General features: G+C 32.2%; 11 protein-coding genes across 14 annotated transcripts in view; 4 read left to right on the forward strand and 7 right to left on the reverse strand.

Moving 5' to 3' along the window:
• Window positions 1-7,033: 7,033 nt before the first annotated feature.
• Window positions 7,034-8,889, reverse strand: LOC124821167 (pathogenesis-related genes transcriptional activator PTI6-like). The gene has a single exon (XM_047293025.2). The coding sequence runs from the start codon at window positions 8,214-8,216 to the stop codon at window positions 7,374-7,376; it is 843 nt and encodes a 280-aa protein (XP_047148981.1). The 5' UTR covers window positions 8,217-8,889; the 3' UTR covers window positions 7,034-7,373.
• Window positions 8,890-22,849: 13,960 nt separating this feature from the next.
• On the reverse strand, window positions 22,850-27,643 carry LOC124821159 (putative inactive receptor kinase At5g58300). The gene is made up of 3 exons (XM_047293018.2): window positions 27,097-27,643; window positions 24,037-25,379; window positions 22,850-23,804 (listed from the first exon to the last, which is right to left on the reverse strand). The coding sequence occupies exons 2-3, from the start codon at window positions 25,364-25,366 to the stop codon at window positions 23,173-23,175; spliced, it is 1,962 nt and encodes a 653-aa protein (XP_047148974.1). The 5' UTR covers window positions 25,367-25,379; window positions 27,097-27,643; the 3' UTR covers window positions 22,850-23,172.
• Window positions 27,644-40,912: 13,269 nt separating this feature from the next.
• LOC124821163 (uncharacterized) lies at window positions 40,913-41,715 on the reverse strand. Its single transcript, XM_047293020.1, has 2 exons — window positions 41,533-41,715; window positions 40,913-41,410 (listed from the first exon to the last, which is right to left on the reverse strand). The coding sequence occupies exons 1-2, from the start codon at window positions 41,713-41,715 to the stop codon at window positions 40,913-40,915; spliced, it is 681 nt and encodes a 226-aa protein (XP_047148976.1).
• A 4,564-nt stretch (window positions 41,716-46,279) lies between these two features.
• LOC124821158 (uncharacterized) lies at window positions 46,280-49,899 on the reverse strand. Of its 3 annotated transcripts, XM_088092342.1 has the most exons (3): window positions 48,880-49,899; window positions 48,472-48,504; window positions 46,280-46,696 (listed from the first exon to the last, which is right to left on the reverse strand). In XM_088092342.1, the coding sequence occupies exon 1, from the start codon at window positions 49,733-49,735 to the stop codon at window positions 48,956-48,958; it is 780 nt and encodes a 259-aa protein (XP_087948468.1). In that variant the 5' UTR covers window positions 49,736-49,899; the 3' UTR covers window positions 46,280-46,696; window positions 48,472-48,504; window positions 48,880-48,955. The 3 variants fall into 3 exon arrangements, with proteins under 3 accessions (XP_087948468.1, XP_047148972.1, XP_047148971.1); XM_047293016.2 differs by lacking the exon at window positions 48,472-48,504 and having other exon boundaries at window positions 48,905-49,899; XM_047293015.2 differs by lacking the exon at window positions 48,472-48,504.
• Window positions 49,900-51,832: 1,933 nt separating this feature from the next.
• LOC124821165 (root phototropism protein 2-like) lies at window positions 51,833-55,001 on the reverse strand. The gene is made up of 4 exons (XM_047293023.2): window positions 54,821-55,001; window positions 54,636-54,705; window positions 53,415-54,536; window positions 51,833-52,590 (listed from the first exon to the last, which is right to left on the reverse strand). The coding sequence occupies exons 1-4, from the start codon at window positions 54,874-54,876 to the stop codon at window positions 52,090-52,092; spliced, it is 1,749 nt and encodes a 582-aa protein (XP_047148979.1). The 5' UTR covers window positions 54,877-55,001; the 3' UTR covers window positions 51,833-52,089.
• Window positions 55,002-77,083: 22,082 nt separating this feature from the next.
• LOC124821166 (putative LRR receptor-like serine/threonine-protein kinase At1g06840) lies at window positions 77,084-86,378 on the forward strand. The gene is made up of 20 exons (XM_088092349.1): window positions 77,084-77,198; window positions 77,885-78,035; window positions 78,539-78,610; window positions 78,782-78,853; window positions 79,126-79,269; window positions 79,378-79,449; window positions 79,554-79,625; window positions 80,504-80,578; window positions 81,081-81,149; window positions 81,325-81,393; window positions 81,558-81,629; window positions 81,756-81,842; window positions 82,055-82,123; window positions 82,215-82,696; window positions 83,163-83,321; window positions 83,523-83,806; window positions 84,525-84,576; window positions 84,754-85,004; window positions 85,492-85,626; window positions 85,827-86,378. Exons 1-20 carry the CDS (start codon window positions 77,099-77,101, stop codon window positions 86,172-86,174), a joined length of 2,835 nt encoding a protein of 944 aa, XP_087948475.1. The 5' UTR covers window positions 77,084-77,098; the 3' UTR covers window positions 86,175-86,378.
• Window positions 86,379-86,608: 230 nt separating this feature from the next.
• Window positions 86,609-94,046, reverse strand: LOC148204475 (putative disease resistance protein At4g27220). The gene is made up of 5 exons (XM_088109407.1): window positions 93,977-94,046; window positions 90,814-93,860; window positions 89,638-90,409; window positions 89,215-89,346; window positions 86,609-86,886 (listed from the first exon to the last, which is right to left on the reverse strand). Exons 2-4 carry the CDS (start codon window positions 93,841-93,843, stop codon window positions 89,339-89,341), a joined length of 3,810 nt encoding a protein of 1,269 aa, XP_087965533.1. The 5' UTR covers window positions 93,844-93,860; window positions 93,977-94,046; the 3' UTR covers window positions 86,609-86,886; window positions 89,215-89,338.
• Window positions 94,047-107,645: 13,599 nt separating this feature from the next.
• LOC124822519 (putative LRR receptor-like serine/threonine-protein kinase At1g06840) lies at window positions 107,646-109,522 on the forward strand. The gene is made up of 3 exons (XM_047294530.2): window positions 107,646-107,784; window positions 109,125-109,275; window positions 109,385-109,522. The coding sequence occupies exons 1-3, from the start codon at window positions 107,679-107,681 to the stop codon at window positions 109,458-109,460; spliced, it is 333 nt and encodes a 110-aa protein (XP_047150486.2). The 5' UTR covers window positions 107,646-107,678; the 3' UTR covers window positions 109,461-109,522.
• Window positions 109,523-111,093: 1,571 nt separating this feature from the next.
• Window positions 111,094-119,601, forward strand: LOC148204476 (putative LRR receptor-like serine/threonine-protein kinase At1g06840). The gene is made up of 13 exons (XM_088092369.1): window positions 111,094-113,754; window positions 114,255-114,323; window positions 114,499-114,567; window positions 114,732-114,803; window positions 114,917-115,003; window positions 115,216-115,284; window positions 115,446-115,927; window positions 116,391-116,549; window positions 116,751-117,034; window positions 117,752-117,803; window positions 117,979-118,229; window positions 118,717-118,851; window positions 119,052-119,601. Exons 1-13 carry the CDS (start codon window positions 113,735-113,737, stop codon window positions 119,397-119,399), a joined length of 2,097 nt encoding a protein of 698 aa, XP_087948495.1. The 5' UTR covers window positions 111,094-113,734; the 3' UTR covers window positions 119,400-119,601.
• Window positions 119,602-119,821: 220 nt separating this feature from the next.
• On the reverse strand, window positions 119,822-132,752 carry LOC148204477 (putative disease resistance protein At1g61300). Of its 2 annotated transcripts, none has more exons than XM_088092364.1 (9): window positions 132,674-132,752; window positions 132,456-132,513; window positions 130,232-131,243; window positions 130,067-130,121; window positions 126,720-126,793; window positions 123,905-126,603; window positions 122,729-123,500; window positions 122,302-122,437; window positions 119,822-120,125 (listed from the first exon to the last, which is right to left on the reverse strand). In XM_088092364.1, exons 6-8 carry the CDS (start codon window positions 126,584-126,586, stop codon window positions 122,430-122,432), a joined length of 3,462 nt encoding a protein of 1,153 aa, XP_087948490.1. In that variant the 5' UTR covers window positions 126,587-126,603; window positions 126,720-126,793; window positions 130,067-130,121; window positions 130,232-131,243; window positions 132,456-132,513; window positions 132,674-132,752; the 3' UTR covers window positions 119,822-120,125; window positions 122,302-122,429. The 2 variants fall into 2 exon arrangements, with proteins under 2 accessions (XP_087948490.1, XP_087948482.1); XM_088092356.1 differs by having other exon boundaries at window positions 130,232-131,267.
• Window positions 132,753-135,403: 2,651 nt separating this feature from the next.
• The window catches only part of LOC124845693 (putative LRR receptor-like serine/threonine-protein kinase At1g06840), a 10,273-nt gene continuing 1,497 nt past the window's right edge, over window positions 135,404-144,179 (forward strand). The window contains exons 1-19 of the mRNA XM_088109783.1: window positions 135,404-135,553; window positions 136,898-137,048; window positions 137,158-137,229; window positions 137,396-137,467; window positions 137,685-137,828; window positions 137,957-138,028; window positions 138,137-138,208; window positions 139,010-139,084; window positions 139,420-139,488; window positions 139,645-139,713; window positions 139,843-139,914; window positions 140,141-140,227; window positions 140,728-140,796; window positions 141,066-141,550; window positions 142,180-142,338; window positions 142,667-142,950; window positions 143,199-143,250; window positions 143,486-143,736; window positions 144,076-144,179. The exon at window positions 144,076-144,179 is cut by the window's right edge and continues 31 nt beyond it. Of these exons, the coding sequence (XP_087965909.1) occupies window positions 135,448-135,553; window positions 136,898-137,048; window positions 137,158-137,229; window positions 137,396-137,467; window positions 137,685-137,828; window positions 137,957-138,028; window positions 138,137-138,208; window positions 139,010-139,084; window positions 139,420-139,488; window positions 139,645-139,713; window positions 139,843-139,914; window positions 140,141-140,227; window positions 140,728-140,796; window positions 141,066-141,550; window positions 142,180-142,338; window positions 142,667-142,950; window positions 143,199-143,250; window positions 143,486-143,736; window positions 144,076-144,179 (2,465 nt within the window). The 5' untranslated portion in view covers window positions 135,404-135,447. The remainder of the gene's footprint in view (window positions 135,554-136,897; window positions 137,049-137,157; window positions 137,230-137,395; window positions 137,468-137,684; window positions 137,829-137,956; window positions 138,029-138,136; window positions 138,209-139,009; window positions 139,085-139,419; window positions 139,489-139,644; window positions 139,714-139,842; window positions 139,915-140,140; window positions 140,228-140,727; window positions 140,797-141,065; window positions 141,551-142,179; window positions 142,339-142,666; window positions 142,951-143,198; window positions 143,251-143,485; window positions 143,737-144,075) is intronic.

Here is a 144,179-nt window from a genome sequence, read left to right on the forward strand (position 1 = left end):
TTAAATTAAATTTTTTATAAAATAATTTCAATTAAATAATTTATAACTATAATTATTATAATTATCTAATTAAAAGTTCAAAAAACATTATATTTTATTATAATTTTTATTATTATAGTATATTTTTTTACAAAACATAATTAATTAATAACAATTTTTTTCATTATACACTATTTAAATTAATAAAAATATTAAATATAAACTATTTAAATTAATAAAAAAACTAAATAATTAAAATTGTAGGGTGGACGACTTCTTGTATAATCGTGCACCCCAGACTTTTTTAATTTTTTTTATTTAAAATATTTATAATTTTTAAATAATATATTTAAATATATTTAAAATATTAAAAATTATATATAATTAATATTTAAAGTTTTTTAATATTATTAAATAAATAAAGTTATTTTTGTTATTAAATTAATTTTTTTTCAATATAATAAATTAACTTATTTTTGTTATTAATGTAATTATGTAATTAAAAATTAAAAATATATATATTTCATTATAATTCTTTTAATATAATAAATTTACTTAAACAAATATTTATTTTAAAAAAATTATTAAAATAAAATAAAATAAATTTATGCATTTTCATTTATGTAATTACAATAATAATAATTATAAATTATTTAATTAAAATAATTTTCAAAAATGTGATTAATTTAATAACAAAAATAAGTTTATTTATTTAATAATATTAAAAAACTTTAAATATTAATTATATATAATTTTAATATTTTAAATACGTTTAAATATATTATTTAAAAATTATAAAATCATTTTAAATAAAAAAAAGTTAAAAAAGTGAAAGTGTGTGGGATACACGACTTCAATGCAAGACATCGTAAACCCCATACAATTTTAATTATTTAGTTTTTTTTTATTAATTTAAATAGTTTATATTTAATATTTTTATTAATTTAAATAGTTGATGATAAAAAAATTGTTATTAATTAATTTTAATTTGTAAAAAATATATTATAATAATAAAATTAAAAATAAATAAATTATAACGAAATATAATTTTTTTTGAATTTTTAATTAGATAATTATAATAATTATTGTCATAAATTATTTAATTAAAATTATTTTATAAGAAATTTAATTTAATTACAAAAATAATTAAGACCATCAAATGATATTAAAAAACTTTAATTAAAATATATATAATATTAATTATTTTAAATACATTTAAAAACATTTTTTACAAATTATAAATAATTTTAATTAATAAAAAAATTAAAAATTAAAGAAAAAGTAAAGATGTGTGGGTGCACGACTTGTCTTATTGAAGTCGTCAACCTCCTCTACGACTTTAATTTTTTTATATTTTTTTATTAAAAAAGGCGTGGTAATCGATTACAATATCTGTTAATCGATTACCATACACTAAAGTCGTTTTTGGGTACACGATTTCAACTCTGATCAAATGAACAGGGTGAAGTTGTGCAGGGGAACACGACTTCTTCATTAGAAGTCTGAACCTTCCACGACTTGTCTTTCGAAATTTTTTTGTTTATTTCCGTAATATCTTAGACAAATTTGTCTTGTTTGATAACTTTGTCTATAATGCCAAATAACCTAATAAATTAAATGATTAAATATGTAATAATTAAAATATTAAATTATAATTATACTTAATTGATGAAATTGCAACCAAGGCATATAGGCAGCTTTTGCATATGATCTAGAATTTAGAATTTTATCTAAATGCTGACAGATGTAGCTCCTAAATAGTAGGTTTAGTTTTGACCCTTACGAGGATATTAATGAATTTAGTTATTTTGTTTGAATAGTTTCATTTTTATATATTGTGTGGATAGATTTTATTTATCAATTATTGTATGGTTACATAAAATTTGATATATTTACTTTTTCCACTTCGCTGACTTCATCTTGTACGAAGTCAAAATTTTAGAAGCAGACAATTATAGATTAACCACGATGTTGAATCACCTAGATAAAGAAAAAAGATGAAAGAAAGACAAAAAATGAAGATATGTTTAGGTTAGTTTGGATGTCAACTCTAAACTTCATTGCTAAAGCTAAAGAGAAATACGATGCCACATGGTTCGATATTAATGCACTTACCCTTCTTAATCTTCATTAGTGATATCCTAATTTAAATCATTAAAAATAAAAAACAAAATTAACCAACAATTAAAATTAATTTGGATCCTTACAAAAAATAAGATTCAAAATTATATATATATATAAATAAGCGACACCTGATATTTATCCATTTTAATGAACAATGAAGCGTTGTTCTGTTTTCTTCCACAAACGTTATTTTAATTTATGATATTTAATTGCAAAGCTTGGAAGTTGTTGAACTTTTGGGTTCATTATTATGTTGCTTTATGACCTTTATTTTGAATACATCCGCTCTAGGCTATGATTATGTTATAAAATCAGCATGCGATAATAAGACTTAGCTATTGTCAAAAATCGAATTAATATTTGGTTAGTGTGTAAAGCATTAGGTTAGGTGTTCTCATTGCTTTGAGATTTTTTTTATATTCATACTCCCTTTGATTAATTACTTTAGACTAAAATCTATCATCGGTTCATACGGAAATTCATTGCAACTTACTTTTGTGCATTAATATACATTTGCTATTTATCACGACTTTCACCCAATTCAAAAATAAAATAAAATTGTTTAATGGTTAAAGTTTGCTCAACTAATGTATGATATTCAAAATGAGCCGAATTCTATGGTTCTCGAGTGCTTGATGGTATGGTTGGTGGTTCAGAAAATAAAGTGGAAAAGAAAAAGAGTAAAATAGTATTTTAGCCTATTTGGTAGAGAAAGAATTGACAGAAAAAGACACGTACTATTTTTTAGTTGTATGAAGATAAAAGGAAAAAACAAAAATATATATGAAATATTAGAGATATCCTAGGTCAAAATGAAATGTGTTGATTTTTTTTTTCCTTTTGTAAGATAAAGTACTCTTTTATTCTCGTAAAAATGGTATAAAACTCACTTGCAATTTGTTTTTTTGTCTTTTTTCAATAAATAAAGAAAGAAAGAAAATTAAAATTGGAAGCATTTCCTTCCTTCCTTATATCTTCTTTTGGTCAATAGTTTCCTTTTTTTTTTAAAAAAAGAATGTTTCCCCTTAAATTATTTCCACAAGTACTTTGGAATGTTTTGCTCTCATGTTTATATGTTTTTTTTAAAAGAATACTCTAAAACATTATTAATTCAGTAATGCTTTCGTGTGTTTACTTATCTTTTACATGAAATGATAAAAATGTTAATAATATTCAATAAGTATAGCTTCATATACTCTTTCAAACACCTAAATAATTGAATATTAAATAATATAATCATCCAAATCAATATCAATATAATATACCATTATATTTTGTCATATTTAATTTTTTAATTAAAAATGACTTACATTCTTAAATTTAAACAATTCACTTACTCGAAACAAAATGATATTGTTTTAATAGTAAATTCAAATGATATATTATAATTGCTCTAATGTTCTTCCTATAAGATTGTCTGAATATGATTTAGGTTAAGAACTTAGAGAAATAATAATCAAATATTCACATAGAACCCTAAGATATTCATTTTAGTGGTCATTCATCACTTAATTGAGAAGCTTTTAGAAAGGAGGAGATAGTCATTTTTCTTTTCACTTAAGCTTTTTCTCATGACTTGAACACTGAAAAATATCACTTAAATGTTCAACTAATCGCTCAAAATGATAGCGTTCAAACTCAAAACCTTCAGTTGAGAAGATTAAATTAATGATTAATTAAGCTATATATGCAATAAAACACCATTAAAAAAAACTAACAACTCACCTCACCAATGACCACAATAAATCTAACAAGTTAAAAAAAATATTAATTTAAGCTCAAAGAAAACACAATTTGTCCAAAATAGTTTATAATGCTCAATTTGACTCTTTCAATTAATTGTTAGGTTTAGTCATATATGATCCATCAATCTCGTTAAATGGCTCACTTATTTCGGGAATTACAACAAAGTAAATCAAATTTAAACGTTATATACTTTATCATCTGAAAATTACTAGCAATAAAAGTAATGACTAGAAAAATTAAATTTGACCAAAAAAGTAAAGTCTTAACACCGCATAATCATACCATATCAAAATTAAAAATAACTTACGAGATTATCGCTTTTCTCAAATAATCTAACTAATACTGAACTTAAATATTCAAATAAAATTAATTAAGGAAATTTAGGGTATAAAAACACGTATTCTTGACTAAAATTTGATGGGAAAAAAATAGTCTCCAACTCGTCAACAAATAAATTGTAAGTTCCAATTTTGGAACTAACTGAAATTGACAATCTTAAAAGAAGAGAAATTTGAGACAGAAAACTTATTAAAACTAAAGAAAGAAAAAATAAATAAATTTGAGTCTAGCAAACTTTACAAACATAAATTAATTTTAAAATAAAATTTAACATAATATCAATAAGATCGGAAATGGTTATATATAACAATTTCAGTTATTTCCAACAGGTTTTACTATAAACTTGATATTATTTTTTAAAATAAAAGAAATAATAACACCGATCACAAAAATAACTCAAAATATCAATACTTTAATGGGTTAAAATTGTAGAAACTACAATTTAATTGACCAATTAATTCGATATTAATTATTTTCAGTTTGAGCATTAAAATGATACGGGATTGGAAATCATAAACGCAAATTTAGAGGGTTGACTAGACTTTTTCAACCTCTAATTTATTTTATCATGACGACCATCTCCACTCCAATGCACAAATTTTAGAAAAGTCTTAAAGTTAACACTTCGAGTATCAACACAAAAACAATATTTCAATATTAATTTCATATTTTAATGGTATTTTAGGTCATAAAAAATTACAATGTAAATAAAAAAATTACAAATTTTGAGTTATTAAAAATATTGTGAAGTAATAAAAATCCATTTTAAATAGAATAAATTTAGATATTTCTTATAATACTGCCCTAGATATTGTTAAAAAAAGTTTGACCATGCTAAATCCTATAAAAAATCTCAACTAACTTAAGTATGTCAGCAATAATTTTTTTTTACTTTTTTATTTAATTAAATTACTTCAACATCTTCTCTATTTTGAATTTTCTACACAAATATTTTTTTAGAAACACACAAACATACCCCAACCAATATAATTTTGTTGAGAACATTATGGAAGTTTTTTAAAAATATTTTTTATTTTAAAATCCAAAAACTGTGAGCAGTGTTTATAAAATGTCTTTGTCTGCACCAAAAGAATCACAAAATCAGAATCATAATCCGCGTGCTTCATCATTTTACTCGTCTTATTTCTTCTTCTTTTAATTATAAATTAAAAAAAAAATAAAGAAACGATTCCTTTCTAATTTGAGTAATATTTTATTTTATAACTTTAAATTACATTTATTAGCATTTGTGTTTAAAAAACAGTAAGTTCATTAATAAAATAAATATGATCCAATTTACTATTGTGTAACAACGAGATTATGTTTTCAGTAAATTTTATTACAATAATGACACATTAATAACCTTTACTTTGAAGATAATATATATTAATTAGAGTATTTAAGTACAATATCTTTATAAGACGCGTGAGAGTTTATATAAAATTTAAAAATACTTTTTTATAATAAACCAAAATCTCCATAAATATATTATCCTATTTTTTTACAAAATCAAAATAAAAAAAAATTACCTGAGTATTTTGGAAACAAAGTCATTTTAACATAATATTGTATCACCATTTTAGTGATTGCTATGTTTAAAAGTGATTTATATCAATACTACTCATTCACGATTCACTACTTTATAAATAAATATGTCAAAATATAACTAAACTAATTAAAGACTTTTTTTATTGATATTAATTTTATAAAATCAGGTTTATTTCAACCTAGAATTGCAAACTCCAATTCAATGCACCATGTATGTCAATTCTTTATTTGATTTTTATTCCTCTTAAATATTTTCTATATACATATGTACTTTTAAGGGAAATAAAAATTGATAAATATTTTCTATATACATATATTTTAAGGGGTAAATAGAAAAGAAAAAAATATTTTTATATAATGGTATAAATAATTGACTTTTTTTTTCCTCGAATGATTTCAAAAACGTATTGCAAGGTGTATAAGATAAACTGTGATAAGAAGTGAGTAACATAATAAATTTTGAAAAAACACCACGCTTGTGTGCGAATGCTTTAAAATTTTGGTGGATAGTGAAAGCATATTTTGTTGGGTAACTATAACAAAACCATTCCCATTTCAGCAATGCAAATACTAATTATAGAAAAGGTTATTCGTACAACATAATAACCATACAATTTGGAGAATTTTAAGGATTAAAAAACAGTATAAAAATATAAAACAAAAGAAAATTCCTATAATTGTATAGATTATCTTATCTTACTGGCTGGTTCTTCTGGTAAATGGGAAACCTATGTAATTTTGTAACATTCAATGAACAGACATTCTTTTGTTCTATGGTATGATGAATGATTCATGTTTCTGAATTCGCTATTAGATGAGAATATTATATGATTATCCTACGAATTGTATTAACCCTTTAAAAACATGTAACAGACACGAAGTTCGAATAGTTGTTCAGGACTTTTTTTTTCTCTTTTCAAGTCAATTATTTTCAGAATATGCATTTTAATATTTATTCTTTATCTAGGTAAATCAAAGTCGTGTACTTCATAAATCACACTAGAGTCCCACTTGCAAGAATCTTATTATAAAGCATTTTATTTAAACAACACTAATAATAAGAGATTGATGTGGTTTTTGTGCTGTCCGAAAGAGCCATCAGCTACTAATTTCGTCAAAGCATGCAAATAAATAACTCATAAAGCACCATATCAATTAAACCAAACAAAGAAATAATAAATAAATTAAAAATATCTTATGGTGGAAATAGAATGATTCAAATATGAACATTGATGGCTGGGATTCAGCAGCCAAATTTTATCAATGTGTCCCTTTTGCACTAACCCATCATTCTATATAGATAATATCAAAATCTCTTTAAATAATTATCAAAATTTATATACCAATTACAATATAATCCTTGCTTAGCTGATCTGCTTCTCAATCACTGCTTTTGACACTTAATTTTTTTTTAACTTTTCATGATAATTACAAATTAAATTCTGCCAAATACGACATAAAGAATCGCCGTTTCAGGTGGTAGTAGAATGGGACTACAACTCTACACTCTTCCAAAGATCCAATGAGTACGACAAAATTTCAAACTCCAACACCGAAAGGGGCACATTCGGAATTTCAACTTTCACACTGCATCAATGGGCAAACACCGCACAATTACCAAACTGTCCCTGAGATTTTTAGTAAGGCCACTTCATGAACTCGTCGAGATCGAATTCATCGAACGCCTCTTCCTCCTCCTTATAGGGATGACACGTAAGCGAGACGTCAACGTCCGCCAGACTTAACGGCGCGTCGATGTGGAACCCGAGCGCGTCCACGTCGCCGTAATGGTAACTGTCGAACGGCGTCGAGTCGCAGTCGTAGGTCAAAACGGACGTCGGCGAGGCCACCAGGTCGGAGTACGACGCGCCGCCGTCGGTGCTGAGGCTGTCGATGGCGGCGAAAGGAGACTCCACCGGGGGCGGCCTTGTGAGGGGGAAATTGGTGACGGCGTTGGGACCCTTGAGTTTGACGGCGGCTTTGTCGTACTCTGTGGCGGCTTCCTCCGCCGTGTCGAAGGTTCCGAGCCAGAGGCGTTTCCGGCGGGTCGGGTCGCGGATCTCGGCGGCCCATCGACCCCACGGCCGCTGACGGACGCCGCGGAACTTGCTGCGGCGGCGGGCCGCTTCGGAGGGTGGTGGAGGTTTTTTGGGCCTTCTGCACTTTGAGACTTGTTCGGAGGAACAAGAGGAAGCAGAAGCTAAACCAGAAGAATACGAACAAGAAGAAAGGGAGTTGTCCGGGAGAGGAAGGTGCATGCTGATTTGGGTAATTTCTCTCTTCACTTTCCTCGTTGTTGGATTGTTTTGTCGTTGTTCGTCGTCGGAGTCAGAATCAGTGGCGTCGTGGTCGGTGATTATGATCCGAAGGAGCCTCCTTTGGGTTTTGGTCTTGGTTTTGCATGGTGGGTTATCATCAAAATTGGAATTTGGAGTGGCGGGGTCGATGGGGTGGAGGTTCAGTGTTGAGTGTACGGACATGTCTAAAGGATTGAGAGAGAGATGGAAGAAAGTGAAGAATTGAAGGGTGAGGAGTGTGTTTTTGTGTCAAGGTTGTTTATTTTTGAGTGAGTGTGAGAGTAAGAGGTGGAAGAGGGAAAGTTGTGGTGTGGTGGTGGAGTGCATGAAGGGTGGGTTTAAAGGGCGAAAGAATTTAGAGGGTATGGGGGAAAAGTGGACAAGTAGATGTATATGCTGGGGGAATTGAGACGTTTGAGAACTTTTGGTGTTGGTGATGCAGAAAGAAACCGAGATGTTTATGGGTAACAACTAACAAACTTTTGCTTTTCTTCTGGAGATATATTCCAAGAGAGAGAGAGAAGAGAATATGGCCAACCTTGGATACGCTTCAAATGAAATCTCACTCCGCTTTTGGTGGAAGGATCTAACACACACACACACGGGGTAAGCGTGAGTGAGTGAGTGAGTGAGTGAGTGAAGAAGATAGTGAAAAAGAAGGTTCAAGAATTGAAGGCTTGGTGGTGATGAGAGGGGAGGTTTTGGCGGGAAGGGAGAGGAAAGATGTGTTTAGGGTAACCGGAGCGAAGAGAGAGTGGAAGGATGGAGAAAACGGAGAAGAAAACGAGATGAAAGGGTATAGGGTAAAGGGTATTTATAGTGCACGGGGTAGTAGTGTTTGTGGAAGGGTTAGGGTGTGAAAAACATTTTTCTCGTGAGGGTGGGGTTTTGTATTGAAGAGGGAAATTGAGTTGGAGTCATTGGAGTGAGGTAAGGAGTGTGAGTGTGTGAGTGGAGGGTGGTGACCTGCGAGTGTGTGTGAATGTGTCCTTGTCGGGGAGTAGAAAAATCATAAGTTCCATGTTCCAGCTGCCAGTGATGACGTGTCCCAACCCATGTTTCCCTTCCTTCTATGATGTCCGTTTCCTCAACTAAAATCCCACTCTTACTCTTATACAACATCAAAATCCCACTAACATATTCCTACTCCCACTCCCCCAATTAACCCTTTCACCTTTTTTACTCTTCAAAATTCATCATCGTCTCCTTTTAAACCCTACCTAATTTTTAATTTTGTTCTTTTACTTCCAGCGGGCCTTATGTGCACAAGGGCGTGCTTCCTGATGGGGCATGTGTGATGCTGCCTCATGTGAACTTTATCTGTGACTTTTCAACCTTTTTCACCACCCCAATATACGGTTTCATATACAGTGAAGGGGTTAGAGAAAGAGGGTCTAACCAAAACTCTCCCAACTTTACACGTTGGTCAAGCTTAGCTCCCTCGCACCACGCCAAACGCAATTAACGAGCCCCGACTTGGAAACTTTTTCCCAAGCGTTGAATTTGGTGTCAATCTCTGTGCCTTCCTTGTTTTTGCCAACGCGGTCCAATCACCCACGACCGTCATCCAACTAAAACACCAAAGGTCGAACCTCTTCGCTAACATAAACTAACATACACAGATGATTGTGTTTCTTAAAAATCTCGACAAGAGTTTAATCATGCAATTGATTAAGTTAAATCCATAAATCAATTATGTGTTGTTTTGACCGTATTTCTTCTGTTTCACCTCTCCAAACAATGTTTGATGAAAAGTTATTATGATTTAGCAAGGACGGTATTGGGCTGGGTTAGTCCAACTCATGATGAGGCTGTAACATAGTCTTTTCAGTACAAACTTCTGCAGCATTTGTCTGGGCAGAGGTTTCAGGACACTGCCCCGCTGTAAGCATTAGTTATCTGCAACAAAAAGGTCGAAATATCATCGTGCACGGATTGTATTTCACCAACCAAACCGAATTTGTGTGGTGCCCGAAAAACTTTCTTTTTCCTATTTTTTACCTCAAACCGCAATACACTTACCGCAATTGGATTTCCAACTAGGAATCTGCTATTGGAGAAGCTCTTACTGTTTAAACGATTTCGTTGAAAACCATCCATGCACACTAAAATAATGCAAATTCATACCTGGAGAAAATTAGAAAGAAGAAAAAGAATTACATGTATTATATGTGATAAAAAGAAATGTAAGAAAGTGATAAGAGTCAGTTGGTTGAATTAATTATGGTGATTTTAAATTCCTTACAGATGACATGGTATGTGTACTTTTCAAAGTATGAAAGGAACAAACAAGGATTTGCATGATTACGGTTAATCGAGGCTTTACGTACTTTAAACAGAGCTAAAATATAGGCATGAAGATACTCAACAAAACTTACGTAACAAAGCTTTATTTTTCTTTTACCAACTTTGTAATTCAAACAAGTGGAAAAAAATTGGTCGTTTTCATTAATAGTCACTTTATTTTATGTCTGACATACTGAAAAAAATGTTTTGATAGCATAAACTAAAATAAAACAAAACACAAAGCTGGGAAGACCATGACACACCCATGTCTCCCCTCGCTCTATCTGACAACCTCTGCGTTGTTCGAAGGGCAAACCAAACGATTCTCAATCGTCAGATACGTGTGTCTTGCTGCCTCTTCTTCTTCCTTTCTTAATTCCAACTATCATAATCAGACATGGACCCTTCTTTTAAGATCAATTGTCGCTTTTAAATGGCGTTTTATGGAGAAATTATTTGCTCAAATTTCAAAGCCAGAGCTTATTATCGATTATATGTTTACGAATATATACTGTAAAAACAATGATACATCTTATTAAATTTTTCAATCTGCTTAAAAAAGCAAGAGTTCAACAAATTTTTAATATATTAGATATCTTCGTTTACCATCACCTATTCTAAATTTCTTATGGGTGTGGTATGAAAAAGTTCAATTTTAAACCGTGAACATAACAATGAAGTTAGTTCTTCCTAGCTAGCATGCGGGTAATGACTATAATTTCCTTGAGGTGGACCAGTAACTAACAGTTCAACCAGTTGAAATTTTTAGTCAGATCAGAACGACTCTGCATGCTTTATTAAAATAGCTATTAAAAGATAAACTGAATTAACTAAAAAACCTGCATTATCTTGAATGAAAACAGAGTTAATCTGTTTCTTAGTTTAGTTCTTAAAATCAGACTACTTTTAAAAACCAACTATTTTGACGGAATCGAATCAGTCTGCTAAAAAACAGGCTTCAAAATGAGATGGGTACCAAGAAAAATTCAAAATTGTTTGAAGAGTTCGATATTTTGTTTGAACTGTCAATTCGATTATTAGAGCGTATTTAGAGTTCAGTTGCAACAACCAAAACCCATTTTAATTTTTGGTTTCTACTAAATATCGGGTCAACATGTTTAGCTTTTTTTAAGGATTTAGTTAAATGCAAAACTTAGATCAAACATAAACTAGCTTGAGATAATTACTTTTTTTTTTTTAACTTCAATCCGAAACTAAAATTCAAACCCCACTTAATTTAGATATGAGATCAAATTTAACCGGTGTGTTTGATAGAAATAAGGAAGAATAATTAAAAAGGTTTATTTAGGGTTTGTTTGGCTTGAAGAAGAAGCAAAGGCGAAAAAAGGTGCTAGATAGTTAAACACGTGTGGTGTTACCCTTCTTGGAGAGCAAAAACATTTGACAATAAGAGTGACCCCGCAATTTGCTTGTCAACCAAGTCAAGAGTCTTTTTGATTACTTTTTTTGCTAACTTTTCTTCTAAGTCTTTCAAATTTGTATTAACCACTCAGTTTTAAATTGTAGCAACTTCTTATGACCTCATCGCAAACGTGTCACACTCTGCTATGCATTTTCCATGCACCACAAATTTTAAATCACAGGTCAACCTGACCCTTCAACTGTATTCAGATATCTACCTAATTTCACTGCATGATTTGGCAAAGGGAACACCGGAAATTAATCATGATTCAACCATTTTTTTAATAGGAATGACATGAATTAGTAAAGTGGGAAGAATACAAGCGAAAGGCTTCTTCCTCTGCAGCATCACATCACGGCAACATGAAGTGAAAAACAAAAATCTCTATAGCCTTAGCCCCTTATAATTGAACATATCCATACCATGCCTTTCGTTTTCCGAGTATGAAGCGCACAATAAACACGCACCAAGTGATTCAACTTTCCTTTTGTTTATACCAAAGGACAAATATATTCCAAATTATTGTCACAAGTTTGAGGTTGGACCGTCTCCATCAAAATAATGTTCAAACACAGACCTTACTAAATATCAATACCTTCTTGTCTGCGACATCCACTTCCACCATAACATACTAATATCTAACCAAGATTTTAGTTAATTTAATTACTTCTTCTCTGCCCCTAATGCATAAAACTCTATGCTGTATATTGACTATATGCTCACATCACAATTTCATTTTTCTTTTCAAAATTATGCCTAACTTGTAATGATTGTATTACTGTTACTTGTTTGGAATATCAACTCAACCGGCCGAAAAGTTTGCATAACTCTACATTCTCCTGTCCCCAGAAATTGGTAATAATAAGAGAAAGTATTCAAATTCGTTTGAAAATATTTTGTTCTTTTACATAAATAATGACTTTGCTGCTTCATTTTAACAGCTAACACACCGCTATGATCATCATCCCATGGCATGATTTTGTCTTGTGAATGTGTGAAATTTCAGGTACAAGTAGATCATTGTTGTTGGGATCCTTCAAAAAAATTAAACCATTTGACTAAAGGGCCTGACAATAGTGGAATTAGTTTCCAAATAATCAAAATTTCTTCACTATATAATCAGAAGTTTCAAGTCAACAAACAGTTCAGAAGTTGAAAACTTTGATCAGACAATCATACATACATACACAGTTTTGAAGTTATGGAATAGAAAATCTCTCATGCATGTCCTAATAGACAGTTTTTACACATCAAATATATAACCTCTGTTCATTTACTTATAAGCTACCATTTCTCAACCCTCGGTCCCAATAGCACTATTAGCTTGGAATTTTTTACTTTTAGCTGTAGCCAGCAATTACTCAACACAACTTGTACTATGTTCCAATACTCACACATGCAGTAATTTAGCTTATTACAGACAAAATATGACACGGTGATTCAGAAAATTGGTCTGGCTTCTATCAGAAAGTTGAATACAACTGCAATCTTTATGTAAAACTAATAAATATGAAAATGAACAAGCAAAGTAAAATCAAACCTTGGTAATGGTTAGTGTTGGGCTCCATCGTTCCTTGAGAATGTGCCATCGCTGTTGATGCTTGGTTGGAACACCTTAGTCTAAAGGACAACCTGCACTTTTTAAGATTGTTAGTGTCATCACATCAAAATAGGCTATGTTTGGCTCGGTTTAGCTCACTTCAAAGATCAAGTATATAAAGCAGAAGCTGTTTGATTATATTTGCTGTGTTTAGCTTGAAAAAGATAAATCCAGAGAGATCAGGAATCAAACAAGGCGTGAAAGAGGAAAGAGAGGGAATTGTTAGGACTCTGGTCTGAACTTCAGAACACCTCAAATCCTAGTCAATACAACGCGATTATACCCCTAAGTTTACCTCTCCAAGTTCCAATTTTCTTTTCTGCTTTTATGTTTCATACAAATTAGATAGAAGACTAGAGTGGAAATTTCTTTTCCAGATAAAATAGTATACATTCAAGTCAATTTTTTTACAGAAGTTTATTTTAAAGGAAAGATCTTCCTATCATTATCCAATCTACAGTGCCTGTTGATTCAGGGACAATTGTACAGTGCTACTACAATACTGAAACCAATCGTAATAATAAGAAAAATGTTTTTTTTTTACCACTCGACAACTAAATCCAAACCATATTTTTTTTATGAAGTGGTTTGTATTTGTGTGAACCAAACGGGTTTTAGGTTCAAAAATGGGCTTTTATTTCCTGCATTCCCATAATTTCTATCTGCTTACTATAATTCTTTAAAACGTTATATCTATTTTTTAAAAGATTTATATTTGTTTTTTTTCAAAGTTTTGAAACTAAATTCTATAAAATTTTAGTTAAAAAACGAATTTAAATTTTGTGTCAAAATTTAGAGATTTCAAACATATTTGATTCTTTTTAAATGATATTTTATCCTTTGTGAAAGTAACTTCCAGAATACTTGTTCTATCAATCTTTAGAAACGAGCGTTCCAAAATTTTCAGAACATGATTTTTAAGACAACTTTTACAAAAGGATTTTTTTCCAAAATTTCCAAAACAAGTGTCGGATTAAAGATTGAGTGCGTGCTAACATTATTAAAATTGATGTATACTGCTCAAAGTTTGCGTCTACTCTTTATTCATGCTCTGTGTATTCCAACTTCAGTTTTAAACGTAATCCTGCTAAGCAAAGACAACGACAACGGCATTCAAACCTACTATTTAGTTATCATTAGTCTTGTTCAAACTTACATATGTCGAAGATATGAGATTATAATATATAAAGGAGATGCAATATTTAACTTAACTTATATAAAATGGGTTTATAGTATTAAATTAGACATAAACTTATCAATTAGATAGAATAAGAGCCTAATCGTATTTTGTAAACTATTATGTTATCATTTTTAGATTTGGATTAAATCAGTTATAAATATATAATCTCACCAACAAAATGTTAATTCGTTAACTTAAGGAAATATATTGAAAATATTAGTTAAGAAATAAAGTGAAATTATAATATATTAATAGAAATCCCTACCTTATAAATTGATCTGGAAAGATTAAAATAAATATAAACTCACTTAAATTAAACATAGACATCAAGTAATTTCATAATTGAATAAATAAAATGAATTTTCTATAAAAAAAGTTATGAAAAAAATATTTTTATACAATAAAGTTTGGATTGAATATGGCAATGAAAATGTAGTAATGATGAAAAGATTTTATTAAATCAGAGATGTGAATCTTATTTTCATTTTTGTGTTGTTCAGCCAGGGTGAAATTGGGAGAGTGGTGCGTGCGTTTATTTGAAACGCAAAAAGGGTTTTGGTTTACCCCATTTGAAACCACAATCATGTTCGATTTTCAGTGATCTCTTTCCTCTATCTCCTTCTCGCACGCAAGCCTCTCGTTCGTCCCTCACCTTCACTCAGTCATCTCGTCCCTGCTCTTGTCCCTCCGACTGTGTGTAGCCTGACGAACCATACCATTGTTTCACTGCGTCGAACGACATCTTCCAGTCCCGTGATTGCATCAGGCCACCATTTTGTGGTTAGTGCTGTTAGCATTTTGGAAAGGAAGTTTATTTTGTTTGCTTTTTATTTTTTCACATTTTTGTTGTGTTCGTTGTCCAAGTTATTTTTGGTTCGTATATTGTTATTCAGTAGGTCGGGTTGTCGTTATCTATCTTGTCTAGGTTTTTCTTTGTTATGTTGTGGTTCATTAACTCAGGTTGCTATTTTTAATAGAATTGACGTTGTGTTCTGATTGTTTATCTTTTGTTTCGTAGTCTTTATCTGTGAAGCAGGGGATTTTATTTATAACATATATCAACAAGTGTACTCTTCTATTAGTATTTCACTGATTAATATGATTCCACTTGAAGAAGAAGAAGAATAGGAGAAGATGAGAATTAATTTTTCAGAGCGAATAAAATTGGGGAAGAATACAGCAGAGAGAAAACAGGGAGGAGATTCCCACCAGACTCATGCCACTCTTACCCAACGAAATCCTTTAATAAAACATTCTTCCTCCGTGATCTTATGCGTTTCCACGTGTCCCTCCTTGAAGGTTCTTCTTTCACGTGTCCTCTCCTTGCAACTGCCTTTTCCCGCATCATTCACTTCACTTATTACAACCATTTCCTTTAGCAGTAACCTTGTCTTTAAGGTTTAAGGTTTAAGTGAGATACGCCCGACGACGAAGAGTGAACACTCGAATCTCAATATCCGTATAGACTTAACACACCATCGTAATACGAAAATCATTCGTTCGACAAACATTCTAAGAAAATAACATAACACTTGCTCTGAGAACCTCATCATTACAACTGTGCATATTTCACATTAGGGTTAAATATGTTTTTAGTCCCTAAACTATTGGTCGTTTCTGGTTTTCGTCCCTCTTCCAAAGTAAGGTACAATTTAGTCCTCATTCTTTAGAAAAACGTTCGTTTTAGTCCTTAAAATTTTGTTTTTAGTCCTCGTTTTAGTCCTCAAAACGTTTGTTTTTTCGACTAAAACGAACGTTTTTTAAAGATTGAGGACTAAATTGTACCTTACTTTGGAAGAGGGACGAAAACCAGAAACGGTCAATAGTTTAGGGACTAAAAACATATTTAACCCTTTCACATTACCATGTACGAAGTCAATCAAATTTATTGACCAACAAATAATTAAATAAATCAATTTTCAAAATTAAATGATTTAAATATTTTTCTACTGACGCACTCCCGTGAAATTATTAATTTCACAACTCGTCCATTAGAAAAAATATTTCTAGTGCACCCCTGTTTTTACTAAATTTATAACACAACATTTTTAATATACCCCCTATTATCTTAAATACACTCCCTTTTCAATTTACCAACACATGTGGGGCCCACTAGTCTTTTTAATTTAAAACCAAACTTTATTTTTCACCGACCAAGTGGACCCTTCTTGAAACACTCATTTCTCACAAAAACTCTCTTCCTCTCTCATTTTTCTTTTGTTTTTCCCATTCAATTAAACAAAACAACACTTCACTCACCTTTTCTCACAATCGTCGTGGACCCCTCAAAAATCTCGGTAAGTGAGTTACAAAGTCCATCAAGATGTTGTCCCATTTCTAGTGGGGAATATCTAGTTGTTGTAACATACCACCCGGTCTTTGATGTTCAATCTTCGCCTTCTAACATACCAAGCAAGAAGCTACGAAGTGTGCAACTTCTTTCTTCATTCCGCTCCACCAGAAGAATTCTTTTAGGTCCTTATGCATCTTAGTCATCCCCGGATGTATACTGAGACTAATCTTATGTCTTTCCTCCAATATCAACCTTTGCAACTCTGCTCTTGCCGGCACACACTCTTCCTCGAAATCGAAGAATACCATTCTTACATAGAGTAAAAACCTTGGCTTGATCAGTTCCCAAGAACCTCACAATACGTTGTAGCTCCATATCAATTTCTTATTTTGTCTTCACTTGCTCTAGAAATCCACTTATGATTGATAAATGGCTATACCACAATGTGACCCTGACCCAACTGTACACTAAGATTCATGTCCCTCAACTTCTCTATCAATTCTAACTCTTTGATCATCAAAGCTGACATCAAAACCCACTTTCTACTCAGAGCATTCGCCACGACATTCACCTTTCTTGGATGATAAAGCACCTCAAAGTTGTAGTCCTTGATATATTTCATCCACCTCTGCTGCCTCATGTTCATATCTTTTTTATCAAACAAGTATTTTAGACTTTTGTGGTCACTGAAAATCGAAAACTTCATTGCATAAAAATAATGACGCCAAGTCTTCAAAGCAAACATTACAACGGCCAATTCAATGCCGTGCGTTGGATAATCCCTCTCATGTATCTTTAACTGACGAGAAGCATAAGTTACCGGTCTTCTATTCTGCATTAATACACAACCCAAACCTTGATACAACGCATCGCAATATACCTCAAACGCCTTGATCGCAGTTGTCAACCTCTTCTTAATGTCTTCAAAACTTGCTTCACCTTGATCGATCCAAACAAACGGTTGGTCCTTTCACGTCAACTGAGTTAGAGGACCCACTATCTTGGAGAAACCCTCCATAAATCTCCTATAGTAACTTGCAAGCCCAACAAAACTCCTTACCTCCGTCACTGATGTAGGACGGTCCCATTTCAACACAGCTTCAACCTGTGATAATCCTTGAGTAGATATCACATGACCAAGGAATTGAACTTCATCTAACCAGAATTCACACTTCAACAGTTTGCCATACAATTGGTGCTCCCTCAAAATCTCCAACACTATTCGCAGATTTTCAGCATCCTCCTCTTGGTTCTTCGAGTAGATAAGAATATCGTCAATAAATACAACGACAAACTTATCCAAACAAGAACAAAAGGTGCGATTCATGTAATCCATGAATATAACTAGAGCATTTGTCACACCGAAAGACATCACAACATACTCGTAGTGCCCATAGCGTAAGTGAAACGTTGTCTTTTGCACATCATCTAGCTTGACGAGAATTTGATGATATCCCGATCGCATATCAAACTTTGAAAACACCCCAGCACCTTTCAACTGGTCTACAGATCATCAATTATTGGCAATGTGTACTTGTTCTTGATAGTGACTTTGTTAAGTTGTCGGTATCCCACACATAACTTTGAGCTTCTGTCTTTCTTTTTCACAAGCAACATTGACGCACTCCAAGGAGACACACTTGGTATGATGAACTTCTTCTTTAACAACTTTTCGATATGCTTCTTCAACTCAGCCAATTCTATTGGAACCATACGATCCAGAGCCATTGACATTGGCCCAGCACCCGACATCTAATCTTTTGCGAAGTCTAGCTCTTGACTAGGTGGAGAGTCCAACACCTCAGGAAAACACATTTGTGTATTCCTCTATATTGGAATTTCACTAATTTGTTTGTTTGTGCTCTTGCTATGCTCTTTCACCATCACCACCAATCAACCAACTACATTCTAGAAATATTGCCAAACTTCTCTCAACGTTGACATCTCTAAGCCTCTTAATTATGAAATCCTCTTAATTGATGACCACTTCACAACCAACCGTCGAAGAACCTCTACAAGCTCTACAGTAGCATTGATAAAAGTAGGAGTTCTCGCCCATCTCAACATTTCTATTATTTAAAAACACAATTAGATAAGGAAACCATCATACAGTTGTCAGAATCACATAACAAAGCTAGTTGAGCTCACTCCCTAAAAGCCCCAAAAGAATTTTTCGAAAACCTAGGTCTGATACCAAAATGTAACACCCTTAACAAAGTGTTCCGTGTTAATTTATAAAATACAAAATTACGCCAAATTTTTTTATCATTTATATAACGTCGCGGAAAACCAAAAACTTCAATTATTCAAACGTTTTACAACATAAAGATCAAACCCTACAAGTATTAAAATCCATTGTTCCAAAAATATAAAATAACTTTAAAACATAAGATATTCCCAACAGTAATTAATTCTCATTTCTCTCGTCACGCTACCCCAACCATGCCTTAACTGCAATGCCATTTACTCCCATACAAGTATAATTATTGCAGGTGGAACCACAAACACAAAAAGAAAGGGTGACTAACTAAGAATATAAGATACCATATAACATTACAATATATCACAATATTCAAAACATGACTCACATAATTAACACAAGCTTCTGTTGTTTCCTTGAATTTTGTCGTACAAAACCTGTTTCGCAAGGACTAACGAGTAAAAATTTCGGTTAGGTGCATCCACCGAGCACTATACTCACACAAAAGTTACTTGACATTGTTTGTCGTGCAATGACATTTATGATACCTCCATTGCATAAAGTGAAGACGAATGGTGTATAAAAGAACAAGGTTCAAAGGACAGAAAGGCATACAAAGTGTGATTAGTCATATTTTGAGCATGTAGACACATTCCACTCAGCAATTCAATCTTCGTCACCGAAATTTTTTTTACAACATAGGCCAAAACCTGTGCAACGAAGGAAAGTCCCCATGATAGAGCAGTTTCATCCTATTTGTCACCCATGCATTTTCAATATTGTTGATATCATGACTAATGGTCATTGTAGCTATATATGCATGAATGCGTCATTAGAGTCACGAAAAGATTCATAACCTCTTGTCCTCAATGATTATAATAGAGAACTTAGTCAGTGGCATGATGAATATGCAACACTAGTGAGAGGCAATAACCGACTAGAAGAGCTAAGGAGATCTTTGCTAGTTGACTCACACTCATTTGATAATATTATTAAAAAAATCAACAATTAAAAAACACAACTAAAACATTAGTTAAAAAAATATTAAATTACTCAACAATTTTTTGAATTCAAATCAAATTAATTAATATAATTATGTAATTATAAAATACCAAAATTATTACAAATAAAAAACTTTAAATTCTAAAATATTAAAAAAATATTAAATAATTACAAACAAAAAACTTTAATCCAAAATAAATTTAATTAATTAAAATATTTATATAATTATAAAATCCTAATATTTAATTAAAATAATAACAAAATATCTTAAAATTATAAAAAATTAAAAAACTACAAAACAAATAAAACATTAAATAATTCAAAACAACAAAATTTAATAACAATATAATTAATTAATTAAAATAATTATATATATCAAATACTAAAATTTATTAACAATAAAACAAATTCTAATCATTTAAAATTTAAATAAATATAAATTCTATTTAAAATAAAATTAAATCATTAAAAAAATTTAATTTAATTTAAAAAAGCATAATCAAATTTCGAAAATCGATTTTGTCTTCATCAGATATAGAAATTTGATTCTATTTTCATGAGATTTCGAAATCTGATAATGGAAGAATTGATTTTCTAAATCTGATGAAAGTAGATTCGTATTTCCAAATCCGATGAGATCAATGTTTTCTATCATCCAAAACTCCTTTCTAACCTATTCCCTCACACTCATTTGTTTCAAACACAGTTTTTAACCATACAATTCTAATTTTGTACATGCAATCTAATTCTACGTGTAGAAACATACAATGAATCAACAAAAAAATTGAACTTTGAAGGGAAATAAACACCAACCTTCAACAAAAAAATACATCAAGGAAGAGAAAGGAAGGAATGCACCGAATAAAAAAGCAACTATGAAAAGGAAGGAAGTCGAATATGTAAGAAGAAATGAAGGAGGTGGAAGGAATGGAGAAGGAAAAGAAGGATTGAGGGTCGCGAGAGATAGTTGAACGTGAAAGTGAGAGGGAGAAAGATGTTTTAGGTTTAGAAAGATTTAGGAGTGTAGGGTGAAACCCTTGTAGCTACAGGGTGAAACGTCCTTCTTTAAAAGGGAGGTATTTTATTTCCATTAATAACTTGTTGAAATTTAGTTGTAGGATTTGTTTGTTATTGCAAATTTCTTGGGAATGGGCTATAAGTGATGAAGAGAAATCAAATTACATAGTTTGTGGTGCTCTCAATGTTGATGATCACGGTGTTGGCAAAGAAGAAGAGGATGATTTTTTCGTGAGTAAATTGAAGAAGAATTAAAGGCGCATATCTGACATTACAAAAGAGATGAGGAAGGTGTGGAACCTGCTGACAAAACTAAATGTTAACTACATTGTCACTAACTATATCTGAGTTTAACTTTTAAATAGTTGTGGGACCACCAATGAGCACGTCCTCATGGAGAGTTTGAATGACATACAAATGACATGTTACTGGTAGAAGGAGTGCAGGTGGTCAATTTTTTTTGGCCCAACACTAACTAAGCACACCAGCTGACAATTGTAAGTAAAAGCTACATTGTAGGTTCCAACCAGAGATGTAAAGCTTACAACAGTCTTCTAAACTAACATGTTCAGGCGGATTCATAAGGAAATTGAATATTTTATTAACGTCAACATTTTACGTATCAAACAACTTCCTAGACTCGCTAACTATGTCTACCTTACCTAAATCAATCTTGTCTCTAACTACCCTCAACCCTAATCCTACACAGACAGCTAACAAATTAAAACCAACATCAGATCTAATTAAAAACCCACCCCTCCATTTCATCCATTTACTGCATAACTCACTTAAAACATTTCTATTTATCTTCACAGACTCATTCAACTGTGTGAACCATCCAAATGGTGTACCTGCAATTAACGATTTTTGTTCAAATGATAACTTCTTATTCAAACGACTGGTACGGCACGAATGCCTCAAAACAATCAATGAACATGTAAGATTAGGTAACCCTTTCCTAAGGAAAAACAAAAACATACATACCTTACTGGAATTACTGCAATCACCACATTCACGAAAACATACACCAACAACCTCCAGTCAAGGTATTCACAAAAACCTTCTTAACAATTACTTCACACACAACAGAGAGATTTCGAAATGCCCCAAATTAAACCCTAAACCCAATCATTCACAAAATTTCTATGCCACAAACACTTTATTCAAATCAAGAAACCCTAAACCACAAACACGAAAACTAAAAAAAAAAGAAGTTTCTTACCAGGACGTGCTATATCAGCCAGGCAGTGACGGATGGGACAAGACAATGAAATAAAACTGTGTCGTGCGGAATGACAGAGCACCTTGCTTGGGAGATGAATGCTAGGGTTCGTCAACCTACACGAACGAGGCACGACAAAGAAAGAGGATAATGGAAGAGACCTTCTTAAGAGAAGACAAGGGAGGTAAAGGTGTCACCGGAGTGGTCACCTTAGTGAAAGGAGATGAGGGAGGGACGACAACGAGGACGAGAGGACTGCGACAAAAAACCCTTTTAGCGAGAAGGTGAGGGAAGAACGAGAGGTTTCCGTGTGAAAGAAGGAGATGAAGGAAAGAGATGACTGGAAGTCGAAGTGGGTTTTGATTTCAAATGAACCCGCGCGTACCACTCTCTCAATTCCACCGTGGCTGAACAATACAAAAATGAAAATAATAAAGAAATTGATACCTAGGATGACACGTCACTGTGTCAAAACGGGATTATCATTTTCCTTCGAAATTTATGTAAAAAATTAATATTAAATTTATCCATATATATCATATGCCTTTTGAAGCATATATTAACACATCACCGCACTGTAATTGAAAGATCAATAGACATAAAAGAAAGTATCAATTATTTATCATATCATTGACTAACCATGCCATGATTTGGTGATACAGAAATACACATTGCTAACAATCAGTAGAACAAATGGGAGAGATTGTTCTTGAATGAAGATCATCAATTGAATCACAACGTTAATACACAAGAATCCAATAAAGTAAACCTTCCTAGAAAACAGAACAACTGAAGTAATTCCATTTGTGAGAACCGTTTCATGCACTCTTATATATACCTCTGAATGTTGCTTCCTGAAAGAAACAATTTCAAGAAAACAATTTGCTTGGAACACAAGAAAGAAAGGCAGAGCTAATTATGGAGTCTGAGCAGTTGATTCCTCCTTGGATCTATTCTCTTCCGAAGATGGCCGGTTTTCGGAGTCGGATTGCCGGATTTCTTCAATCATTCTCACTACTTCCTCCATGGTGGGCCTCATATCTGGAACCTTTGCCACACAGGCCATGGCAATTTGCAACATTTGCACCATTTCTTCTTCAATGTTTTGGTACCTCATTAGCTCAACATCAAAAACCTCAGCTGTCCACTCCTCCCTAACAACAGATTGCACCCACCTTGGGAGATCGACCACATCGTCACGTCCTGGAGACTGTTGCGGGGCTTTTCCGGTCAGCATTTCCAGAAGGAGAACACCAAAACTGTAGACATCTGACTTGTGAGAGTGCTTACGCGTTTCAATCACCTCAGGGGCGCGATAGCCTGCAGCTCTAGAAGGAGTTGCAGGAACATTCATTAATGGGGTCAGGCCAAAGTCAGAGATGCAGCCATCGTTATCTTGGTTGAGGAGGACATTTGAAGATTTCACATTTCCGTGAGTGAATTTTGGACCGCCAACTGAATGTACGTGAGCAATTCCTCTGGCAATTCCAACAGATATTTTTATTCGGGAGTTCCAATCTAATGGAGTTCTTCCACTTGCTCTGTTACCTGTCACCGAATTCAGATCCAATTTAACTCATGTACATATACCATAAGAAGTTGAATAACATCCACAGGTATAGAAAATGAGATTATCCAAAAGACATTCAAATATCATGAAGTTCAACACTATGTATACGTAAAATTCATGTGTAATATGTATAAACTCAAATACATAATAAAGGAAAACTAAAACAAGTTTAGAAGTTTTAACTGAAACAAGAGAAACAGAAATGCATACCATGCAAGAGGGTTGATAGATTGCCATTTGGGATGTAGTCATAAACCAAAAGCTTCTCATCCTTGGAATAATAGTAAGCTCGAAGTGGCACAACATTTGGGTGCTGTCCAACTCTTCTCACAATCTCCATCTGCTGTTCAAATTCCCTTTTGCCAACCACGACTTCCTTCAACCTTTTCACTACAACTGTTGTTGACTCTTCTAATATAGCCTTATATGCAGTACCATAACTACCCTTTCCAAGAACTTCAGCCGAAGCTCTCAGCAAATCCTCTAGATCAAAATTATAAGAACTGCCTTCAAAGAAAACCAACTTGTTCTTCTCAGGTTCTTGCACCCCACTTCCAAACTCTTCTTTTGGTTTGTCAGTTCTCCCACCACTAGGACCCTTGCCTTTAGTAGGTCTGGGGCTTCCATCATCTTTTTTCTTTAAACAGCAAAGAACAATGATGAGAGCTACTAAAAGTAATAGCACACCCCCACCAACTGCAATTGCAATGATAGCTGCCTTACTCAATTTACTTTTGTGTCTTGAAGGAGTTGGTGGGGCAGGAGTTAATGATGGAGGAGATGCAGGGGGGGCTACAGAGCATGGCCTTAGAGGTAATCCACATAGAGAGTTACCCTCAAAGGAAGAATTGGGGAAAGTCTGAAGAGCAGCAGGGATAGAGCCATTCAAATGGTTGTAGCTTAAATTCAAGTGCCTGAGCTTTGTGACATTGAGATTTGGTATCTCACCAGATAGGGAGTTGTTCTGGAGGTTCAACCTAGTTAGTTGTGTTAAGTTTTGCAATGTCTTTGGAATAGCACCGGTGAAGGAATTATATGACAAATCAAGTACATTGAGGTGGGTGGACAGTGAGGTAGGTATGTTACCAGAAAGGTTATTATGCTGAAGGTAAAGATATTGTAGAGAAGGAAGAGAAGAAATATCAGGAGGAAGACTTCCACTGAGTAGGTTGGCACGGAGGCTGAGATTTCTGAGTGAGTCAATCTTGCCAAGTGTATTGGCCGGAATGGTGCCGACAAGTCCAATTCCAGGAAGCCGGAGAGAAACAACACGGGTGCCATTTAGATTGCAAGTGACACCTACCCAAGATGTACAAATTGAAGTAGCTGAATTCCACTTTAGGTCACGGCGATGGGGGACAGAAGCAGCAAAATCAAGAAGGGCTTGCTTATCAGAATTTAAGTCAGCAAAAATCATAGGACAGAGAATAAGAACCATGAAAAGGAAAGGATGCACTCGAGGGAAGTAGAACTTCATGGCAAGTTTTTTGGTGATAAGGTATAAGATATTGATACATGAATTTGAAGCAATATCTGCCATCCTTCATATTTTCCTGGTTTAGCACCATGACCACAAATCATAGTTAGAATACAATAGCATAAAGAAGCAAGCACTATCAATTATAATGACACAGATAGTTCTAGTTAACTAAAAGGCACATCTGACTGAATCAACCAATAAATATTAAGGTAGTTGCAAGCTCTGAATAAGATCTTGCAATCTCTTTTTTCTTGTTGTAAGATTTCCATTACCATCAGGGATCTAATGGAGGAATAAACCTTTTGAGCTTACAAAAAATACTTAATATCAGAAACATACTTAATATTTTAAAAATGCCTAATGCAGCTTCAACTTTGTAGAGTAACAATCACAAACAACTGAACAACAGTAACCTAATGAAAACATGCCTCTTGGAGCAGGGTATATACATCAGTCACAATCCTTGCCTAGCGTAACTAGGAATAAGTGACAAAAATGAAAATAAAAAAGAACTATTACATGATGTTGAACGAAAGCAATAGCATCATTTTCAGTTTTCAACAGTGGATATTAAAAGATATCGAATGACAACTATACCCACTAGGAGAATATTCAAGTTACAGTTGAAACAAGCAATGCTCATACCTAAAGCATAGCTGCAAATCAATGACAAAGAGAAATGAGCAGTGAAGAAGATGACTACAAAATTGAATATGTTAAGACAGCTTGCTCAGGAAGGAAAAGGAAAATGTTTGGTCTATGAAATAACAAATTCCTCCTTAATTAGTATAAAGTCATTAATCAACTGGCTGGAACATTAACCATTTTTGAGAGACAGAAGCTTTTCAACAAAAGGTCCCATTAGAAAGCCAAGTAGATGAACCCCAAAAGAAAAAGAATCCCAGGATTTTAGCTGAAGAGGAATATGAAAGAACTCAAAAACAACATTTACTGTCAAATTAAGTTGTTGGAGTAGGTAATTTAGCTTTCTTGTGCCTTTATAGCTCGAACTAACATTTCTGCAGTTAATTCTCAGAACAGATTATCTTGCCAACCAGAAAGAAACAATGTAAGCTTCCTTCCTGCCTTTTTTTTCCTGCACGGAAGAGGAACTACCCGAATTTCTACATTGAATACAGATGGACGAATTATTAACCCAAATTTTGTTCACATACCATATTTAATGTATTGGGAAGGAAATTAAAAGACCACTGACAGTCAAAGTTGTTCAACAACTAAACTTTCATCAAAACAACAACTAAAAACAAAAACATCTAACACAAAATAAAAACAAAATCCCAAGAGTTCCCACCATTAAGAAGTAACACCCGCACATCAACAAGAAAAACACCAAGCACTGGCACCAGAAAGAAACCTCAAAACTCCCTTTGAAGCACATCCTTCGGAACCCAACCCACAATGTGCAACCCATTTGATAGTTTGAAGCCCATTAGTGGGTATTCATGAAAACCACTGAACCAAAACATCCCAGATCTGCAAACTAGCACTGAACCAAAACACCCCAAGAGTTTCCCTCATTAAGAAGTCACACCCCACGTGAAGAAGAAAAACACCAAGCACTAGCACCAGAAATAAACCCCAAAACTCCCTGTCAAGTACATCCTTGGAAACCCAACCCACAATGTGGAACCCGTTTGATAGTTCGAAGCCCATAAGTGGGCACCCATGAAAACCACTAAACCAAAACACCCCAGATCTGCAAACTAAGTTACTAGCACAAGTTAGCACGCAGGGACAAAGAAAGGGGTGATTTTTCAATGAGTAATCACCTGAAGGAAAGCAAAGAGGAAGAAGCACAAGGATTCATGGAACAGCTCAGAGCTTAAACCACAGGGCGAGATGACGCATTCACACTGAAGAAGCTGAGCTAGTTGCAGACTTGTACTGTGCTTCAGATTCTGAAGTAAGTAACAAATAATAGAGAATTTCAATCAGCGTAGCTCTCAATTGGGGCATGAAAGCTCAACACCACAGAGAATTTGCATGAAAATGGAAGGCGTTGAGGTTGAGGCTACTATAGGAGCTAGAAGAAGAAGTGAAGACGCATGGTTCATTAGGGAGTTCAAAATTAAAGTAAGAAAAGCTCAAGATTCAGGAAAGTGAGCCCTTTTACTTTAATTATTTATGTCAAAGTTGAAGATAATTATAAATAAAAAGCAAAGAGGAAACAAAAAGGTCGCAAAGGATTAAAGAATGGTTTGGCCAGCAGAGCAATGCATAACACACAGTGACAACTCTTCTTGCTTCTTGACTAAACCAGAGAGAGAAAGAGAGTGAAAAGTCAGAGAACAATGCACACAAAGCACTAAGACTATGAAACTGTGTGATAACTCCTTAAACGGCCAAGATCAAAAGTACTCTCAGAAAATAGCAATTGCACTTGAGAGAGGGGAAAGAAAGTAATTTTATGTTTTTCACCCAATCCCTATCATTCTTTACCTTTTTTTAGAATAATTAAATTGTATAATTAGAGAGAGGGAGAGAGATAATAAAAGAAAAATAGTGAATTAAATGTAATGTATAAAATACTGTTTTACTATGACAAAAATATGGATGCAATTTGAAATGAATAAAAATAAGAGAAAAATTGAAAGAGGGTTTTTCTCTAATTAGGAATTAGAGAAGTTAGGAAGAGTTCAACTTTGCTTTCTTTTTGTAATTTTTGTAATTGATTCTCTCCTTTCCATCTTAAGAAATTAGGTCTCTTTATTGGAAAATTTTTATACCTCACATCACATGCATGGACTGCCATCACATTTAATGGAATCATCCATTTACTTCTATCTGCATCTCATCTTCGTTAACATATTTAATTTTTGTACTTGTTACATTACCTTCTCATTTTCCATTTTTTTCTTTAACAGAAATTTTGCTTTTTATTTTATATGAAACAATTATATCTTCTATTTAGGATGGTAATTTTACCCGTGTACACAGATATCCGGATAAAATCCGCGGCAGGTAGTAACTATCCACGAATATTTACTATTTGTGATAGCGGATAGCGGATAGTATACTATTCGTTCCGCAGATGTCCGTTATCTGCAAGTTATCCGTAAAAAATGTTAAAAAAAATTATATATTTTTTAATTAAATTTAATTAAAAATAAAATAAAAATATATTTTATTAGTTTAAATTTAATTAAAATTAAATTTTAATTTATATTTAATTTAATTTATATTATATTATATTATATATATATATATATATATATATTTGTATTTTTATTTAAATTTTACTTTTAAAATGTATTAAAAAAAAATTTTGCGGATATCCGTATGTTTTAAAATATCCACGAGTATTTTTGAAACGGGTACCCGACGAGTAGCGAATACGATTTTATCTGACAAGTCAGATTGTAGATAACTACTATCCGTGTCCGATCCGATCTATTGTCATTCCTACTACTTCTACGCAGTTAACACAGAATTTATGGTGAATATTCATTGTAAGGTAAGTGATACTTTCAGAGAGAAACAATAAAACGAACTAGTATAACTTTATAATGATAATACAAAAAGAAAATTGCATTTCCTTTTCCTAAGTGATACTTATTACACAATCTTCTCTGTTTCGTTTTAAAATTATGCTCTTTTTTATTTATTTTTTCTGGAATATCAATTCATTTCAATGCTAAATATTTTCCATTTTAAAATTAAAAGAGTTATAAAACAAGATAGTCAAATATTAGTCAAAGTATTTGAATTAGTGATTGGAATATTCAAAGAAAAGAAGCACGTGGTATTTATTTCTTCATTTATTTGTCGCAGTGATGAAATTGATAAAACAAGATAGTCAAATAGAGTCTCTCCATTGAAATTTAATATGCTCATAATTTCAAGAAAATCAACCAAATATAATGGAAAAGACTTAAATGCTTTAAAATTTTGTTTAGTTTGTAGTTTGCCTTTACTCCTAGTGGACGAAGTTTTTTTTTTTCCTTTCTTTTTTTTAATTTCTTTAAGTGAGTATATAAGTTTTTAATATATTGAATGAATACGACCTTCTCTTTAATATAATTTTTAACAAGTTAATATAAACATCGACAACTTTATTACATTTAATATTTTTTATTAGGTATGATTATGAAAAGTATTGCACTACATATATGATTGAGAATATATTTCCATAATTACTTTTAATAAACAAAATAACAACAAATTGAAAGATTTATGTATAAATAAATTATGATTAGTTTATGTTAGGAACCGTGATGCTCATGTGAGGAGAGGTCCTACTGTCACTGTGAAAAAAAGTTATTTATTTATATAAACAATGTTGAGCCTTCAGATTTTTTATTTATATAATTTTATTTCCTTAAAGTAAATTCAAATTATTAATATAAAATAATAATGTCTATATCAGTCAACATTTTCAACGATGATTTTGTAAACTTACTTTCATATTTTAATTAAGGTTTAATACCTCTTTTGATCCCTCGAAAGAGGAGAAATGTTCAGAATTCGTCTTACCTTTTTTAAAATGTTCAAAACGGTCACAATTTTTGAAAAAATTGGTCAACTTAATCTTTTTTTTTACGGCGTCAAATTTCTAACGGTACAGCTGTCACCCTTGACAAAAGTTAATGACGTGTCCAGTTTATCTGACTCCATAGCAACCCTAATTCCCAAACCCTAGTTTCCTTGTGCCGCCAGCACCATGGGCAACCGTAGGCCGCCGTCAGCCACTCTGCCGTCTTGCCATAACCTCACCATCACCCAACACTAGCATCACCGCAGTAGACATCACTGTCACCAATACAGAACGCAAACACCAAAGTCGCGAGTCCTCCATCATCATCTTCGGCATCTTCCTCGACTTCCATCTCCACCATGAGACACTTTTCAGGTCGCCGTAGAGCTGCAAGGACCACCATCCACCATGACCATTGCAAGAGCACTCTCTCGCACACACCTGCAGAAACCCAAACAGAGAAATCCCCAATTCCAAAAATCTTTCGAAACCTAAATCACCGCCACAACTCTTCCATTCATCTCCTCGCGAGTTTCGCCCAACCTTGAGCTAGCCATCTTGCCTCCACCAGACCTAAATCGCGCCATCTCCCACTGCGATAAAAACCCACCGTGACCAATGTTCATCATCTTCTTCGCACAGTAGAACCATCGCGCCACACCTCCAGATTGCAACCTGCACACCATGATTTCTCCACCTTCGCAAACCGTGAGCACCTGCAAGAAAAGAAATCCAGACAGATATTCCAGATCCAAATTGCAATCCTGATCGCACAACCATAGTTTTTAAATCACGGCTTTAGGGAGCCTGAAACATGAGACGAGGTTGCGGCAAGACGACAGGGTGGCTGACGGCGGCCTACGGTTGCTCGTGGTGCTAGCGGCACAAGGAAGCTAGGGTTTGGGAATTAGGGTTGCCACACAATCAGATAAACTGTACATGTCATTAACTTTTGTTCAGGGTGGCAGCTGCACCGTTAAAAATTTGACACCATAATTAAAAAAAATTAAGTTGACCAGTTTTTTCAAAATTTGGGACCGTTTTGAACATTTTAAAAAAAGTAGGACGATTCTGAACATTCCTCCTCTTTCGAGGTACCAAAAGAGGTATTAAGCCTTTAATTAAAATGTTTAATAAATTCGTAGCATCTATACGAATAACTTATTTTTTTTAGTTAAAATTGTATTTATTGAAACTAATTTAACCGTACATAATTAATATATGTATTATAAATAATGTCTAAATATATATGAAATCGACGTGATTTAGTTCTTATAAAAAAAATTATCATCGTTTTGAAAATACTAGGTCTTTGTAAACATTCTTCTATGACTTTATATTTTAAAATATTTAAGACAAAAAGAATATTTATTTTAGAGATATTGAAAAAAATATCATAAATGTCACGTGCTAATAACTTTATTACAAACATTAACCAGCGTTACTTGTAGGATGACAACGGGTCGGGTCGGGCACGGATAGTGCCTACTAGCAACCCGACCCGACAAAAAGAAATACATCCGCTACCTGCACAGCTTAAAAAATATCCGTGGATATTTTAAAATTCGCGGATACCCACGAATACTTATAAATATTTAAAAAGATATATTTTTATAAAATATTAAAATAAAATTTAAATAAGGTTACAAAAAAATATATAAAATATAATATAAGTTAAATTAAATATATATTAAAATTTAATTTTAATTAAATTTAATCTTATAGAATATAAATTAATGTTAATTTTAATTAAATTTAACTTCATAAAATATAAATTAAATTTTTATTTTTATTTTTTGCGGGTAGCGGATATCCGCGGGTACGGATAGTATAATACCCACACTCGACCCGTTTATAAGCAGGTATTAAAATATTCGCAATCCGCAACCTGCGAATAGTAAATATCCGTAGATATTAACTATCCGTCACAGGTTTTATCCACGAGTATCCGCAAGCGCGAATTTTTTTCCTTGTAATAATAAGTTGATATTTTATTTAACATATAAGTAATTAAAGATAATTAGTAAAGACTAAAACCACAAATTTCAACTATAAAATGATAAAAAATATGTTTTTACAAAAATAATTAAAATTAAAAATTATTGAACTAAAAATATAATTAATCCATGGAAGAGAAAAAATAGAAATTTCAAGTAATCATAAAATATAATGTATAATAATAAGACGAAGTGATAGAAAAAGAAAACAATAAAATATCTACGTATTTCATTTAGATAAATCAGCTTCAACTTAATGTGTTGAACATGTATTATAAAGTTGTGTGAAACTTTATTTTTAAGTAGATTTAAACTAATAAGCTCAATTCATGTTCGATTGAGCTGTTTTAGAAAATCTATTTTCTTTGATTGTTGGTCAAATTCATTAAAGAATTTTTGAAAAATAAATTTATTTTCTTTAAAATCATATGAAATGTATATTCTGTTGAAAAGAAGTTTGAACGCAAAAATGTAATTTTAATGCAACAATCGATCATTAATGGTCCCCAATTTAGATGAGAGACTATGATAGAGAAATAAAATAAAATAAAATAAAATAAAAACAAAACTGTTATACTCTCTTGAGTGTTCCAAAGCATTGGATTCAATCGTCGATTCCTGTGAAAAGAAAGTCAACATGTTTTTTAAACAAAATCAGTTCGCATCTTCTACCAAATTTTGTCGTGTAATTTGTTCCTTTGTTCAACATTGAAAACAGAATAACAGAAGGTACAATCAGAGGTATATAAAGATGTATTATTCATGTAGAGAATTCAATAATGTTGAAAAAAAATTGCAAATGAATTTGTGCCAACATTTACTGAAATAAACCTATTTATTATTCACGTAGAGAATTCAATAATGTTGAAAAAAAAGGAGTATATAAAGATGTATTTGAGCGTATAGTATTTTTGTATGGAAGTAAGGGCGTGATGTTAGGAAAAGACAATGTTATATTTTATAGGAGTTGGTGAGAGAAAGAGAGAGTGAAATGAAAGCAAAGAAAGAAACGTTGATCTAACTACTACTCCTATTGTTTCTTTTGCCAACCACTTCCACCTATTTTTTTGGATCTAAATATTTATTTGTGGCCACATAAATAAATGAAGTTCATATTTCCAACACTAGTACTATGAAATACATAAAATGGTGAACTAAACTGTTCACAAATGGGGACGCAACCTCGATATAGGTTCGGAAGAAGACAAACAACCCATTAATCACCCAACCACTGCTTATAGTAAGTGATGTATTATCACAAAAGTCAAATGGAGTATGGTACCTCAAATTCAGATTATAATATAGATTTTACATTTTATTTTCCAACAAAATTATCTTATTCATATTATATATATTAATTGAATTTTATTTAAATGCTTAAATATATTTTTGGTCTCTTAATTTTTATTGAAATGTAAAATTATTCCATTTTCAAAATTTTGAACTAATTTAGTCACTCATTTTTATAGTGGTATGAATTTAGTTTTTATTTTTAGTTTTGTAAAGTTTAAAAATGTATCAAATATGGTAAACAACTTAAATTGTTTGAAACGTTAAATAAATTTAACAAAATTTGGTTAAAATAACTAAATTCAAGCATTTCTAAAATTAAGAAAATTGAAACAATATTTTGAAGAAGGATTAATTTCAATTTTCACTAAAGGGACAAAAATATATTTAATTCTACTTTAATAAAAAAAAAGTGAATAATGCTGTAAATCCATTTTAAACTTTTAGTTTATTTGAATTTTATTTAAATCAAAACTAAGCAAAGAAATAAAAGTGTATTTAAGTGGATTTTTAATTGTTTTTACTTTTAATTAGATTACATTTAAGTTTTATTTGAAATTAATTCATTGGCCAAAAGAGGTGGACAATGATACAATCGGTAATGTAGAAAAAAAATATGATTCACACAATTTTACGATTTTACTTTATTATCCTAATGACTTTATTGTACCACGATCATATGTGAGATAAAAAATGCTATATAAAATAATAGAAATATATAATTTTATGGGTTAAATCTTAATTTTACGATGAAATGATATTTAAACCATTATAATTTTAGAAGAAAAAAGAAGTTATTATATTATATTTTATAAGAATGTAACTTGATTTTACTTATGAATTTTACTTATAAGTGATCTACATACAAATTTTTATATGTAAGTAACTTGATTTTACTTATGAATTTTTTTTATATAGTCTACAAATTTACAGGTAGGTAATACTAATTAATCTTGTAGTGTTGGAAGATTTTTTTTTACAGTACTCAATATGCTAAGGAGTTGTAATTTATGTAGTTTGTTGAGGATGATTTTTTTTTATTGAAGTACGGTATTTTATTTAAACAACTAGCCACGTTTTATACTTAGTGTCTAAGACTTTATTAAGCATAAAGTTTAAAATGACTTATGGTAAGAAAATGAGTTTGTGATTCTTTTGTTAATAAGAGAGTTTCCTACTTCAATTATATAAAAAAAACTTTCAGCAAGACTAACTCTATAATCATCATATAAGGTATTTGCATTATTTTTTGACTAAGTACATCAACAATATATATTAGCTTTCGCTGGATGATAAGCTAAATGTAAGTTATAATTTTTCAATAATTTTGTTCACCTTGCCTCATGTTAAATTCTTTTAAATTTCAAATGCTTATCTAATATTCATTGATTATATTTTCGGTGAGAAATTTTTGTTATAAATTTTTGTTCTATTTTAAAAAAAATAAACTTCATATGTTATTTTAGAAAATTGACTACGTTATCATTTTTATTTTAAAAAGACAAGTTTAGTTAAATTGAATTTTTTAAAATATAAAAAATATTATTAAAACGACTTTAAAACACTTTTCTTTCATCTCTTGTTTGTTTGAAAGCAATATAGAATTCAAAATAAGCATGATGTGAATTTGAATGTCAACACCAGAGAATAACAGACATAATTGGTGTAAGCCTTTTGAAATTCATCAGAAGGGCATCTTATATGATAATATATGTAACCATATATCATATAATATATACCCACTCTCATTGTAGATTTAGAATGTCAAATATATTGCCATAATTTTATGCAATGATGCATAAGGACAATCATAAGCCACGTGAAAACCCTTACGTAAAACCAATTTCGTTCATTTTTTTTACATTGTTTACTTCAAAAGATAACAACGTCTGAAACATAGAAGAATACAATATTCAAATTAGTCATTATTCGTATTTCATATAATATAATAATATCTGTCAACAAGTTTAACTTCTGATTGTTATTAATGTCACTTGAGTGTGATTCCTAAATTGTATTTATTGACAGGAATTAAACTTATAAAGAGACGCCTTGTTTTTTTTTTCTTCTTAATATAAAACAACACAATACTCTCTCTATATACAGATGAGGAAAATATAAAACATATTATTAATATTTGTTTACATAATATTGTCACTATTCAATTATTAAATTATAATTACATATATTATCATTGCTTATGCCACTTTCTTTTAAAAAAAAAATTAACTAATAACAAGAAAATATTTAAATGGCCTATATTTTAATGTAAGATATCATTTCAACTTTGATAGTAAAAATGTTTAAAATATTAGGATACTGAAAGTTAGTTATTAGTGTAAAATATTAGTTTCTGATAGTTATTCACTACCATACTAAATATTCATTTATACTTTTGTTATTACAAAAAAACACATCACATCAAAATTGATTAAGATAATACAATTTATTTTTTTTAATACAGGGCAATGTAATTTTAAAACTGAAGTAATAGGAGAGATGTGTATATGATTTAAACTTTTTTTATTTTTACCGTTAAATTTAACGTAATAATGGAGGTTTGAATAATTCGCATAAAGTGTTAGACTTATATTCTGATATTAGTGTTGTTCAACAACAAAAAAGCATTTTAAAAAGTGAAAAATACTTCATATTGGTTCTCACGTGAAGGTAGTCAAATAATACAAATTTGAATATGCCACATATCTTATGTTCACTTATATTAACTATGAACATATCTTTATAGTATAATCGATTACTAATTTTGTTTATTTATATTGTTCTAATAATACATAATAATTTTTTAATTTTAATATTTAAAACACACATGAGCTACCATTTATTGAAAAGAAGAATGTCATTAAAATAAAAAATAGAGATTATATGGGAAAAATTAGTTTAATTTTCTTTAATATTTTCCACGTATGTGGGTTTTTTTTTCATATATTCTTTTTTTGGCTTAAGAAATTATATATATATATATATATATATATATGGATGGCAACGGGTCGGGTCGGCTACGGTAGTGTCTACTCGCAATCCGACTCGTCGGATAAAATCGTATTCACTAGGGTATTTGTTTAAAAAAAACCCGCGGATATCCGCAGATACCCGCAAAAAATAAATAAAATATTTAATACATTTTAAAAATAAAATTTAAGTAAAATTACAAAATATATATATAATATAATATAAATTAAATTAAATGTAAATTTAGTTTAATTTTAATTAAATTTAAACTAATAAAATATAATTTTATTTTATTTTTAATTAAATTTAATTAAAAAATATATAAATTACTTTTTTTTTTTTTTTTTCAGATACCGATACTCGGAGTAAATTGCCATCCATATATATAGAAAGAAATGTGATATGTATACTATTAGAATAAACAATTATATTTACACTTATAATTATCATTATTATTAGATAAAGATCACAGCAATAAAAATGATATCCTAATACCTAACTCCTTAATAACTAACATTATTTGGTGATGGTGTTCTTTTCCTCATAATATTCAATTATGATTATGAAAAAAGGAATTATTTATAACTAAACATAAGTGTGGATTATATTAAATGGGACAGCTCCCATCCTTTAAATCAAATCATAAGTTTGTAATGATAACTAATCTTCCTTCAAACACCTTTTCCATTCAAGCCAATTAATTAATATAATATTTGGTGTAATTTAATAATATTACATATAACATTTTCTACATGGTCAATGAATATCAGAATTATAACTTATTAGTAAATTTATCAATTTATTTACACCAAACTCATGTTATTATTTATTTTCTGATAAAAAAGTACTATTGTTTTTGACAGGTCCTGTGATTTTGCTCTTTGTTTTTAGTGTGGTCTTGTTGGAGCATGATCCCCACAATTGCAATGATGCATTTTTGGGGGCTAAAGTAGAGACATGATTAAAGAGTCGGAGCTTTAAACTCGTTAGGTTTTCTCTATTATTGACCATTGCTATCATTCAACATTCAAACAAAACTAGCACAACCTTTTTCAGCTTCCGTCGTCATTGTAGGTTTCAAAAATTCCAATAAGTACGTTAAAAAAATGCTATTATTGTATGTTATTCAAATGCTATATTTTTTCAAACAAAATGTTGCTCAATTAATTTATGATATCTCATCCACATCCACCATATTTCAACACTTAAAAAAATATTTATACAAACGCATATGTACTATTGGTCTCAAATTAAATTTTCACATTAATAACAAACATCTCACAGTGTGAAAATTCATAAGTAAATTAAATGTTCATATATATGTAAATTATACATAGACATATTTATATGTAATTTCATATGAAATTATTTGTAAAGAAAATGCATACAAATAATTTTGTAGGTAGCTACTAATTGTTAATATAAAAGGTAAATAAAAGAAATAGGATGCTTGGAGAGAAAACACTCAAAATTTATCATTCAAATAATAAAACAAATTATTTATAGTCATTTACACCGAAGCAAAACGGTTGGATCACACATTAGAGTGTGATTCCTAATTTATTGGAACTACCCTACAAAATAAGAGAAAGTTCTGCAACAACCAAAAACATAACAAATAAATAGCTAAAACCCTTAAAAGACCCTGACAATCCCTCCCTTAAACTAATGCATCTACACTAGTTATTCCAATCAAATTACGAAGCCTCTTAAACTGGTCCAACTTTAGAGGTTTTGTCATAACGTAAGCTAACTGGTCTTGAGAGCTACAAAAGCTTAACTTGATTACTCCATCATTCACCAAGTCCCGAAGAAAGTGAAACTTTATATCTATGTGTTTACTTTTTCCATGAAATATTGGGTGTTTGGAAAATTGTATTGTAGAGCTATTATCACACAAAATCTCAACTTTAGTCTTAGTTTTAAGCCCAATCTGTTCTAACAATCTGTTAAGTCAAATACACTAACAAGCACATAGAGCTATTGCTATATATTCTGCTTTTGTTGTAGATAAAGCTACCACATTTTGCTTCTTGGATGCCCAAGAAATTGTCCCTGCCCCTAGCATAAACACATACTCAGAAGTGCTTCTTCTATCATCCAAGTCTTCGGCATAATCACTATCTGAAAAAGCTAATAGTCTTAAACTATTAGTCCCCTTCTTGTACCAGATTCTAAGACCAGTTGTTCCTTGGATATACCTCAGAATGCGTTTTGCTGCCACCAATGTGTTGTAGTGGGATTAGTCATGAATTTGCTGAGTAAACTCACTGTGTACATTAAATCTGGTCTAGTGGCAGTCAAATAGATCAGACTTTCAACTAGTTGCTTAAACAAAGTTTTTTCAACACTTTGTTTCTCTCTATTCTTTGTCAGATGAGTCCTTGGCACCATGGGATTTTTCACAGCCTTGTTATCCTGCATTCCAAAACGTGATAGAATTTCTAATGCATATCTCCTCTAACAAATAAATATACCAGTAGAATATTGTTTAACCTTAATGCCAAGAAAGTGACTCATTATGCCCAAATCAAACATGTCAAAATTAGTCATCATGGACTGCTTAAATTCCTCACACATAATTTCATCATTTCTAGTGAATATCAAATCATCAACATATAAACTAACAATTAAAATTTTATCTCCCTGTGATCGAGTGAACAAAGTGTGTTCACTAGGACATTTCTCAAATTTTTCTTGTGCAAAGTAGGTCTCAATTTTGTGGTACCAGCCTCAGGGTGCTTGTTTGAGGCCATACAAAGCTTTCTTCAATCGATATACCTTCTCTTATTCTCCCTTTTTAACAAAATCTTTAGGTTGTAGAACAAAGACATCTTCTTTTAACTCTCCATTAAGAAAGACACTCTTGACATCAAGTTGAAACACCTTCCAACTAAAGTGAGCAGCAGTTGCCAAAATTAATCTAATGGTATCCATTCAAACAACAGGAGCAAAAACTTCAATGTAGTCAATCCCGTGTCTTTGTGCATATCCTTTTGCTACAAGCCTTGCCTTGTGTTTTTCTACCTTCTCTTTTGCATTTAATTTCGTTTTAAAAACTCATTTAACTCCAATTGGTGAAACTCCTTTTGGTAGTGATGTGAGTTCCCATGTATGATTCTTCTCTATAGCTTCTACTTCTTTCATCATAGCCTTTCTCCAATGTGTATTCCTAACTGCTTCTTCAAATGATGTTGGGTCAATTTCAGTCACCAACATGGCTGCCAAATTTTCTTCTTCTGGCAGACTTGCACTTGTATCATAGTCTACCAACCACCTAGGTACTCTTCTTACCCGTGCATTCCTTCCTTGAGATGAACCGGTTGGGTACTGTCAAGGTTTGTACTGCTGCCTTCTTCACTGTTTTCACTTGTATCAACATCAGCTACTATTTTTCCTGCTATTTTTTCTGCTGCAGTGTCATCTTCTGCTGCAGTATCATTTTCTGCTTCATAAATTATCTCTTCTTGCTGAGTTTCTGGCTTCAAACTACTCCAGTCCCAACTTTCTTTTTCTTCAAAAATTACATCTCTGTTAATGACCACAATTTTTATGACTAGATCATACAATCTCCAAGCTTTGGACTTATCATGCCCAGAAAAATACATTTTCTGCTTTTGTCATCCAACTTCACTCTTTTCTCTGATCTGGGATATGTGCATAGGCCACACACCAAAAAATTTTGAAATGTTTCACCACTGGTTTCTTGTCGCTCCAAGCTTCTTCTGGAGTAACATCCTCTACAGCAACTGTTGGACATCTGTTCTGGATATGCACACATCATTTGACAGCTTCTGGCCAAAGCACCTTGGGAACATGCTTCTCTTTTAACATAGAAGGAACTGCATTCATAATCGTTCTATTCTTTCGTTCGATTACACCGTTTTGCTGAGGAGTGTAAGGGGTGGTTAATTGTTTTCTAATTCCTTATGTGTGACAAAATTCTTCAAACTCATTAGAGAGAAAATCTCCACCTCGGTTAGTACGTAAGCAAAGTATAGGAACTCCTGCTTCCTTCTCAACTTGTGCCTTGAACATCTTGGACTTCTCTAATGCTTATGATTTTTCATGCAAAAAATATACCCAAGTCTTCCTAGTGAAATCATCAACGAATGTTAGAAAGTACCTTTTATTGTTGTTTGAAACTGGTTGGATAGGTCTACATATGTCCGAATATACTAGTTGTAGTTGTTGAGATGCTCTCCAGGTACTGTGGCTTGGAAATGAACTTCTGGATTGTTTTCCAGCCAAACATGTAGAACATGTTTTCTGCGGATGGACTAAAGCAGATAGGCCTATCACCATTTCTTTTTTAGCCAGGATACTCAACGCTTTGTAATTTAGGTGGACAAAGCGACAGTGCCATAAATAAGCTTCACTGGTTTCTAATTGAAGAAACAGTGATTGTGTATGAGTCATAGATGTTGTAACATAGAACATTCTACTCCCACTCATATGGGTTTCCATAATCAAACCCCTTATAGAGTGAAACACCTTGCAGGAGCCATATGAAATTATAATGGCTAAACCTTTTTCTTGTAGTTGTCCAATACTTAGCAAATTATTTTTGAGTTCAGGAATATAATATACTTCAGTCAGTACCTGGGTGATGCCATTAACATGCATCCGAATGCTACGTTTTGCTGCCACCATCATATGAGTATCATTGCCAAGTTTTACTGTCTTGGAATATTCTTCCTCCGAATTTAGAAACCATGCTTTGTTTCCTGTCATATGATTGCTACAACCAGAATCAAAATACCATTGTTCATCCTTTTGCATTTGTTGCTCCTCATGTGCCATTAGGAGAATTTCCTCTTCATCATTAAATTCAACATAGTTGGCTTTATTGTCTCAATCAGGGCATTCATATTGGAATTTCCCTAGCCTATGACACTTAAAACACTCAATGGTGGCCTTGTTGAATGATTGTCTTCCTTTTCCTCTGCCACGACTGCCTATAAACCCACCAAGCTTCTCCTCTTGAGTGCTTCTGCTACTAGTGTGCTCATGGGTTGCTTTGAGCACATGTTCTTCCTCTTGTACCCCGATCATTCGTTGCTCATGCACCAATAGACTCACATGTAACTCATCAATGGTGAGAATATTAATGTCATTTGACTCTTCTATTGCGCAAACGATGTAGTTGAATTTAGGGGTTAGAGATCTTAATATTTTACTCACCACAGCACTCTGTTCCACTACTTCCCCATTGGACTTCATTTTACTCACTATAGTCATGGTGCGACATAGAAAGTAGTCCACTTTTTCTCCTTCTTTCATGGTGAGTAGCTCAAATTCTTTCCTCAATGCTTGAAGTTGTGCGTGTTTCACTCTTGTAGACCCTTGATACTTATGTTTCATAGAATTCCAAATTGCCCGTGATGTACTTTTGTCAAGGATAGTCTCCAATATTTCCCTGTCAATTGATTGAAAGAGAAAATTTTTGACCCTCAAGTCATTGATTTGGTTGCCTCCACAATTCCCTTGTGAGCCTCACCACTGGATCCTGAGCCAATTACAAGAGTAGGTATACCAACCTCCACAAGACTCCATAGTTCCTTGCTCCTAAGGAAATTCTCCATGGTCATTGTCCAAAAGTCATAATGACCATCAAATTTGGAAATGGCAGGTTGCACAAATTTTGGAGTTATCATTTTACTAAGAGGGAGATGGAAGAAATCACTCACTCACGGTTTGGATCAGGCCCCTTATGGAGCTCTAATACCAGTTGTTAATCTAAAAGGTAAATAAAAGAAATAGGATGCTTGGAGAGAAAAAACGCACAAAACTTATCATTCAAATAATAAAACAGGCCATTTATAATCATTTACACTGAACCAAAACGATTGGATCACACGTTAAAGTGTGATCCCAAATTTATTGGAACTATCCTAAAAAAACCCTTAAAAAAACCTGACACTAATAGTTTTGTACATAATTACGTTTATATAAATTCGTATACAATTATATAATTCTGCATTGTGATTTAGTATAGAATAATACCTAATCTTATTTGGTTTTGACGTAAAATACATATTTGATGAATAATTGAGTGTCGATAGTTTAACAATATATTTTCATTTAATATTGAAACAAAATTAAGATTAGAAAAAGTTCCTTACAGAGTTGTTGAGGAAACGAGTTAATTAAATGTTCCCAATAGTATAAAACATGAACATTTAAAAAAGAAAAAAGTTAGGGTGCATTAATGAATGATTCTTGGGAAATTGTAACTTTTTAATGTGAATTGCAGATGTGACGATAAATGAAAGATCAATGTAATTATTTTATAGGTATTTCTATAAAAATTAAGAACATGAAACAGATGCAAAAATTAATTTATTTTTGTTGCGTGAAGTGAGTGAGAGCTAGAGTGACATGGTCCTCCGAGCATGGACCATGGTCCCCTATATTAATTATTCCGGCTTAATACCCTATGTCCCCAGTTTTGCTCGAAAATGTCAAATTAGTCCATCCTTTAAAAAATTCGTCAATTACGTCCTCACTTAATAAAATTTGCATCAATGAAATCCCTTCCGTTAAATCCGTACAAACAGCGTTACTTAATAAGAGAGAAAAATAATTAACGCCGTTTGTACGGATTTAACGGAAGGGATTTCATTGATGCAAATTTTATTAAGTGAGGACGTAATTGACGCATTTTTTAAAGGATGGACTAATTTGACATTTTCGAGCAAAACTGGGGACAAAATAGGGTATTCAGCCTAATTATTCCTTTGTTAAATCTTTGGGTTTGTTTTGGAGTGTGTACTTCTGCTTTGCATTTTACCTTCCAGACCACACTACCAGACAATGTTACACAGACACGGCCCAATAAATGCAAAAGGTCCACTCAGTAAATTTAATAAAATTGAAATTGAAATTCTTTTGTCATTGATATACGTTATAGAAAAATATACTAAGAATAATAGAATAATTGTTTTTCCTATCAAGTTTTCTCGAAGTAATCATGTTTTTTCAAGGGAATTTAAAATATTTTTTCTCTTGGAATATTTCTAACTCTTGTTTGAAAAAAAATAAAAAATACTAGCAATGTTATTGTGACGATTGGAACAAGTTTGTTATATGATGAATATAAGATAAATATTTAATGGATAATGAACAGAGGACAAGAAAATAAACCTAAAGTTACTACAATATTTTAAAAAAATAATTATCTTAATATAATTGTATTGATATAAATATAAAAATGACATTGAAATAATATTGGTAAGGTTGGCCATGATAATAGAAATAATGATAATAATCAATGTTTATTATTTTAAATATTTGGTTATTGAAACAAACATTTGTCCAAGATTTACCAAATGATATTCATTTCGTCTTTTCTTTTTGAAGATGAAATATTGAATAATTGTTTTTGTTTGTCTATATTGATGTTTTTTTTACTAGATATTTATTACAAACACTAAACTATATAGTTGGAAATAAAATTTTTAGTTTATATGATAGTATTAACGAATTTTTAAAAATTAAAATATTAAAAAAATAATGTTTATTTACTTATTATTTTTAATTTCAAAGCCTTATCTAACCATGTATTTGAAAAGTAATGTCACAACCTTTCTAATTTTTGGAGAATAAAGTATTATGGTACAATTATACACCGAATTATTGAGAGTTACTCTCTACATTACCACAGACTTCTACTTCCACCTTTCCATTCTCTTTTTGCTCCTATAAAATATTTAATTTCTGGTGGTTAAAACATATTTACATTAAACGGATATCAATATCCATTAAAGACTTATATGGATATCAATATCCATTAAAGGCTCAACGGAAACGGATTTTCCAAATCCGTTGAAGTCATTAAACATTTTCTTTTTTGTTTTAACAACTTTTTTATACATCAATAATAATACAAAAATTATTAAATTACAAAAAATCTACAGAAATTAACATTTACAATGTTCAAATAATAAAATCTACAAAAAAATAAATTAATAAACTAACAACAAAACAAAAAAAAATTAAAAGATTTGAAACGCGAAGGCTTGAACGAATATGGGAAATTCGTTCAGTCTTCAACGGATTTCGACATCCGCCGACGGATCTCAACATCCATTGAAGGTTAAACGGATTTCCCACATCGTTTAAGGGTTTGCGATTCTCTTCTTCTACCTCTTACATAACATAACACATACATCCAATAAATTTATACACAACACAAAGATTATATACATTCAAATCAACAACCAATCAACCAAAATTCCAAACGAACCACTAACCTGGATGGGAGACCAAATGAAACCGAGCACCAAACTCCACAACGCGATCTACACCACGAACCGAGCAGGAGCACGAATCAAGCACCAAAATAACGAAGCTTTAACAACAAAAATGTGGAACAGAAGAAGGAAGAGAGACAGGAAGGGGATGGGGACTTTATGTGAAGAAGAGAGGAAGAAAGAAAGTGAGGGGGAAAGGTTTATGTGCAAACAAAGAAAGAGAAAAGTGAGGGGGGTGGCGTGTGAAGAAGAGAGGAAGAGAGAAAGTGAGAGGGTGGAGTTTGTTTGCAAACAGAGAAAGAGAAAAGCGAGATGGTGGGGATTGCAAATGAATGAATTAGAGTTTTAAAAATGGTAAAAAAAAAAAAGGCAAAGATAAAAGAAAAAAATTTTAACCTAGTGTATTTTTGGAATAAAAGAATATGGAGAGGTGAAGGGAGAAGTTGGGGTGGTGGAGGGAGTAACCTCGAATGCTTTGTGTTTGAACTTTTTAAGGCCCAAGAAACATCAGACCAGGCCCATCCCATATGGAATCATTTTCTGCAAAGTTTGAAATACATAATGTCTTTCAGCTTTATCTTCCTGCACCGCCATAATTTCAATATACATTTTGTAATTTTTAAAATGACAATTGTACCGTTCAACAAAGTGACTTTCGCATTACCTATACCAAAAAAAATTTCGGAACAAGGTTTCTTAAATTTTTGGAGCATGATTTTATCAACAAATTTTTCATAACACATGAAATGCATTCTGGAATAAACTTTCCAAAATATAATTTTCAGAACGTGCTTTCTAGAATACATACGATGTCTTCTTGAACAAGTTTTTTAGTCCAAAACAAGCTTTCCAGAACACATGAAATGAGTTTTGCGAGACAAATTTTCTGAACAAATTTTGTGGAACATAAATTATAGTTTACTAAATGAGCTTTCCTAAATGAGTGTTATTCTTCTTCCTTTCACATAATAAATAATGCAAGTGTAAAATGCATTTCTCTAAATTTAATAAATCCAGTGTCGAATATATAATAAGAGTCCTACGGATTCATTATTCAATGGTTTGATTTAATTAGATTATATACTTGTTAGTTAGTTAAATTTATAAATCAATTTCTCTCGTACTAACAGAAAATTTAAAATCAAATAAATTTTAGACTAAATTATCAATATAATTTAAACGTAAATTAAATAATTGAATTAAAATTTTGGACAATAACAAATCTGCGGAATCAACCAAGTTAGTAATCAGTTCAATACAGTATAAATTGGTAAACAAAAATTAGTTTCTAAGAATCCCTTTCGCTTCTAGTAAAAATGTATTGTTCACAAAAACATTTAGGATGTTCCATCCCCTGATACAAGAAAACAACTAGAAATAAATAAATTTAAAAAATCAAAGAGAATTAGATTGAATACTAAATCCAAATTAAAGTAACATTAATAAAATATTAATTTTACATTCACTTCTATAACAACATTAATTCCTCGAAAGACTAACAAAAAGGGAATATTGAACTGACTAGAAACCACTTTCATCAGTGAAACATTCTGTGATTCCATGGACGAGTATATTAGACAAGAACAGGAAATGGCAAAATGGTAAAAAAAATCATCAATTATGATTTTGTCCTATGTCAATCCTAGCATACTAGAATAAATAGCTTAATGAATATTATTCAATAAACACTTGGAAAACGAAAACAATTAATCCATAAATTTTATACTTACTGAAACAAATTGAAACCTCGTAACCTAGTAAAGAAAATATCGTGAAGTTTATGCTAATTAACTGGAGAACTTGTGAGTCCAAATAATTTTTGTTCCACATATTTGCTCGATAGAATGAGATAAATACATTTCTTTTGGTATATTACATCATGTTTTAAACAATGTAAACAATTATGAAAAGTTAATTGTAGCATTGTTTCAATTCCTGCTAATTCATCTTGATCAATCCAAAAACATAAGTTAAGCTAAAGATACATTAAACATCATATTTTAAACAATGAAATCAATCCAAACATACATGATTATTGTTGTTACACGTCCTCACGAATACTAATCATTGCCGTTTAATTAAATATTCAGGAGTTCACAAACTAAATGCAAACTTCTTTAATAGTCCACAAACTAAAGGTTTAGATCATTAATTATGTCAAGAATAATTAATTGGAGTTTAAAGAGTGAGGGCGAATAGTTGTTTTTTAATAACCAGTGAGCAAAAATATCCACTAGTGAAGAATGCGATATGCTGAATACCCCTACGGTGAACCTTCGCTTGACCAAGTTACGAAGAGTCCCTAGTCCCCACAACGGTTGCCACAAGTTGGGTTACACCAAACAAAAATCCCCGCCATGCATTCTTCCCCTGGAGCAAGTGCCTACATACATTCAGAAATTTCAGAAAACCTCCATAACCAGCAAAAATGAGTAGTTTTTAAACGTACAGACTTTAAGTTGTACTATAAATTGCATTCAAACAAGCATATCTTTTACTTTAAGAGATTAAAACATTTCAGATTAAAGGCGTTACAGTGAAACTTCTTCCACCTACACATCATATATGCATTGATATTTGTGGACACTGGAACAGATATGCAAGTTAGAATTTAATGGATGGCAGGGCCACTTGCAAGTAATAGGAGTGAACTCAACGAGTTTCAGCACCAAGTCTTAAGGAGCTTATTTAGCATTTCAACAAGAAAATGGCCTACATAAAATATAAAAACTTCGTATGTCCCAAAAGAATACTAATTTAATTTCATACATAGCGAACAACAGAGAAAATATACTGTCATTATAATATTGCATTTTCTGATTTCAGTAATGAAACTCGAAAAATTATAAATGCCATATTCTATGCATTTCAGCAATTTATGAATAAATAGAAAAAAAGTTTTCAATGACCAATACTGGGGAGAATAGATTCCAATCAAGCCATACTGAGAGACAAACTTTTCCAAAATTGTAGAAATCATACGGTTTAGGCAGGGAAGGAAGAAAATGAGGGTTTCAATAATCCATTACACTGATATATTGTCTAATGATGTACCAGATGTGATAGAAAATACTAATCCAGAAGACCTATTTATTAATACTGAGAATTAAGTATTAGGTAGCATTAGAGCTTTAAAATGACGTGATATAGTAATATTCCTTACACAAGCACAAACCCACAAATAGAACAACAGAACCGACCCTAATTAAAAAAAGGAAACATGAATCCAGTTAAGAAACAGGATTGACAGTATGCTAACAGAGGGAAGAAGTAGCTCAAAATCAGTTAGTTTAAGGTAATCTAGATACAGAAAAACTAAATTGTGTCTTTTTTTAATGTAATCTAGATTAATAAAGGTAACAAGAATTTGAGAGCAGAAGAAAACATACATCGCCAGAAGAAAACATACATAGCCAGAAGAAATAGAATAACACAACCGACCCTAATTAAAAAAAGGAAACAAGAATCCAGTTAAGAAACATGATTGACAGTATGCTAACAGAGGGAAGAAATAGCTCAAAATCAGTTAGTTTAAGGAATCTAGATGCAGAAAAACTAAATTGTGTCTTTTTTTAAAGTAATCTAGATTAATAAAGTAAGGTAACAAGAATTTGAGAGCAGAAGAAAACATTCATCGCCAGAAGCATGAAAATCAAAAACTCTTGGGGTTCTGTTAAGAGAGTTTAAAAGGAAATAAAGTAGTCACTACTTCGAAGGATATCATGGGTCACGCCAATCATACTAATAAACAAGAGAATATTAGAGTAAAGGAGGGGGGTGGGGAGTTCATTTTGAAGATTGAACATTAGCTCTTCGTAAAGGGGAAACCCCTGGAGGAGAGAGAGCTCCCCTATTTCTTGTTCTTTTCATTATTGAATAAAAAAAATTATTTCCTTTCCTTTTGCAATTCTTGGTTCCTAACAAATTGATCCTACCAGCCGGGTCTTCAGGATAGTGCCAGTGCTAGAGATGGAAGAAACACACATTTGGGCTAAGAAGGAAGAGTTGTCAGCGGTTGTAGGGGCAGACCGAATTGGTTGGATTGCTAAATTCTTTGAGGGTGTTGCAATACATTGGTTCTACGTTTGGAGCCAAAACTGGGAGTCATTTCCTATAGCTTGATATAAAGATTTTACAACGGTTATGGTAGCAGACTACCTTGACACAAGAACTGCAAACTGAGAATTGAACCTGCACAAAACAAAGCAGAGATGCTAACGATGAAACAAGGGATGGACACGGAAAAGGACAAGTAGGACCAGCGGCTAAATTTTGGCGAAAGAATAAAGAGTGACAAGAACTTCGATGACATTGTGTTAGAGGCTAGTGGTGACAAGACTTGTTCTTGGGCAAAAAAAATGAGTGTGAAAGTACCACAGAATTATACGATAGCTTAAATTGGAAATATCATCCAACTTCTTGAGCAGCTAACAATAACACAAAGCACATCCACAAAATTAAATGTTGAAAAAATAAACCTAAGTTGCAAGTACCACGAATTAAAATTTCGAAACAATAAAGGATAAACAAACATCCAAATCAACATCAAGCAAAACTCTACATTACCCATTGCCAAACAAAAAACAAGCACCATATCGCAGAATCTTGATGATTGTCTCCATGGACCTGACCACGATCTCATTCAACGCCTACGACTACGCCTCTTCTTCCTCCGGCTGCTCTTATCATCCGAATCAGAGTCAGAACCAGAATCTGCATCGGACTCCGACCCTGAAGATGAACTATAACTCCTCCGGTTGCGTCTTGATCTCTTCCTCTGCTTCTTCCTCCTCCGCTTCCGTTCTTCCTCCGAATCAGAACCAGAACTACTCTCAGAGGAAGAATCCGATCCGGTGGCAGAAGATGCATCACTCCCACTGTCATTCTCACTATCTGAATCATAACGACGTCGTTTCTTTTCACTCTTCTTCTTCTTCTTCCTCCTCCTCTTCTCCTTTTCCTCCTTATCATCACCATCAGGAACATCGCCATACAAATCCAAATCATACGCGACAGGCGTATCGACCCTCAGTTTAGGGTTTTTAAGCTGTTGCGTCCGGGAAGGCCTAGAAATATAAACCCTCTCATTCTTGCACTCGTAAGTCCAGTGTCCGCTTTGGAAGCACTTCTGGCACTGCGCGGCGCCGCCAGAAGCGGATCTCGAAGGCTTGAGATCCTTCCTTTCGCCCAATTTCACGGCCTTTTCGGTGCTCATAAGATACATCTGCCGCTTCGCCTCCCTCTTCTCCTGCCATCGGCTGGGCCCCTCCTCCTTCTGCCCGTACGCATTCACGTTCCGCGCAGCCGCTGCCGCTGCCCGCTCTGCCTGCGCACGGCTAAGCCCCTTCGCCGCAGTCAACGCCGCCGCCTTAATTCTGTCCGCCGCGGCCTGAGATTTCTCTTCGCTCTTATTCGATGACATATTGAATATCGCTATCTATCTTCAAACGTGTATCTTATCACCGATAAATATTGGAATAACCCTCTGTTTTGCCTGTTCTTCTGTAGATTCCGGCGACGCATACATAAGCAGAGGCTAGGTTTTGCAATTTCGTGCTCCCAACGGGATGGAGGAATTAGAACAAGGAAATGACAAAGGTTATTTCTTGTCTGAGAAGGGTATTGGGCCCGAACTCAAATAAGTTGGCCCAATATTCAGCCCCAAACATGCGAGTTGCTATTTACACCATTACATTCATTTTTCAAATTTTGTTTCCTTGAATGTGCACTTCCCATTTTATAAATAAACCACCACCTCAAGCCACTGCAACCACCTCTGACCAGATTCATAAGAAAACAGGCTAAAATTCAATACATTGCATTATAGAGAATCCATTTATGATAAGAAATCAAAATCCAAATGCAAGAGATTAACGAAATCCTGAGAAACATGCAAAAGTAGTTATCACTAATCTCTTGCTAGTGGAACATGCAAAAGTAGTTATCACTAATCTCTTGCTAGTGGTGTTGTTGGGAAGCAGCATTCTATTCCCTAATCTCTTTACAATTTTATTGAGCTGAGGTGGGAGTGAGAATTCAATTTGTTTGATACTGTTAGATCAAAAGGTTTAGGTTTAATATCTCTTTTGGTCCCTCGAAAGGGAACAAATGTTCAATTGCGTCCTACGTTTTTTTCGAAGTTCAATGTGTTCCCGACTTATGAAAAAAAATGTGCAATTAAGTCCTTTTTGGTAACGGTGTTAATTTTTTAACGGTGCAGCTGTCACCCTAGACAAAAATTAATGACGTGTACAGTTTCTCTGACTGCGTGGCAACCCTAATTCTCAAACCCTAGCTTCCTTGTGCTGCCAGCACCATGGGCAACCGTAGGCCGCCGTCAGCCACCCTGCCATCTTGCCGCAACCTCGCCATCACCCAACACCAGCGTCGCCGCCGGTAGCCACCACCGTCACCAATACAGAACGCGAACGCCAAAGTCACGAGTCCTTCATCATCATCTTCAGCATCTTCCTCGACTTCCATCTCCACCATGAGACACTTTTCAGGTCGCCGTAGAGTTGCAAGGACCGCCATCCACCATGACCATTGCAAGAGCACTCTCTCGCACACACCTGTAGAAACCCAAACGGAGAAATCCCCAATTCCAAAAATCTTTCGAAACCTAAATCACCGCCACAACTCTTCAATTCATCTACTCGTGAGTTTCGCCCAACCTTGAGCTAGCCATCAGCGCCTCCACCAGACCTAAATCGCGTCATCTCCCCCTACGATAGAAACCCACCATGGCCAATGTTCATCATCTTCTTCGTACGGTAGAACCATCACGTCGCACCTCCAGATCGCAACCTGCACACCATGGTTTCTCCACCTTCGCAAAGCACGAGCACCTGCAAGAAAAGAAATCTAGACAGAGATTCCAGATCCAAATTGTAATTCTGATCGCTCAACCATGGTTTCTAAATCACAGCTTTAGGGAGCCTGAAGCGTGAGGCGAAGTTGCGGCAAGATGGGAGGGTAGCTGACGGCGGCCTACGGTTGCCAATGGTGTTGGCGGCACAAGGAAGTTAGGGTTTGGGAATTAGGGTTGCCACGTATTAACCTTCCCCATACACGTTGCAAACTTCAGTCCACCCTGTTAGCTGGCCCGTTAAAAAATTAACGCCGTCACAAAAAAAGACTTAATTGTACATTTTTTTCATAAGTCGGAAACACATTGAACTTCGAAAAAAACGTATGACGCAATTAAATATTTACCCCCTTGGGACCAAAAAGAGTATTAAACCAAAGGTTTATGATAACGATTTGACCTCCAAATCTCATCTAAATTTGGAAATTCTATATAATAATTTTGTATTTATCTATATTTTATGTTAACTTTTTTATGATTTCTTGAAGTTTACTTTCATATGGTTTTTATCAAGAACAAATCGTATTTATGTTTTATGTTAACTTTTCAAAACTGAACGTCTAGACAAATATTGATTAATTAATGTATTTGTCAAGTTTAAAAAATACAAGCGAGTGAAAATATGATGGCAGAAGCAAAGAAGATGGGAAGTTAGGACCAATCAGAACATTGAATTGTAATTATCATTAATTCACACTGAAACTAGTATAAGAAATCCAATCACACTTCACTCTTTTTATTAATTACAAATTGACACCTTCATTACAAAAAAAAATAACAATAAAGACAAAAAGAAACGTAACTAATTTTAAAAAAAATACTTTTAACGAAGAGGGATGTATTTTGACTAAAAAAACATAGAAATTTGAATTCAGTAAGAACAGAGACGGTGGCTGAGTGGAAGAAATCTAGGAAATGGAGAACCTTCGCCTTCTGGGCTTGGTCAAGTCCACCGGGGCATCGTCGATGTGTGACGTGTCCTTAGACCCATTCTTGAACGGGTTCAATTTGCTCAGTTTCTTCGACATGGATGAGAAAAATGTGGGCCTTTTAGCAGGCCCAGCAGTTTCCTTCCCAGACGACGACGTTCCTTGCACATTTTTCTGCAAATCGGTAATGTACATTTTCATCTTCATCAGCTCCGATCGCAACTCCTCGTTCTCCCTCACCAGCGACACGTCAGCTTGAAGCTGTTTCTTCTCCACTGCAGCTGCCACCGCCACCGCCTCCTTGTCCTCCGCCATACCACTCCTTAGGTGTAGTTGGTCGTAATACAGCGCGTGAAGCACGATCTGCAACGGCAATCGCTTGTTCTTCGACGCGTGCACACGCGCCTCGTATGATAGTTTCAGTGGGTCCATTACACTGCACACCTTCTCCTTCTCTATCTCGTCCAGGTCCGGGTGCACCTGCAACAACACGAGTGAGCGCGTATGGAGTTAGTTAGTTACTTCATCACTGATTAGGTCTAGGTTAGACTGTGCCTTTGCTAAATTCCAATTTGTAATACTTGTACGAAAGAAATTGTATGATTAATGATATTTTAGACAAATTTTAATATAATTTTCTTTCAGTTAAAATTAATAAAGGTATAATTCAAACTAAAAATTTAGATAAATCATTTAAAGAATGTTTTCAAATTGAGTAACATATAAACTATTTTTTTCTTCCCAAAAGCTTGATCATTGTATATTAAATTTCTGCACAACTTTTTATGCTGATGTATCAAAGTTGCTGTAAGAAATTGTTAATATTAAAACATTATTTAACGTATAATTTCTAATATTCAGAAAATTACATATATACTTTGTACTCTATTAGAATGAATGTTGATATTGTGAAAACTTTTTAAGTATTAGAAATCAAGTTAATTAATTATGTAAATTAGTTATTGAATGTCAGTAAGATAACTTAACAATTGAACTGATAGATATCCGATATATACAATTTAATTACTTCAAGAGTTTAAAGAGAAATGAAGATACTCAGTCCCAGAAAAAAGAAAAAACAAGAAGGAAAATTCAAATACTAAATTAATGATTAATTCAAATAATTTAACCCCAATTTTAAGTGTGTTACCATAATGGTAGTTATTCAGTTATTGGCCAAATGTATTGAAATTTAGGGTTTATTAAGATAAACAAGCAACTAAGTACGGTGATTAAAAAAACGTTCTTGTCGTTTTCTTTAGTTAATCCTTTTTTCTGGGAACTTGATTACGTAATCTGTGTACCTTGAGGTAGATATCGACTGCGCGGTATAGATCATCGTCGGATTTTCTAGCGCCTCTGGGAATGAGGATGGATATGCCGTTGAACTTAGAGATGGAGAGTTCGCCGTAGGCGGCGATCTCAGCGAGGTAAGCGTCGACGATTTTGGCCACGCGCTGCATCGCGGCGGAGAAGTGTTCGTTGAAGTTGGCGCCTGCGTTGAACACCGTCGTGCTCTTCTCCTTTTCCACGAAGCCGGAGACGATCCTCCTCACGCTGTCCAGATCCAAGAGCCTCTCGCCGTCGTAGGTGAATGTAATCACGAGGAGGTCGTCCACCGTCACGTGCTCCAGGATCTCTGTGACGCGCTTCTCGAGTTCGCGCTTGCACGAACTCGACGCGCGGAGATAGATCGCGCACCGCAGGAGACAGCAGAGGAAGTTGATTGGAAACGCTGCTTTCTCCGTCGGGAAGAGCGGGACAATAGACTGCAGAATCTCGCGTTGTTCGCTTCTTCTCGACTCCGAATCCGAATCGCCGGAATTTGACGACACGATTCCTCTTCCGCCGCCGCTGTGGTCGCGGACGAGCTCCCGCAGCGTGCGTTCGGTGTATGTGATCAACGCTCCGGCGATGGTTAGATACTTAGCGCCGCGCTGTTTCATGGAGGCAATCACCTTCGCGAAGGAATCTACGTCTAACACGGCGAGTTCCTCCGTCCACCAGTTCGGCGGGGACTGGCTCGGAAAGTTCGCCTCACTGCAAGCCTTGGAGCTGATTACGTCAACGAAGCGGTCAACGAGGTTGACTTCGGCGGCGAAGGGAAGAATCTGCTGGCAGGACTTGAGGACCGCGACGGCGCTGTGGAGAGTGGAGACGCCGACCTGAGAGAGGAAATCCTCCGTTCTTCCAGCGAGGTTTCCGTTGCAATATTCGTCGGTCATCTGCAGGAATACGGCGGCGCAGTGCAACGGAGCGACGTTGTGTACGGTGATCTCGAAATTGACGCCGTAACAAAACTTCGCTAATTTCTCGAAAGCTTCTTGGCCTCCAGGTATGTTCGTGAGGTCTATTCTGGTTAGGTCACTCTCCTCTGATTCCATTATCACCTTTCTGATGTAGTTGCTCTTTGCCGCCAGAATAAACTGTTAAAAAATACAGCACTTATAAATTCAATACACAAATTCACAGATATAAGAAGAATTAATCATGAAGTTCCTTGTAAAAGTGAAAAATTTTGGTACCTTGTGTAGAGAAAAATCGGCTTCCCCTACTGTAACAATAACATCGGCTGGGATTTCTGGGGAGAAAATCCTGCAATAACAATTGACTCATGTGAATATTATTCCTATAACAACTAAAATTAGCACATCCCTAATTGATTCATGAAATTGTGCATTGGAGAATGAAGGATTAGAGTGGTGTTTACCATTGCCCGGTTCTCTCCATGGCAAGGGATAATCTGGTGGGGCTGGGGGTTGCCATGGATGATGTTTCTTGGTTTTTCGTGGTCTGAATAGGATTAGGAGTTTGAGAGTAACTGCTTGTTATATGATATGCTTAGTTGCTGCTATAAGGAGATTTTCGATTCCTGTACATTCATTTCATTATTGTAATTGTTGTCTAGTAATGAGTTGAGTTTGTCACTGTGGTCCAAGTCTGGCATGCTTTCTTTTCACTGACTTGTTGTTATCTTATTTATCCTTTCATTAAAGTGATTCCTTTTTAAGCTGAGAGTATCACACTCTTCATAAGTGATTTTTAAGAAAGTTCATAGATTTTTTTATTCCAAAAGGGAGTAGGACAGTTGATAGATATGAAGAGAAAAAGCGAAGTAAATAACAGAGGTAGGTAATTATACAAGATTAGGAAAAGAGTAAACTAATTATGTATGATAAAAATTTATTATATATGTATCATTACTCTTACCTAATGATATTCCATGCCCTTGTCACCAGAATAAACTGTGTTAACTTTAGTGATATAAAAATTGAATATTATCTAGAAAATTAATATTATGAGACAGGATAAAATAGTTATTATATAAAGTTTTATATTTAAAAAAGAAAAAGAAAAATAAGCAAGAGTGTAAAATATCTAGATCTGTCATACCATCATTTTTCTATTATCTATCGTATAAAAGCTATTTTACACGAGTTCAGAGACTACAGAATAATTTTTCATTGGTTACCTGTCACTGTCAAGGACTCAATATTCACAGCACTGAGTCCAATGCTGTTGCATTTTAAAAGCAGCAAGTAGTTTTTGCTGCTTTATACTCAAATTCATGTTCAGAGGCTATTCGCACCAGACTCACGGTTAATCCGCTAGCTGTTTCCAGACAAGTGGGAAGTTTGAAATTGACCTTTAGCAATGACAAATCTTTGGTAGCTACACGGCCTCTATTTGCTACTATTTTTTTTTTTTGCCTGAGGTTATCTTATTCTGTTTCCTTTTTCTTAACCTACTTTCTCTGTTTTTCACTTTCTAGAATTTATTCCTTAAAGTTTAGGATTTCTGGAGTGTAGCTTTTCTTCACACATAATTTGCGCGTATGAGAGCTTGGAAAGTTATGCAGTTTCTTGGCTGAGTAACAGTCCACACGGACTGGTTTACTGGTTATCGATTCAAAGCTGAAAGTCGGTGTTTGTCAATGAGTCGTTAATGACTTTCATTAAAGGCTAACTGTTATACCAAGAACTCTCATTTGCCACGAAGAAAGAATATCACCAGGAGATAGAAAAAAAAATCTTCTTTTCTTTTCCTATGAGAAAAAGACTTAAATCTAAAAGGGCACTTAAGAATTTGCAACATATAATATATATATATATATATATAAAAGAGGACAGCATATTTTATAATTTTATAAAGAATTTTTATGAGAGAAAAATATGAATAAGATAAATAAATTTTGTAAAAATTATAACTTGATATTGATTTATGAGTAAATTAATTCATAGAAATGTTTTTATTTTTTTATTTATAAATTGAAAACATATAATTATTACACTAAAATATTATCTATGTTCTTACATTTACATTCTATTATGGATGAAAGTTTCGACATCCATAAAATTTTTATATTAGCACCCATAAAATTTTTAAATTCACTTTATATTTATTATTTTACTCTTTAATTTTTTTATAAATATAAAAATTCATTTAACTTCCAAAGAGTCACTGAGAACCTACTTTTAAGAGTAAAAAATTTATTAAGAAGGCAAACCTTTTGCATTTGTAAAAAAAAAAAAGTAAAATAGTAAATATTAAATAAATGTAAAAATTGTATGTGTGATAATAACATGTTCTATATATACTAATTTGGCGGATTAACGTGTTATTTCAATCGTAGTTAATCCTGTAAGTAGCAATAGAAGATGAAAGAAAAAACGCTTGCATAGTATAATATTTGGGCATGTCATTCATTCGTGATCTTCTAGGGACAGCATTATCTATTTTCGTGTTACCATATCCAGCTTGTTAGATTTTTGTCGTTGGTACTCTGTTATTATGCTTCAGTATTTCGCCTCCTCAATTATAATTCTCATATGTTTTTTTGTGGTTAAGCGTTAAACTAATGATTGAGAGAGACAAATAATAACAAAACACGAGTTGACCATAATCATGCGTGGTCGGTCATGGACTTGCGTGTAATATAACATTAAAATGATATCTACCTCAATGTCAAATATTTGAGTGTGACAAAATGTGCCTATAGCTAATTATCCTAACTAGATGAAGTAAGAAAAGATGTCTACCAAAACCAATTAAATGCAGGAAAGCACCGCTGCCATGTCATATGTTCAAATTTATTGTCACCATCGTAAAAAGAAAGAAAGAAAAAAGCACACGAGCACCGTAAAGTTCAACGCTAAAAATAGCAGCATATAGAGCTTAATTAGGTCTTTTTATCATCATGATATAATTTCATTCTTTGAAATTACCTGTCATTTTGTTAAGAAATTTTGTTTTCAGACGATTTAATATTTTATTAACAATGGTATTAGAATTTTGCAAATTCAATGTCGAGTTTGAACATGGTGAAGAAACATGTTCCTACAAAGATAGAGTTTCATGAAATCATATTTTCTTAACAAAATTTTATTTCAGTTAAAAAAAAATCTTTCTTTAACAAGATTTTTTTTTAATGAAATTATGTCAATTTAACACGACTTTTTAATTTTAAATTTTTTTAAAATGTTATCCACTTTTAATGTACACCAATAGTAAAAAAAAATGGTTTAATGAATTAGTAAACTTTATATTATATATATATATATATATATATATATATATATATATATATATATATTCTGTCAGTAAACGTATTTCTTTAAAAAAATAAAATAAAAATTAAAAATAGCATTACTCCTTGAAACTTCACATTTGTCGACAATATATTAATTATTAGTTATGTAAAAATGTATAGAAAAGAAAGTTATAGTACAAGGTTTTACAATTCAATCAAATGTTTTATCTTATAATTAAATGATGGTATATTATGATGTGCTGAGGAGGAATACTAACTGCATAAGTCTATTTTTGTACTGTATTTTATTAAAGATGAATAGTTTAAAAAGGTGCACAATAAATTTCTTCATAATAGTATAAATAAAAAGGTTTAATCCTTTTCGACATCCCTATTTATGTACGAATGTCTCAATTGGGTCTTCGTTTTTTTAAAGTGTATCAAAATGGTCCTTAATTTTGAAAATTGATATCAATTGAGTCCTTTCCGTTAAGTTGGCTGGACGGCGTTAAAAAAATTGATGAGTGGATGCTGAAATGACGAACGAACGCTCGTCCACCAGCGAAGGAACGCTCGTCCACCAGCGAACGAACGCTCGTCCACCAGCGAACGACCGCTCGTCCACCAGAGAACGTACGCTCGTCGACCTCTTACTGCTGGACGACCGTTCGTTCCACACTGGACGACCGTTCGTTCGGTGGTCGACGAGCGTTCGTTCGCTGATGGACGAGCGTTCGTTCGCTGGTGGACGAGCGTTCGTTTGTCATCTTAGCATCCACTCATCAATTTTTTTAACGCCGTCCAGCCAACTTAACGGAAAGGACTCAATTGATATCAATTTTCAAAAAATTAAGGACCATTTTGATACACTTTAAAAAACGAGAACCCAATTGAGACATTCGTACATAAATAGGGATGTCGAAAAGGATTAAACCAAATAAAAATTAAGGATAGTTAATAAAAAAAAAAATAATGGACGTTAAACTGGTGACATGGCCTGTCCACGTGACCCTTAAAAATTGATAAATTTATTAAATTCATATAAAGAGTATATTGAAATTTACAAATAAAAAAGTATTGAAAAAAAAATAGTTACACTCATAATTTATCTATATCTATAAATAAAGAGATTTTTACTTTTGGTGTCCATATTTATTTTCTAATTTTATCTATTAAATAATTTTTTAAAAATTAAAATAATTATTTTATTAATTTTACTATTTAAGTAACTGTCTCTTTAAATTTAATGGTTTTTTTAATTTGATATTTTTTAAATTTAACTATTTTTTAATTATAAAATTATCTACAAAATAACTAAAAATTATTTACAATAAATTTAAAAAATTTAGTTATGTTTAATTTTATAACTATAACCATATACAATAATAATAGTAATTTTATTACTTTTTTTTCGCATATTTTTAACTAGTATTTTTAATTTGAATAGTAAATATTGTTGGTAATAATATAACTTTTATTATTGAAAGTAACATATATTTTGTCATGAGACGATCGATGATATTATCCTCCTAGTATCAGCAAATATAAATTTGTCATTAATTTATAAAATCAAAATTTTATACAGCTCGGTTGAAACAACTGAACAATTAGAATTTTATATCTACCAACACGAAACAAATTTAAAACACAAGAGAATATACAGGAGAAGTTAGATTACATCTATCGAAGAACAATTAGAAAAAAAAAAGTCAGTATACTAGTAAAAAAAAGTTATTAAATCGTTATACACGCTTCAGTTTTGTAAAATTCAAAGTATATTAAAATACGGTGACATTTTCATAGTTATTACGAAATTATATCTCTCGGTTCAAAGGGGTCTGAAGCGTAAGAGGTATACTGCCTTGGTTAAATAAACAACCGAAGCATATAACCCTGCTCAAAGCACATGTTTTTTCTGCTTTTCTGACAAGTCACATTGTCATTTTCAAAAAAATGCTTTACTACCTCGTTTCCTAATCACCTGAGGCATAAAAATGCCTTACTACCTCGTTTCCTAATCATCCGAGGCATAAAAGCCTCCAGACCTACCAAAAAAACCTTATGATGCGACCAATGTTTTTTCTTCCTCCTCGAGCGAACAACCGTCGTCTTCCTCCAGGAGCTTTCTTCTTCCTCCACAACACAAATAGTTTTTTTTTTATTTATTTCAAGTGGGCTTGTACCAAATTAAGGGTTCGACCCTTGTTTCTTATTTTTCCCTTGAACCAAATTAAGGGCTTGTATCAAATAACGCATTGGAGAGTTCTGCGTCGTGAAAGGGGGTGTTCATCCTCTTCATCTTCTCTGTTCGACACCGCATTGGATCTGCGTTGCGCGAGAGATTTCTTTTCTCACGCAAGCCAAATAGGATTTTCTCTTTCGCGTTGCTGAGAGGGAGGCTCTATTCATCTTCTCGGGAACGAGGCTTAGGAAACAGCGTGGCTGCCGAAGGACTTAACACCGAAGATTGTGTTTTTTTTTTATTGATTTCGATTGTGTTTTTTTTCTGATTTCGATTGTGTTTTTTTTATTGATTCTCTGGTTTCTTGTTCTTGTAGTGATTTAGAGTTTGATTTCGTCTTGGGGGTTGATTTTTTGGGTTTCTGATTCATTGCAGGATGGAGCGGTGGACGTTGTGGGTTGCAGTGAAAAGGCCAAGCCTTCACCACCAGGGGTAGTTTCCAGAGTTATGTTGAGCACAAAAGTGGTGTTGAAGGAAGCTATTTGGTTTTGGTTGAATTGATAGAAAGCATTTCAATAACAGATGGCATATGATATTTGAAGTTGAACTGAAAGCAGGTAAAACTGAACTGAAAACATGTAAAGCTTGATTTTTGAAGTTGAACTGAAGGGAAGGGAAGTTGCTCAACCATCGATGCATATTTATGTTTTGAAAGCTTGATTTTTGAAGGCTCGCCAAAAAGGGATTAATTGAAGACCTATTCTGAGTTCTAAAATCTTTATGATGAACATTTTCTTTGATGTTTGCTTGGAGCTTGCAATATCACTGCTGGTCTGCGAAAAAGAAAAAGTCACTCTACTGCCTCAGTTGGATTTGAACCGGGGCATAAGCACGTACCCCTCTACTGCCTCGGTTGGATTTGAACTGAGGCATAAGCACACATTTTTTTGTCTCGGTTCAGAACCGAGGCAAAAAGCTTACCCTTTTTTACCTCGTCTCTATATGTTTCGGTTGCGGAACCGCTACGTATAAGCGAAAATAACCGCTGTCGTTTCCTTTTACTGTACTAGTGGTAGTTTTTAAGAGTAAGAATACTCCATAAGTTATTAAAACTAAACTAAAGAACTGTAATAGTGTAAGATCAAGGGTAGACCAATTAGACGACAATATAATGTCTAACACTATCAGTATATTTATAAATTAATTTCTTTAAAAAATTTACCTTTTAATTTATTATTTCTAATATCCAAAGTTTTAATTATTTTAATATATATATATATATATATATATATATATATATATAACAATAAAATTTATCATTTCTATCTTCTATTTAAAGAATGTAAAACTCTTTCAAAATTACCAAATAATTTTTTTCTTTATTTTTCAGTAGATAAGTGGTATGCTTTTCCAGTTTTGACCAGATTTTTCTACAAGAATTTTAGAAAATATAAGAAAATGGATTTCTTCATAAATGATGATTAATTTATGTATAAATTAAAAAGAAATAAGAATATGAGAAAGTTAGACAAGATTTTATCTATTCCCTTATTTTTTTTATCATAATTTATCCATAATGTCTGGTTGATTAAGGATCCTTTGACAAATTTTATTGAGAAAAGAATAAGATTTACTTATAACGGTTGAAAGTCTCACATCAACTAGAGATAAAATCAATTTAGTTTTATGGGATTAAGCTAGACTTAAAAAAGTCCACTTCTTAACCTAGTATCAGAGTTTGATTAGAATCTATCCTAATGAGACTTGGATGGAGATATAGTTTCACCTGCTATCAAATCATTTAATATTCTCACATTCGTGGAGTTGAGTTAAGGTTAAAGTCCATTTCTTAACCATAAATATCAAATTATAATATTCAATTATTTCTAAATATTAAAAAATTACCAAAATTGGTCGAAACAATTAATTTAACTCATCCAATATCATATATACTGATAACATATAAATATTTATGTTTATACAGAAAATAAAGAATTTGAGAATCATTCAGTGATACATGTTTGAACAAAAACGAATTATGAAGAATTGGGTGGAAGATGGCGATGGGACGTGAAGTGCATGAGAGAAATTGAAACCGGAACATGCATATGCATGTATTTGAATTCAGCAAATTACGGCAGCGGTCTCCTCCACACAAAAATACGAGTGGCTGTGACGCCTCGACAGCGACAGCAGCATCATACTAGGATACAGATGCGCCACGTCAGCCCTACACTCCATCTTGTCTCCGTCTCATCCGCCATGGATCCACCATCTTTCTTATCCTTAGACTTTTTCTTTAATAATATATTTCTCTTATATTATGTATCTAAATAATATAAATTACTGTTCGGGTTAAATAATGGGTTTGGGAACCGATTTCTTAGCCTGCAATTTATTTTTTTAAAATTACTTTTAAGAAATTGGTTACTCTTTTTTTCGAAGTTTTAATTGTTTAATTCTTGTAATTTAAAAAAGTTGAAATAATTAATATGTGTCTAGTCAAATTACGATATTTTTTTAATAATTTTTAAATTTTATAATATATTTTGAAAAAGAAATAGCATTTTAAAAAAACTGAAGATGTTGGTAACATACAAAGGTTAGAATTTTTAAATAGTGATAAAAAATTATTAGTTTATAATATAATCACTTTTATTAATTTTATGAATTTGTAAAAAATGTGTAAGTTATTATTAAAAAAATTAAATTATTATTTAATTTCTAACATTTGATAATAGTTAAATTTTAAAATGATTATTATATAAATAATTTAACTAATGGTTAAAATTTTTTATAATATTATAACTGTAAATATTGCTAAATGTTATGATACGTGTTATATATTGTTAAGTTTGATTTGTTAATTGCTTCTTTTTAAATTAAATGTAAATATGCATAGGGTGGATTATTATAGGTCCAATTGACTCATCATCATTTTTATGTAAACATGGAAGCATTTCTTTTAACCACTCAATAAAACTTTTATTTGTTTATTTCTTTTTGTTTTTAAACTAAATCTTTTTTAAATTATAATTGTATCATATTAACACTTTTCTTTATAATGTATCATGTTATTTAAATGATTATTCTTTTATTCTTTTACACGTTCAATTGTTCGTGATATTTTAAGATTGTCTAATACTTTTTCATGTCAAGTTCAAATTATATAACTCTTTACTATATTGAATATGAACAAGTGGTCACGTATTCCTAAACCTTAAGGTATTTGATTCAAGCAATGAACACGAAGACAATAATATGTTATATTCACTGAGACAACATGTTTTTTTAGCATATTGTAAGAATTCTGAAACTTCTTTTTCATAATCTTCACTATCGAGACATGTATTTATTTAACTTTGATTTATATTACGTTGGTAACAAACTCAATCATTCTTACATTTTTAATTTTCACAATGTGTTGTCTACCCATTTAGAAAAAATAGTGTTCACATTAATCTTCAAATTACATGAAATGAAAGTAGTCACTCATGACCACAATCAAGTATACAAAAAATGGTCTAAAACAAAATTTTATCAAATCTATGCATAATTAAACTTATAATGTATAAGGATTACTAAAATTTGAAAACAATTTTTTCCAAATTATCCAATTCAAGATTTAAAATGATTAAAATTTAATCATTTGCATTAAATCTCAAACAGAAATTAAGATTCATTTAATGTTTACATATAAAATTATAATAAATCTCAATATAAATTAACAATACACCTAATAATAATCTATAATTTAATCAGTGTAAAAATTTAAAAAAATTAAAATTATGTCAACATAAAACATCTAATAAATCATATAATTTTTTTTAATAAAACTAAAATTATAATAAATCTTAATATAAATTAAGTTAAGAATGCAACTAATAGGAATTTATATTTCATCAAAAATATTTAATAAATTTAAAATTATCAAAACTCTTAAAAATCTAAAATAATATAAACATTAAAAATCTAATAAATATAAAATATCCAATAAAACTAAAATGATCTAAATCTAAAAGGTCTAATAAATCTAAAACTAAAAAACAATCAAAGTCGTATTCATGTTTCATCATACAGATATCAACAATGTGAAGGGAGATAAAGTAGGTATTAGGCTTCGATGGTGCTAAAACCTAATCTTTTTTTATTTAAGTAATTATTTTTTATTTAAGTAATTATTTTATTTTGAGCATATTAGGATTCAATTATTATCAAAACCGAAACATAAATTTAGATATTAAGCTTCAATTCCCTAAACAATTTAAGTCAAATCTCTTTCTAAATTTAATAATTATTTTAATTTAAGCATGTTTCAATTATTATCAAAATGGAAGCATGAAATGAGGTATTAGGCTTTGATTTTCTAAACAATATTCCAGGCAGAATCACTTTCAGATTTAAATAATTATTTTATTTTAACCATATTTGTTTTAGTTGTTTATATAACTAAAGCATAATCTCATATATTTTTTTATTATTTAATAACGTTGTTTTGATTGGTGAAATGAGGTATAATAGTCAAAATAAGATGAAAACAAATTGAAAACTGAAAAGAAAAAAAAAATTGGACACGTCAGTCTATATCTATGCCAAATTAAAAGAGAAAAGTAATATCGAACAAAACGGATTTATATTTGGAAAATAACATTTTTTAAGAAAGAATAAAATTAAAAGAATCGGCATTTCATTTCAAATTTAGATATGTATTTTTTATATGTTTAATTTAATGAATTAACTTATATTTTACATTGATGTATTATGATGAAACTGATATTTTTCTCAGGAATTTCTTTTACTTGTTTTGAGGATTTTTTTAGTTAAATCACCATTTGAAATGAATATATATTGCTTTTTTTAGTGACTAATTTTTGTTAGAAGAATTTGTGTGAACACTTTTGACGAGTCTCTCCTTTAGATGTTTTTATTTATTTATAATATTCCAACTTGAGTTTTGGGAAATTTAATTAAACTGTGTATTGAAATTTTAGATCTCTATATCTATATATAAATATGTTTTTTCTTCTTCGTGTACACATTTTTTTTCTTTTCAATTTTACTCTTTGAGTAAATATTATTTTAAATTAAAATAATTATATTTTCATTTTTATTCTATAAATAATTTTTAATTTGATCTTGTTATTATTTAAATTAATTTTTTTTATTTAAATTAACTATCTACAGTAAAAAAATACATATGCATATGTTTCTATTACTATAAAGAATGAAACTAATTTAAATCAATTTGAATTGCATTGCTGTTTAGATTTTAAGCAGATATAAGAAAATAACATCTTGACAAATGAATTAAATTAGTTAACTTTTTTTTCTTCTTTTTTTGGAAAGGCAAAGGACTACTTTTTTCACTTAAATTTATATATAATAAATAACGTGGTCAATATTCATGGTGTGGGTACCTAAGAGAACGAAAGTTCTTCTTTCTTTCTTTATTAGTCTCTTTCACTTTTGAAACCACCAATTATTTTGTTCTTTTATACAACGTTGCTTTTGGGAACTAAATTGGGTTTCTATCATTTAGAAAATGTTTTTTTTAGAAGTCAATATATATAATTGATAATATTGAATTTGTCTAAACTAATGCTAACTTACAGATATGTTAAGGAAAATGACACTTGAACAACTATTTTTGACAACATTTAGACACGCGCACACGTGTCAAAATCTGAGTGGTCCAGTTGGAAAAATTAAATGAAAATGGACCACTCAGATTTTGACACGTGTGCGCGTGTCTAAATGTTGTCAAAAAATAGTTGTTCAAATATCATTTTCCATATGTTAAAGTTTATTTCAACCTTACACATTACAGATAAAATAATAGAAATGATAGAGATTAGAAATTGAGTCTGGATTAAAAATTCATTATGTTATTTTATGAGTAGTGGTCAAAATCCATTATCAAATAGCTATGTTATTTCTTGACCTAACAATACCGTAATGAGTAGATTACCCTGTCTTAAAAAGATTGTCCCTCAAAGTTTCTGATTAAGAATTTCATTTTCAAGAATCATATGTATAACAAAGTAATATATTATATTATAATATAAAAAATATTAGAATATTTATTTTAATATACAAACTTATTTCCTCACAATATATATTGCTGTCACATTTTCTCAGAGAATTAATTAATTCTTTTACATATTTATTTTAAAAATGAAATATCTTGAATTAATCTTTTTAAAATAATAAATTCAAAATGTACACCTCAGTTAATCTTTTAAAAAAATAATTAATTTTTTTATTAAATAATGAATTATGTTTAAAGAAATTATTTCCTTTTCTATATTATTTCTTTTATTTTTTTTATTCTCCTTTTATTATTTCTAATTAATTTTGATCATTTAATAAAATAAAATTTAAAATATATTTTATTTTTATTTCTTGAAATAACATTATTTAAAAAATAATAATATTTATTGATAATATAAATTGTTTAGAAGATTCTTCATATTTCAAGTATGTGTAAATTAAACTGATATTTTTTAATAAAAGCTAACATTAATCATATCTAAATGTAAATAGAATGTATTGAATTTTAAATAATTATATTTGTAATAAAATAAATTATTTGTATTTAATAGTTCATTTTAGAGATTTAAAATATCTTTTCTAAATAAAAAATATACCTATTAATGTTATAATTTTTTTTTTATATTTTTGAATTCATTTTTACTATTTTCAATTTCAAAATATAAGAGTTTATCACTTTAGTAAGACTAAAATAAAAGATAAAAGCTAACAAACTAATTCTCTTAAAATATACAACTAATATATTTAAATTATCATTGTATAGAAATATACACTATTGAATAAGTCTAGCAACATACACTAGATGAGTTTAGCAAAAAAAAATCATACGAGTAATAATACACACTAGATCAATTTGTTTATACATTAATTAAACTAATATAGCAAAAAATATTATATGAGTCTATCAATACACATTAGATAAGTCTCTTCATACACCAATTAAATGCGTATAGCAAAAAAACATTGGAGAATTCGTTACATACCTTGATTAGAAGATCTAGGAATACATAATTTGACAAGTATAACAAAAAATACTAAACATATATGTCAATACACTAATTAGACAAGTTTAACAATACACATTTCACTAGTCTTTCCATACAATCATTAAAATTGTATAACAAAAAGAATTAGACAAGTAATTTCATTTATTGATTAGGCGAGTCTAATAATACTTATTAGATGAGTATGTCATACTGATTAAAAAAATCTAACAACAAACACTAAATGATTCTATCCATACATTCATAAGATGAGTCTAAGAATATACTTTATACAAGTTTATCTAGATATTAATTCATATTAGACGAGTTTGTCCATTCATTGATTATATGCAAGACCAAACATATCCTAATTGGACGATAATGTTTATACAATGATTAGACAAGCAACAAACACTAGGAGTTTGTCCATACACTGATTAGATGAGTCTAACAACATACATTAGATAAGTTTATTCATATATAAACAAATCTATTAATACACATTAGACGGGTTTGTCTACTCATTAATTAGACAAGTCTTGCAATACACATTAGACACAAATAAACACACTGATTAGAAGAGTCTAACAATACACATTATACGATACGAGTATGTCATATATTGATTATAAGAGTTTAGCAATACATATTACATGAGTTTGTTAATGCAGTGATTATACAAGTCTAATAATACACATCAAACAATCTATAATCATTAAAATTGTTCTAAGTCTAACCAAATTAGACTTATGATAAATATTTATTATATAGCTTGAGTGAAACTATTTAAATTAAATAAAAACAAATATTTTATTTTTTAAAAGTTATAAAGATTATATATTATAGAAAATATTGTTTAGTCAAAATATTTCATCTCTCTAAAATATAAAACCTCTCACTTTTTATTTAGATTTTTGCGGTTTTGTCTTCTTCTTTTTTTCTTCAATCAAAGCAAATAATTAGAAAGAGACATACTATATGACAATTTGGATGAACTTTTATTTTTGAGTAAGTGTTTTCTCTTAAATTTTAAGATTTTAGATTTTACATTCAGTTACACGTGAGATATGAATTAAATAAATGAATCTCTATTAGTTTAGATATGCATTAATTTGATTGATAATTTTGCCTGGATGGATTAACGTGAAATGAATGGATGCAAGGAGTGAGATATGTTTTGATTGAGAAATGTTTTGTGGCTGTAATAGTAAATATAGGAACACAATAACCAAATACTATTGAGATTTATTTAGCTTAATTGAAGGAAAGTATTTATAAGGTGAGCTCCACTAGGCTTATCCATTACTTACCTTCCAAGGTGGAGACCACGAATTTTTGTCTTTGTTTTCTCATACTAGGTTGCTTTCGGAAACATAATTGGGCCCTTCGTTTTTTTTAAGCAAGTTGGACAGAGATTGATAATGCACTTTCGATTGGGATTTTTTGTGGTTCCTCTTATCCAACTAATCTTTTTTCTTTCCTTTATTTAAGAAATCCAAAATAACTAATTTATTCCTCCAAAGTCCACCCCATCCATGAATCTATTTTTCTTACTTTGCAAAGTGTTCCTGCGTAGGTTAGGGATTTTATGAAAGGAACTTGAATTAAGACACTTTTAAACATTGTATTCACTAAGATTATTTCCCAATTTTACAATCACAACTAAAAGGTTAAATAAATAAACTAAAATACTTATTAATTTAAAAACTGAAAAAAAAAACACATTTTCATGTTATTTTTAACATCCTATTCCTATTTGGGTTTTTGCGATATGACCGATAGTTATTACTTCCTCCACCCCACAATTACTAAATACAACCCCATATATGATGAAAAGACCGAAATAGGATTGATCAGTGCACCACATTACACCACCACGTTTACGGGCTTCCACCATTGTCACACAGCACAACTGTGGTAGAGGAAGAAGAATAAAAAAAATACATATTTCATGTGCTCCGAAAGAATTTATTTCTAAAAGTTTTTTTCAGAATATATTTAATTTATTCCCAAAAAAATCTTTCCAAAACATATTTTATATATAAATATTTGAAAAAGCTTATTTTGAAAGGCAGTTTATAAGTTTCGAATTTTTTTACAAAAATTTCATTCTAAAAAATTTGTTCCAGGAATATATTTCATATGCTTTGAAAATTTTATTTCAAAAATAATTTCCTAGAAATTTTGTTTCAAATATGTTTTTTCAGAATTTTTGTTTCCAAAATGTTATTTCGAAAATTTTATAAAACTTAGTTTTGGAAAATTTTCAAAATTTGTAATCGATTACTTTTTCGAAAAGCGAAATGATGATTTCAAAATTTTGAGGGGTGCGTCAAGAAATTTTGGAAGTGAAGGCATAACCCATATACATATCATTTGTGATGTGTAACTTGTTATTAAACCTTATCATCTCACTAAAGAAAAGAAAATAATTTATCCATGGTTTGAATTGGATGTGAAGATTTACTTATTTATTATATTTAGTTAGCATACAATTTTGTTGAAACAATTCAAATTGGTATGTAATTGGTCAAACACTAAGTTATAGAAAGATAATATAATATAAAATAAAATGAAAAGGTTAAAACCATAATTAAGATAGAGTGAATTGTTTGAAAAGTATCTTTTAAAATTTCAAAGAAAGACTTTATCTAAAATTGTTGATAAGAGAGGAAATCGAATGGAGCTGTTGGTGGTGCCAACATTAAAAATTGAAAATAATAAAAAATAAATAAAAACACAATAACTTATATAGATTTATATACTGATTTTGATTTACATTGAGTTAATTCAAACAACCTACACTGAATTTTCATTAATTTCTTAAGATATCTAATCACAAAACATCTAGATAACTATATCGAGATAAAAATAATCTCATCTTGAAACACTTTCAAAAAGATTACAAGATAATGAAAATACTATATTATACTTATATCATCTTGTCATGCCAAATAAAACCTTATTATTTTTAGTTTAAAAATAACATTCTTTATGTTTTTAACAATTAACATTTATCTTAATTATATTTTTAATAAGATGACAATTATATATATATTTTTCAAAATAAAATAATAACTAACAAGTAAATAAAAAAGGAAGATTTACAATATATACATTTTAAAAATAAGCAAAAAATTATAATATCACAAGCAAAATTGGTTTTTTTACCTGAAGCGCTAAGAGAAAGTAGTTATAAGAAAAACACAACACACTCTAATTTTAAAATATGCTATTAATATATATAATCTTTATTTCATTTATATTTATATTTTTAATCAAATCATACATAAACATACTAAAAAGTTATTAAATTTAATTATATGTTTTTATAACTATTAATTTATTTTTATGCTCCAATAATGCTTTTCTTCATATTATTTTTGAAAATCTTATGATTCTAATTTTTATAATTTTTTATTTGAGTTTGAGTGAATATAACATTTTTAATTAAAATATGAGAAACGAGTGTTATTTTAATAAAAATTTAAAAAGACGAGTATTATTGATTAAAAAATATAATAGAGATAAATATGGATTTAAAAGTTAAAGAGAATATAAATGTTATTTTATTTAAAAAAAACTTCAATTTCAAAATAAGAAAAGTATAATATTATTTATAGAATGACAATGTAGTACAAACTACATGGACTAATTAGCCATGACAAAAAAATTCGCGTCCGCAAATATTTTTGAATAAAATCCGCGACGAATAGTTGATACCCAGATATTTTATCAGTTATATTTAAAATATGTTTTTTATTCATTAATTCTTAATCCAAAAATAACAAAATTAAGAAATAAATAATCCTTGTTTCGGTCTATTTATATGCAAATTATATATGTCATGCAGAGCGAGCCAAAAATATTTGTTATAAAAAAGAATGCCTAGAGTGCCGTCATATTGATATTGTAAAATATCTAAGCTGATTTGGTTGTTTACGTTCCATATGATGAATGCGATACTTATTAGTTATAGTGCACCTGATAACCTTTGGGGAGAAGCCTTGCTTACTATGTGCTTTTTACAAAATAAAATACCTCATAAGAAGACTGGTAACACTCCCTATGAGCTGTGGAGAGGTTATCAACCTAACCTTAAATATCTAAGAGTGTGGGGGTGCCTAGCTAAGGTGATGTTACCCGATTCCTAAGAAAAGGAAAATAGGCTCTAAAACCTCTGATTGCATGTTCTTAGGCTATGCTGAACATAATGCTGTCTATAGGTTTCTAGTTTTTAAAAGTGATATACTTGAAAGTAATTCTATAATGGAGATGAAAAATGTTGAGTTTTTTGAACATGTTTTTCCTTTAAAGGTTAGTGAGACGTTTCAACCTGTAGATAATAATAATAATGATGCCTTGTGTGAGGAATTAAGAAGGAGTAAAAGACAGAGGAAGGAAACTTCTTTCGGTAATGATTTCTATACCTATCTAGTTGATAATATCCAAATAGCTTTGTAGAAGCTATTAGAGCTCCTGATGCAAAACAATGGGATAAAGCCATTAAGACTGAAATTGAATCAATTCAAAAAAAATAATACTTGAACCTTAGTAGATTTTCCTAAAGGAGCAAAATCCATTGGTTGTAAATGAATCTTTAAGAAAAAGTATCATTCTGATGGATCTATAGAGAAGTATAAGGCAAGGTTAGTAGCAAAAGGTTTTATTAAAAAATCCAACATAGATTATTTTGACACTTTTAGAATGGTGATTTGGAGGTGGAACTTTTTATATGACTCAACCTAAATGGTGTGTTGTACCTGGTCAAGAGAATAAAGTATTTAAATTTTTAAACTTTTTGTATGGGTTGAAACAAGCATCAAAACAATGACATGAAAAACTTGATAATGTATTGCTATGTGATGGTTTTTCACCTAATGATGTTGATAAATGTGTGTACTCTAAATTTGAAAACGATGATTGTGTCATTATATGTTTGTATGTGGATGACATGTTAATTTTTGGTACATGCAATGAAATTATCGCTATAACTAAACTGTTTCTAGGATCGATTTTTGAAATGAAAGACATGGGTAAAACCAATGTAATTTTAGGTGTTAGAATAATAAGAAAGGGAGATAGTATATTGCTATCCCAACAAAAATACATTAAGAAACTTCTTAAGACGTTTGGGTATTAGGATTTCAAACCCATGAGTACTCCTTATGATGCTAACTCTAAATTAATGAAAAATAGAGGATAATCTATATCTCAACCTCAATATGCCTAGATAATTGGGAGCTTATTGCACTTGATGAGCTTTTCTAGACCTGATATTGCTTATGCAGTAGGTAGATTGAGTAAGTACACTCAATGTCAAAATCAAGAACATTGAGATGCACTTTCAAGGCTTATGATACTTAAGAGGTTCAATGAATTATGCCATTGAATATAGTTGATTTCCCTTTGTACTAGAAGGGTACAATGACCTAACTGGATCTATGATTCAAATGAGACAAAATTCACTAGTGGTTATGTATTCACACTTGGGGGTGGTGCGATTACATTGAGATCAACCAGACACTCAATTATTGCAAAATCAACAATGAAATCTGGGTTTGTCGCTCTTGAGATGGTTGATAGTAAGGCTGAGTGGTTGAAAAAATTCTTAGCAAACATTCCACTAGGAATGAAATCAACCGCATCGGTGTCAATAACTGTGATATCCAAATTGCAATAACTATAGCTAAAACCAAGAATTACAATGGAAATAATAGACATATACAATTGAGACACAATTTGGTGAAACAATTGCTAAAGAGTGAAACTATTTCCATTGACTATGTGAAGTCAGAATGGAATCTAGCAAATCCTATGACAAAACCCTTAGGAATAAATATGATCTTAGAAACATCGAGGGGAATGAGACTTAAGCCACTGACAAACAAACAAGTGATGGTAACCCAACCTTTGTGATTAGTGCTCCCATGAATAAGGTTCATATGGGTAAAAACAAGTCGCTTGTAAGTTTTGATAGCACTAATTTGATTTTAAATCAAATATGTCCATTCCTATGGTGTGTGTGAAAGTGTTAGAGACTGCATTATTAAGAGGTTAAACTTTGTAATTAAACAAAATTTTTAATGATCTTCATATCCTTTACGGGTGATGTATGATTTGCAGCATACACTTGATGAAATCACTTATATGAGTGTCAAGTGGGGCCGCTTGTACGAGATCTTGGCATGATCTCTAGAACACTCATGAATACCAGACACGCACATGGCCTATTAAGCGCAATACATTGATAACAACAAGGATTGTGGGGATGTATTGTGATTGATAAACCTCTAATATACGTCAAGTGTCCTTGGTTCATATAACTTGCTATACCAATTATACTGTGTGTTAAATTTCTTGATCTAGGAGCTCTGATACATTACATCTTATGAAACCCCGAATAATTTCTCTTTTATTTCTTTCATCTTTTGTGTGTGTGTGTGTATATATATATATATATATATATATATATATATATATATATATATATATTTGCAATATGTGGGGGATTGTTATAAAAAGGAGTGCCTGCAGTGTCGTTATATTGATATTGCAAAATATTTAAGTTGGTTTGGTTGTTCACATTCCACAAGAAACATTGGAACGTTGGAACTCCAAGTGGTCAAAATCACTCATCCGCAAGTCTCGCTCGGGATCATCCATGTTCAAAGAGTGGTTTTGCTCATCCGCAAGGCACGAAATCAGTTTCGGGAAGCTTCTTTCATAAGATGTTTTTTTTCCTTGGATCACTCTTTTTCATGCTCTATAAATAGAGCACTTCATTCACTCCAAAATACATAATCAAAAACCACTCTTCTCTCATTCTCTCTTCTGTTAGTTTCATTCTTTCTCTTTTCTTCTTTTCCTAAAAATATTCTACGTTTATTTTATACTCTTTTTAGAGATCCTTGCCAGTTATGAGATCTTCAAAAATTCTGAGAAGTTCCTATTATATCTTTGGCCTTGCACAAAACATCACAGATAAGTCCTTTAAGATAATAATCTACATGCCTCAAAAAATTTTTTATTCGTAATTTTTATTTTTTTTATTATCAGCTTCTACAATAATATTTGCCAACAATAATGAAGATAAATCCATCTAATATATTTTTTATGAGCTAAAACGGAACAAGACAACATGTATTATTATCCCTAATTATCTAGCATGACTTAAAAATATTTTTACAAATAAGTTTTAGAAGTAAAAAAAAATTATGGTAAATTCGATCTCCATTCTACCCATCAACTTATTCAAATTTGGCAACTTAATTAATTATGATTAGGATCTCCAACATAAATAGACTTCTCCTTCTATTTAAATATTGATTTTAAGAATTTTCTCAAGATTGGATAGGTGTGAAATCACCCAATAGTTTAATGATTATGTATTTGAATAATAATTAAAAAAAACGAGTTACTTTGAGAATTAAAATTTAAAAAAGTAATTTGTTATACATTTTAGTTAAAAATGTTAGATATATTAACATAATGTGAAAAAAAATCGTATTGAACTGTATCTAACACATCCAAATTTGTCAAACTTTACTTGAATATATGGAATTTGATAAAGTCAAACCTGTATCTATGTAGAAAATTAGTTGACCGTTGTTCCTTTTATATATATTTATCAACCTCAAAGTTGAATTTGCTTCAAATAATTTTTAATACGATAAAAAAGAAATTGGACACCTGTTGCTTTTTTGTGCATGATTGCCTTCTGTGTTTGCTTATACATATAATCAATTTTTGTTTGTACATGTGATTTGAACATATAAATATAAAAGGATTTTGAACTATATTATATAATATGTTATAAAATTCTTCGACCGACGCTCATTTTTTTTTAAACAGAAGACATAATAATATTCCTAGCTCATAATGAAATATTTTTAAAGCAAGTATTTACCAATATATTATCATTTTGAATTCTAGGTAACATTGTTTTACTATATATCAATTTTTCTTGAACTTCTTATTCGTTCAAATTCACTCTTTTCATCTTCAAGCTAATATGCAATTTTTTTTGTATGATAATTTTATTTCGCCCATAAAAATGAAATTTCTCCATTATCTTAATCGGATTCGGTGGTAAAAAAATATAAAACGGTAAGAGATAACTATGTTTTAAAAAAATAATATCATTTTTATACTCACACCGATACTTATTAAAACACTGAATTTTAGACCACTAGGTATAACAAGGCATATTCTGTAACAATCTGAATTAGTAAAATTTCTCTATTAATAAAAACATTTCATAATTTATATTAAACATACAAATTATATAGACATACTCTATGTATTATATTATTCCTTCGAAGAAAGATTTCAAAAACAGAATACTTTAAACAAAAAAAAATCATTGCAAATCACTTCACTCCCGTTTCAAATAATGCAAATCAAATCAAAGAGAATTTAAATTAAAATAGAATATATACATCGTTCACACATCTCATACTTCTTTCTTTTTCATCTATTATTCATTATTTATATATCATATATATCAAACACATGTATCTTAACTTTTCTAAACTGATTACATATAATTTAAATTCAATTAAAATATTAATAATACATTGCAATAACATAATATTTAATTACAATATTTTCATTAATTATATAAAAATAATCAAAATTTCAGTGAAACGAAAATATTGCATGTAGGTAAGTGGCATCCAAAATCCTTGAAAAAATATTGATTTGAGAATGTTTAGTGATTCAAAAGTGAAATTAAGTGTCAACAAGTCAGCGAGTTCACTAATTTTGTTACAATCGATGGTACCACAGAGACACTTAATATTATATCAAATTTTGGGACTTTTATGAGCTTAAATTGATCAATTTGACTTTTCCAAAATTGTTCATTACTAAATATGTCTTATAAGATTACAAGTTAGCTTTGTATTAGAAATTCCTTATTAAGGACTAAAACAACACAAAAGAATTGAAATTAATTTGTTCTATATGAGAAATTGATCCGATGAACTTAAAGATCTTGCTTCAAGAATTTCTCAAGTGGTTTCTGATTCTCAAAACAAATAAACAAAAAGTGAGAACTTCTAGAGAGAAGTCAAGTAACTTAGAAAAATAGTTTGTAAAGAGATAATATATTTTAAAATAATAAAACTCATTTATAATACTATTAACCTTTTAATATTAAAATAATCGAATCTCATTATTTTAAATCACTACTACATATCATTTTTTATGTATTTATAAATTTTATTTACTATATAACATGTTTCAAATATTAGTTATACTAACTTTTATTTTCATATACATAAAAAAATGTTATTATTCGTAAAGTAGTTGTTTTTTTTTCTTTAAATTTTTTAATTTTTCCTTTGATCTTTGAAATTGGAACATTCAAGCACACATGTAAGTAGTTGTCTCTTTGTTGTCCAATTCAGCCGTCAAAGGATAAAAATATCTAGGTAACTTCATACAACACCTCTTGAAAATAATACCCTAAGAGAAAGGACCAATTCCATATAATTAACCCGCTCTTATATTTTATTCCAGAAAGTCAACACCACCAGCTACATAAATAAATGTGATTAATTATATAACATGAATCTCTTGTGTTTGGTTCCACAAGTTAAGAATGGCCAACTCCACTATGAAAAGTTCTCTCCCTCTTTTTAATTACTTTAGTTGATATTTACGTATGCACCTACGTTGAAAATTAAATTAGCTACAGTAACGAAAGTGATGGCCTTCGTCACCACTCCTAAACTACACCTGCAATTCCACGTTGCATTGGAGACGTGGTCAGAAGTTTGCATTCACCTGTGTACTCAGTTTTCAATGTTAATCTTCTTTGTTATAATGACATATAAAGTTGTAGTTTACGTGTTGCTTCTCTCATATAATATTTGCTTGCAGGTTAATTATATATACAATCCTTTTCTGGGATAGGTTCTACTCTGTTGTTCCCGCAAGTGGGGTTCATTATTTTCTTGTTCTAAGCTTTCAGTGAAAAGGGTATTCTTATAAGGTTTTCTAGCTTTCTGGGATTTTTTTTACTTGGATAATGAAGTTGCTTTTGCAAAGGGTATTCTACTTTGATTTGATAGCTATCTGTGTTTTGGATTTAGAAGAATATATGGGGTGGTGGGTTTTAAGTGCACGCAAATGAATGTTTCTGACTGGTGTTGTTGCTGGTAGGGAAAGAAAAGCAAAATCCTGTTCAGTTCAGGAGGGACAATCTAGAGGCTTTGTGTTTTCTGGGTTTCTGGGATGTATCTTTCAAAGGGTTGCAGGTGTGAAGTTGTTCTCTTTTTGTGGTTTTCCTGCTATTTTCTATTGGCTGCTAGTCAGGTCACTGACCCCACAGAAGGTATATTCCTTCCCTTTTGTCTTTTGTTTGCATTTATGATTCTGAAAGTGGTAGTAGGAATCAGTTGTTCTGTCCGGAAGAACTTTCTGTTAAATCCAATTGCATATATCACCAAATCTTTCCCCCTCTGTGTGGATCAAATGGGTTTTTATCAATATATTCTTTGTTATAATGTAAAATATTATCCATGAATCCATTATCAGAAAATGGAAATATTTTATCTGTGTATTGTAAAATGATAATCCCTCCATCTCATTTTATTTGTTGTGCTTGGAATATTTCTCTCAAATTATTTTCCACTTAGAATATAAGGAAAATAATGATAAATTTTTCCCAATTATGCCCTCTAGAAATGAGCTAGTAGATGACAGTTGCAACTGTTAAGAGCAATTGATCCTTTATGTAAATATGGGTGTTTTAGTCAAATAATATTATGTTATCACAGAAATGGGTATAAGTAAAAGTTTCTTATGATTTTGTGGATTATCTTAATTGACAAAATGAGATCGAGGAAGTAATATTTAGAATCAATAGAAATATTCATTTATTGTTTTCTGCAAAAAACATAAACGGTGCTGCTATAGTTTCTTTTCACATATTTAAAAAAATAATATGTTTATAATGTCATGTTTGTTTTCATTTGCCTCTCTTGATAGTATGATTGTTTCATTTACTTTAACATGCAGTTGAGGCATTGAGAACCATAAAGAGAAGTTTGATTGATATTAATGGAAATTTGAGCAACTGGGATCGTGGAGATCCATGTACATCGAACTGGACAGGGGTTATGTGCTCCAATACAACATTAGCCGATGGCAATCTACATGTTCTACAATTGTATGACTTTGATCTTCCACTAAACCTTTGTTTTTGTAATAGCCATGTCAACATATGTATAACCTTCCTTGTTTTATTAACTTTTCTCCCTTTTGATCTGCTCAGTTTCGTATAGAGTCACAATAGTTGTTGAGTCCAAACTTTATTAATCAGAAACTGTTTAGATTAAAAAATTTGAACTTACCACAACAATGGGTATTGGCTGTAAGTTCACAATGCTGTACGATGATATTTTCTGTATTTTGACAAATTCATATATCTTGAAGCCAAAGAAAAATTTCTGTTTAACTACCTTTCTATCTTTTCATTACTTATCTTTTACTTCTAGAAGCAATACTAATAATTTAATGCTCTGCATAATAGTACAGTGTCAAGTAGTATACACATGTAAGCTTCAGAATTCAGATTATATTTTCTTGATTAACTTTTGACAAATCACTTGGAACAACTTTTGCTACTACTATTGACACATGCGTTTGAGGACTGTTTATTTTTGTGTGTAGGCAACTGCTGAATTTGAACCTGTCTGGAACTTTGGCACCAGAGATCGGCAACTTGTCTTATTTGGAAATAGTGTAAGTCAGTAGCTGCATTGATGTTTCTAATGCAAACCAATCACACATCTTCAATTTTGAAATTTCTAGCTTCAACTTTTGTAAAATATATAGATTCATTTGAATATTTCCATTCTGTAGCAGCTTGCAATTACTTCCTCTAGTAATGGTTTGAATTTTCATTCTTGAAAGGGACTTTATGTGGAATGACATAACTGGGAGTATACCAAAGGAGATTGGCAATATCAAAACTCTGAAACTCTTGTAAGTGCAGTCATCTATCTTGGCCAGCATGCAGGACCATGGTTCAATAATTTAGCAGTCTTGATTTGATTTCCTAGTTATCAATACATATTAGTGCATGACGAAACACATCTTTGAATAAAATGAGAGTGGTGTTTCATAGGAATTTGAAGTCAAACACCTGTTTCTATAGAACTGAAATTGAATTCAATTGGTTTCATAAGTAAATGGCTGGTATTTTGACACAGAGTTAGAATATTTCTTTCCTTTCTTATCAAATAAAGTTTTTGCAGACTCCTGAGTGGAAATAAACTAACAAATAATCTGCCTGAAGAGCTTGGCCATCTTCCAGTGCTGGAGAGAATGCAAATTGATGAGAACAATATTACAGGACCCATACCACTATCATTTGCAAACCTGAACAGCACACAACACTTGTAACATTCTTTACTTATTACTAAAGTTTTAAAAACTATCACTCTTGCTACTTTCTTAGCAAGAAAACTGAAAGGAAATAATGCCTTCTTCTTTTCCCAATGGAGCAGCCACATGAACAACAATTCACTTAGTGGACAAATCCCATTACAGCTTTCAAAATTAGGAAGCCTCATTCACCTGTAAGTTATTGGTGACATGATAGCCACTGACATTTTTCTCTGGCTTTTATTTAATCCTTCATTTTGACGTTCATATTAACAAGATGTATCTTTTGGACATGCAGTCTTCTTGACAACAATAAATTGACAGGAAATCTCCCATCCGAGCTCTCTGAGATGCCAAGCTTGACGATACTGTATGATATATTATTGTTTTGGACAGGCTTGTGTGCATGTCTTTGAGTTCATTTGGTTATGAGTTTGTTTTGGATGAATAGAGTGCATATTCTTTATGTATGTTCAGGCACATCTTGCTTCTCTTCCTCTGGTTTTTATTCTCTTGTTAGATACTTTTATTCTTTGTGACAAAATGTCTGATTTTGACCGAGTTAAGCTTTTTATTTCAATTTTACATGGTAAGATGTGAATGGAATGTTGGGTACAAACAAAGTCCCACATTGGATAAAATAAGAGATGACCATGGATTTATATACACATAAGATACCTCCTTTGGTAAGAGGTCTTTTTGAGTGGTACCAAAAGCAAATATGTGAGGGCTTAAAATGAGTTTGAATGATAATGTAACCCTTGTGTTATAGTACTTAAACCCAAATTTCTAATATGTACCATTCAAACTCATTTTATTTTTAAATTTTTCTTTAGATATGCTTGCATTTGGAAAAATTTCAACAAATATATGCTATGATACTCCCCTGCCATCTTCAAACTGTTTAGCCTTTGGTTATTTCACAGAACTGTGCATTATAACTCAGGAAGAACTGTTTTACTGAGTCTTTGTTAAATAAATGAGATGGAGTAGCATGCTCATACACTGTGAAGTGATGCCAACCTATCATTACAAATTGGAAATGCAAGAAGTGAAATTCTAAAGTTGAATATTAAAAACCTAAGAACATTATGTTGGAAAGTTAACATTTCTGTCATTGTACTGTTAGACCCTCTGGTTTTTTTGAAGTTTTTGTTTCTATAATGTTAGCTGAACTTGAATCAATAAATACGTCTTACAAATAAATAAATATTTGAAGTAACATTTTAGATCTTCTTGTTATTGCAGTCAACTCGATAACAATAACTTCGATGGAAGTAGCATACCAGAATCTTATGCCAACATGCCAAAATTGTTGAAATTGTAAGTGCATTTTGTGATTTTGTGTTTACAAGGAGTGAAGCTGCGGAAGCCTTTATTTTAATGTATTCTGAATACTGATTTAAGATTCTAAACCTTTGTGATTTCTAGTTTATGAAACTTTTAATTAGAGGTGCTTAAACTATTAATATATATATATTGTTTCATGATATTTAGACAGTTTGGCACTTTGCAAAGCATATATGAAAAAGAATTCCATAACATGGTCTCATTCCCTCTCTTTTCAAATGAGTATTTACATATTGTTATTAGTCTGATACTGTTGCATTAGCCTAATGTCCAAATTGTTTTGGAAAAATATTATGGTTTTCTCTATTTCCTTTTTCTTTATTTGGAAGATACTGCACTAACATTGAATGATCAAAGTTATGCTTAACAAATTTTCATGTCTCAAATAAAAATATTTAGTTCTATGAGGAGAAATGATCAAAGTGTAAGGTTGATGGTCCATATGTTCTTACTGGTGTTTTCTTGGCTTTATCAGAAGCCTTAGGAACTGCAACTTGACAGGATCAATTCCTGATTTCAGCAGGATACCACACCTGGCTTACCTGTAAGTTTAGTTATTTCATTTTCTTTCAAATTAGTTTATGCATTGACTTTATTGGCTTTTTATCAAAAGAAGTGGCTGCACCTGACAAAATATTGAGTTAGACAATGCACATGTTTGAAAATCCGTCCAAGAATTGGTAACTGTTTCAACTGATTTCTACTTCTGTATGTTCCAGTGACCTCAGTTTCAATCAGTTGAATGAATCAATTCCTACCAATAAGCTATCAGACAATATGACAACTATGTAAGAACTTCTATTGCTTACAAATCTATTAGTCATGCATTAGTTGATTTGGATTTCTCCTTACGGATATTTTCCTCATGTTAAGTGGTTGGAGAAAATAGTCTAAATATAATTACATGGATTGCATATGATATATTATTGTCTTACTACGAGGACTTGTGCAGTGACTTATCAAACAACAAGCTCAATGGAACAATTCCATCCTACTTTTCTGGTCTTCCACGTCTTCAGAAATTGTAAGTTTGTCTTTTGTTTCACCCTTTCTTCTTCTACATCAAACCGTAATGTATTTGAACACATACATATATGGAACACTGCTATAAAATCAACGATTTTTCAAGACGTATCTTTCCCTATGACAGGTCAATTGCCAACAATGCAATCAGTGGCACTGTTCCTTCTACCATTTGGCAGAACAGGACTTTGAATGCAACAGAGCAACTTATCTTGTAAGACATGAAATGATAATTGCGCAATTTTGCTCTTGTAGGTTGATATCGTGGAGCATGAATTTATGTGTCCTTCATTTTTCTTCTTCATTGGGTGATACCATTTGTGAGAACATGCAGATGTCTGTATATTCCCAAGGCATCCTGTATCCATACAAGTGTTTTGTTAGCTTTTATTTTGATTTTTCTGTTTTTGATTTGCTCTGTTGCAGGAACATGAAGCATAATCAACTTACAAGCATATCAGGCACTACAAATCTTCCTTCAAATGTCACACTCATGTAAGAGTGGTGGAGAGCTTATCCTCTTTCTTTGTCATGATCGTTCATAATAATAACTTGCCACATTATTATTGAAATTACTGTTTTTCAGGCTTGAGGGAAATCCTTTATGTTCGAATGACAGCTCCTTATCTCAGTTTTGTAGACGTGAAAGTGACAATAACATGGACGGAAGCTCAAGTGTTCTCTGTCAAAGTCAAGGGTGTCCCCCTTCTTATGAATACAATGTGGAGTGTATCTGTGTTGCCCCATTGATTGTTCATTATCGGTTGAAAAGTCCAGGTTTTTCAGATTTCCGTGCATATGTTATAGAATTTGAGAGCTTCCTGTCAGATGGTCTTAGGGTGCATACTAATCAGCTGTTCATTGAGCGTTATACGTGGGAAGAAGGGCGATTGAGAATGAACCTGAAGCTTTTTCCAGAATATATTGACAATTCAAGTTCTCGTCAGTTCAATACAAATGAGGTTGTTCGAATTAGAGACATGTTCAGAGAATGGGATATTCCGGACAGTGACCTGTTTGGTCCTTATGAACTCTTGGACTTCGTTCTACTGGATATTTACAGGGAAGGTGAGTTACAGAAACTTATGATGACATGATAGAGTGTTTAGAAGTACTTGGACAATGTTAACAAGAAAAATGAAGTTGAACCTCAGTCAGGTGGTTGAACAGTGATCATGAAAACTTAGTTTATGGACAAGTTAAATTTTTTTAGAGAGATCTACATATTAGCTAGATGAGTGAGTTTTTATATATTAGCTTATGCATAAGCTAATTTTAGTTGATTGAGAAACCCAATTCATTTTTCCTTCATATTTTTTCTCTACTAAAGTTGCTTATAAAGAAGCTTTTCCAAACAGCCCTAGTGGTTCTCTTGATTCTATTAATAGATCAGCCTTTTTATAGTATAGTTCATACTTCACGTGTCAAATGAGTACTTTGAAATTATGTTCAAGGTTGATACCACATATGGAATATGATATTGAAAACTGTTTTATGGTTGATCACTTGAACTCATATACTCCTTATTATGCAGCGACTACTCCGTCTTCAAGTTCAGGGATAAGCACAGGTGCACTGGTTGGAATAATCTTAGGTGCAATTGCCTGTGCAGTTACATTATCTGCAATTGTTTCCATTCTTATTCTGAGAGTACGCATGAGAGATTATCGTGCACTTTCCAGACGGCGTAACGGTGAGTATCTTATAGTGAGTTAGCCTATTATTTCTTCCTCTTAGAAATGTCTTGAACGCTTTGGCTCTTGTATAATCTGATGTCTAGATGTTCTTGCATGTTTTATTTTGGAATAACTCTATTATAAAGCTAATTTTCTCTTATCATGAAGAATGAGTTGATTGTATATATCTTAAACAAAGGCTTCAAAAATTTTGACAGCATCAAGGATCTCGATAAGAGTTGAAGGTGTAAGATCGTTTGATTACAAAGAAATGGCATTGGCCACAAACAATTTTAACGAGTCTGCTCAAATTGGAGAAGGAGGCTATGGGAAGGTTTATAAAGGTCGTCTTCCTGATGGCACAGTTGTTGCCATAAAACGTGCACAGGAGGGTTCACTGCAAGGTGAGAGGGAGTTCTCTACAGAAATAGAATTGCTGTCAAGGCTACACCATCGAAACCTTGTGTCTCTCATTGGCTACTGTGACGAAGAGGGTGAACAGGTAACTTTTGTTTCACAGTTCAAAAATGTAAACTCAAAAATAATTTTTATACAAGTTTTATTTTTGACGAGTCTTGTTATACTGTCTCATGTTTATTGATTTGATTCCACTAGAATGTGGTTTGTACTAAAATAAGATGTGGACTAAAACTAATATTAAAATTACAAGGAGTTCTACTAACGCACTGACATACTGGTTACAATGTATTTGAAAGTAGAAAAATCATCATCAAGTGCTAAGTAGAATTTACAAAATCCGATAATTTTCAATAAATTTCAGTCAATGTGATGAAATTTGAATTAGTCTTATCTCTAATGAATTTAAGGTCTCCAACACACCTCTTTTCATATCAATGCATGTATATACCATGCATGAACTAAATATTTGTAAATGGGTTAAAAGTAACAACAAACTTTATTAGAATAGACTCTAAGACATTTTAGTAAGTGAATTTTAACCAACTCATCCTTACAAAACCAACTTGTAACATAAGGATTATCTTCACTTATGTACTATAAATTAATCTTATCTCTAATCAATTTGGAATCTCCAATAGAAAGTATTGATGAATTATAGGTAGGGAACTTAAGTAATCCAAATTCATATTCTTTTGCTTAGTATCCTTTCAAAACATTTTGGTTCTGTTTCTCCGTTAATTCTTATTTCCTTTTCTGATTAGTTCATTTGTTCTGTTTGTTTATTTTATTTGTGCTTGCAGATGTTGGTTTATGAATATATGCCAAATGGAACTCTAAGGGATCACCTTTCTGGTATATTCAAATTTTTATCATCTAGTTTTCTGTATTCCTCGTATAAGTTTTCCTTGTTCTTTCTGGTTCCAATTTGGTTTCAAGTACAAAGAGACTAAAGTTATAACAATACTTTTAATTTAATAAAAAAAAAATGCCTTTCTATGTCTTAACTATGTAGCTTACGTTTTATGGCAGCTCATTCAAAAGATGTTTTTAGTTTTTCTCGGAGGTTAAAGATTGCTCTAGGATCAGCAAAAGGTCTTCTATATCTGCACACAGAAGCTAATCCTCCTATATTCCACCGAGACGTGAAGGCCAGCAATATATTATTGGACTCTAGGTACACGGCAAAAGTTGCTGATTTTGGACTTTCACGTCTTGCCCCAGTTCCAGATATTGAAGGAAATGTACCTGCTCATGTATCCACAGTAGTAAAGGGGACCCCGGTATGGCTTTCATAACTGTCTTTGCCTTCACTGTAATTGAGCATGTGTTTTAGGAACTATCAGGACAATTATGTGTATAAAATAACTGCTGGCAGTCAGGTTTGTGTTTTGTATATTGTAATTTGCAGTGTACATTCCAAATCCAAAACACAAAGATGTGTCTTGTTAAGAAATGGACCCAACTTATATATTATAAATTACTCTTATCTTTGTTTGACGTGAGATTTCCAGTATTCCTCATGCCGAGTTATACTTTGATACCTTGTTCATTAAAATTGGACTTTAAATTTAATTCAATTTTACAAAATCAACTTTTAAGGTGAAGTTTACACCCACTTATGTAATGTGAATTGTGAATTGACTTTATCTATAATCGATATGGAATTTCTAACATGTCTAACTAATTCATTGGAAATTATTTTTATATATTGGTTTAGGTTGAATTTATCCGTTAATCTTCTGTTTGTACATTGTTCTGACCGTGCAGGGTTATCTTGATCCAGAGTACTTCTTAACTCGTAATTTGACCGATAAAAGTGATGTTTATAGTTTGGGTGTTGTATTTCTGGAACTTTTGACTGCGAGGCCACCAATCTTTCATGGTGAAAATATTATTAGACAGGTAGGTTATGGTTTCACTTGTTGACAATTGGAAAAAAATAAATTGAGTCAACCTGTTTTAACTTCAGCACAAGATAACTATAACTAAAAAGAGAATATCATTTCGTTTCACCTTCTTATTTTCTTCTTCATGTAAGTGCTTATTGAGAAGTTTATCTTAGTATGACCTAAATCTTTTTGTTTTTTCCTTTTTTATTTCAGGTTAATATGACATACCAGTCTGGTGGAATATCTCGGGTGGTTGATAAACGTATTGAGTCTTACCCATCTGAATATGCAGAGAGATTTTTGACTTTAGCCTTAAAGTGTTGCAAAGATTCACCAGATGATAGACCTAAAATGGCAGAAGTGGCTAGAGAGCTTGAATACATCTGTTCTATGTTACCCGATTCCGATACCAAGGGAGCTGAATATGTTAAAAGTGATTCTTCTGGTACAATATTCAGTTCAGAACCTTCATCATCTATTATAAGGACTCCTTTTATTTCAGGAGATGTCTCAGGTAGTGACCTTGTCAGTGGAAGCATACCAACCATCAAACCAAGATAGAAGTTGAAAAATATACCTTGTTTTGAAAATATAGTTGATTGAACCTGAGAATGTTAATTGATACCTTGTGAACTAGACAATGAAACCAATTTACTAATTTTCATTTATTCTTTTTGTGCTACTTGTTGTATGAAATTGACAGTGGATTGGCTTGTAAGTTATAATTAATTAATTAATTTTATAACAGTGAGAGAGATTGGTTTATGATGCTGAATTGCAGGTACTTTTGAAGTACTAATCACATGTATTTTAGTCGATCAGGATTTCAAGTTCTTGACTTCCGTGATTGTTACATAAAATTTGAAGTAAATATCTAAATATTTGGATAATCACACTAAAAAAACTATTGAAAAGAGGGAAGAATCAAACACTTAAATACATCACTAAACATATCATATTAACGATACACGATATAAGACTTAGACATCTCATAATATCGAATACCCTATCAAATTCTTGGATCCAAAAACAAGACAATAAACACTCAGATAAGTATATAACAAGATTCGGCAATGTGTATGGTAGCAGAACAACTGTCTTTCTGTCTTTGTATTATTGATTATTTATGTAAAGATTTTAACATTACCACCACACCCAACTCGTCACTACACTCTGCTTCCCTTCAGCAATTGTTTATACATGGTACTGTAGACACCTGTTTCCAGAATGACTGTAACATTTGATTTGATCTTTAATCTGTCTCAAGTGTCACCTGGAATTCAAGAGTTTCATTACTTTTCTAGTTTTGGAGATTTGGAAAATAAAGCAAGATGACACAAAGAACGTTATATTATTTGAAAAAAATGAGTAGTGGAGGTTGCTCTTTTGAGTATGAGGATGGGATGTCAAGTTTTTTTCTTTTTTTTTTTCTGTGATAATGTTGGCAATATTTTAAAGGTGAATTGGTATGTAATGTGCAAGAAACTTAGTTTTTTGATAGCCAATGCAATTAGAGCAGGATAAATTTTTTAAACTAAATTCCTCTGTCTTTTGTTTTTATTTTTAATTACTTTATGCAGTATTTCGTATTTATAGATCGAAAAACAGTCACACATATATTATAAAATATTATGACAAGACATTCATTATATATTGAAGATCACAATAGAATAAAGCATAGGAACCAATACTCCATAAAGATTATTTACATTTATAAATCACAGGTACGAAAAACACAAGTTGATTAATTGTTTCTTGTATGTATCCCAGACTCAATTTAATTTTTTCTTAATGGGTTGAAAGAATTAAAGTTGTCATCATTAAAGTTGATTTCTTCGTTTGAAAAAATGCCCTGTATTAATTTTAAATATGATGAAACTTGCATATTTTTACAACACTGATTCAAGCACTACTACTGATAGGGGTTGACAAGTATACGAGAGAAGAAGGTACAGGAGAGAAAGAGAAGGGGACCGAACGATAGAGGACAGGGGCCGAACGGTAGAAATGGAAGAGTAAGATGACCGAATGGTTAACAAAAGGGAGCGAGCTGGCCAGATGGTAGAAGAGGGAGAGAGACCTGACCGAACGGTAGAAGGAAGGGAGCAAGCTGACCGAACGGTAGAAAAGAGGGAGCAGGAGGGCCGAACGGTTGAAAGCAGCGAGAAAGCATCATAACTGACACAACAGTTAGGATGGGCGGAAAATTAATTAGAATAATAAGAGAGATATTCAAAGAAGATATTCAGGAAATGATAATTAGAGTAACAAAGCCCTATCTCAGGATATTATTACGTATAAGTTAAATATAGTAAATAATACTAAAGATATTCGTATCAAATAATTATAATAAATATGATTATTCGTATCAGATAATTATAATAAATAGGATTATTTTCTATTATTCAATACCTTTTCCGAAGGGAATTAATTAGTATAAATAAAGGGGAAGCCTAGGATTAAAGGTATGTTTTTGATTTGTGAGTTTTGTAAGAGAGGTTATGCTCTCAAGTAACTGACACAAATCATGCTCCCAATTATTGTTTATTTTCTTTGATTCAGTTGTTTCCATAGCTGTCAAAACGGGTAACCCGACCTGACCCGACCCGACTCACCACGGGTTGACCACTTAGTGAGTCAACCAAACCTGGCTCATTTATTAGCGAGCTAAAAAAATTCGAACTCAACCCGACCCACCACGAGTTGGTGGATTAAACGGGTTGGCTCATTGGCTCACTTAATTAACTTTTTTTCACCCTCTTATTCTGAGATTCTTATAACATGTTACTTTGATTCGATCAAATTGAAACAATATTAATTGGACCAATTGATATAAAAGAAAATGAAATATATTGTTATATATATTTTAAGCTATCAAGCATAAAAATTTGCCAATTTAATTTAATGAGACATAATTTAATTTAATGAGACATATTCAACCGTTTGACCAAGAAACTACATATAACCGTTAACAAAAATATATAGCACAAGATAAAACTGTCATGCTTGTAAATAGGTCTAAAAGCAAGATAAAACAAATGATATATTCTTGAATTATCCCATCTATAATATTATCCATCTATTAAATTGGAGTCCTGAATAGATAAATCCACAATATTATGCTCTCTTGAAGCATCTTCTTTTTTATCTCCATCTATAATATTATTTGCAGAGGGGGTAAAGGTTGTGCATTTTGAATAATTAATTTAATTAATTTGATTTCAATAAAAAAAAATAGGATTTGAATAATTAATTTAATTTAATTAAAAAAATAGGTGGGTTGGTGACCAACCCGACCCACCACGGATTCAACCCGTGTGAGCTGGGTTCTTAATGAGCCGAGTCAAAATTGGCTCTCATCAAAATTTTTGCATTTTTTTCTAACCCAATCCGTCCGGCTCAAATCCATGGTGAGCCGGATTGACTCACGGATTTCAACCTATTTTGACGACAGGAATTTTCCATTGTTCCTGTGTGTGAGTGAGCATACTAGTTGCGTCCCATACTCGGGTATGTAACAACTACCTCTTTTATTACTGAGTTAAATAGGCCGAAATATTACCCACATAATCCTATTGCTAGATTAGCATAAAAATGTTACCTGCCCAGTCACTTAAGACACTGTTGCATTGTCCATATCACTCTTTTCTTTTTCAAATCAAGACTACACTTGCCATACTTAACTGTAGCTCCCTTTTTTTGCATGCTTAATTGTAGCATTCTATTTACATATCTGATAAACAAAAAAACATCTCATCCATCAGTTGTGGTTAAAAGGAACTGGCCCAATACAGATGAAAATTACAAGAGTTACGGTTGAAATTTAAAATAGAAAGGAGCAGAGAAAACAAGATTATTTGTATTAAGTATGTTTATTAAATATGTTAATTAATACCACCCTTAGTGCCTAGTGACAAGAGTTCATCATGGAGCAAAGTTTAACCAAAAACTTAATAAAATAATATTTTATTTAACAACCAAGGACATTGTAATTGTGTTTAGAAAAAGGGCATGTGAATTTTACCTTGATGTAGATATAAACTTGGAGAATACATAGGACATTCCTTTATTGTTTGTTCAACATCTTCTTTCAACTTAAATCCGTGGTGAATCTCTTCGAAGTTTGGCAAAAACAAGAGTCTTATAAATTTCAAGTTCTGTAACAGTTCTTGTTTTCCATCCTTACCCATCTCTTCTGTACTAAATGCAAAAGCCTTGTGTAATTCAGAGCACTCTTCTATTTCCAAATAACTCAGACGGGTAAAATGACTAGCCGAGAGATTATAAAATACACATTTCAACTTATTGCACTTTTTAACTACAATAGTTGAGAGAGATGGGAAGCAGACTTGTTGGGAAGAATATAGGCTCTTGAGTTGATGTGCATAACCTAAATCAAATATTTGTTCCAATTCATCACAGTTACTTATATCCAAAAATCTCAACATTGGTAAACTTCTAACAACTGTGGTGGAGAAGATGGTTTTCAATTTTGGACATCCATCCACATTAATTTGGCGAAGGTTTTGGAGGCTTAGAAAACATGTGGGACCCTTCCATATGAAGTCGAGTTCAGGTATATTCTCCAAATCTAGATAATATATATCCAAGTTTAGGGGAGCCAGTGCTCTAATGCCCCCTTGTTCTCCCATTTGGAATTGGAAGATACCTTTTATTCTAAAATCACTCAAACGTAGTATTCTAAATTTGAGGACAACTTTGAGTTGGGGGTGAGACAATGGATCATCCTCCAATCGGTTGAGTGTGTTGGTAATCAGCCATAGTATTTCATTATCCTGTATACACAACACAATTCATGTTAATACTTTAAACTTTATCACTCATCTCAACATAATTTATTTATCAGTGTGTAACTCATAAAAAATAATTCACCAAATAGATAAATACTTGATTATTGGAAGACATAAAAGATTATCCATTTCAAATAATTATGATTAATTTAATTTATAAATATATTTTTCAACTCAAACATAATAAGAAAGTGAATTATAATCTTGGTAAGAATAAAAGTAATGATAAAGAAAAACTTCTGGGATATGATTGTTATGCTTAATGTATTTAAACAACGTTACTCGAGAAACGGTACTGATTTCTAATCTCACATATATTAAAACGGTTAATTTATGTTTAAAACTCACTATTTAAAATCAATTTAATGAAATAATAATTAATATATTACCGTTGGAGTTGTTTGTTGTTGGATATCTGAAGCATTCATCATCTTATGTATGCACAATTTTGGACAATAAATACAACATAACTCAGTAAGACTTGGGAGATGTGCTCGACAATATTCAGGCCAAATCACAATTAGATTTGGTAAAAGAGCCAACCTTAAAGTATTCAATTTAAACAAATTTGTTCTCGTATTAGTCTGCTGGAAACTTGGGTATCCTGTAACATTATGTTTCTTTTCACTACCAAATACATACTTCAACGCTTGGTTGTCCTCAATATACACACTTTCCAAACTTAAAAGCCCTTCGACTAAAATCACAGGGAACACACACTCCAAATTGTGACATTCAACAATTCTAATAAGCCTTAATTTTGGGAGCGTCAAAGAAGAATAACTTTGAGTGCTTGAAAGAACATCATTCTCTTCTTCAATTATGTATCTCAATGATCCACAGGAAGATATTTCTAAATCCTCTAACAGCTCTAGAGTTTGAACAACGGATGACGTGAAAAGAGAAGTTAGCATGTCGCATTCTGATATTGAAAGGACCTTCAGATTGCATAGCTTTGAGTTTCTCGGAAAGGATATGCTACATAAATTAATACATTCTTTTATCTCGAGCTCTTCTAAATTTTTGAGAGAACATCGCGAAGAGGGATCACAAAACACCTCTCGAAGTCCATATACGCTTACCAAACTTAAGTAAACAAGCGCGGAGAATGCAATTACTTCAGTTTTATCCTTTTCAGTGCTATCAACGAGACATTTAACTGAACCATTATAGAGTCTCAGGGCAATCAATTGATTCATGCCTTGTGGATCCATGGATGGGATTATATTTTTATAATTGCTCAGGGACCTCAAACAAAGGAACTCTGCTCTTATAAATAGATCCTTGATTGGTAATGATATAAAACTTTGAGGAGCAACATCAAACCAATTCATTATTAAACTTCTAGGTTGTCCATATTTTTTCATAAGCTGACTAGTTTCATCTACAGAATCAGGACCAGTTTCTATGACATACCTTTGTAATCTGGAGAAAGACACATCATGTGGAAAGGCCTTTTCATAATCCATCAAATGTAAATACAATTCCTCAAGCTTCAAACATTTCCCCACAACTTCGTAAGCTTCAACATTTTCATTTTTCTTAATCACACATGTGTACAAATCCAAAAGCCTCAACTTCATTAATTCTACAATCCCAATAGGCAAATCATCAAACTCAGAGCCACGTAAGTCAAGAATCTCAAGTGCTTGCAAGCGTTCCACAAAAGATATGTCACCTAAATTAAAACCCCTCAAGCATAGTGTTCGAAGGTTTTTTAATGACTTTAATGACTCTTGCAAAGTCAAAGCATCGTTCTTCCACGAGTTTAAGATTGCTAAGGTTTTAAGCTTTTCCAAGCTTTGAAGACACCCATCTGATACCTTTAAGTCACCGATCACGTTAAAAGAAAGCAAGAGAGTTTCAAGTATTGGACAATTTATTTTATAATTGAGAACATCATAACTTTTCAAACCCCATACGGCTATTGCTTTCATATCTTTCAGGGTTTCATCATCTGCCAAATTACGTACGAAAATTGCTTTACCACTTTTAGACGCAATCCACAACGCTACATCACGAACTAAATCGTGCATTTTTACCCCCTTTTTTTTTCCTTCTGCATCCATTAACAAAAAACAATTCTTGAGCATGTCAATAGCTGCATCCATCTCTCTCCTTGCGTTTTCCATTGTTCCAAACGTCTCAATTGTGCCAAATCCCCTTCCAAATCGAAACAAATCTTCCAAATCTATTTTACAATCCTCTGGAAACATAGAACACGATAATAATAAGGATTGAGCTAATGGGTTTGTCAAATTATCGTAACTTAATTCAAGACAAACATAGGGACTTGTTAAGCCTTTTGGAATATCTAGTGGCTTATTACTTTCTAGCCTTGACAATGCTAACTCAAAATTTGGAATAGTTTTATCCTTTAGCGTTCTTCCCACGGTCACAATTGCAATGGGCAATCCCTTACATTCTTTAACTATTTTTCTTGCCACACCTTTCAAAGCTTCTGAGGAGTCATCAGTTATGTTTGCATAATGTCTGAACAAAGTCCAAGCTTCCTTGTCACTTAAAAGATCAAGTTCAATTATGCTTTGGCATTGCATAGAAGTGCATACATCTTTACTTCGAGTAGTTATCAATACCCTACAAGCCTTACTGCTTTCATCAAGCGGAATACCTAAAGCTTCAAAGTTTAGAATTTCCCATATGTCATCCAAGATTATAAGAGTTGAACCTTTTTTTAATCTCTCTGATAGTCTCCGTGCTCTACCTATATCTGAATCTTCCTTTAACTTGAAGCCCAATTGATCAACAATCTGATCTTGGATAGTTCTGATATTTATAGATTGAGACACTGTTGCCCAGACAACCTTCTCAAACATGTCTTCAGCTTTTTTACCCACTTCTTTTGCCAAAGTAGTTTTCCCTGACCCTCCTAATCCAACTAATCCAATTATAAAAGCACTTTTGTTTTTTAATGCTTCTAGAAGCTTCTTGAAAGATGCTTCTCTAGAGTTGAACATAATGAAATCTTTGGAAGAAAAGTACTGCATGCCTGGGAGTTCAGTAATCCTCGAAAACGGTTCAAACTTGCTATTACGATGGAGCTGGATCATTTCAGTTGTTTTTCTTTCTATTTGTTTTGCAAGAGAATATTGACATTGCCTTCTGAAATAGCTTTTGTTCGCGCTCAATATTCTTTCTTCCAACATTTTCACTTCTTCTAAGACTTTTTCAACATCTTTCAGCCAGTTCTCAACAGTAGGCTCAACTTTTTCAACCATATTGATGGCTTTTCTAATTCGCTCCTTCACTCCATCTCGAGTCAATTCCAATTGTTCTTTGGCATTTGGAAATTTGGAAGCAAAGTTGTTGAAACAACACAAGTATTGAGCATGATGTAAAATGGGATGCACTGTATATTCTGCAATCTTTATTGCAATGGAAAGGAAAAAATCATCCATTTGAATTGACTTGGTCCCTAAACATGAATGAGTTCATCACGCTTTAGTTATCTAAAAATTAGTATTTAGTCATGTATGATAGAAAGAGATGAAGCAGTAAAAGAAAATAATAAAATAAAAATGTGATACGTACCTTTGATAGATGTTATTATATTAGTAACAAAAGTAAAAGGAATCGTTGTTGCAGCTTGAATACCTTGTCTTGATCTAAGAAAAACTAGTATTAGCCATGTGCACTTACAAATGTTTGTGTATATGGTTTTTTACAAAATATGAATCGATTAACATACGCCTTAATGGCTAAAGATTAAATTGCACAAACATACTAAGAAATGATTGGAGACTATCACGAGCATTTTGACCTTTCAAAAAGATAATTAAACATACATGAAAATATTTATACGAGGACACGATTATTATTTTCATTTTTATTACTTGTCTTTGTTTTTCAAAAGAAATTAAAATTCTCGTCTTTCAAAATATACCGAACAGATATTTTTATAGACAATTATTTATTTATATAAGAAAATAACTTTAATATATTCTTTCAACCAATAAATTAATGTGAAAATAACACGTTAAATATAGTATAATGATTACAGATATTTTACAAGTTATCATAAAAATGGATTTTGTTTAAAATTAAAGATAATAGAATGTCGATGCTAATAATAATTGAAGCAAACTAATTTAAATTTTAAAATTAAATGTACTTTTTGTTCTTAATAAATGATGAGTTTTTATCTGTCTCTGAGAATATAAATAGTATTTCCAACCATAACGATTTAAATAATACTTTTGAGAAAAAAATAAAATAAAATATTTTAGAGATAAAAAAGTTTTAAAATTTATTAATTAAAGACCAAATGTTTTTCTGGTAATCACAGTATATATATATATATATATATATATATATATATAGTTATATATATATATATATAGTTATCACTTAGAAAATGACCACTTTTTAATTACTCGTTCAATTCAATCCATTCTTTAAGTCAATTTATTTTATTTTGTCTTTTTATTTTGGTTCTTGTGATTTCAAGAAGAAAAATATTATTCTAGTGTTTTGTGTTTTGTGTTGAAGATAAAAACATAGGTATTGCAAGATCAATTATTTAGAATTACAAATTAAAAAAAGTATCGTCATTAATTTCGATCAAATTAACTTTAGATTACAATAATTAAAACTCAATTTAAAAGTTGGTGATAAAATAGTATCTGCTAAGGTGATACTACTCAGAGTTGGCTAAGTTAACATACTTAGAATTAACTTTAGATTAACTTTAGAATAGTATCGTCATTAATTTCGATCAAATTAACTTTAGATTACAATAATTAAAACTCAATTTAAAAGTTGGTGATAAAATAGTATCTGCTAAGGTGATACTACTCAGAGTTGGCTAAGTTAACATACTTAGAATCGACTAAATCGATATTATTTAGAATTATTGTATAGTTAACTTTAGAAATCAACGCTAGTTAATTAACATGTATGAATTTAGAGTTTGTTTCATATCCAACATGATACTATTAATTAATTATAATGTAAACTTTTTAATATTGATTTTTAAGTGACGCTTAATATTCATTTTCTTGTTGTATCAGCATTTTAGAAACAGTTATACTTATATTTATTTTATTGATCAAATAAATAACATTTGTCTTGATGATAACTATACATGTATTAATATTGATTATTACATGCTAATTGAATAATTAGTTCACCGTTATATTCAATGAATGTTTTGTGAACATACTATTTAGGTTGTATATTTTAATGCTATATAATATAAAGTGAGAAGATATTATATAATTTTTATGTTTTATAAAACTTAAAATTATAAAGTTTGAGGTTTTTCGACAAAAAAGAATGTTAAAAATTCAAATAATGATGGAGGTAGGAATAAAAAAAGATGGGACGGTTGATAATGCTAAATTTTACCATTATTTAAGCCTCATTTTAGTAGCAAAATCAACTCCTTTCTAACTTATAACTTGTTAAATCCTCTTCTTTTGTCTTATTTTTTAAATAATTGTGTTTTTGGCTACTTTGATGTACTTTCATCAATAATTCCTTATTTTGTAGCTAAAAATGAGCTTGGAAGAGTCTCCAACCATGTATAGAGATGAACCAAAGTGAGCACATGCAGAAACGCTCGTCAACAGCGAACGAACGCTTGCTCAGAGAGAAATGGACGTTCGTCTTGCGAAGGAGAACGAACGCTCGTCCAAGCCAGGCGCTGTGGACGCTCGTCCAAGCCAGGCAGAAGTGGACGCTCGTCCAGCCAGGCAGAAAGGACGCACGAGAGGACGCTCGGCCAGGAGAACGACCGCTCGTCCAAGCCAGGCAGAAGTGGACGCTCGTCCAGCCAGGCAGAAGAGGACACTCAGTGGACGCTCGGTCACAGAAGAGGACGCTCGTCTAGAGAGGATGATCAGTTGACGCTCGTCCAGCCAGGCAGAAGAGGACGCTCGACCAGGAGAATAGGACGCTCGTCCAATGCAGAGAAGAGGACGCTCGCCCATATCCAGAGTTTCATGCCCGGGCGTGAGAAATGGGGCGCCGGGCGCGACTTTTCCAGAAAGTTTCATGCTCGGGCGTGAGAAATGGGGCACCGGGCGCGACTTGTCCAGAGAGGCTCACGCCTGGGCACGATTGAGAGGGCGCCGGGCGCGACTTTTGCTGATGTGTCAGACGAGCTTATTTAACCCTAAAACGCGAAGGGGTTTGGGTCTTTGGTTCTTTGGAGGCGCAATTTCACTCAGAGGAGAGCTTGGAGGGCTGCTAGGGCTCGTGGGAATACTCCCTTCTTCCTCTTGGGTTCTTCATCTTCTTCCATGGCCATTTTGTAAGCTTAAAGGCTCTCCATGGAAATGGAGAGCCAAACCCATCTTGTTGGGGTTAGTTGTAGCCTTTGAATTCTTATGTAATTGTTGAATGATTTGATTATATATATGCCTTTTCTATCAATTGCTAGTATTCTTGTTTCCGATCTTAAAGCTTGCATGTAATGGGGACGTTCATGACTTGATTTTGGGGTTTTATGGATTATGGGGACGTAAGATGGAACCCAGAACTGAAATAGGAGTCCTTGTGGTTCATTGATTCTAGGGATGGAAGATGATTCACATGTTGTCTTACGATCCTAGCTCTTTAATGCGGGTTTGCTCGTTAGATTGTCCAAGGGATTGGAGTTTGATAAGGAAAACCTAGGCTCTTTCACCTAAGGGATTAGGGCTAGAGTGTTTTAGTGGATTGACTTTAGTAAATTGATAGAGAGGAGATGAAATTGGTTATACACAAGAGTGCATTGGTGAAACCTAACCTTAACAATGTCATTTCATACCATTTCTAGTCTTTTCCATTTCCAAGTGCCTTCAATACCAAAGTCCAACCTTGTAATTATGTATGAATTTATGTTTCTGCACTTGTTTGTAAATCGATGTTATGTTCTTGAGTCTATATGAGTTGTTAATCGTACAATTCTCTAGTATTACGAGTCTCTTGAGAAAACGATACCTGGTCTTACCGTTTATTACTTGAACGATCGATACGCTTGCCGAAATCGCCCAACAAAGGTTTACTTTAACACATGAAATTGAATAAACTTTGGAACAGTTTAATTTATCAGGAGTTTAATAGGATAAATGTCTCCAAACATAGACGACTAAAAAAGACAACGAATGGTATTTTGTTTGAGCTTCAAATATGGTATCACATGAGAAAAGGTTATAATAAGTAAATGATGAAAAATAATAAGTAAATGATGAAAAATAATTCTGTTTAAATTATATATATATATCTGTGTGTGTGTGTGTGTGTGTGTGTGTGTGTGTGTGTGTGTGTGTGTGTGTGTGTGTGTGTGTGTGTGTGTGTGTGTGTGTGTGTGTGTGTGTGTGTGTGTGTGTGTGTGTGTGTGTGTGTGTGTGTGTGTGTGTGTGTGTGTGTGTGTGTGTGTGTGTGTGTGTGTGTGTGTGTGTGTGTGTGTGTGTGTGTGTGTGTGTGTGTGTGTGTGTGTGTGTGTGTGTGTGTGTGTGTGTGTGTGTGTGTGTGTGTGTGTGTGTGTGTGTGTGTGTGTGTGTGTGTGTGTGTGTGTGTGTGTGTGTGTGTGTGTGTGTGTGTGTGTGTGTGTGTGTGTGTGTGTGTGTGTGTGTGTGTGTGTGTGTGTGTGTGTGTGTGTGTGTGTGTGTGTGTGTGTGTGTGTGTGTGTGTGTGTGTGTGTGTGTGTGTGTGTGTGTGTGTGTGTGTGTGTGTGTGTGTGTGTGTGTGTGTGTGTGTGTGTGTGTGTGTGTGTGTGTGTGTGTGTGTGTGTGTGTGTGTGTGTGTGTGTGTTGTGTGTGTGTGTGTGTGTGTGTGTGTGTGTGTGTGTGTGTGTGTGTGTGTGTGTGTGTGTGTGTGTGTGTGTGTGTGTGTGTGTGTGTGTGTGTGTGTGTGTGTGTGTGTGTGTGTGTGTGTGTGTGTGTGTGTGTGTGTGTGTGTGTGTGTGTGTGTGTGTGTGTGTGTGTGTGTGTGTGTGTGTGTGTGTGTGTGTGTGTGTGTGTGTGTGTGTGTGTGTGTGTGTGTGTGTGTGTGTGTGTGTGTGTGTGTGTGTGTGTGTGTGTGTGTGTGTGTGTGTGTGTGTGTGTGTGTGTGTGTGTGTGTGTGTGTGTGTGTGTGTGTGTGTGTGTGTGTGTGTGTGTGTGTGTGTGTGTGTGTGTGTGTGTGTGTGTGTGTGTGTGTGTGTGTGTGTGTGTGTGTGTGTGTGTGTGTGTGTGTGTGTGTGTGTGTGTGTGTGTGTGTGTGTGTGTGTGTGTGTGTGTGTGTGTGTGTGTGTGTGTGTGTGTGTGTGTGTGTGTGTGTGTGTGTGTGTGTGTGTGTGTGTGTGTGTGTGTGTGTGTGTGTGTGTGTGTGTGTGTGTGTGTGTGTGTGTGTGTTTTCTTTTAGAAAATGAATTAGGTCAAAACTTTTTGAGATCTAGTTCTATTAGAAAGTTCAAATTAGGTAATTCAGAAAAGCTTTTAAGACTTAAAATATCACTTAAGGAATTTTTGCTATTAGATTATTGATAATGTTAATTCTTATCATTATCTAAACTTCATTTTGGTAGTAAAATAAGTTCTTTTTAGTTTATTACTTGCTTAAATTCTTATTTTATCTTCCTTTTGTATATATCTATATTTTGGGCTACAAAGTAAATAATATTTTAATCCCATGCCAATTTTGTGTTAGGAAGAACTTCTACTAAATCGGAGATCTTGACAACTAGAGAAGCAAGAAGAACATCAAAATAGGGAGTGCTTTAGGTCTAGTCGCTGGGGTAACATCCTCGCTCTCTAGGCGAGCTACTACTGAGTGCCTACATCCTATCTTTGAGCGAGCTCATTCCAGAAACAACTCTGGTGTTTCTGAAGACTCTTGCTAGGTAAGAGGTGAGCGTTGGGCGGCGAGATGCTGACAGGGTAAGCTTTGCCCTATTTCTTTGGTTTCACAAGGGGAGAAGGGTCTTTGGTAGTTTGAAGGTGTGATTTCATTATGAGGAGAGCTTGAATGGTTGTTAGGGCTCGTGGGAACACTCCCTTCTTCATTTTGGTTTCTCCATCTTCTTCCATCATCATTTTGTAAGCTTAAGGCTTTCCATGAAAATGGAGAGTCAAACTCATCTTGTTGAGGATAGATGTAGCTATTGAATTCTCTTGTACCTTGTAAATATTTTGATTATATATATGCATTTTCCATTAAATGCTAGTCTCTTGTTTATGCTCTTAATGCTTGCATGTAATGGAGATGTTCATGGCTTGTTTTTTTGGAAGAATCTTGTGAAACCTAGGCTTGAAATTAGAGATCTAGTGAGGGCTCTTGTATCTAGGGATGAAACATGACCCATTAGTTATTTTAAACCCTAGATCTTAAGGCGGGTTTGCTTGTTAAGTGTTCAAGGGATTTACACTTAGTTAGGAAACCTAGACTCTTTCATCTAAGGGATTATGGTAAGAGTATTTTAATGAACTGACATTAGTGTTTGATGGAGAGGAGAAGATTTTGTATGTACGAGAGTGAAGCCAGTGAAATCTACCTCTAGCAGTGTTATTTCATATCATTTATGACATTTTTCTGCTCCTAAGTGTCTCCAACTACCAAAGACCACCTTTATTCTTTGTGTGTTTATTTACCTACACATAATTTTACAATCTTTAATCTAGATGTACAATTCTAAAATATTAGACGAGTCTCTTGAGAAACGATTATTAGTTTTATCATTTAATATTACTTGAACAATTTGGTATACTTAATGAGGAGCAAATTAGATCAAAATAATTTTAATTTATATGATTGACAATGTTATATAGAATAGGAATGATATACTGTTAGTATTTTGAAGGTTGTGAAAGGAGTAGTTGATGGGATAGAGAAAATGTAGAGATAGTTGAATGTAGAAGTAGTAGTTGAAAGAAGTGTTGTAGTTGTCTTTATTATTGTAGTAGATCTTGTCTTCTTACAAATGGTAGATGTTGGCTTCATACAAATGGTAGATGTTGGCTACATACATCAAATGGTAGAGTTCATGGGTATTTATAGACCCATAGATTATTCTAGAACATACTAGCCACAACTTATGTGGAATGTTCTAGATTTTTACCTATGTAGAATATTCTTGATTTTTCTTCCTATCTTAGGTTTTTCTAGAATATTCTAGAACTTGTATTACATTTCAATTCTTCTATCTAAGGAGCTTCTACATTCTTCTAGAATTTGCATTACACTTTAATACTCCTCCTTAATGCAAATTCGGTAACTCCAAGCATTGTGTGCAGTAGTTCAAATCTTTGTCTTGGTAACATATCTTCAATTTGATCTTCTTCCTCCATTTCCTTGACCATACTTCTTGCTTTGATGTTTCTTCATAACAGTTAGGCTCAATCATAGCCATATTGCAAGTTTCATATATGTCTACCAAAGATCTTACTCTTCTTGGACTAGATTCAGGTGAAGAATCTTGTTGTGGAGGTGAAGAAAGCGTACCTAAATTTTCTTCCTCTTCTTGAGTTTCTTCTTGAGATTGTTGCACTGGAAGTAGAATGTTGCTTTTAACAACTTTTTCTTCTTCCCAATTCCAAGAAGCATTTTCATCAACTTCAACATCTCGACTGATGATGAGCTTTTTAGTTTGTAGGTTGTAAACTCGATAGCCTTTTGACTGTGTGCTATATCCCAAAAATATTCCTCGTATAGTTTTGTCTTCAAGCTTGTGCCTCCTTTGATCAGGAACATGTATGTAGCAGATAGATCCAAATACTCGTAGGTGTTTAGCCGATGGCTTTCTCCCACTCCAAGCTTCAATAGGAGTCTTATCTTGGACTGCTTTAGTTGGACATCTGTTTAGAATATAAACTGCAGTGTAAACTGCTTCAGCCCAAAAAGTGTTAGGCATACTTTTCTCTTTCAGCATTGATCTTGCCATCTCCATAACTGTGCGATTCTTTCTCTCTGACACGCCATTTTGTTGTGGAGTATATGCGACTGTAAGTTGTCGCTCTATGCCTTCATCTTCACAGAATTTGTCAAACTCGTGAGATGTGTACTCCTTGCCACGATCACTTCTAAGTACTTTTAGCTGTTTTCCACTTTGCTTCTCAACAAGGGCCTTGAATTTCTTGAATACTCCAAAAACTTCTGACTTTGCCTTTAAGAAATAGACCCATGTCATTCTAGAGAAGTCATCAATGAAGAGGATGAAATACCTGTTGTTATGATGTGAAGGTGTTCTCATCGGTCCGCAAACATCGGTATGAATCAACTCCAATAAGTCTTTTGCTCTCCATGCTTTGTCTGTCGAGAATGGTAATCGATGTTGTTTTCCGAGGAGACATCCTTCACATGATTCATTATTCTCCTTCAAGCATGGAAGATCTCTCATCATGTTTTTCGTATATAGAAGTTTTAAGGCATGTGTGTTGAAGTGGCCAAATCTCCTATGCCAAAGCCATGAGTCATCAACTTCTACCTTCATGGCAATATTAGTTCCAGGTTTGAAGCTTATAGGAAAGCTTCTATTTCTCTTCTCCATTTTTACTTGGCCAATTTCTATCATTTTATTGTCATAAATTTTGCATGTATCTTTCTCAAAATGAAGAGAATATCCATTCTCCATCATTTGGCCAATACTTAAAAGATTTTCTTTAAGATTTGGAACTAGTAAAACATCCTTGATGAATTTCGTACCTTTCTTTGTCTCCACCATGACAGTTCCTTTGCCTCGAGACTCCACTGTGGTGCCATTTCCTAGCCGAACTTTGACATTGACAGATTTATCAATGTCTTTGAAGATGCTTTGATCTTTCGCCATGTGATTGCTGCATCCACTATCCAAGTACCAACTTCCTTCTCTACCAGAAGATTCTTGATTGGCGTAGAATAAGAGTTTCTCTTGATTATCTTCTTCCGCAAAGTTTGCTTGATACTTATTTTTATTACGACAATACTTTTCTACGTGACCAAATTTCTTGCAATAGTGGCATTGAGGTTTTCCATGATGCCAACAATCTTTTTCCAAGTGACTTGTCTTTTTACATATGCCACATGGAGGATATTTTTCTTGACGAGTCTTCGAGAAGCTTCTAGGATTTTCTTTATTTCTAGAAATTTCTTCTCTACTTTTATTTCCTTCATATTCTTTATTCTGAGACCGTAATTTTAGTTTTGATTGAAAGGCATTTTCAACCGAGTCTTCTTCATGCCTTTTCAATCTTTGTTCATAAGCTTCAAGAGAGCCCATTAGTTGTGTGACTGACAATGTAGCCAAATCTTTTGTTTGTTCAATCGCGGTTGCGATTGCATCATACTTTTGGGGAATAGAAATTAAAATTTTCTCAACGATCTTTTTGTTAAGAATATTTTCCCCATAGGCTCTCATCTGACTAACTATTTCTTTTATTTTAGAATAGTAGTCTTTAATGGTCTCAGATTCTTTCATTCTTAATAATTCAAACTCTCGTCTTAGAGAATGAAGTTTAATATTGCGTACCTCGTCACTTCCTTGAAACTCCTCTTGTATTGTGTTCCAAGCTTGTTTTGCACTTGTAGCACCAATTATCCTTGGAAAAATTGTGTCATCAACTGCTTGTTGAAGAACAAATAAAGCCCTTGAATCTTTCTGCTTGTTTTCTTTCAACTCCTTCTTTTGAGCTGTAGTAAGAGTGGAAGTGTCTTCTGGAATAGGGAATCCTTCTTCTATGATGTCCCATAAATCTTGAGAACGGAAGAATGTCTTCATTTTGACACTCCAGAAATCATAATTTTCTCCTTTGAAAATAGGTACTGGAATTGATGATGTTTGATTAGTAGTAGCCATGTGTTGAGAATATATTTGGAAGTAGTAGAATGAGTTATAGTTTTGTTTGAGGTAGTTGAAAATTTTATCTACGCCCAGTAGATGACCGAACGTAGCTCTGGTACCACTGTTAGTATTTTGAAGGTTGTGAAAGGAGTAGTTGATGGGATAGAGAAAATGTAGAGATAGTTGAATGTAGAAGTAGTAGTTGAAAGAAGTGTTGTAGTTGTCTTTATTATTGTAGTAGATCTTGTCTTCTTACAAATGGTAGATGTTGGCTTCATACAAATGGTAGATGTTGGCTACATACATCAAATGGTAGAGTTCATGGGTATTTATAGACCCATAGATTATTCTAGAACATACTAGCCACAACTTATGTGGAATGTTCTAGATTTTTACCTATGTAGAATATTCTTGATTTTTCTTCCTATCTTAGGTTTTTCTAGAATATTCTAGAACTTGTATTACATTTCAATTCTTCTATCTAAGGAGCTTCTACATTCTTCTAGAATTTGCATTACACTTTAATATATACGATAAGCAGATTCTAACTAAATTGATGATTTGAATTGAGAAACGTACCTGAAGAAGATTTGTGCAGACACAATGGCAAGAAGAAGAAGAATTTAGAAGGAACCTTGCTGCGGAACAGAAGTTTAAAGAATGAAAAAAAAATTGAGAAGGGATAAGATGACATACAAGTAAATAGGGAAGTATGAAGTTCCTGAGATGATTTGAATTGAGAAACGTACCTGAAGATTTGTGCAGACACAATGGCAAGAAGAAGAAGAATTTAGGAGAAACCTTGTTGTGAAACAGAATTTTAAAGAATGGAAAAAAATTGAGAAGACATATAAGTAAGTAGAGAAGTATGAACTTCCTGAGTTTGGAAGTAAGGTACAGAATTGATAAAGATGGAACTCATTCCTTAAATTTTGTGGGATTTATGAATAACAACAAATTGTTAATCCAAGCGTAATTAATATTAACATTTGAGGTGAGTAATGAATCTCAAACTTAGGTCGGTTTTCCGGGTCTTGACATGATTTTAAAGAAGAATTTGACTCTTCAAAGGAAATTTAAATGAACCAATTATATAATAACCATCTTGAAAAGCTTCTCAATAATTAATTTTAACAATAAAAAGTAAAAGTATTTTAAGTTAAAATTATAAAAATTTATAAAATCATGAGTGCTATACGAAAGAAAAATATGATGGAGAATTACATGTCTAAAGTACACAATTTCAAGCGAGTCCCACATGTTACATTATTTAGATGGCTAGAAATAGTGCGAGGGCAGAAGCTAAAACACCCAAAGTATCATTATCAGCATCACCCTTCAACTTCGACATCTTACAAACAACCCATTTAAAAAATCCTCAATATCCACACCAAGTTTTGAGCTTTTCAATAGCCCAGAATGAAAGAAGCAAGAAGAAATATGGTTTTGGTTATCAGAGGGATAAACATAAGACATACAACATGACAAAACAGGTTACACAGTATCTTGCTAACACAGTGGAAACAAAAGGGGGAAGAGCGTGGTGGTGGTGATCAATATTAAATAATTGAAGATTTGGAAAGTAATTTGACATCAATAATATTCACATCAATATAAAATAGAAGCGATGATAAGATTAAAATCTAACTAAATTGAAGATTTGGATTAGAAACGTACCTCAAGATTTGTGCAGATAGAATTTGAAGAAGTAGAATTTAGGAGCAACGTTGATACCAAACGCAGTATTGATATGAAAGGAGTGGAGTTGCAACTTTAGAGAGAATGCAAAAACTGAGAAGAGATGAAGAAAGAAGTAAAGTTGGTGAGTTTGGAAGTAAGGTATAGAATTCATAAAGAGGCAACTTATTCCTTTCTTTTTTAATAACTAATTCTTTTTCAAATTCTGTTGCGTTTGTGGTGTCACCTCTCCACAAGTTAGGAATATACAACAAATCAGGACAAAATGTTTCATTACTTGAAATCATATTATTAAAACCTAGGTCGTGATCCAAGCATAATCTTAACTAATTAATTAGATGAGTACTTAACTAATTAATAGCTAATTAGATGAGTAATCAATCTAAACCTTATACTTTGGTTTTTCAGTTCTTGACATGATTAAAGATAATAATATTTAGACTCTTCAAATTTGATTACAGCTGCCGAGAAGTGTTTAAAGGAGTATCAAGGGGGAGGTTTTTGACCGGGAAGTCAATGAGCAATGAGATGTGAGTCTAATCTTATAAGTAGTTGACACCACTCTTCACCCAAAACCTTAAGGCAATGAGTTAATGTGTCTTCCCACTTATAAACCACTCTACTTTCTCATTTCTCTCCAATGTGGGACTTAAACTCACACTTGGAATCCCAACAGTGTTCATTTCATCAAAGCAAATTTAAACCAACCAATTACAAATAATCAACTTGAAAAACTTGTCAATAATTACTTTTAATAATAAAAATTAAAACTAATTTAAGTTCAAATTAAATTATGTATAATTTAATTTTTGTAAAAGTTAATTAACTTTGTAACATTTGATGTTACTGATGTGTATATTTCATGCAAAAGTTTTTCTTTTCTAGCCTTTAGACATGGATTTCAATGATTGCTTCGTGAAGTAAGTTAGGAAAAAAAGTGACATGCCTTAAGAGAAATGAGTATGTCTCCAAAACCTTATAAAAGATTGACATCACTCTTTACCCAAAACCTTAAGATAATGGGTTAACGGGTCTTTCCACTTATAAACCACTCTATTTTTTCATTTCTATCCAATGTGAGACTTAGACTCACACATTGGGCTAATGGATTTGTGAAATTATTGTAACTTAATTCAAGACAAACATAAGAACTTGTTAAGCCTTTTCGAATATCTAGTGGCTTAGAATTTTCTAGTCTTGAGAATGCTAACTCAAAATTTGCAACAGTTCAATTCAAAACTTAAATTGAAAAACTAATAGCAAATCACTCAATAACAATGATATAGCTGGTACACCAAGAAAACATCGAAGTGCAGAAAGTAATGAGTGATTTCATCAAGAAGGAAACTTCATTCTTCAGTGCTTCGTAGCTAATTTTCCTCATTTAAAATGTCCGATTGGCCTTTTCTAGTTTAAATTAAATCAAGTTTGAAGCTAGTTAATAACTTCATGATCAAGTCAAACATTGAATATGTATTTAATATAGATTTGTCTCAATCATAAATATAATAATTATCAAGTGGATAATTGGATGTATTATTTGAAATATATATTCGCCAACTTGAAGTAGATTACTTCGTTTAAATCTTTTTTTTTTTTTAAAGAAAAGTGAATGTCGTTAGTTTTCAATGGATTTCTTTTTACTCTTCATTTGGTACATGGTACGTATATGCTGGTACATGCTGACGTTTTTTTCATATTAATTGTGTATAATCAACATGTGATTCCTTTATATAAAACAATAATAGTTGAGAAATATAATTAAACAAAACTACGCGTACAAAAGTACTCAAAGCCCAGAGGGAATAATTAAAACCCCAATTAATTATTAGAAATTAATTCAATTACTATCATCCCCTAATTCAAGAGAATCTCCAATTTATAGGACAAATGGTAAAATGAAATGAACATTTTCTTACAAGAATTAAATTTTCAGTCTCTTAAAAAAACTAAATTTTAGAAAAAAATATAAGATTTTTTTAACAAACCAACTCACTACAAAAAAAACTTAAATAATGATTAATTTTAATAATAAAAACTATGTTTAGAAACCAATTTAAAGACTAATTTCCTATATTAAAAACCTTTTTAGGAGCTATAATCTCATCATGACAGATTATAGAATAGAAATCAGTATAATGACTGATTACTTTTAATCATTAAAATTGGTCATTTAGTTAGGAGTCTTTTTTTTAAATGACTCGTCATAAACTAATTTCAGTTTATACATACAGATTATAAAATAGAAATTCGTTGACATTGAATACTTCTTTTAATTTTAAGAGCTATTAAATTAGCTGTGGTATTACTTTTTCTATTTTTTTACCTTATTAATTCAGTTTTGCTGTTTTTCTCATGCAAGTTACTCGTCGAAGAGCAAGCCACAGTGACGAAAGTGATGGCCTTCTTTGACAAGTACACTAACGATTCCTCGTTGCAATGGCGACCAAGTCAGAAGTTTAGCTTTACCACACTATCTACCGTACGAAGTTTTCAACGCTGATACACTCTTCTTATTACATTATATAATCCACATGTTGCTTCTCAAGAATCCTAACATTTATTTGCAAGTTATAACAAACATTTTTCATTTGACCTGTTGATGTGTTCTTCCAGCAAGAGCTTTACGATCCGTTTCCCGTTCTAAGGTAAAACCACCAAACCAGTATGGTTTTGAGAGCTGCTGCATGTGCATGACATTTTTGCACTTAGATTGTGCATTCATATATTGAATGTCTGTAACTGGTTTTGTTGTTGAATAGATTTTGCAAAGTTCAGGGGGAAAATATTGAATTGGTTTTGGCCGTTTCAGCTGAGATGTATCTTTCGAAAGGTTGTAAGTGTGAACAAGTTGTTCTGCTGAGTTTGTGTTTATACTGCTACTTTTTATTCGCGACTGCTTTGATCACTGATCCCACTGAAGGTATAACTTTTATTTTTTGATTTCCATATTTTTTCAAATTTGTATTCAATTACCATCTTTTTAATGATTCATTACCGTTTCTGGAACTGATATACGGTTTAGGGTTTCAAAGTGTCTGCTACCAAAAACATTTATTTTCTTCAACTATGCATAGCAACAATTCTTCTAATAACATTCTTTTATTCTTTATTGATTAAAATTTGTTCAAAACTATACAAGACTAGAGAAAACCAAAAAAAAAAAAACTTATCATTTATTTTATTTATTTTTTTTATCAAATTTTAATCAATGAAATAATAATGTAATTTTCACGTATGTTTTTGCAAACATGATGTCTTATGGCTCCTATAAATAGCAATATTCAGATTCACCCACTAAACATATTAAAAACAAAATCTCCTCTGTAGGAAAAAAAACATACACGCTTTATAACAATGTCTAATGGGGGAAGTTAGAAGATAAGCATATACTTGTATCTACCTGAGCTTTAACTTGCTAAAATCGTCTGGAAGAATTGGAGAAGGATTTTTTTTATTTAAATTTAAAATTTATCATGTGTATGATGATCTAATATTGAACAAAGATTATAATATATTTTTTGTATATATGGATTGAAGCATCTAAATATATATATATATATATATATATATATATATATATATATATATATATATATATATATATATCTTTGTTGATGAAAAAAAAATTGCAAATTAAAATTAAAATTGAGATTTAATTGGGGAAAGGAGAAATCTCAATATAAACAGAAACTATTAACTATTTGTCCATTTTTTCTAAAAGATGTAAAATTAAATAATGGTCAAGTTAAGTTTATTTATTGAGTGGTGAAGTCAACTGTCACGAAGAGGAAAAAAGTCTCCACTTATCAGGATTCATATTAATAATATGAAAATCGATTGGACTTCACGCGTGGGTGTAGAAAAATAAAATTGTCTAACAAGAAGAAAATAAAATAAACTTGCGCAATAAATTATGAAATTTTATTGACTTATAGACTTAATGAAAATTTTAAACCTAATATTTTATTCCTTTCGAAAGGTGATTTAGGTTTGATGAATTTACTGCTTATTATAAAAAAAATAATGAGTACGGAAAATTATTAAAAGATTCTCTTGCTTTTTTAGATAACTCTTAAACTTACAAGTTTATCTATATGAACATTTTGTGCAGTAGTTATATTAAACTATAGGTGCTCGTGTTATCCCTAATCATTTCACCTAAACAAATTCAAGTTATATTGAACTGCTGCTGGACACAATGTGTAATGTTTTTTCATAGGTTTTTATTCATAATATGTGATTTATATGATTATGTTGCAGTTGAGGCGTTAAGAATGATAAAGGGAAATTTGATCGACATTAATGGAAATTTGAGCAACTGGGATGGTGGAGATCCATGCACATCTAACTGGACAGGAGTCATGTGTTCTGATACAACATTAGTCGACGGGTATCTACATGTTAAACAACTGTATGACTTTAATTCTCCACTTTCAATTTCTTCTTCTCTATAAGCCATGTTAACATGTATAAGTCATCATTTTCTTGCTCCAAGTTTCAAACTTTATATTTTCCTGTAGGCATTTACTGAACATGAACTTGTCTGGAACTTTGGCACCAGAGATTGGCCGCTTATCTTATCTGGAAGTGTTGTAAGGCTGTACCTACATTGATGTTTCTAATTACATACCAACATTCTCAATTTTGCAGTTGCTATATTCCACAGTTTTTCATTTGGATATTTCCATTATTCCAATCGCAATTGCTTTCTTCTAATAATAAAGCTTTTACTTTATATTCTTCGAAGGGACTTTATGTGGAATGACATAATTGGGAGTATACCGAAGGAAATTGGCTTTATCAATCCTTTGAAATTGTTGTAAGTTGAAATAAAATTTTCTTCTTGGCCCGTAGTAACTTTGTAGTTTTTGTCACCTTAGTAGTTTTGAGTCCTTTTACTCATATTAGTGCATGAAACAGACTCGCCATCAAATCAAATCAGAACAGTGTTGTCTTAGTAAATTGAAGTTAATGTTGGGAAATAGCTGTACTTGTTTTCTCATACATGTGAACTTAAAATGGGCACTATGCGAAAGTGTAAAAAATGAAAGCGTAGATAAAATAACACCGGAAAATTTTAACGTGGAAAATCCTCTCGGAAAATACCACGGGATCTAGTCCAAAAAATTATCTCCATTATGAAAGTAGGATTACAATGTTTCTCTCACTCTTTGAGGATCTCTCTATAAATATCTCACCCTCTCGGATGGTATACAAAACTCTCACACTCACAAAAACACACTCTCTCTAGTTTTCCTCTGCTTCACCGTGACTTCACTTCTCTCACGATGGTTTGTGTTTTTGCTTCTCTGTTGGTGTCTTTCACCTTCTTTGCTTCTACCTTTTTATAGAAGAGCTTCACAAAACACCAACCAACAAAGCTGAAAACATGGAGCAAAACATTGACCCTTAATTTAGGGTGTGGGCCCCATTTATGTTTATCCAACAAAACTCCCCCATAAACTTAAATGGATCTTCTTTCCCATCTTTGCATCTTGACTTAGTTGAAAAAAGGCACTACAACACCAGCACCTTCACAACAATTTTCAACCTTCTTGGTTGGTACTGACTTAGTCATCATATCAGACCAATTCAAGTCTGTATGGATTTTCTCTATCTTCAATTTCTTCTCATCCAATGCTTCTCGTATCTAGTGATATCGCACGTCGATATGCTTCGAGCGTGAATGGAACATGGGGTTCTTGGTCAGATGAATGGTACTTTGACTATCACAGTTCACCACATAATCATCTTGATTATTGATAATGCTAAATTTTATCATTATTTAAGCATCATTCTAGTAGCAAAATCAACTCCTTTCTAACTTATAACTTGTTAAATCCTCTTCTTTTGTCTTGTTTTCTAAATAAATGTGTTTTTGGCTACTTTGATGTACTTTCATCAATAATCCCTTATTTTGTAGCTAATAATGAGCTTGGAAGAGTCTCCAACAATGTAGAGAGCTGAACCAACCACTAGAAGCAAGCAGATCTGCGGAAAAAGTGAAATTGATGCAGTGCTGAAAAGTCAGGCCCGGGTCCCCCTGGGTCAGGGGCGCCCAGCGCCACCTGCACAGAAGCCAGTTTTTGTGTGCTGGTCGCGCCCGGGCGTGACAGAGGGGCGCCCGGGCGTGACTTTTCCAGAGAGGTTCGCGCCCGGACGTGAGAAATGGGGCCCGGGCGTGACTTTTCCAGAGAGGTTCGCGCCCGGGCGTGAGAAATGGGGCCCGGGCGCGACATTTGCTGATGTGTCAGATCTAGCTTATTTAACCCTAAAACGAGAAGGGGTTTGGGTCTTTGGTTCTTTGGAGGTGCATCTCACTCAGAGGAGAGCTTGGAGGGCTGCTAGGGTTCGTGGGAACACTCCCTTCTTCCTCTTGGGTTCTTCATCTTCTTCTTCCATGGCCATTTTGTAAGCTTAAAGGCTCTCCATGGAAATGGAGAGCCAAACCCATCTTGTTGGGATTAGTTGTAGCCTTTGAATTCTTGTGTAATTGTTGAATGATTTGAATATATATATGCCTTTTCTATCAATTGCTAGTATTCTTGTTTCCGATCTTAAAGCTTGCATGTAATGGGGACGTTCATGACTTGATTTTGGGGTTTTATGGATTATGGGGACGTAAGATGAAACCCAGAACTGAAATAGGAGTCCTTGTGGGTCATTGATTCTAGGGATGGAAGATGATTCACATGTTGTCTTAGATCCCAGCTCTTTAATGCGGGTTTTGCTTGTTAGATTGTCCAAGGGATTGGAGTTTGATAAGGAAAACCTAGGCTCTTTCACCTAAGGGATTAGGGCTAGAGTGTTTTAGTGGATTGACTTTAGTAAATTGATAGAGAGGAGATGAAATTGGTCATACACAAGAGTGCATTGGTGAAAACTAACCTTAACAATGTCATTTCATACCATTTCTAGTCTTTTCCATTTCCAAGTGCCTTCAATACTAAAGTCCAACCTTGTAATTACTTGTGAAGTTATGTTTCTGCACTTGTTTTGTAAATTGATGTTATGTTATTGAGTCTATATGAGTTGTTAATCGCACAATTCTTTAGTATTACGAGTCTCTTGGGAAAACGATACCCGGTCTTACCGGTTTATTACTTGAACGATTCGGTACACTTGCCGAAATCGAGCCCAACAAGTTTTTGGCTTAACAAGTTTTTGGCGCCGTTGCCGGGGACTCGTGTCAATACTAGATTTTTGTGAGGTTTCTAACTTATGTAGACTTGATTTTGTATATAGAACTAACTCTTTTGTTGTAAATAGATTTTCACTTTTAATTGGGCTAATTTGTGGCTTTAGCCTAGTTGTGTCTAAGTGTATGCAGGGAGATGTTCATACAAGGAGGACTGCAGCCTCAAAAGCATCATGAAGACCCTGAGCTTGAAGGAATTATAGGACACAAGGAGACAACTATGTTTAGCATCACAAACTGCCCCAAATTCTTCCTCCCTTGAAGATGCTCCAAGTGCTAAGTGAAAGATGATGAAGAAAGGGAGAAGGAAAGGAGAAAGACTAGTCACCACCACCCTTTGATGAGAGACAAGGAACTCAATCCTAGCAAGCCAAAGTTGATCAAGAGGATTGAGTATTTAAAGATGTCAAGGTAGTGGAAGGGCTAAAAAGAAGAATTTAAGCTATGAGAGTTGATTTGGTGGCTAAAAAGTGCTTCAAGAAGAGTTGGTGGAAGGAGCACACCAACATCAACATTTGCACTTCATTGAGTAATACGTCAAGCTAATGACGTTAAACAAGCGCTTTTGGGAGGCAACCCAGTTTCTTTACCCTTTTTACTAGTGTTTGTGTGATTTTTGTGCTATTTGCATTAGTAACTTATGTTTTGCATGTTTGTGTAATTTTGCATTGTTGTGATTTTTGAGTTGTGATGTTGTTTTTATGGTTTGTATTAGTATATTAGGTTAGTTTTAGCTTGTTTGGTGTGTGAGTGCATTGAATGAAGGTCTAGAACCAAAAATCACATGGTGAGTGGCCAATTTCGCAGAAATCTGCATTATGCAGAAAACTGAAGTGGCGCCCAGCGCCCCCTGCACCAGGGGCGCCCAGCGCGAGCTGCACCAGTGGCCGTCCTGCACTCAATTGACTGAGTGGCGCCCAAGCCCCCTGCACCAGGGGCGCCCGGGCGTGAACTGCACCAGGGGTGCCCAGCACCAAAAATTCTGGTTCTGCACTTTTGTTTTTCTTGATTTATGATGAGTTTCCCATTCTTTTGCACTCTTTCACACACTTCTTGTGATGTGTTTTTTAAACCTTTTTGTGTTGTGGTACCTTTGGGAAGCTTAATTTTAAGACTTCCCTCTATGTGCATGTACTTTTGTCTTTGTTTGTTTTGGCTTTCATTGGTTTGTTTCTTTGCTTTCTTTTGCACATTCCTTTTAGTGTGTTTTTGGACCTTTCTCTTCAATTGACTATGGAATACTAATTTCACTTTGAGCTCACTTTGTGCAAGATAACATCTTTCTTAGAACTTTAAAGGTGTCAAAACCACTCAGTGGTCATCCTTTGAGGCATGCGTGAGTTGAGCAACCATATGACTTAAAGATTTTGCTGCTCGTGTAGCATGGCCTGGGGGCCAGGCCCCTACTGATGGGGGAGGTGGAGCAGTTGCGGAGTATAAGCTACTGGGAGGAGGAAGATGTTTCATATGAAAGTGAAGCTAGTGTCCTACACTGCTGGAGTTGCAAAGAGTCCACCTAATTCGGTTTTTCAGTTTTAATTTCAAGTTTTAGTTGCTTTCATTTTTAAATTTGGATTTCTTTTTGACTTTCTTAGTGGATAGTTCTTGTTATTGCAGTCAACTCGATAACAATAACTTCGATGGAAGTAGCATACCAGAATCTTATGCCAACATGCCAAAATTGTTGAAATTGTAAGTGCATTTTGTGATTTTGTGTTTACAAGGAGTGAAGCTGCGGAAGCCTTTATTTTAATGTATTCTGAATACTGATTTAAGATTCTAAACCTTTGTGATTTCTAGTTTATGAAACTTTTAATTAGAGGTGCTTAAACTATTAATATATATATATTGTTTCATGATATTTAGACAGTTTGGCACTTTGCAAAGCATATATAAAAAAGAATTCCATAACATGGTCTCATTCCCTCTCTTTTCAAATGAGTATTTACATATTGCTATTAGTCTGATACTGTTGCATTAGCCTAATGTCCAAATTGTTTTGGAAAAATATTATGGTTTTCTCTATTTCCTTTTTCTTTATTTGGAAGATACTGCACTAACATTGAATGATCAAAGTTATGCTTAACAAATTTTCATGTCTCAAATAAAAATATAGTTCTATGAGGAGAAATGATCAAAGTGTAAGGTTGATGGTCCATATGTGCTTACTGGTGTTTTCTTGGCTTTATCAGAAGCCTTAGGAACTGCAACTTGACAGGATCGATTCCTGATTTCAGCAGGATACCACACCTGGCTTACCTGTAAGTTTAGTTATTTCATTTTCTTTCAAATTAGTTTATGCATTGACTTTATTGGCTTTTTATCAAAAGAAGTGGCTGCACCTGACAAAATATTGAGTTAGACAATGCACATGTTTAAAAATCCGTCCAAGAATTGGTAACTGTTTCAACTGATTTCTACTTCTGTATGTTCCAGTGACCTCAGTTTCAATCAGTTGAATGAATCAATTCCTACCAATAAGCTATCAGACAATATGACAACTATGTAAGAACTTCTATTGCTTACAAATCTATTAGTCATGCATTAGTTGATTTGGATTTCTCCTTACGGATATTTTCCTCATGTTAAGTGGTTGGAGAAAATAGTCTAAATATAATTACATGGGTTGCATATGATATATTATTGTCTTACTACGAGGACTTGTGCAGTGACTTATCAAACAACAAGCTCAATGGAACAATTCCATCCTACTTTTCTGGTCTTCCACGTCTTCAGAAATTGTAAGTTTGTCTTTTGTTTCACCCTTTCTTCTTCTACATCAAACAACACATACATATATGGAACACTGCTATAAAATCAACGATTTTTCAAGACGTATCTTTCCCTATGACAGGTCAATTGCCAACAATGCAATCAGTGGCACTGTTCCTTCTACCATTTGGCAGAACAGGACTTTGAATGCAACAGAGCAACTTATCTTGTAAGACATGAAATGATAATTGCGCAATTTTGCTCTTGTAGATTGATATCGTGGAGCATGAATTTATGTGTCCTTCATTTTTCTTCTTCATTGGGTGATACCATTTGTGAGAACATGCAGATGTCTGTATATTCCCAAGGCATCCTCTATCCATACAAGTGTTTTGTTAGCTTTTATTTTGATTTTTCTGTTTTTGATTTGCTCTGTTGCAGAAACATGAAGCATAATCAACTTACAAGCATATCAGGCACTACAAATCTTCCTTCAAATGTCACACTCATGTAAGAGTGGTGGAGAGCTTATCCTCTTTCTTTGTCATGCATGTTCATAATAATTATACAAACCTTATGACAAAAGTCAAATCTCGTTGAACATTGATTGACATGAATTTCATCTTACTTCGGTAACTTGCCACATTATTATTGAAATTACTGTTTTTCAGGCTTGAGGGAAATCCTTTATGTTCGAATGACAGCTCCTTAGCTCAGTTTTGTAGAGGTGAAAGTGACAATAACATGGACGGAAGCTCAAGTGTTCTCTGTCAAAGTCAAGGGTGTCCCCCTTCTTATGAATACAATGTGGAGTGTATCTGTGTTGCCCCATTGATTGTTCATTATCGGTTGAAAAGTCCAGGTTTTTCAGATTTCCGTGCATATGTTACAGAATTTGAGAGCTTCCTGTCAGATGGTCTTAGTGTGCATACTAATCAGCTGTTCATTGAGCGTTATACGTGGGAAGAAGGGCGATTGAGAATGAACCTGAAGCTTTTTCCAGAATATATTGACAATTCAAGTTCTCGTCAGTTCAGTACAAATGAGGTTGTTCGAATTAGAGACATGTTCAGAGAATGGGATATTCCGGACAGTGACCTGTTTGGTCCTTATGAACTCTTGGACTTCGTTCTACTGGATATTTACAGGGAAGGTGAGTTACAGAAACTTATGATGACATGATAGAGTGTTTAGAAGTACTTGGACAATGTTAACAAGAAAAATGAAGTTAAACCTCAGTCAGGTGGTTGAACAGTGATCATGAAAACTTAGTTTATGGACAAGTTAAATTTTTTTAGAGAGATCTACATATTAGCTAGATGAGTGAGTTTTTATATATTAGCTTATGCATAAGCTAATTTTAGTTGATTGAGAAACCCAATTCATTTTTCCTTCATATTTTTTTCTACTAAAGTTGCTTATAAAGAAGCTTTTACAAACAGCCCTAGTGGTTCTCTTGATTCTATTAATAGATCAGCCTTTTTATAGTATAGTTCATACTTCACGTGTCAAATGAGTACTTTGAAATTATGTTCAAGGTTGATACCACATATGGAATGATATTGAAAACTGTTTTATGGTTGATCACTTGAACTCATATACTCCTTATTATGCAGCGACTACTCCGTCTTCAAGTTCAGGGATAAGCACAGGTGCACTGGCTGGAATAATCTTAGGTGCAATTGCCTGTGCAGTTACATTATCTGCAATTGTTTCCATTCTTATTCTGAGAGTACGCATGAGAGATTATCATGCACTTTCCAGACGGCGTAACGGTGAGTATCTTATAGTGAGTTAGCCTATTATTTCTTCCTCTTAGAAATGTCTTGAACGCTTTGGCTCTTGTATAATCTGATGTCTAGATGTTGTTGCATATGTTTTATTTTGGCATAACTCTATTATAAAGCTAATTTTCCCTTATCATGAAGAATGAGTTGATTGTATATATCTTAAACAAAGGCTTCAAAAATTTACAGCATCAAGGATCTCGATAAGAGTTGAAGGTGTAAGATCATTTGATTACAAAGAAATGGCATTGGCCACAAACAATTTTAACGAGTCTGCTCAAATTGGAGAAGGAGGCTATGGGAAGGTTTATAAAGGTCGTCTTCCTGATGGCACAGTTGTTGCCATAAAACGTGCCCAGGAGGGTTCACTCCAAGGTGAGAGGGAGTTCTCTACAGAAATAGAATTGCTGTCAAGGCTACACCATCGAAACCTTGTGTCTCTCATTGGATACTGTGACGAAGAGGGTGAACAGGTAACTTTTGTTTCACAGTTCAAAAATGTAAACTCAAAAATAATTTTTATACGAGTTTTATTTTTGACGAGTCTTGTTATACTGTCTCATGTTTATTGATTTGATTCCACTAGAATGTGGTTTGTACTAAAATAAGATGTGGACTAAAACTAATATTAAAATTACAAGGAGTTCTACTAACGCACTGACATACTGGTTACAATGTATTTGAAAGTAGAAAAATCATCATTAAGTGCTAAGTAGAATTTACAAAATCCGATAATTTTCAATAAATTTCAGCCAATGTGATGAAATTTGAATTAGCCTTATCTCTGATGAGTTTAAGATTTCAACACACCTCTTTTCATGTCAATGCATGTATATACCATGCATGAACTAAATATTTGTAAATGGGTTAATAGTAACAACAAACTTTATTAGAATAGACTCTAAGACATTTTAGTAAGTGAATTTTAACCAACTCATCCTTACAAAACCAACTTGTAACATAAGGATTATCTTTACTTATGTACTATAAATTAATCTTATCTCTGATCAATTTGGAATCTCCAATAGAAAGTATTGATGAATTATAGGGAGGGAACTTAAGTAATCCAAATTCATATTCTTTTGCTTAGTATCCTTTCAAAACATTTTGGTTCTGTTTCTCCTTTAAATCTTATTTCCTTTTCTGATTAGTTCATTTGTTCTGTTTGTTTATTTTATTTGTGCTTGCAGATGTTGGTTTATGAATATATGCCAAATGGAACTCTAAGGGATCACCTTTCTGGTATATTCAAACTTTTATCATCTAGTTTTCTGTATTCCTCGTATAAGTTTTCCTTGTTCTTTCTGGTTCCAATTTGGTTTCAAGTACAAAGAGACTAAAGTTATAACAATACTTTTAATTTAATAAAAAAAATGCCTTTCTATGTCTTAACTATGTAGCTTACGTTTTATGGCAGCTCATTCAAAAGATGTTTTTAGTTTTTCTCTGAGGTTAAAGATTGCTCTAGGATCAGCAAAAGGTCTTCTATATCTGCACACAGAAGCTAATCCTCCTATATTCCACCGAGACGTGAAGGCCAGCAATATATTATTGGACTCTAGGTACACGGCAAAAGTTGCTGATTTTGGACTTTCACGTCTTGCCCCAGTTCCAGATATTGAAGGAAATGTACCTGCTCATGTATCCACAGTAGTAAAGGGGACCCCGGTATGGCTTTCATAACTGTCTTTGCTTTCACTGTAATTGAGCATGTCTTTTAGGAACTATCAGGACAATTATGTGTATAAAATAACTGCTGGCAGTCAGGTTTGTGTTTTGTATATTGTAATTTGCAGTGTACATTTCAAATCCAAAACACAAAAGGAGGTGTCTTGTTAAGAAATGGACCCAACTTATATATTATAAACTAGTCTTATCTTTGTTCGACGTGAGATTTTCAGTATTTCTCATGCCGAGTTATACTTTGATACCTTGTTCATTAAAATTGGACTTTAAGTTTAATTCAATTTTACAAAATCAACTTGGAAGATGAAGTTTTCACCCACTTGTATATTGTGAATTGACCTTATAATCGATATGGAATTTCTAACATGTCTAACTAATTCATTGGAAATTATTTTTATATATTGGTTTAGGTTGAATTTATCCGTTCAATGATTTAATCTTCTGTTTGTACATTGTTCTGTACGTGCAGGGTTATCTTGATCCAGAGTACTTCTTAACTCGTAATTTGACCGATAAAAGTGATGTTTATAGTTTGGGTGTTGTATTTCTGGAACTTTTGACTGCCAGGCCACCAATCTTTCATGGTGAAAATATTATTAGACAGGTATGTTATGGTTTCACTTGTTGAAAATTGGAAAAAAATAAATTGAGTCAACCTGTTTTAACTTCAGCACAAGATAACTATAACTAAAAAGAGAATACCATTTCGTTTCATCTTCTTATTTTCTTCTTCATGTAAGTGCTTATTGAGAAGTTTATGTTAGTATGACCTAAATCTTTTTGTTTTTTCCTTTTTTATTTCAGGTTAATATGACATACCAGTCTGGTGGAATATCTCGGGTGGTTGATAAACGTATTGAGTCTTACCCATCTGAATATGCAGAGAGATTTTTGACTTTAGCCTTAAAGTGTTGCAAAGATTCACCAGATGAGAGACCTAAAATGGCAGAAGTGGCTAGAGAGCTTGAATACATCTGTTCTATGTTACCCGATTCAGATACCAAGGGAGCTGAATATGTTAAAAGTGATTCTTCTGGTACAATATTCAGTTCAGAACCTTCATCATCTATTATAAGGACTCCTTTTATTTCAGGAGATGTCTCAGGGAGTGACCTTGTCAGTGGAAGCATACCAACCATCAAACCAAGATAGAAGTTGAAAAATATACCTTGTTTTGAAAATATAGTTGATTGAACCTGAGAGTGTTAATTGATACCTTGTGAACTAGACAATGAAACCAATTTACTAATTTTCATTTATTCTTTTTGTGCTGCTTTGTTGTATGAAATTGACAGTGGATTTGCTTGTAAGTTATAATTAATTAATTTTATAACAGTGAGAGATATTGGTTTACGATGCTGCATTACAGGTACTTTTGAAGTACTAATCACATGTATTTTAGTCAATCAGGATTTCAAGTTCTTGACTTCCGTGATTCTTACATAAAATTTGAAGTAAATATCTAAATATTTGGATAATCACACTAAAAAAACTATTGAAAAGAGTGAAGAATCAAACACTTAAATACATCACTAAACATATCATATTAACGATACACGATATAAGACTTAGACATCTCATAATATCGAATTCCCTATCAAATTCTTGGATCCAAAAACAAGACAATAAACACTCAGATAAGTATATAACAAGATTCGGCAATGTGTATGGTAGCAGAACAACTGTCTTTCTGTCTTTGTATTATTGATTATTTATGTAAAGATTTTAACATTACCACCACACCCAACTCGTCACTACACTCTGCTTCCCTTTACACTCTGCTTCCCTTCAGCAATTGTTTATACATCGTACTGTAGACACCTGTTTCCAGAATGACTGTAACATTTGATTTGATCTTTAATCTGTCTCAAGTGTCACCTGGAATTCAAGAGTTTCATTACTTTTCTAGTTTTGGAGATTTGGAAAATAAAGCAAGATGACACAAAGAACGTTATATTATTTGAAAAAAATGAGTAGTGGAGGTTGCTCTTTTGAGTATGAGGATGGGATGTCAAGTTTTTTTCTTTTTTTTTCTGTGATAATGTTGGCAATATTTTAAAGGTGAATTGGTATGTAATGTGCAAGAAACTTAGTTTTTTGATAGCCAATGCAATTAGAGCAGGATAAATTTTTTAAACTAAATTCCTCTGTCTTTTGTTTTTATTTTTAATTACTTTATGCAGTATTTCGTATTTATAGATTGAAAAACAGTCACACATATATTATAAAATATTATGACAATACATTCATTATATATTGAACATCACAATAGAATAAAGCATAGGAACCAATACTCCATAAAGATTATTTACATTTATAAATCACAGGTACGAAAAACACAGGTTGATTAATTGTTTCTTGTATGTATCCCCGACTCAATTTAATTTTTTCTTAATGGGTTGAAAGAATTAAAGTTGTCATCATTAAAGTTGATTTCTTCGTTTGAAAAAATGCCTTGTATTAATTCTAAATATGATGAAACTTGCATATTTTTACAACACTGATTCAAGCACTGTTACTGACAGGGGTTGACGAGTACATGAGAGAAGGAGGTATAGGAAAGAAAGAGAAGGGGACCGAACGGTAGAAATTGGGGAGCAAGATGGTCGAACGGTTAATAAAAGGGAGCGAGTTGGTCAGATGGTAGAAGGTGGAGAGAGACCACACCGAACGGTAGAAGGAAGGGAGCAAGCTGACCGAACGGTAGAAAAGATAGAGCATGAGGGTTGAACGGTTGGAAGTAACGAGGAAGCATCATAACTAACACAACACTTAGGATGGGCAGAAAATTAATTAGAATAACAAGAGAGATATTCAGAGATGATATTAAGATAATTATAATAAATAGGATTATTTTCTATTATTCAATACCACCTTTTCCGAAGGGAATTAATTAGTATAAATAAAGGGGAAGCTATGATTAAAGACATGTTTTTGATTTTTGTAAGAGAGGTTATGCTCTCAAGTAACTGACGCAAATCCTGTTTCCAATTATTGTTTATTTTCTTTGATTAAGTTGTTTTCCATTCAATAAAAGAGGTATATTCAACTATTTTCCATAAAGCTGTCAAAACGGATAATCCGACCCGATCCGACCCACCATGGGTTGGCCACTTAGTGAGTCAACCCAACCCGGCTCATTTATTAGCAAGCTAAAAAAAATTCAAACTCGACCCGACCCACAACGAATTGGTGAATTAAACGGGTTGGCTCATTGGCTCACTTAATTAACTTTTTTTTCACCATCTTCTTCTCAGATTCTTATAACATGTTACTTTTATCGATCAAATTGAAACAATAATAATTGGATCAATTGATATAAAAGAAAATGAAACAAAAGAAATATATTGTTATATATATTCTAAGCTATCAAGCATAAAAGTTTGCCAATTTAATTTAATGAGACATACGCAACCGTTTGGCCAAGAAATTACATATTGGCGTTAACAAAAATATATAGCACAAGATAAAATTGTCATGCTTGAGATAGGTCTAAAAACAACATAAAACAGATGATATATTCTTGAATTATCCCATTTATAATATTATCCATATATTAAATTAGAGTCCTGAATAGATAAATCTATGATATTATGCTCTCTTGAAACATGTTCTTTTTTATCTCCATCTATAATATTATTTACAGAGGCATCAATGTTATGCATTTTGAATAATTAATTTAATTACTTTGATTTCAATAAAAAAAAGTAGGATTTGAATAATTAATTTAATTTAATTAAAAAAATAGGTGGGTTGATGACCAACCTGACGCACCACGGGTTCAATCCGTGTGAGTCGGGTCAAAATTGACTCACATCAAAATTTTTGTATTTTTTTCCAATCCAATCCAACTCAAACCCGTAGTGAGCCGGGTTGACTCATGAATTTTAACCCATTTTGACGGCACAAATTTTTTATTATTCCTGTGTGTGAGTGAGCATACTAGTTAAGTCCAATACTCGGGTACGTAACAACTACCTCTTTTATTACTGAGTTAAATAGGCCGAAATATTACCCACATAATCCTATTTCTAGATTAGAATAAAAATGTTACCTGCCCAGTCACTTAAGACACTGTTGCATTCATTGTCCATATCACTCTTTTCTTTTTCAAATCAAGACTACACTTGCCATCATTAACTGTAGCTCCCTTTTTTTGCATGCTTAATTGTAGCATTCTATTTACATATCTGATAAACAAAAAAACATCTCATCCATCAGTTGTGGTTAAAAGGAACTGGCCCAATACAGATGAAAATTACAAGAGTTACGGTTGAAATTTAAAATAGAAAGGAGCAGAGAAAACAAGATTATTTGTATTAAGTATGTTTATTAAATATGTTAATTAATACCACCCTTAGTGCCTAGTGACAAGAGTTCATCATGGAGCAAAGTTTAACCAAAAACTTAATAAAATAATATTTTATTTAACAACCAAGGACATTGTAATTGTGTTTAGAAAAAGGGCATGTGAATTTTACCTTGATGTAGATATAAACTTGGAGAATACATAGGACATTCCTCTATTGTTTGTTTAACATCTTCTTTCAACTTAAATCCGTGGTGAATCTCTTCGAAGTTTGGCAAAAACGAGAGTCTTATATTTTTCAAGTTCTGTAACAGTTCTTGTTTTCCATCCTTACCCATCTCTTCTGTACTAAATGCAAAAGCCTTGTGTAATTCAGAGCACTCTTTTATATCCAAATAACTCAGACGGGTAAAATGACTAGCCGAGAGATTATAAAATACACATTTCAACTTATTGCACTTTTCAACTGTAATATTTGAGAGAGTTGGGAAGCAGACTTGTTGGGAAGAATATAGGCTCTTGAGTTGATGTGCATCACCTAAATCAAATATTTGTTCCAATTCATCACAGTTACTTATATCCAAATATTCCAACATTGGTAAACTTGTAACAACTGTGGTGGAGAAGATGGTTTTCAATTTTGGACATTGATACACACTAATGTCGCGAAGGTTTTGGAGGCTTAGAAAACGTGTAGGACCCTTCCATATGAAGTCCAGTTCAGGTAGACACTGCAAATCTAGACAATTTATATCCAAGTTTAGGGGAGCCAGTGCTCTAGTGCTCCCTTGTTCTCCCATTTGGAATTGGAAGATACCTTTTATTCTAATAAAACTCAACAGTAGCATTCTAAATTTGAGGACAACTTTGAGTTGGGGGTGAGACAATGGATCATCCTCCAATCGGTTGAGTGTGTTGGTAATCAGCCATAGTATTTCATTCTCCTGTATACACAACACAATTCATGTTAATACTTTAAACTTTATCACTCATCTCAACATAATTTATTTATCAGTGTGTAACTCATAAAAAATAATTCACCAAATAGATAAATACTTGATTATCGGAAGACATAAAAGATTATCCATTTCAAATAATTATGATTAATTTAATTTATAAATATATTTTTCAACTCAAACATAATAAGAAAGTGAATTATAATCTTGGTAAGAATAAAAGTAATGATAAAGAAAAACTTCTGGGCTATGATTGTTATGCTTAATGTATTTAAACAACGTTACTCGAGAAACGGTACTGATTTCTAATCTCACATATATTAAAACGGTTAATTTATGTTTAAAACTCACTATTTAAAATCAATTTAATGAAATAATAATTAATACATTACCGTTGGAGTTGTTTGTTGTTGGATATCTGAAGCATTCATCATCTTATGTATGCACAATTTTGGACAACGAATACAACATAACTCAGTAAGACTTGGGAGATGTGCTCGACAATATTCAGGCCAAATCACAATTAGATTTGGTAAAAAATTCAACATTAAAGTATTCAATTTAAACAAAGTTGTTCTCCTATTAGTCTGCTGGAAACTTGGGTATCCTGTAACATTATGTTTCTTTTCACTACCAAATACATACTTCAACGCTCGGTTGTTCTGAATATACACACTTTCCAAACTTAAAAGCCCTTCGACTAAAATCACAGGGAACACATACTCCAAATTGTGACATTCAACAATTCTAATACGCCTTAATTTTGGGAGCGTCAAAGAAGAATAACTTTGAGTGCTTGAAAGAACATCATTCTCTTCTTCAATTATGTATCTCAATGATCCACAGGAAGATATTTTTAAATCCTCTAACAGCTCTAGAGTTTGAACAACGGATGACGTGAAAAGAGAAGTTAGCATGTCGCATTTTGATATTGAAAGGACCTTCAGATTGCATAGCTTTGAGTTTCTCGGAAAGGATATGCTACATAAATTAATACATTCTTTTATCTTGAGCTTTTTTAAATTAGGACCAGTTTCTATGACATATAATCTGGAGGAAGACACATCATGTGGAAAGGCCTTTTCATAATCCATCAAATGTAAATACAATTCCTCAAGCTTCAAACATTTCCCCGCAACTTCGTAAGCTTCAACATTTTCATTTTTCTTAATCACACATCTGTACAAATCCAAAAGCCTCAACTTCATTAATTCTGCAATCCCAATAGGCAAATCATCAAACTCAGAGCCACGTAAGTCAAGAATCTCAAGTGCTTGCAAGCGTTCCACAAAAGATATGTCACCTAAATTAAAACCCCTCAAGCATAGTGTTCGAAGGTTTTTTAATGACTTTAATGACTCTTGCAAAGGCAAAGCATCCTTCTTCCACAGAACTGAGTTTAAGATTGCTAAGGTTTTAAGCTTTTCCAAGCTTTGAAGACACCCATCTGATACCTTTAAGTCACCGATCACGTCAAAAGAAAGCAAGAGAGTTTCAAGTATTGGACAATTTATTTTATAATTGAGAACATCATAACTTTTCAAACCCCATACGGCTATTGCTTTCATATCTTTCAGGGTTTCATCATCTGCCAAAGCTATTGGGTACACTTCAGTACGTACGAAAATTGCTTTACCACTTTTAGACGCAATCCTCAACGCTACATCACGAACTAAATCGTGCATTTTTACCCCCTTTTTTTTTCCTTCTGCATGCATTAACAAAAAACAATTCTTGAGCATGTCAATAGCTGCATCCATCTCTCTCCTTGCGTTTTCCATTGTTCCAAACGTCTCAATTGTGCCAAATCCCCTTCCAAATCGAAACAAATCTTCCAAATCTATTTTACAATCCTCTGGAAACATAGAACACGATAATAATAAGGATTGAGCTAATGGGTTTGTCAAATTATCGTAACTTAATTCAAGACAAACATAAGGACTTGTTAAGCCTTTTGGAATATCTAGTGGCTTATTATTTTCTAGCCTTGACAATGCTAACTCAAAATTTGCAATAGTTTTATCCTTTAGCGTGCTTCCCACGGTCACAATTGCAATGGGCAATCCCTTACATTCATTAACTATTTTTCTTGCCTCACCTTTCAAAGCTTCTGAGGAGTCATCAGTTATGTTTGCATAATGTCTGAACAAAGTCCAAGCTTCCTCGTCACTTAAAAGATTAAGTTCAATTATACTTTGGCATTGCATAGAAGTGCATACATCTTTACTTCGAGTAGTTATCAATACGCAACAAGCCTTAATGCTTTCATCAAGGGGAATACCTAAAGCTTCAAAGTTTAGTTTTTCCCACACATCATCCAAGATTAAAAGAGTTGTACCTTTCCTTAATCTTTCTGATAGTCTTTGTGCTCTACCTATTTCCGATGCTTCCTTTAACTCAACGCCCAATTGGTCAGCAATCTGATCTTGGATACTTCTTATATTTAGAGGTTGAGACACTATTACTAAGACAACCTTTCCAAAGAGTTTCATCTCTTCAGCTTTTTTACCCACTTCTTTTGCCAAAGTAGTTTTCCCTGACCCTCCTAATCCAACCAATCCAATTATAAAAGCACTTTTGTTATTTAATGCTTCTAGAAGCTTCTTGAAAGATGCTTCTCTAGAGTTGAACCTAAAGAAATCTTTGGAAGAAAAGTACTGCATGCCTGGGAGTTCAGTAATCCTCGAAAACGGTTCAAACTTGCTATTAAGATGGAGCTGGATCATTTCAGTTGTTTTTCTTTCTATTTGTTTTGCAAGAGAATATTGACATTGCCTTCTGAAATAGCTTTTGTTCGCGCTCAATATTCTTTCTTCCAACATTTTCACTTCTTCTAAGACTTTTTCAACATCTTTCAGCCAGTTCTCAACAGTAGGCTCAACTTTTTCAACCATATTGATGGCTTTTCTAATTCGCTCCTTCACTCCATCTCGAGTCAATTCCAATTGTTCTTTGGCATTTGGAAATTTGGAAGCAAAGTTGTTGAAACAACACAAGTATTGAGCATGATGTAAAATGGGATGCACTGTATATTCTGCAATCTTTATTGCAATGGAAAGGAAAAAATCATCCATTTGAATTGACTTGGTCCCTAAACATGAATGAGTTCATCACGCTTTAGTTATCTAAAAATTAGTATTTAGTCATGTATGATAGAAAGAGATGAAGCAGTAAAAGAAAATAATAAAATAAAAATGTGATACGTACCTTTGATAGATGTTATTATATTAGTAACAAAAGTAAAAGGAATCGTTGTTGCAGCTTGAATACCTTGTCTTGATCTAAGAAAAGCTAGAATTAGCGATGTGCACATACAAATGTTTGTGTATATGGTTTTTTACAAAATATGAATCGATTAACATACGCCTTAATGGCTAAAGACTAAATTGCACAAACATACTAAGAAATGATTGGAGACTATCACGATCATTTTGACCTTTCAAAAAGATAATTAAACATACATGAAAATATTTATACAAGGACACGATTATTATTTTCATTTTTATTACTTGTCTTTGTTTTTCAAAAGAAATTAAAATTCTTGTCTTTCAAAATATACCGAACAAATATTTTTATAGATAATTATTTATTTATATAAGAAAATAACTTTAATATATTCTTTCAACCAATAAATTAATGTGAAAATAACACGTTAAATATAGTATACTGATTACTGATATTTTACAAGTTATCATAAAAATGGATTTTGTTTAAAATTAAAGATAATAGAATGTCGATGCTAATAATAATTGAAGCAAACTAATTTAAATTTTAAAATTAAATGTACTTTTTGTTCTTAATAAATGATGAGTTTTTATCTGTCTCTGAGAATATAAATAGTATTTCCAACCGTAACGATTTAAATAATACTTTTGAGAAAAAAATAAAATAAAATATTTTAGAGATAAAAAAGTTTTAAAATTTATTAATTAAAGACCAAATGTTTTTCTGGTAATCACAGTATATATATATATATATATATATATATATATATATATATATATATATATATATATATAGTTATCACTTAGAAAATGACCACTTTTTAATTACTCGTTCAATTCAATCCATTCTTTAAGTCAATTTATTTTATTTTGTCTTTTTATTTTGTTTCTTGTGATTTCAAGAAGAAAAATATTATTCTAGTGTTTTGTGTTTTGTGTTGAAGATGAAAACATAGGTATTGCAAGATCAATTATTTAGAATTACAAATTAAAAAAATTATCGTCATTAATGTCGATCAAATTAACTTTAGATTACAATAATTAAAACTCAATTTAAAAGTTGGTGATAAAATAGTATCTGCTAAGGTGATACTACTCAGAGTTGGCTAAGTTAACATACTTAGAATCGACTAAATCGATATTATTTAGAATTAGTGTATAGTTAACTTTAGAAATCAACGCTAGTTAATTAACATGTATGAATTTAGAGTTTGTTTCATATCCAACATGATACTATTAATTAATTATAATGTAAACTTTTTAATATTGATTTTTAAGTGACGCTTAATATTCATTTTCTTGTTGTATCAGCATTTTAGAAACAGTTATACTTATATTTATTTTATTGATCAAATAAATAACATTTGTCTTGATGATAACTATACATGTATTAATATTGATTATTACATGCTAATTGAATAATTAGTTCACCGTTATATTCAATGAATGTTTTGTGAACATACTATTTAGGTTGTATAATGCTATATAATATAAAGTGAGAAGATATTATATAATTTTTATGTTTTATAAAACTTAAAATTATAAAGTTTGAGGTTTTTCGACAAAAAAGAATGTTAAAAATTCAAATAATGATGGAGGTAGGAATAAAAAAAAGATGGAAAGGTTTACTTTAACACATGAAATTGAATAAACTTTGGAACAGTTTAATTTATCAGGAGTTTAATAGGATAAATGTCTCCAAACATTGACGACTAAAAAAGACAACGAATGGTATTTTGTTTGAGCTTCAAATATGGTATATCACATGAGAAAAGGTTATAATAAGTAAATGATGAAAAATAATTCTGTTTAAATTATATATATATATATATATATATATATATATATATATATATATATATATATATATATGTGTGTGTGTGTGTGTGTTTTTTTTCTTTTAGAAAATGAATTAGGTCAAAACTTTCTGGGATCTAATTCTATTAGAAAGTTCAAATTAGGTAATTCAGAAAAGTTTTTAAGACTTAAAATATGGCTTAAGGAATTTTTTTTTTCTAATAATGTTAATTCTTATCATTATGTAAACTTCATTTTGGTAGTAAAATAAGTTCTTTTTAGTTTATTACTTGCTTAAATTTTCATTTTTATCTTCTTTTTGTATATATCTATATTTTGGACTATAAAGTAAATAATATTTTAATCCCATGCCAATTTTGTTTAGAAAGAACCTCTACCAAATCGGAGAGCTTGACAACTAGAGAAGCAAGAAAAACATCAAAATAGGGAGTGCTTTAGAGTCGTTGGGGTAACATCCTTGCTCGCTAGGCGAGCTACTACTGAGCGCCAACATCCTATCTTTGAGCGAGCTCATTCCAGAAACAACTCTGGTGTTTCTGAAGACTCTCGCTAGGTAAGAGGTGAGCGTTAGGCGACGAGATGCTGACAGGGTAAGCTTTGCCCTATTTCTTCTAGTTTCATGAGGCGAGAAGGGTCTTTGGTGGTTTGGAGGTGTGATTTCATTATGAGGAGAGCTTGGATGGTTGTTAGGGCTCGTGGGAACACTCCCTTCTTCCTCTTGTAAGCTTAAGGCTCTCCATGAAAATGGAGAGTCAAACCCATCTTGTTGAGGATAGATGTAGCTATTGAATTCTCTTGTACCTTGTAAATATTTTGATTATATATATGCATTTTCCATTAAATGCTAGTCTCTTGTTTATGCTCTTAATGCTTGCATGTAATGGGGATGTTCATGACTTGATTTTTTGGAAGAATCTTGTGAAACCTATGCTTGAAACTAGAGATCTAGTGAGGGCTCTTGTATCTAGGGATGAAACATGACCCATTAGTTATTTTAAACCCTAGATCTTAAGGCGGGTTTGCTTATTAAGTGTTCAAGGGATTTACACTTAGTTAGGAAACCTAGACTCTTTCATCTAAGGGATTATGGTCAGAGTGTTTTAATGAACTGACATTAGTGTTTGATGGAGAGGAGAAGATTTTGTATGTACGAGAGTGAAGCCAGTGAAATCTACCTCTAGCAGTGTTATTTCATATCATTTATGACATTTTTCTGCTCCTAAGTGTCTCCAACTACCAAAGACCACCTTTATTCTTTGTGTGTTTATTTACCTACACATAATTTTACAATCTTTAATCTAGATGTACAATTCTAAAATATTAGACGAGTCTCTTGAGAAACGATTATTAGTTTTATCATTTAATATTACTTGAACAATTTGGTATACTTAACAAGGAGCAAATTAGATCAAAGTAATTTTAATTTATATGATTGACAATGTTATACAGAATAGGAATGATATACGATAAGCAGATTCTAACTAAATTGATGATTTGAATTGAGAAACGTACCTGAAGAAGATTTGTGCAGACACAATGGCAAGAAGAAGAAGAATTTAGGACCTTGCTGCGAAACAGAAGTTTAAAGAATGAAAAAAAATTGAGAAGGGATAAGATGACATACAAGTAAATAGGGAAGTATGAAGTTCCTGAGATGATTTGAATTGAGAAACGTACCTGAAGATTTGTGCAGACACAATGGCAAGAAGAAGAAGAATTTAGGAGAAACCTTGTTGTGAAACAGAATTTTAAAGAATGGAAAAAAATTGAGAAGACATATAAGTAAGTAGAGAAGTATGAACTTCCTGAGTTTGGAAGTAAGGTACAGAATTGATAAAGATGGAACTCATTCCTTAAATTTTGTGGGATTTATGAATAACAACAAATTATTAATCCAAGCGTAATTAATATTAACATTTGAGGTGAGTAATGAATCTCAAACTTAGGTCGGTTTTCCGGGTCTTGACATGATTTTAAAGATATATAATAAAAGAATTTGACTCTTCAAAGGAAATTTAAATGAACCAATTATATAATAACCATATTGAAAAGCTTCTCAATAATTAATTTTAACAATAAAAAGTAAAAGTATTTTAAGTTAAAATTATAAAATTTATAAAATCATGAGTGATATAGGAAAGAAAAATATGATGGAGAATTACATGTCTAAAGTACACAATTTCAAGCGAGTCCCACATGTTACATTATTTAGATGGCTAGAAATAGTGCGAGGGCAGAAGCTAAAACACCCAAAGTATCATTATCAGCATCACCCTTCAACTTCGACATCTTACAAACAACCCATTTAAAAACTCCTCAATTTCCATACCAAGTTTTGAGCTTTTCAATAGCCCAGAATGAAAGAAGCAAGAAGAAATATGGTTTTGGTTATCAGAGGGATAAACATAAGACATACAACGTGACAAAACAGGTTACACAGTATCTTGCTAACACAGTGGAAACAAAAGGGGGAAGAGCGTGGTGGTGGTGATCAATATTAAATAATTGAAGATTTGGAAAGTAATTTGACATCAATAATATTCACATCAATATAAAATACAAGCGATGATAAGATTAAAATCAAACTAAATTGAAGATTTTGGATTAGAAACGTACCTCAATAGATGATATGAGTGTTTAGCTACATAAGGTACCCAAGCAGCAACTTAATGCAGAATCAGGGAACATCCTTTAGTACAAATGGAAAAAGTCCCTAATTTATATCCGGTACTACTTTTAGTGCAACATTTAACTAATTATAATAAAAACCAACCAATTTATCATGATAATTTATTATTAAATAATTATATAAAAGTGTCGTATTCTTCCAATATCGCCTATTTTTTCGGATACACGATTGAGGAATTATTGTCTCTCACTGTCACATTCTGATATATCTTAACATGGTTTGACAAAATTTGCAAAACAATACAAATAAGAAAAGATAACCACTTAAGCATTGTTTAGATAATATTTTTAATAAACACTTATAGAAGAAATGAATAAGAAGCCATAATGAGTTAAAGTTTTTTACAAGTTAGAATCGAATTTTGTAATTTGTATATGTGTTATAATTCGGAGAGGATTATTCATTGAGATCAAGTAGAATGGAAACTTGTTTATAGGAAAGCTATTCAAAGCAAATTGAGAAACGTATACCTCAATATTTGTGCAGACAAAATCGGAAGAAGAAGAAAAAGAATTTGGGAGAAACCTTGCTACGAAACAGAATTTTAAAGAAAGAAAAAAATAATTAAGAAGGGATATATAAGATGACATATAAGTTAATAGAGAAGTATGAAGTTCCTGAATTTGGAAGTAAGGTATAGAATTTATAAAGATGCAATTCATTCCTTAATTTTAAAGAATAATTTCTTGTAGTATTAACATTTTAGAAACAGTGAATAATTATCTTTCTTTTATTGATTAAATCAATAACATCTGTCTTGATGTATAACTATACATGTATTAATATTGATTATTATATGTTAATTGAATAATTAGTTCACCGTTATATTCAATGAATGCTTTATGAACATAAACATGTTTTCATATAAAAACAAATAATTATATTGAAACTAATAAAACTGAAAAAAAAATTGTAAATTTTTTAAAACACTTTTGTTTCAGGTATATTTAAGGTTGTATATTTTTATGTTTTATAAAAATTAAAATTATAAATTTTGAGGTTTTCCCACAAAAAAGAATGTAAAAAATTCAATTAATGATAGATGAAAAGGTTTAATTTAACATTCCACTTGAAATTGAATAAAACTTTGGAAGAGTTTAATTTATCAAATTCTAACTAAATTGATGATTCGAATTGAGATGGATATAGAATAAGAATGATATAAGATAAACAGATTCTAACTAAATTGATGATATGAATTGAGAAACGTACCTGAAGATTTGTGAAGACACAATGGCAAGAAGAAGAAGAGAATTTAGGAGAAATCTTGCTGCCAAACAGAATTTTAAAGAATGGAAAAAAATTGAGAAGGGATAATGGAAGATTTGGAAAGTAATTTGACATCAATAATAATATTGACATGAATATAAAATAGAAGTGATGATAAGATTAAAATCTAACTGAATGGAAGATTTGGATTAGAAACGTACCTCAAGATTTGTGCAGATAGAATTTGAAGAAGAAGAAGAATTTAGGAGCAACGTTGTTAGCAAACACAGTATTAATTGAAAGGTGTGGAGTTACAATTTTAGAGAATGAAAAAAACTGAGAAGAGATAAAGAAAGAAGTAAAGTTGGTGAGTTTGGAAGTAAGGTATAGAATTCATAAAGAGGCAACTTATTCCTTTCTTTTTTAATAACTAATTCTTTTTCAAATTCTGTTGCGTTTGTGGTGTCACCTCTCCACAAGTTAGGAATATACAACAAATCAGGACAAAATGTTTCATTACTTGAAATCATATTATTAAAACCTAGGTCGTGATCCAAGCATAATCTTAACTAATTAATTAGATGAGTAATCAATCTCAACCTTATACACTTTGGTTTTTCAGTTCTTGACATGATTAAAGATAATAATATTTAGACTCTTCAAATTAGATTACAGCTGCTGAGAAGTGTTCATTTCATCAAAGCAAATTTAAACCAACCAATTAAAAATAATCAACTTGAAAAACTTGTCAATAATTACTTTTAATAATAAAAATTAAAACTAATTTAAGTTCAAATTAAATTATGTATAATTTAATTTTTGTAAAAGTTAATTAACTTTGTAACATTTGATGTTATTGATGTGTATATTTCATGCAAAAGTTTTTCTTTTCTAGCCTTTAGACATGGATTTCAATAATTGCTTCGTGAAGTAAGTCAGAAAAAAGAAGGACATGGCTTAAGACAAAGTCTGTGGACTCCTTTGAACTCAGAGTTGGAGAGCATTTTGATGTTGTAATATGATCAAACTTGCATATTTTTATAACACACATACTTAAGCAGCGCTACCTATATTTTATTATTGATTTAAATAGACCGAAATATTATCTACATAATCGTACTTCCAAATTAGAAAAAAGAAAATATTGCCTTCCGTTCTCCATCGTTCCAATCGTATACCAAATCCTCTTCCAAGTCGAAATAAATCTTCCAAATCTATTTCACAATCCTCTGAAAACACAGAACCCAACAATAATAAGGATTGAGCTAATGGGTTTATGAAATTATTGTAACTTAATTCAAGACGAACATAAGAACTTGTTAAGCCTTTTCGAATATCTAGTGGCTTAGAATTTTCTAGTCTTGAGAATGCTAACTCAAAATTTGCAATAGTTCAATTCAAAACTTAAATTGAAAAACTAAAAGCAAATCACTCAATAACAATGATATAGCTGGTATTTCAAAGATTACGGAGGTACACCAAGAAAACATCCAAGTGCAGAAAGTAACGAGTGATTTCATTAAGAAGGAAACTTCATTCTTCAGTGCTTCGTAGCTAATTTTCCTCATTTAAAATGTCCGATTGGCCTTTTCTAGTTTAAATTAAATCAAGTTTGAAGCTAGTTAATAACTTCATGATCAAGTCAAACATTGAATATGTATTTAATATAGATTTGTCTCAATCATAAATATAATAATTATCAAGTGGATAATTGGATGTATTATTTGAAATATATATTCGCCAACTTGAAGTAGATTACTTCGTTTAAATCTTCTTTTTAAAAGAAAAGTGAATGTCGTTAGTTTTCAATGGATTTCTTTTTACTCTTCATTTGGTACATGGTACCTATATGCTGGTACATGCTGACGTTTTTTTCATATTAATTGTGTATAATCAACATGTGATTCCTTTATATAAAACAATAATAGTTGAGAAATATAATTAAACAAAACTACGCGTACAAAAGTACTCAAAGCCCAGAGGGAATAATTAAAACCCCAATTAATTATTAGAAATTGATTCAATGACTATCATCCCCTAATTCAAGAGAATCTCCCATTTATAGGACAAATGGTAAAATGAAATGAACATTTTCTTACAAGAATTAAATTTTCAGTCTCTTAAAAAAACTAAATTTTAGAAAAAAATATAAGATTTTTTTAATAAACCAACTCACTACAAAAAAAAAATTATGATTAATTTTAATAATAAAAAATATGTTTAGAAACCAATTTAAAGACTAATTTCCTATATTAAAAACCTTTTTAGGAGCTATAATCTCATCATAACAGATTATAGAATAGAAATCAGTATAATGACTGATTACTTTTAATCATTAAAATTGGTCATTTAGTTAGGAGTCTTTTTTTTTTTAAATGACTCGTCATAAACTAATTTCAGTTTATACATACAGATTATAAAATAGAAATTCGTTGACATTGAATACTTCTTTTAATTTTAAGAGCTATTAAATTAGCTGTGGTATTACTTTTTCTATTTGTTTACCTTATTAATTCAGTTTTGCTGTTTTTCTCATGCAAGTTACTCGTCGAAGATAGCAAGCCACAGTGACGAAAGTGGCCTTCTTTGAGAAGTACACTAACGATTCCTCGTTGCAATGGCGACCAAGTCAGAAGTTTAGCTTTAGCACACTATCTACCGTACGAAGTTTTCAACGCTGATACACTCTTCTTATTACATTATATAATCCACATGTTGCTTCTCAAGAATCCTAACATTTATTTCCAAGTTATAACAAACATTTTTCATTTGACCTGTTGATGTGTTCTTCCAGCAAGAGCTTTACGATCTGTTTCCCGTTCTAAGGTAAAACCACCAAACCAGTATGGTTTTGAGAGCTGCTGCATGTGCATGACATTTTTGCACTTAGATTATGCATTCATATATTGAATGTCTGTAACTGGTTTTGTTGTTGAATAGATTTTGCAAAGTTCAGGGGGAAAATATTGAATTGGTTTTGGCCGTTTCAGCTGAGATGTATCTTTCGAAAGGTTGTAAGTGTGAACAAGTTGTTCTGCTGAGTTTGTGTTTATACTGCTACTTTTTATTCGCGACTGCTTTGATCACTGATCCCACTGAAGGTATAACTTTTATTTTTTGATTTCCATATTTTTTCAAGTTTGTATTCAATTACCATCTTTTTAATGATTCATTACCGCTTCTGGAAGTGATATACGGTTTAGGGTTTCAAAGTGTCTGCTACCAAAAACATTTATTTTCTTCAACTATGCATACCAACAATTCTTCTAATAACATTCTTTTATTCTTTATTGATGAAAATTGGTTCAAAACTATACAAGACTAGAGAAAACAAAAAAAAAAAAAAACTGTATCACCAAATTTTATTTATTTTTTATCAAATTTTAATTAATGAAATAATAATTTAATTTTCACGTATGTTTTTGCAAACATGATTTCTTATGGCTCCTATAAATAGTAATATTCAGATTCAATCACTAAACATATTCAATCCAGTAAAAACAAAATCTCCTCTGTATGAAAAAAAAAACATATACGCTTATAACAGTGTCTAATGGGGGGAAGTTAGAAGATAAGCATATACTTGTATCTACCTGAGCTTTAACTTGCTAAAATCCTGCGAAAAATTGGAGAAGGGCTTTTTTATTTAAATTTAAAATTTATCATGTGTACGATGATCTAATATTGAAGAAAGATTTTATATATATATATCTATATATATATATATATCTATATATATATATATATATATCTATATATATATATATATATATATATATATATATATCTATATATATATATATATATATATATATATCTTTGTTGACGAAAAAAAATTGTAAATTAAAATTAAAATTAAAATTGAGATTTAATTGGGGAAAGGAGAAATCTCAATATAAACAGAAACTATTAACTATTTGTCCATTTTGTCTAAAAGATGTAAAATTAAATAATGGTCAAGTTAAGTTTATTTATTGAGTGGTGAAGTCAACTGTCACGAGGAGTAAAAAAGTCTCCACTTATCAGGATTCAAATTAATAATATGAAAATCGATTGGACTTCACTGTACAAAAATAAAATTGTCTAACAAGAAGAAAATAAAATAAAACTGGCGCAATAAAGTATGAAGTTTTATTGACTTAATGAAAATTTTAAACCTAATATTTTATTCCTTTCGATAGGTGATTAGTTTGATGAATTTAATGCTTATTATAAAAAAAAACAATGAGTACGGAAAATTATTAAAAGATTCTCTTGCTTTTTTAGATAACTCTTAAACTTACAAGTTTATCTATGTGAACATTTTATGTAGTTATATTAAACTACATTATCCCTAATCATTTCACCTAAACAAATTCAAGTTATATTAAACTACTGGACACAATGTGCAATGTTTTTTCATAAACTTTTATTCACAATATGTGATTTATATGATTATGTTGCAGTTGAGGCATTAATTATGATAGAGGGAAGTTTGATCGACATTAATGGAAATTTGAGCGACTGGGATGGTGGAGATCCATGTACATCTAACTGGACAGGAGTCATGTGTTCTGATACAATATTAGTCGATGGCTATCTACATGTTAAACAACTGTATGACTTTAATTCTCCACTTTCAATTTTTTCTTCTCTATAAGCCATGTTAACATGTATAAATCATCATTTTCTTGCTCCAAGTTTCAAACTTTATGTTTTCCTGTAGGCATTTACTGAACATGAACTTGTCTGGAACATTGGCACCAGAGATTGGCCGCTTATCTTATCTGGAAGTGTTGTAAGGCTGTACCTACATTGATGTTTCTAATTACATACCAACACTCTCAATTTTGCAATTGCTATATTCCACAGTTTTTCATTTGGATATTTCCATTATTCCATCATGTAGCAGCTCGCAATTGCTTTCTTCTAATAATAAAGCTTTTACTTTATATTCTTCGAAGGGACTTTATGTGGAACGACATAACTGGGAGTATACCGAAGGAAATTGGCTTTATCAATCCTTTGAAACTGTTGTAAGTTGAAATAAAAGTTTCTTCTTGGCCCGTAGTAACTTTGTAGTTTTTGTCACCTTAGTAGTTCTGAATCCTTTACCTCATATTAGTGCATGAAACAGACTCGCCATCAAATCAAATCAGAACAGTGTTGTCTAAGTAAATTGAAGTTAAATAACTAGTTTCTGTAGGATATTTTTTAGTTTATATCATAAATAAATGCCCTGTAATTTTGCAGACTCCTGAGTGGAAATAAATTAACTGGTGAGTTGCCAGAAGAACTTGGCTTTCTTCCAAACCTGACTCGATTGCAAATAGATCAGAACAATATCACAGGACCTATACCTTTATCATTTGCAAAACTGAACAAGACTGTACATTTGTAAGGTTCTCTATAACGATTCTTCACTTTAAAAACTTGTTACTTGAATTTTTCTCTGTTTGTCTTCTACCTTTGATATTCTTTCTCAAGAAACAAAATAAAAATAGTGCTTTCTCATACTGGAGCAGTCACATGAACAACAATTCACTTAGTGGGCAAATACCACCACAACTTTCCAGCTTAGGAAGCCTTCTTCACCTGTAAGTTACTAGGTGACATGATTGCAGTTATTGACATATTTTTCTTGGTTTTTATGGTCTATTGGCAAGTCTATATATTGTTGACAAAATGTATTTCTGGGCTTGCAGTCTTCTTGATAACAACAACATTACAGGAGATCTTCCCTCTGAACTCTCTGAGATGCCAAGCTTAAAGATTCTGTATGATTTATTATTTGTTGCATAGTGTATGCATGTCTTTAAGCTCGTCTGGTTTTTGTTTTGTTTTGGATGAATAAGAGAGTGTTCTTCATAAAGTTGGTGACATTTCAGTTTGCTTCCGCTTGGTTTGAATCTCTGTTGGTTGTTCCACTTTTCTTTTAGTATGTGTTGGATCAAATAGAATGAAATCAATAGTGCGAAGAGAAAGGTACACACGAAGAACCTAAATAGGACTCCAGTGTCATAAGGGCCTTTGGAGCTTTTTAGGATCTTTGTGCATACGACTTTCTTCACATGAACAATCACAATAAGAGAATCCGTTATTTTATCTGGTAATAAAGGACCTGATGTTTTTTGGTAGTTGTTTTCCTGTGTCTTTTCTTATATGTGATTATATAACCTTATTAGTTAACATGTTAGGTTCTGCAAATTATATATACTCTTATTTCAAATATAAGGTACCACTCGAATCAATTATTTTCTTTCTAACATATTCTTCAGATACGAATTTCCATGAATTTATGTTATGCTGCTCCCTGCCATCCATAAGCAATTTAGCCATTGGTCATATATTTTCCAAGGAGATATTTAAAATCACCAATAATATGTAATCCTTAAAAACTGACCTCGTGATGTAGGAAATGAAGAAAACTTTGAAATTTTTTCGAAGTAGCAATTCTTTAATGTTCAATTTCAAATGGGCGGCAGAGCAGGGCAGGGGCAGAGAATTACATTGACTAGGATCAATATATACTTTATCATTATATTTAAAGTATTTCATAGATCTTGTTGTTCTTGCAGTCAACTTGATAACAACAACTTTGGTGGAAATAGCATTCCACGCTCTTATGCAAACATGTCAAAATTGATAAAACTGTAAGTTCATTTTTTGATCCTTTTTTGTAAGTATGTTAACACTACAAAGCGACCTAAGGTGCTGGGAATCTTTGTGATCTGATGTACAAAGGAATTTCAGTTAAACATTGGCAATAAATTTAAGTATAAAGGTCCAAAATTAAAAAAAAAATATGGATATTGTTTAGTGGAAACATGATAGTTAGAAAGTTGATTAACTGGTTTTGAATACCCAAATCTATATAAAGGTCCAAATTGTTTGAGAAAAGTTTTATTTCCTCTATTTTCTTTCTTTGGCGTACACAACAAAGTGTAAGGTTGATAATATGCTGTTATTGGTTACTTGGTTTTATCAGGAGTCTTAGGAATTGCAACTTGCAAGGACCAATCCCTGATTTGAGCACGATACCACGCCTTACGTATCTGTAAGTTATCTCATTTGCATTCAACTCAGTTTATGCATTGATTTTTAGGATTCTAAAATGAAGTGTCTGCACTTGGCATAATGATGTACTTGTTCAAAAGACAGTACATCTAAGACTCTAACAGTTTCTACTAATTGTTGTTTGTGTATATTCCAGTGACCTCAGTTTGAACCAGCTGAATGAATCAATTCCAACTAATAAGCTTTCAGACAATATCACAACCCTGTAAGAACCTCTATTGCTTAAATAATTTACAAATCTACTGGTCTCGCATCCAATTATTTCGATTTGCAATGTAGATATTCCTCTTATATTCACTGTTTTGCGTGATAAGCTTCAAAATATCGTCTGCAGTGATTTATCAAGCAATAATCTTATTGGAGCTATTCCATCCTACTTTTCTGATCTTCCACGTCTTCAAAAGCTGTAAGTTATCTTCTTTTTTCCTCATCCTTTCTTCTTCCACAACAAACGGCATTGAATTGCATAAACCAAACAGTTTACCAAACGTTGTAAACTGTTCGAGTTTATATCACCTTACGTTACAAATCATATTTTGACGAATTTCAAATTAATATCCGTTTTTGATTTCTAATTATATAAAAATTGCTGTGAAATGAATGAGTAATGAACACATGTCTTTCTTTGACAGGTCAATTGCAAACAATTCATTGAACGGAAGTGTTCCTTCTACCATTTGGCAGGACAGGACTTTAAATGGATCAGAAATGCTTCACTTGTAAGACATGAAATAATAATTTGGCAACTTTCCTGTTGTACCTGTACTTGGAAGCATGCGTATTTGTGTCCTTTTTTCCTTTTCATTATAGAAAAAGGTTGTGGTTGAGGAGCTGGATTAATTGATAGTACATGTGTATGTTAAGACCCAAACAATTGGAATATTCTTAAATACACTAGAATAATTAGTGAGTAATAGTCAATTTGTTATGCTGAGACAGCCGGAATAAACTAATAAATCATATTTCCTATACATAGGAAGAGTCGTGGATGGTAGAAGATGTTGGAATTAAGGCTAGCAGAGTTCTTTATATGCAAGGACTTTATTATTCTTTGTGTAGTTTAAGTTGTTGATACTAGGATTTGTTCTTTCACTCGCAAATTTGGTCCAGGCTATCACATCTTTCATTCTCGTGTGTTTTGGTATGTTTTTGTTTTAACTTCTGTATAGGTGCTACTGAATTTTGATGTTCTTCTCAGCATGGCCGTATGATCTTTCAGGGACATGCAGAATAATCAACTTACAAGCATATCAGGCAGTACAGATCTTCCTCCAAACGTCACCCTCTGGTATGCTTCTGACCTTATTTTGCAGTTACACTATAATGTGATTAGGGTAGTGGAGACATGATAATTATTAAGTTTGTTGTGCATATTAAAATTAAAATTAATAATTTATTTAGTATCCTTATGATAAAGGTCAAAACTCACTGAGCATTGCATTTGACAAAAATTCACTGAACATTGAATTTATCATTTCCTTGTTTTCATTCTACATATGTCTTAAGCTACTGCATGACTTATTTTGTTTGGAGGCTTTGAAAGTTACTATTTTTCAGGCTTGAGGGAAATCCTATGTGCTCAAATAATAACACCTTAGCTCAGTTCTGCGGATCTAAAACTGACAGTAGCGTCAACGGTAACTTCAGTGTTAGCTGTCCCACCCAAGCATGCCCCCCTCCCTATGAATATACCGTGGACTGTTTCTGTGCTGCCCCCTTGGTTGTTAACTATCGATTAAAAAGTCCTGGATTTTCAGATTTCCGCACTTACATGAATGCATTTCAGAGCATGATGTCAAGGGGTCTTAAAATACGTATTGATCAGTTCTATATTCAAAAATTTGAATGGGAAGAAGGTCCTCGTTTGGGAATGCACTTGAAGCTTTTTCCTTTGTATGTTGATAATAACAGCTCTCATGTTTTCAATACAACTGAGGTTCTTCGGCTCAGAAACTCTTTCTTAGACTTTGATCTTCCAACCAATGATTTGTTCGGACCTTTTGAGCTTCTAGACTTCATTCTGCTGGATCCTTACAGGGATGGTAAGTCACAGAAACTTCTTATGATCAGTTAATGTTTAGCGGGAAGTTGGACACTGAACAATATGACCTTGGTTGAATAGTCTTTAGCCGGTTAAACATTATTATCGTATGGATTTTAATGTTCAGTTTATTAATTGAATTGTTCCAATCACATTTTTGTACTTATGTCAGTAGTTCTCCTGTTCCTGTTAGTATAATTCATGTCTCTCACCTTTCAAAGTTTGATTAAAATTGTGAAACTAAAGTTTTGCTCTAGTAGTGCTATTTGATTTGTGACTGCTCTGAAACTGGAGGTAAAGGTCTTTTTGTCAGCGTTTATCTACTTATGGTATTCTGGAAAAGTAACCATCTGTTTAATTACTCCTCAATTTAAGTTTTTTATTTATTTTTTCGGTTTAATTCATTCGAGATACCCTGACAATTAAACAAAACTAAAGTGTTGTGATAAGTAAACGTTGGACAACTGAGATGCAATGCCTTGTTCATGGTTATATTATGTGTTGCTGTCAACAGTTTAAACAAATCCGGTTAATACCAATTGATGTTAAGATGAAATCTGACAATCTATATGCAAAGAGTCATTTTTTTATTTGTTTTACGTTTGTTCTCATAGTTTTATATTGCCACAGTGATTGTTACCTCTCCAAGTTCAGGGATCAGCAAAGGAGCACTGGCTGGAATAGTCTTGGGTGCAATTGCCTTTGCAGTTACTTTTTCTGCAATTGTTACTATGCTCGTACTGAGAATACGTTTGAGAGATCATTCTGCACCCTCCAAACGGACAAAAGGTGAGTACCTTAAAATGAATAACCTAGCCTATGATTATTTCTTTACTGAGTTGTCTTCAGTGCTTTGCTCTGTCACAATCACAAGTCTAGATGTTACTGCTCGTCATTTTATTTTGAATGAACCATATTCGAAATTTAATTATATTTATCATCAATAGTAAATGTTTTCAAATTATTCTTTTGGGACTGTTGCTGACATTCAGAATAGGCAATCCATTTAAAAGGATAATAGACGTTCTTATAACAAAAAATGAATGTGGATAGGACTAGATCACGTAACTAAATGATCAAAATACATGTTAAACATAGACTTCTATTTGTTTCGCAGCATCTAGGATCCCAATAAAAATTGAAGGTCTAAGATCATTTAACTACGAAGACATGGCTGGCGCTACGAACAATTTTAGTGACTCAGCTCGAATTGGACAAGGTGGGTATGGGAGGGTTTTCAAAGGTCTTCTTCCTGATGGCACTGTTGTTGCCATAAAGCGTGCACAGGAGGGTTCCCTGCAGGGTGAGAAGGAGTTTCTTACAGAAATAGAATTGCTATCAAGGCTACATCACCGCAACCTTGTCTCTCTCATTGGATACTGCGATGAAAAGGGTGAACAGGTAACCTTTAGTTTAAAGTTCAGAAATGTAAAACAGAACTTGATAAAGTAAAAACATTAGTAATCCTTGATTCTTTATTTATTTTTGAAAGTTCTGTTTCCATAACTTCAATTACCTTGTTGACTCGTGTTGGTTGCACAAGGATATGGATTGTACAACTTACTGCATAGAATACCTATCCCTTAAATTTTAGTTCATTCTATGTCTGGTTTATTTTCTCCATCTGATTTACGATTTTCATTTGGCAGATTTTGGTTTATGAGTACATGCCAAACGGAACGCTAAAGGATCACCTCTCTAGTAAATCTTGTACCTCTGTATCTAATTCGTTGCATTGTCTGATAACTTAATATAAAGTCAATTACATTTTATAGTTGACTCTGTCATGAAATAAGTGTTGTTTTACCTGTATAAGTTTCCCTTGCTTTTTCTATTCCCATTTTGCAGCACAAAGAGACTTCTGGTTTTTCTTTTATAGAAAAAACACGTGTTTCTTGTTGTCTCTCTGAACTATGCACTCAATCTTTTATGACAGTTTATTCGGAAAAACCTCTTAGTTTTTCCATGAGGTTGAAGATTGCTCTAGGATCAGCTAAAGGTCTTCTGTATCTACACACGGAAGTAGATCCTCCAATATTCCACCGAGATGTCAAGGCCACCAATATATTATTGGACTCCAAGTTCACTGCAAAAGTTGCTGACTTTGGACTTTCACGACTTGCCCCAGTCCAAGATACAGAAGGAAACGTGCCTGGTCATGTATCTACTGTGGTAATGGGGACTCCGGTAAGGTTTTCATTAATGGGTTTTGTTCTTCTCTGAAAATGAGCATGTTCATAGTCAGGATAAAATTAGGAAGTATAAAGCACCATTTTACATTATTTAAAAAGAAATGTAGAACAAAGCATTAATACACATGATCCTCCCATCTCCCCTGTTACACATTGGGATCTTCAACCTTTTTCATTAATGCACGTTCCATGAGGTTGAAGATTCATGACATTGGGATCGATTTCATTCTTTTCTCATACCCCTGATAATCTTCAATGTCATGAATCTAACCTTTTGCCTACAATGCCTCCAATCTAATCTTTTTGTTGTTTGTTCACTGTTTTAATCATGCAGGGTTATATTGATCCAGAGTACTACTTAACTCACAAATTGACTGACAAGAGTGATGTTTATAGTCTTGGTGTTGTATTTCTAGAACTTCTGACTGGGAGGCCACC

The sequence above is a fragment of the Vigna umbellata genome, chromosome 1 (genome assembly GCF_029865625.1).
Source record: "Vigna umbellata cultivar VRB3 chromosome 1, Vumbellata_1.0, whole genome shotgun sequence".
Lineage (NCBI taxonomy): Eukaryota > Viridiplantae > Streptophyta > Magnoliopsida > Fabales > Fabaceae > Vigna > Vigna umbellata.

Coding starts and splice junctions, on each gene's coding strand:
- LOC148204475 (XM_088109407.1), bottom strand. CDS start 93,843: ATGGATGATTTTTTCCTTTCCATTGCAATAAAGATTGCAGAATATACA. Junction 90,410..90,813: donor AACAACAAACAACTCCAACG/GTAATATATTAA, acceptor TTGTGTATACAG/GATAATGAAATACTATGGCT.
- LOC148204477 (XM_088092364.1), bottom strand. CDS start 126,586: ATGGATGATTTTTTCCTTTCCATTGCAATAAAGATTGCAGAATATACA. Junction 123,501..123,904: donor AACAACAAACAACTCCAACG/GTAATGTATTAA, acceptor TTGTGTATACAG/GAGAATGAAATACTATGGCT.
- LOC124821163 (XM_047293020.1), bottom strand. CDS start 41,715: ATGATAACTCCAAAATTTGTGCAACCTGCCATTTCCAAATTTGATGGT. Junction 41,411..41,532: donor CTCACAAGGGAATTGTGGAG/GCAACCAAATCA, acceptor ATGAAACATAAG/TATCAAGGGTCTACAAGAGT.
- LOC124821166 (XM_088092349.1), top strand. CDS start 77,099: ATGTATCTTTCAAAGGGTTGCAGGTGTGAAGTTGTTCTCTTTTTGTGG. Junction 80,579..81,080: donor ATGCCAAAATTGTTGAAATT/GTAAGTGCATTT, acceptor TGGCTTTATCAG/AAGCCTTAGGAACTGCAACT. Junction 81,394..81,557: donor TCAGACAATATGACAACTAT/GTAAGAACTTCT, acceptor GGACTTGTGCAG/TGACTTATCAAACAACAAGC.
- LOC124821167 (XM_047293025.2), bottom strand. CDS start 8,216: ATGTCCGTACACTCAACACTGAACCTCCACCCCATCGACCCCGCCACT.
- LOC148204476 (XM_088092369.1), top strand. CDS start 113,735: ATGCCAAAATTGTTGAAATT. Junction 114,568..114,731: donor TCAGACAATATGACAACTAT/GTAAGAACTTCT, acceptor GGACTTGTGCAG/TGACTTATCAAACAACAAGC. Junction 115,004..115,215: donor GCAACAGAGCAACTTATCTT/GTAAGACATGAA, acceptor GCTCTGTTGCAG/AAACATGAAGCATAATCAAC.
- LOC124821165 (XM_047293023.2), bottom strand. CDS start 54,876: ATGGCAACCCCCAGCCCCACCAGATTATCCCTTGCCATGGAGAGAACC. Junction 54,706..54,820: donor ATGGAGAGAACCGGGCAATG/GTAAACACCACT, acceptor TTGTTATTGCAG/GATTTTCTCCCCAGAAATCC. Junction 54,537..54,635: donor CCGATTTTTCTCTACACAAG/GTACCAAAATTT, acceptor ATTTTTTAACAG/TTTATTCTGGCGGCAAAGAG.
- LOC124822519 (XM_047294530.2), top strand. CDS start 107,679: ATGTATCTTTCGAAAGGTTGTAAGTGTGAACAAGTTGTTCTGCTGAGT. Junction 107,785..109,124: donor GATCACTGATCCCACTGAAG/GTATAACTTTTA, acceptor ATTATGTTGCAG/TTGAGGCGTTAAGAATGATA. Junction 109,276..109,384: donor TATCTACATGTTAAACAACT/GTATGACTTTAA, acceptor ATTTTCCTGTAG/GCATTTACTGAACATGAACT.
- LOC124821159 (XM_047293018.2), bottom strand. CDS start 25,366: ATGGCAGATATTGCTTCAAATTCATGTATCAATATCTTATACCTTATC. Junction 23,805..24,036: donor TCTATCAACCCTCTTGCATG/GTATGCATTTCT, acceptor ATTCGGTGACAG/GTAACAGAGCAAGTGGAAGA.
- LOC124821158 (XM_047293016.2), bottom strand. CDS start 49,735: ATGTCATCGAATAAGAGCGAAGAGAAATCTCAGGCCGCGGCGGACAGA.